The sequence below is a fragment of the Labeo rohita genome, chromosome 1 (assembly GCF_022985175.1).
Source record: "Labeo rohita strain BAU-BD-2019 chromosome 1, IGBB_LRoh.1.0, whole genome shotgun sequence".
In the NCBI taxonomy this organism is placed as follows: Eukaryota; Metazoa; Chordata; class Actinopteri; order Cypriniformes; family Cyprinidae; genus Labeo; species Labeo rohita.
Window position 1 is genome coordinate 16,679,414 of NC_066869.1, and position 144,179 is coordinate 16,823,592.

General features: G+C 34.3%; 6 protein-coding genes across 9 annotated transcripts in view; 2 read left to right on the forward strand and 4 right to left on the reverse strand.

The window, feature by feature from the left end:
• Positions 1-623: 623 nt before the first annotated feature.
• atg4da (autophagy related 4D, cysteine peptidase a) lies at positions 624-10,586 on the reverse strand. The gene is made up of 11 exons (XM_051138414.1): positions 10,284-10,586; positions 6,829-7,065; positions 6,546-6,629; positions 6,227-6,400; positions 4,104-4,461; positions 3,947-4,011; positions 3,672-3,805; positions 2,597-2,675; positions 2,439-2,515; positions 2,144-2,263; positions 624-1,973 (listed from the first exon to the last, which is right to left on the reverse strand). Exons 2-11 carry the CDS (start codon positions 7,022-7,024, stop codon positions 1,794-1,796), a joined length of 1,467 nt encoding a protein of 488 aa, XP_050994371.1. The 5' UTR covers positions 7,025-7,065; positions 10,284-10,586; the 3' UTR covers positions 624-1,793.
• A 2,268-nt stretch (positions 10,587-12,854) lies between these two features.
• Positions 12,855-83,793, reverse strand: mast1a (microtubule associated serine/threonine kinase 1a). 2 transcript variants are annotated; one of them, XM_051137974.1, is made up of 27 exons: positions 83,710-83,793; positions 74,418-74,449; positions 45,342-45,430; positions 45,167-45,242; positions 40,454-40,526; positions 38,497-38,654; positions 38,328-38,403; positions 38,018-38,227; positions 36,819-36,920; positions 36,020-36,152; positions 31,974-32,041; positions 31,570-31,646; positions 31,261-31,469; positions 31,019-31,157; positions 26,571-26,703; positions 26,327-26,492; positions 26,032-26,133; positions 23,507-23,629; positions 23,305-23,414; positions 21,315-21,479; positions 20,951-21,206; positions 20,275-20,523; positions 19,406-19,635; positions 19,174-19,296; positions 18,892-19,025; positions 18,609-18,796; positions 12,855-18,504 (listed from the first exon to the last, which is right to left on the reverse strand). In XM_051137974.1, the coding sequence occupies exons 1-27, from the start codon at positions 83,758-83,760 to the stop codon at positions 16,787-16,789; spliced, it is 5,190 nt and encodes a 1,729-aa protein (XP_050993931.1). In that variant the 5' UTR covers positions 83,761-83,793; the 3' UTR covers positions 12,855-16,786. The 2 variants fall into 2 exon arrangements, with proteins under 2 accessions (XP_050993931.1, XP_050994014.1); XM_051138057.1 differs by lacking the exons at positions 74,418-74,449; positions 83,710-83,793 and adding an exon at positions 66,693-66,955.
• Positions 83,794-94,675: 10,882 nt separating this feature from the next.
• Positions 94,676-118,926, forward strand: kif16ba (kinesin family member 16Ba). The gene is made up of 31 exons (XM_051093320.1): positions 94,676-94,991; positions 98,654-98,723; positions 98,813-98,926; positions 100,044-100,160; positions 100,335-100,432; positions 100,728-100,837; positions 102,082-102,224; positions 102,397-102,565; positions 102,683-102,814; positions 103,152-103,327; positions 104,792-104,857; positions 105,084-105,143; positions 105,228-105,347; positions 105,505-105,556; positions 106,883-107,020; positions 107,153-107,235; positions 107,316-107,404; positions 109,358-109,411; positions 109,803-110,004; positions 110,185-110,268; positions 110,316-110,416; positions 111,711-112,095; positions 113,647-113,907; positions 113,990-114,327; positions 114,435-114,593; positions 114,740-114,845; positions 116,262-116,306; positions 116,394-116,516; positions 116,951-117,040; positions 117,455-117,538; positions 118,509-118,926. The coding sequence occupies exons 1-31, from the start codon at positions 94,945-94,947 to the stop codon at positions 118,668-118,670; spliced, it is 3,978 nt and encodes a 1,325-aa protein (XP_050949277.1). The 5' UTR covers positions 94,676-94,944; the 3' UTR covers positions 118,671-118,926.
• A 1,130-nt stretch (positions 118,927-120,056) lies between these two features.
• ndufaf5 (NADH:ubiquinone oxidoreductase complex assembly factor 5) lies at positions 120,057-124,890 on the reverse strand. 3 transcript variants are annotated; one of them, XM_051139466.1, is made up of 11 exons: positions 124,627-124,890; positions 124,498-124,538; positions 123,970-124,033; positions 123,834-123,881; positions 123,180-123,283; positions 123,056-123,095; positions 122,775-122,972; positions 122,616-122,676; positions 122,446-122,529; positions 120,419-120,501; positions 120,057-120,307 (listed from the first exon to the last, which is right to left on the reverse strand). In XM_051139466.1, exons 1-11 carry the CDS (start codon positions 124,798-124,800, stop codon positions 120,206-120,208), a joined length of 999 nt encoding a protein of 332 aa, XP_050995423.1. In that variant the 5' UTR covers positions 124,801-124,890; the 3' UTR covers positions 120,057-120,205. The 3 variants fall into 3 exon arrangements, with proteins under 3 accessions (XP_050995423.1, XP_050948110.1, XP_050995502.1); XM_051092153.1 differs by lacking the exon at positions 124,498-124,538 and having other exon boundaries at positions 124,603-124,674; XM_051139545.1 differs by lacking the exons at positions 124,498-124,538; positions 124,627-124,890 and adding an exon at positions 124,309-124,484.
• Positions 124,891-126,574: 1,684 nt separating this feature from the next.
• esf1 (ESF1, nucleolar pre-rRNA processing protein, homolog (S. cerevisiae)) lies at positions 126,575-135,279 on the forward strand. Its single transcript, XM_051120866.1, is given in 15 exon segments — positions 126,575-126,684; positions 127,966-128,255; positions 128,257-128,420; positions 128,531-128,793; positions 130,325-130,438; positions 130,542-130,651; positions 131,724-131,876; positions 132,015-132,129; positions 132,216-132,378; positions 132,469-132,627; positions 133,879-134,003; positions 134,090-134,195; positions 134,287-134,375; positions 134,452-134,601; positions 134,736-135,279. Coding segments are annotated over 14 exon segments (2,274 nt in total). The 5' UTR covers positions 126,575-126,684; positions 127,966-128,001; the 3' UTR covers positions 135,045-135,279.
• Positions 135,280-137,371: 2,092 nt separating this feature from the next.
• Positions 137,372-144,179, reverse strand: part of btbd3a (BTB (POZ) domain containing 3a) — a 7,506-nt gene continuing 698 nt past the window's right edge. The window contains exons 2-5 of the mRNA XM_051115658.1: positions 143,968-144,173; positions 143,753-143,843; positions 143,452-143,570; positions 137,372-142,055 (exon numbers count right to left, since the gene is read on the reverse strand). Coding sequence (XP_050971615.1) covers positions 141,023-142,055; positions 143,452-143,570; positions 143,753-143,843; positions 143,968-144,110 — 1,386 coding nt within the window. The 5' untranslated portion in view covers positions 144,111-144,173 and the 3' untranslated portion in view covers positions 137,372-141,022. The remainder of the gene's footprint in view (positions 142,056-143,451; positions 143,571-143,752; positions 143,844-143,967; positions 144,174-144,179) is intronic.

Sequence of the window (144,179 nt, forward strand, 5' to 3'; positions counted from 1 at the left end):
AATAATCCAACCTACACCATTCCAGTCCATCAATTAACATCTTGTAAAGCGAAAAGTTCTATAATGAGGCAACATTTTTACTGAAGAAGGCAAAAAAAAAAAAAAGAAGGTCAGAAGCGTTTGTTAAAATTTAAAACGTCATAATGATGGATTTGTTTCTTAGAAACACTCAGCTTTTGGCTTCACAAAATGTTAATTTATTACCTGAGTCATGTGGATTACTTGTGGATTTCTGTGATGTTTTTATCAGCTGTTTGGACCGCCATTCTGACGGCACCCATTCACTGCAAAGGGTCCATTGGTGAGCAAGTGATGTAATGCCTGAGAGTGAGTGAATTTTCAGCAGATTTTCATTTTTGGGTGAGCTGTTCATTTAAGTGTTGAAAAATTGTGCGATGGAGAACGTTTCTCATCCACTCATGAACAAATGCCACATTTATGGAATCATTTACCAAATAAATGCAGGTGTAACCCCAAAATTATATTATGCATTGAGAAAACTAACCTTATTTGTAGAATTATTTAAAGGAGAAGTCCACTTCCAGAACAAACATTCACAGATAATGTACTCACCCCCTTGCCGTCCAAGATGTTCACGTCTTTCTTTCTTCAGTTGTAAAGAAATTGTTTTTTGAGGAAATTTTCTCCATATAGTAGACTGATATGGTGCCCTGAGTTTGAACTTCCAAAATTAGGAGTAGTTAAAATGTAAATGATCCCAGGAACGAGCCGAGGAAGGGTCTTTTCTAGCGAAACGATCGGTTATTTTCATTAAAATAATACAATTTATATACGTTTTAATGTCAAAAGCTCATCTTGTTTCTTGCCTCTTGCCTGAACTCTGTTTTTGTTCCGGTTCATGACAGTTAGGGTATGTCGAAAAATCCCATCTCCCATCTCATGTTCTCCCTCAACTTCAAAATCGTCCTATATCACTGTTTTACCTTTTTTGTTAAGGGTGTTTGATCTTCTTTGCATGTTCACTTTGCAAAGACTGGGTCGGTCCTTCTGCAGCGATGTAGGATGATTTTGAAATCATTTTTGAAGTTGAGGGAGAAAATACGATCAGAGTTTTTCAACATACCCTAACTGTCTTGAACCAGAATACACAGAGTTGAGGCAGAGAGACAAGACGAGGGTTTGAGATTAAAAAGTATTTAAATTGTATTTTTTTAATGAAAATAACCAATCATTTTGCTAGATAAGACCCTTCTTCCTTGGCTCAATCCTGGGATCATTTACAGCCGCATTTCGGATCGTATGAAGTCGCTTTTGGAAGTTCAAACTCGGGGCACCATTTCAGTCCATTATATGGAGAAAAATATAAAACGTTTTTCTCAAAAAACATAATTCCTTTACGACTGAAGAAAGAAAGACATGAACACCTTGGATGAAAAGGGGGTGAGTACATTATCTGTACATTTTTGTTCTGGAAGTGGAATTCTTTAATTTTCACATTGATAATTAAGCACATTCCCTCTCAAAATTCTCATTAATGTAATGCAAAAACATGTTCAAACTGTAATGTAACAATTTGTTTATTTTTTTTTACATTGCAATATGGAGAACCAGGGTTTTTTGGCATTATGTTAAGAAAACATTTGAGGAAAATGTGCTTAATGCAAAACATAATAGTTTAGTTTTCCACTGGTTTTGGGGTAAAATATAACTTCAACAGGTTTTCTCGACAATCTCAGTGTTATTTTGCAGTGCACAGGTGTGAGGAACAGCAGTTTTATGACGATGAGTGCAGAATCACTGGTGTGGGGCCTGTCTTACATGCGATACGCTCCTCACAGGAGCACAAACTCATCTGTGCTTCCTCTCTTATTGTTCCTGCTCATTCTGTTGCATGAGAAAATGTTTGCAGGACCGTCCATTGACCCTCCGCTCTGCCCCTCCAGTCCATAGTTCTGTCCCCTGCCCTCTACAAATGTGAAGATGGGATACTTCTCTTTAGAGGATGACAAAGCCTAAAAAAGAACAAAACAAATAATATGCATATATTAAAAATATATAATAATATTTATTTCAGCTTTCAGCTTGATATTTATGTATTTTTTTGTGAAATGGCTTTAAAAATAAAAAATATTCTAGCATTATTATTTGAATTTTTATTCCCCAGAAACACATATACACTCACTTCGCTGACCGCTGAGCACAAAGACTCAAAGTCTTTCTTAGTCTGCGCGTAGAACCCGATGGTGCAGCTGGGATCCATACGACTAATGTTCATCTTCCTGGGCGAGTTACAGTGAAAAGACTACAAGAGAAAAGACAGATGCAGCTTCAGTTCCTCATACATGGTCAAAATTTTAAAAATGTAAGCATCTTTGACACTATTTCCCTGTTTAATACAGTAAAGCTGATTTGACACAATCTGCATTGTAGAAAGCAGTTAGTTAGCAGTTAGTTAAGAGGGCTGCTTTCCATCTCACCTCCAGAGAGAAGTTGCCTTGGGTGACGTCCACTACTGGCTGACAGTAGTGTGGGTCTAGATACAATAGCTGCTCGTCTGGAAGAAAGAGAGCAGCCAATCAGAGAGCAGACAGGAACGCAGTAAACAATCAAAATGTAGTTCTTAATAGACACGTACCTTGAAAGCCAATAAAAAACAGGGAATGCTTGGGTTTTCCTCCAATAATTCCTATACAGCACTTTAGCTTGAGAATGTTCTAGGAAAAGAGAGGTACTTTATTAAAGACAAACATCAACATAAAGCCATTTATTTAAGTAATTAAAAAGCATTACACTATTGTAATTACATTTGAAAAAAAAATGTTATTTTATTCTAAAAAAATAATAACATTTTATGTGAATTAGAATTTTGTGATGATTAATTGTCACAAAAATAACACCGATTAATTTTATTCTGTTCTGTTCAAAAGCTTAGTAAATCATTTTTATATATATATATGTTTTGAATATTTTTATATCATCTGAAATAATATAATATAATATAATATAATATAATATAATATAATATAATATAATATAATATAATATAATATAATATAATATAATATAATATAATATAATATAATAAAGCCTTATACATTATTTTATATATTTTACTTGGAATCATATAATAAAATAGGACCATATAATTTACTTTAATGCTGTGAAAATTAATAATTTATATATTAATATAATATAATATTATATTATATTATATAATATGTTTTTTTCATGCCAATTAAAATGTAGGCCTAATACATCATTCTATATATTTTACTTGGAATCATATAATAAAATAGGGCCATATGATTTACTTTAACGCTGTGAAAATTAATCATTTATATATTAATAGTAATATAATATAGTATAATATAATATAATACAATATAAATGTTGTTTTATTTTTACATAAATATATGTGTATACGTGCTGAATGTATAAATTTGTGTATTTGTGTTGAATTATGATAAAACATTTTTTTCACCCACATTTTGACATTTTATGTTTTTGACATAAATGTTATGTATATAAAAATCACATTTGCAAATTTATTTTGATGCAGACACCAAAATGGGTGTCTAATATATAACGATATTATTCTTACAATATTCATAAACAATATAATATCTGTTTTGGCCAGTTTGCAAAGTGATTTATATATTTAAATTCAGATTGTTTTCCCCACACAGGTGTTAGTGTATTTGTATTTGTACCTTAACACACTCAATGTAGGAGGGGTTTAGCGATTCTCCTCCGAGCCGAACTGGCACTAGAATGATGACTGATTTCCAGCCAGTTTCACTGGACTCAGGCAGCTCACACAACCTCATAACATCTCCCTTATACACTGCAGCAAACACAGAAGCAGAAGCATGAGCTAAACATCACTTACAAACATGTACGGTCAACGGTTTCAGTTTCACTAACTGTTTTTTTTTTTAAATTATCGCATGATGCACAACCCACAAGACTGAACATGAAGCCTCACCCGTGCAGTCCTGTGCCACGTACACAGCCAGGTTGTGAAACTCAGCAGTTCTAGCCACTGCTTTTCTAGTAGACATTAAAATCACAAAATGTAGACAGTTCAGTTATCAAAAGAAGCTTTTATGATCTAAATATAATAATATTTGTTCTCCACTAACCTCAGCATGTGTGCCACTACGGACGGGCCGTACCAGTCCCCCGCCCTCTTCCCCGACTCCTTTCCCAGCTCTACCAGCTGGTGGACGCCAAAAGGAGCTGAGGGATGGTCCCCAAACCAAGACACCAACTTTCGGTGCAACGCCTCCACCTGAGGCTCATGGCTGGCTGCAGGACACCGGGCTGGGGTCCGCCTGTGACCCTCACTGCTGCCAGAGCTCGGGTCTCTCTGGGAAATGGGGCTGGTCCAGGAAGAACTGAAAGAGGGAAGGGACATGCCAGCCGGACGGGAGGGCGAGCGAGGCTTCAGCACCTCAAAATCAACGTCTGTCAGCGGATGACAGTCCGCCCACCTCCAGTCTGGGATACAAAGAGCAGACAACATGACTCAATGGAAGTGAATCACACTAACATTTAAATTTGTGGTCAGTAAGATTTTTTTGTAAAATAAATAAATGCTTTCATTCAGCAAGGATACATTAAACTGATCAAGAGTGACAGTAAAGATGTGACATGATCATGTGACACTGAAGACCGGAGTAATTATGCTGAAAATTCAGCTTTGCATCACAGAAATAAATTACATTTTAAAATAGAAAACAGTTAAATAGAAAACATTAAATAGAAAACAGTTTTTTTAAATTGTAATATTATTCCACAATATTACTGTTTTTACCATATTTTTAAACCAATAAATGGAGCCTTGGTACACAATTTTCTTTCAAAACATTTTTGAACAGCACAGATGAAGTACAGGTGAGGTCAAAAGTTTACCTACACCTTGCAGAATCTGCAAAATGTTAATTATTTTACCTAAATAAGAGGGATCGTACAAAATGCATGTTCTTTTTCATGTAGTACTGACCTGAATAAGATATTTCACATAAACTATGTTTACATATAGTCTACAAGAAAAAATAAGAGTTTAATTTATAAAAATGACCCTGTCAAAAGTTTACATACACTTGATTATTAATACTGTATTGTTACCTGAATGATCCACAGCTGTGTTTCTTTGTTTAATGATAGTTGTTCATGAGTCCCTTGTTTGTCCTTAACAGTTGAACTGCCTGCTGTTCTTCAGAAAAATCCTTCAGGTCCCACAAATTCTTTGGTTTTTTAGAATTTTTGTGTATATGAACCCTTTAAAACAATGACTGTATGATTTTGAGATCCATCGTTTCACACCGAGGACAACTGAGGGACTCGTATGCAACTATTACAGAAGGTTCAAACACTCACGGATGCTCCAGAAGGAAAAATGATGCATCAAGGGTAGGGTGAAAACGTTTTGAATGTGAAGATCAGGGTAAATTTAACTTATTTTGTCTTCTGGGAAACATGTAAGTATCTTCTGTAGCTTCTGAAGGGTAGTACTGAATGAAAAAAATATGATATTTAGGCAAAATAAGAAAAATGTACACATCTTCATTCTGATCAAAAGTTTTCACCCCCCGGCTCTTAATGCATTGTTTTTTTTTTTTTTGTGTTTTTTTTTACTTCTGAAGCATCATTGAGCATTTGAACCTTCTGTAATAGTTGCATATGAGTCCCTCAGTTGTCCTCAGTGTCAAAAGATGGATCTCAGAATCATACAGTCATTGTTGGAAAGGGTTCAAATACACAAAAATGCTGAAAAACCAAATAATTTGTTTTTTTGAAGAACAGCAGGTAGTTTAACTGTTCAGGACAAACAAGGGACTCATGAACAACTATCATTAAACAAAGAAACACAGCTGTGGATCATTCAGGTAACAACACAGTATTAAGAATCAAGTGTATGTAAACTTTCGAACAGGGTCATTTTTATAAATTCAACTATTATTTTCTCCTGTGGACTATATGTAAACATATTTTATGTGAAATATCTTATTCAGGTCAGTATTACATTAAAAAAATGCATTTTGTATGATCCCTCTTATTTTGCTAAAATAAATAACATTTTGCAGATTCTGCATGGTATATGTAAACTTTTGACCTCAATTGCATATTACTTAACTACAGTTGTTTATTGCGATTACTTATGGCTTTTTATATTTAAGCAGGTTTTAGGCACATTAACATATTGCTTAATAATCTGCATTGGATTTACATGCAAATAAACAAAGAGGAAAATAGTTCAAACCTGGAGGCATGAGGTGCTGTAGTAAACCCTGTGCCAGCAGCATCTGTCCACTGCGAAGCATGCAGCCCCAGCCACAGTCTGTGGTCAGGCTGGATCCCTCCAACTGAGGAAACTCCCTCCTATAGGTGAGCCACACGCACGACACGAACGCCTGCCGGAAGCGATCCACCTCATCTGGGAATGAGACGTGAAACTAAACAACCTTCAACGCTTTGATACGATTTATACTCTATTTTCAAACACAGAGACTTAAAGTGAGGCATTTTTAGGTTAAGTTGACTCAAACAATGGCGACTCTCAGGCAGATCACATGACTCACCTTCACTATTAAACAGATAGGACTGACCGAGGAGAATCAGAGGGGAGGTTTTGTTGAAGGTAGTTTTAGATTTAACGGTCCAGCCTGGTAAAATGAAGACAGGAACTTGCTAAGATACAGGCAGTGATATTAGCAGTGGTCATTTTTAGCATGTGCTTCTACATCTGACTTCAAAAATAGCATGGGAAAAAAGGAACCAACCATTTGTGTCATTATTTGCTGTCAGTCATAGAAACCAATTCGCAAACTATAACATATCCCAATCATATGCATGAAAACTAACCATATTTGACGTTGTTCCAGGCGGACATGAACTTGGCTTTCAGGCGATCCACTTCATCGGGCTCTCCAGAGCCTTCTCTGATGCCGTCAGGCACTGAACCGTGGCCGTTGTGGCGTCTGGACTGCGCTGAGGGCTTGTCCTCATGAGCGCCGCCGGCCACTATGTACTGAACGGCGCTGGGCGACACCGAGTTCATGGTTTAGGCTGAATACATCAGCATTACAGAAGAACTTCAGCCTGAAACAGAGAGACAGAAAGAGAAGGTTCCTTAATTTTTCTGTACATTTTTGTTATCATGAGCAGTTGGTAGTTCTTTGACCTTCTGAAATAAAACAGCTGTGATTTTCAGAACTCAAAACTTTTCTCAGTCCAAAAAAAGCAAACGAAGCTGCAAAAATGTCTCATTCTGAAAATGAAATCACATTTCTGACATCAGAAGCGTTAACACGTGACACCCATATTTACATAATTAATGATGACTGTTCAGTGTCACAATGAAGTTATATTGAGAAAACAGGTTAGATACCAGAGATGCTTAAAAGACTGCTACCACATTAGTTATTGGAGATTTTTATTAATTTATTGATATCAGTCGACAATGGACATTTAGATGATCATCTAACACTGACTTAACTGAAATATTTAAAACATTAACATTAAAACAACATTAAAATAAATAAAAAAAGTATTTAATAAATATACATTTTATTTATTTGTACATTTTAAATAAGTGAAGCCTAAATTAATTAAGTACTTTAATTTTTTTCTTCTCTTTATGTTATTCTATCATGTTATTCTCCGATGTACACTACCGTTTAAAAGTTTGGGATCAGTAAGAATGTTTTTAAAGAAGACTCATGCTCATAAAGGCTGCATTTATGTGATCAAAAATGCAGAAAAAAAACAGTAATATTGTGCAATATTATTGCAATTTAAAATAATGGTTTTCTATTTTAATATACTTTAAAATTTATTCATGTGATGCAAAGCTAAATTTTTCAGCATCATTATTTCAGTTTGTCACATGATTCTTCAGAAATCATTCTAATATGCTGATTTATTATCAGTGTTGGAAACAGTTGTGATGCTTTTTTTGGAACCTGTGATACTTTTTTAGGATTGTTTGATGAATAAAAAGTTAAAAAGAACAGCATTTATTTCAAATAGAACTCTTTTGTAACAATATACACTTAAAACTTAAATTGATGTTAAATTGATACGAAGTAATAGTAAAAACTTTACAACTGTTAAAAAACGTTTACATTTTGAAAAATATTATGTTCTTTTAACTCTTTATTTATTGAAAAATCATAAAAAAAAAAGTATCACAGGTTGCAAAAATTATCAAGCAGCACAACTGTTTATAACATTGATAATAAATCAGCATATTAGAATGATTTCTGAAGGATCGTTTGACACTGAAGACTGGAGTAATAATACTGAAAACTCTTGCATCATAGAAATAAATTATATTTTAAAGTACATTAAAACAGAAAACCGTTATTTTAAATTGCAATAAAATTTCACAATATTACTGTTTTTTTTTTAATGTATTTTTGATGTCTTGATGAACATAAGTCAAGAGACTTCTTTAAAAATATTAAAAGTCTGACTGATCCCAAACTTTTGAACGATAATGTATAACTGAGCATAATGTACAGGATTCCCACACCTCTTGATCAATGATTTTTCTAGGACTGTCCCAGCAATTTCCAGACATTCAGATTACTGGATAAGGATTTTTATAATCATTTTAGTGATTGACTCACACAAAGCAATTTATAAATTATTTTAGAGCTAATCACAAATAGAAAACATATACAGGCCTAAACTAGTGTTCAAAAGTTTGGAGTGGGTAAGATTTTTTTCTTTTTTTTTTTTTTTTTTAAAAAAGTATTTTTCTACTCACCAAGGCTGCATTTATGTGATCAAAAATACAGTAAAAACAGTAATATTGTGAAATATCATTTCTATTTTCTATTTGAATATTTTTAAAATATCATTTCATTCTGTGTTTATTTCTTATTATTATCATCAAGATTAAAATCAGTTAATATTCTTGTAGAAACAGTGATACATTTTTTTTTCCAGGATTCTTTGATGAATAGAAAGTTTAAAAGAACAGCATCTGTTTGAAATTTAAATCTTTTGTAACATTCTAACTGTCTTTAGTGTCACTTTTGATCAATTTAAGGCGTTCTAGCTGAATAAAATAATTCATTTCCTGAAAAAAAAATTACTACATGATTTTTCAATGCCTGAAAAATTAGTTTCACTGATATTTTAATGCTTTCCGTGACTGTGGAAACTCTGCCCGTAATTACCAAAACTATTATATGTATTAAACTGAATAGCATAATAGAGTTACGGTACTTCTGTAGAAGCATCAAAGAGGCCACGCAACTTTAATTACTCACAATAATGTGACGTCACAATACACACCTCTCAAACCAGAAAACATTCCACCTGTGTGTTATGCAAACAAACAAGCTGTGTCTGAGAAACAAGCCTGTCACATGAGCCCTGACCGAGGACAGGTGTGGCGACTGACGGCCACGAGAGCTCAAGCACACATTATACACATTGGGAATATTTTGACTTCCCATTTCCTTATTCTCTCAAGTAAGTTAGAGCTTACGTTCTAAGGAAAGGAAATGAGACAATGTGACCAATTTAAGATGAGAGACAAAGTCATTTCTCAATAATGCAAAATCTGGAAATTTTCCACTTTATTCTAGTACACTAGATTGCTCAGGGGAAAGTGGATACGTGTGAATTTAAGAACATGTGACCATTGAGTACTCAGCAGAAAAAGTGAACACCCAGGTCATCACAATGGCTTCATTCAGAATAGCATAGTACAGTACTACATTTATACTAGATTAATGGCATTATAACAGTGTGTGAGTTTTCCCACAATGCAGTGTGCTCCTGTCCTGTCCTACTTTAAATAACAACCAATTTTGACCACCAAAATTTAAGACATTTTACACAAAAATTGAGTTTTTTTAAATTATTTACAAAATGATAACTACACTGCATTCGTTCAATTCAATATGCAACTTCTTGAGGTCACGTGACATGCCTCTGTAGCAATAATCAAACAGTACAAGCATATAATGCACATATGCCCATAATGTAGTATGTAGTACACCAGCATTTCATTTCGAACACATCCTAAGAGGAAAATCCAGTTTTCTGTGACTCAATGTTAAATCATGTCATCGGAAATAAGTCATGTTCATTTTTAAAAAAGAGCAATCGCCTACTTTTAGTCACGATATAGCTTCCAATGCCCTAAAATGACCATTTTTATTGTGAATCGTTACAAAGCAGCCTGATTCTGTGGTTTGTGTGAAATATTTTCAAATCAAGTATGAAGCCAGATATCATGTATCCAGACACTGCGACTCTAGTGCACTTCAAAAGTCATTTTAACCAGCTAGAGGCGTTACCTTCACGTTAGACCCGGCATGTTTGATGTTCCGGATATTTTCCTACTGTACTTCTGCTATAAATAGGCAGCGGTGTCCAGTAGCGAGCTGCTCGACCGCTTGTCTGGATGTCTGGCAAGGACGACCGTTGTGTGAGACCGAGCTCAGGCCTCTTCAGGCGCCGTCATCTCGACGAGTAGCGACTAAAGCTGTAGTCATGAGTTTCTCCGTCTTTACAATCTTGCGCGGATCTCCAACTGTCAGCTGAGACGAATAGTGTATAAAACAGCGAGCGATTAAACCAGTACGCAGCCACTTCCTGTTGTCATTGCGGATACACTCCCTCGACCCGCCCACCGAGCGACGTCATTGGTCAGTTTTGACAGTTGCCGTTTGATGATTGGCCGAGCTGCACGTACGAGAAACTGTAGACAATTCTGAATTATTAAATTGGCTTCAGAAAGCCAATTTACTGATCTACTATTTAAGATTATTATTATTCTTCTTCTCAGCCAAATTTCGGTTTCTACCTCCTCCTAGAGCTTAGAGACTGGTCTGACTCGGTGTGCTGTATCTTTTCTAACTGATCCGGCTTACGGTTTTCATAAACCAGACTTTCAAAACCACCAAAAAACCCATAGACTTACATTGACGGAATGTTCAAATGAGCCAACACTCTTCAAACTCCAACTGACAAAATTCAAATCTAAACTCCCAGAATCCTTTGGGACTCAATCAAGCTTCCCTTCTATGTACTATTTCTAATCCATTTAGACTCATTTAAGCTTCCACTCTAATCTTTCTAATATTTCTAATCTATCTAGCTCATCTATCTAAATCATGCTAGCAACATGCTAGTAACATGCTAATCATGCTAACAACATGCTAATTATGTTAGAAACATGCTAACAAAATGCTTGACATGCTAATCATGTTGGAAACATGCTAACAACATGCTAATCAGCTTGCTAGTAGCATGCTAATCATGTTAGCAACATGCTAATCATGATAGAAAAATGCTAACAACATGCTAGTAACATGCTAATCATGCTAGCAACATGCTAATCATGACAGAAAAATGCTAACAACATGCTAATCAGCTTGCTAGTAACATGCTAATCATGCTAGCAACATGCTAGTAACATGCTAATCATGATAGAAAAATGCTAACAACGTGCTAGTAACCTGCTAATCATGTTAGAAACATGCTAACAACATGCTAATCAGCTTGCTATTAACTTGCTAATCATGATAGCAACATGCTAGTTACATGCTAATCATGCTAGCAACATGCTAATCATGATAGAAAAATGTTAACAACGTGCTAGTAACATGCTAATCATGTTAGAAACATGTTAACAACATGCTAATCAGCTTGCTAGTAACTTGCTAATCATGTTAACAACATGCTAGTAACATGCTAATCATGCTAGCAACATGTTAATCATGATAGAAAAATGATAACAACGTGCTAGTAACATGCTAATCGTGTTAGAAACATGCTAACAACATGCTAATCAGCTTGCTAGTAACTTGCTAATCATGTTAGCAACATGCTAGTAACATGCTATTCATGATAGAAAAATGCTACCAACGTGCTAGTAACATGCTAATCATGCTAACAACATGCTAGTAACTTGGTAATCATGCTACCATTGTTCTAGTTACATGCTAATCATACTAGAAACATGCTAACAACATGTTAGTAACTTGCTAGCAACATGCTAGTAACATGCTAATCATGCTAACATCATGCTAATAACTTGCTAATCATGCCAGAAACATGTTAGCAACTTGTTAATCATGACAGAAACATGCTAGCGACATGCTAATCATGCTAGTGACATGTTAGCCATGTTAGAAACATGCTAGTAACATGCTAATCATGTGCGAAACATGCTATCAACATGCTAATCAGGCTAACAACATTCTAGTAACTTGCAAATTATGATAACAACATTGTAATCAGCCTATAAAAATACAAACAATAAGCTAATCATGCTAAAACATGTTAACAACATAAATCATGCTAGCTGCTTTCATACTTTTACAACTGCTACAAACTTTCAGGCTAAAACTTTCAGGCTAAGCTTTCAACTTACAGTTTGTTCTCAAACTTTACTCATCTAGTTTAATTTAATCTATCAAATATGTGCATACAAGATGAATATAAATTAAAATAATAGTCTGGGGTTTCAAAAGGAAAGAAATTATTTTGGTGTTTATTAGGTTAAGTCAGATATTATTAATGAGGAAAATGTCCGTTTGTATAAACAAAGTACATAGAAAACAGTTGTGTCAGGCATTACTTGTATAAATCAGTCAAAAGGTCATAGTGTTATGCTTTGTTTGCAGTTGAGTAAATTCTGCTTGGAGAGCACTAATAGTGTCATTATTGTGATTGTTACAAAAAGGCCAGTTTGTGTACTGTTAACTAATTATCCATAACTGTGATAAGGGAGGTCAAAAGCTCTGACCAAAAGTCTATAACTGTATTGACTTGATCAAGAATTAAGCAATACTTTAGCAAACAGACAAAAAATAAACACTAGCAACTCACTGAACTTCTCCAAAGCAAATAAAAGAAGCATGTGATTTTATACAATATCTCTTTATTAATTGACTACACACACTGCACCTCAGTTAATGGATCGAATGACATTTGCAGTAAGTAAAAGTGATGTACAGAACCAAATAAATAGAATAAATTAACAAATTCATGTCCAAAATGCCACATAACAGGTGATACAAGACTGAGACACTCTTCATTTCTCCTGCGTAGGACATTCACATTGGAACAGAATATCTTTAAGTCTTTATTTACCTCTATGTACAATATTGTACAGAATTTTGGACAACAAAGAACGTATTAAAAAAAAACAACTCATGAAATAAAGTGCATTCTCAAAAGATCACATTTTATAGGAAACTACATAAAAAATGATATTTCTAAAATATGGCCACATGAACACAAACACATGAGAATATATTCTGACACAAATAAGTGGACAACATACTTTTAATATGTGTGGATTCTTGTTTTTCAGTTCACTCTGTGAATCTATTCTGCAGTGTAAATCCATTGATTCAGAAGCGAATAAGACACAGGGGTTTACAGTACAGATTAAGTGAACATTATAAAACATTAGTTAGTTCCTCTCGATCAACTATAACAGTCACATGGTATAAAGTGGAAACATTCAGGCCAGTGATTTGTTAGTCGTCTTTAACCACAACTGAGAATTCATGCAAAGGGCAAAAAAAAAAAAAAAAAAAAAAAAAAAAAAACGTTTTCTGGTGTGTAACATCAGATACATTAACACATTCACCCAAAATCTTTACATTATTTTGTGCATATGTTATCGTCACTTCTCCATTTCACTGATACATCCGAATAACTCTCTGATATACTCTGTGTTGAGTTTCTATATAATACAATAAATAAATGTTTTATAGATATAAAGAAATCTTCACTAACACTGAAACCAGATATGAAACAGCAAAAGATATTTGAGATGACAGAGCTGCTTGAGAGATAAACAGCGTCAGAATACATTTACGGAAGGGTTAATAGATATCTAAATGTCTATCCAAAGGCATCATCATGCTACAGTAAATCAATACCTCTGTACGGTACTATGAAATACAAATGAATAAAGCACTCTTGGTCTCCTCACTGATTGCAACTCCTACTACTATTACCATGTAAATATAAGGTGTAAAATAGTGACAGTGTTCTTGTCAGCCATCAGATGGTAGCATAACTGCATCTATACCTGCCACAAGCTCAAATCGTCATTTCTGTGATATATATATGTATTTTATTTAGCAATATGCTCATATGCATATGCAATATGCTTATACACAGCATTAATAGATAAATGAAGTTATATAATGATTCCAAAATAATGTCCTTAGTCTATATGTTCATGAAATAATTAAGTGTAGAAATCTGATAAATGACTGAAAATGTCTATCCACCTTCGCGGAAGTAACCTTCGTTTTCTGTGAATGAGCGAGGCTTCCGGTTTAGTAGCCGCTGTTGGAAATAACGAGGAGGATATCAAAGTGCAGTAAACGGCAAAACTGTTTGCACTACAAACCAGTGTGTTCATAATTAAGATAATACGTAATATGGTAAGACACCAGTCTGCAATATCAGGCAGCCAAACAAGCGGGTTTGTACAAATACCTGGAAGCGAATTACACCGGAAGCCAGACCCATTACATTTACAAATGGCCGCGTCCGCTCTTACAGGACAAATAAGGTGGGTAAGACGTAGTTTTGTGAGTCTTTTGAAAACACAAAACTTTTCAGTCTGTCTTATGAATTCGTTTACATATTATATACTTCATAATACTGAGACAAATACAGTTTATCCTATTTTGTTTATTACCGTTTCTTTACTGTTTTACTACTAATATCATAGATAAACTATGGTTACTGTAGTAAAACCACTGCTTGTCCTCACAACCGTTTCCCAGTGATGTTTCATTGGAAATGGCTAAACAACAAATGCTACAAAAAACATTAGTGGCATCCCGACAAACATTTGTTTTGCATATGTTTAAGCGAAAACAGTTTTACTTCAGAAACAAATGTTTAGTGGTATTTTCGCTGCATGTTAGTGAACAACATTCAGATCAAACAAAGAAACGCCAACAGACGGCAGGCTACACCGGCTCTAGGTTGCCATGACAACAGTGGCATTTACTGATGCTTGAGTAACTATAGAGTATATTTACCATACAATCCTCCTTCACTCTGCAGATTCCAACTACCATAAATGTACTGATCCAACAATCTATGTAATCAAGATGATAAAGGATATCCTCTAAAATTATGATATGCATTTAGCACTTTATGATCTCATTATTAATAGTCAGTGCTCTAAAAATCAGCCAGTGCCTTGCTTAACTACTTCTCTCATATTACTGATTTACAAAATGCATTAGCATTCATTTCCACACAGCTAATTTTTAATGGCTGTCAATGCTCTTTTTGCAGCCAGATGGTGCAGTTATATTATCTATCAACAGGGGCTAACCGGGGCATGCTAACTAGCCAATCTTTGACCCCTTGCTTTAATCAACTGAAAACCACTATGGCTCAAGTATTTTTATTCAGGTAGTGAAAATGAGACTTGAGTGGTAGAGTCACAGTGAGGTCAACGATCACTCAGAATTCAGTAGCACAGAATAGAATAAAGATGCACCGGTCCATGTCAAGAGCTGTGCATAACACTGAACAACTTGTGAGCGTGAATCAAATCTGCCTGTAAACTGAAATTTACAGAGACACTGTAAGGGTAGAAACATGCAGATAGAGGAGCCTGCTTTCCAATGCATACTAAGAATGGTCTTCTATGGCAAGGGACATCTGTCCTGGAGAGCCGCAGTCCTGCAGAGTTCAGCTCCAACCCTAATAAAAACTCACCTGGCTGTAGCTTCCTAGTAACCCTTCAGAACTTGATGAGCTTGTTTAGGAGTGTTTGATTAGAGTTGAAGCAAAACTCTGCAGGGCTGCAGCTCTCCAGGACCGCCGTTCGCCACCCCTGTTCTATGGCATGCTTAGGCAAGTTTGGTCCTAGAGAGCCGCTGTCCTGCGTTTAGCTCCAACCCTAATCAAACAAACCTGAACAAGCTAATCAATGTCCTTAGAATGTTTTAGTTTTACTTTGAATATTTTAGCCTTTCCCCATTCAGGACTGGCCACCGAATGCACCAGCTTGCCAAAAAGGGCCTTTGTTATTTACCCTAGAAGGCATTGATTAGCAAAATTGACGACAGTTTAACAGTCTTGATTCAGTATGATGAGAGATTTGGTTAAGAAGGAATTTTATAAGTGGAATGAATCTACGGTTTTGCCAGCAACCTTCTCATGGCTAAAGCAGCCACTAATGCAGGGGTGCCTTAACTTGGTATATAAACTCTGCAGGACACTGGCCCTCCAGGACCAAGTTTGGGCACCCCTGCACTAATGGATATGCTAAACCTGTTTATAAACTCCTGAATCACCTAACAAGCCAAAAAATAGCAATGGAAGCAATGTGTCCTTGATTGCGTTCTGCCTATGCCAAGAATTTGATATGCTGTTATCTTGAACAGATTCTTTTCAGTTTTTGTGTTTAAGGATATTATGTGGTTGGTCACCTTAGAAAACGTAGGAACATTGTTTTGGTGTTCACAGTATTCAGCATTGTTTGATCTGTTAAAGCACTTTGCGCTAGTCAATTTTTTTTTACCTTGTTGCACAAGCACCACGAAACATGCACTCATTCACCTCCTCACACACAACACACAATTTAATATAATACATCTATAATCTTTTTCTGACGCAGCTCTGCATGTACACTAAATAACAGCCTTTAAAAGAACCTTGGAGTTGTTGTCTTTGTTCGGCATAATATGGTTTTCGGCCCTTTTTTCACTGGCTGGAATGTCCCTAAATGTCTAAGTGCTCAAAAACATTGAATTCTGCTAAACCCTCAAAAAAGGCATTTATTTTTCCAACTAGGACAAGATCAAGAGCCATTCTTAGGAGTAATGACCTGCGGAGAGGTGCTAGTAGGACTCTGACCAGCTCCTTTGGGGCTTGGTCTACTCCCAGAAGCAGGATCAAGTCTTCCTGGTGCACAAGCCTGGGTGACCTCCAACGATTTGGTGGAATCTTTGGCCTTGGGCCCCTCCTGAGTTCCACCTTTAACAGGCCCTATAGATTTCCCTGTGCTTGTCAACTGTGTAGCCAAACCAGAACTTTCATCGGGAGACTTGGGCAAATCAGGAGGCACTCCAGTTGGAGAAGGAGTGGGAGATGGAGAGTGTTCCTCAACAACTTCCAAGAGACATTTGTCTTCCCAATCTAATGTTCCCCGGTAGCAGCTAACTGGAGCTAAGCCCTTGTCCTGCCTAAGTTTTCCTAAAGCAGAGCACTGCGCTTGGGGTGGGTGGGATGGGACAATCCCTTTGGATGGAGCAGTTCTTGCCCTGACATCTAAAGTTCTGGTATGGGAATCTAAAACACTTTTTTTGAGACTCTCTCCGTCACCTGGTCCCTTACTTGCTTTGGTTACCTCTGTGCTTGTTGTCTTCCCAGGAGCGCTGCATGGCATGCTTGGCTTGACTGAAGTTGTAGTCTTCCCAAATTCTGGTTTTACCTCTTTCTTCTCTTTCTCTAACAAGTCTTTGCTGATAACACCTGATGTACTCGCAGAGCTTGAAGGCTTGGTGGTTCCTAGTGCCTGGCTTTGGGGAACTTTTGTAAGACTTCCTTGGTCATCACTTCCAGTTTCCTTAATGAAACTTGGATCTGTTGTTTTGGCAGACGGGGAAGACGTTGTGGTCAGGGGTGATGGAATGGAGGCAACTACACTAGGCTTGGACTCTGATGCTACCGGAGAAGACTTGGTCAGTGGAGGCTGCCAAGTCTGAGGCTTGGCTAGGCAACTTTCCTGTAGTGTGGAAGGGGGCCGCTGAGATGCTTCAACAGTTGGAGATGTCTTAGTAATGCCACCAGGAGGGAGCGTTGCTTTGACCGCCCCTGGTTTAGGGTCACTGGCTTGACTTGGTTCACCAGTCCTCTCCTTGTCTCGATCCCTTTCTCTCCCGGCAAGCAAGGCATCTCTACTCAAAGGGGACTCCTGCCTTCCCAGCTTCCTGACCGGCTTCAGAACGCCCGTTTCAGGTGGTGACGGGGTTGGTTGGGTGGGTGAAGGAGAAGTTGTTGGAGCAGATGCCAGATTCTCACCCTCAATCTCAACCAAACTCTGAAGGCCAAGCTCACAGTGGAAACTGTCCTTGCGATAATCTGAATGTCCGACTTCCAAACTGTGCTTTCTCATCACCCCGATCCCACCTTTCTTCTCCGATGAAGATGAAAGCGGTGACCCAAGTTTCTCTGCTGACTGCACTCTTTTGAGTAGCGGTGATCTAGGTGGCTCGGCACTCTTGGGTCTAGGCCTTATGATTGGTGGGGACGAGTGTAGTTTGGCAGGAAAGGTTTGGGTGGTGTTGGAGCTTCCGACTGTGTGTCCAGGCAAAGGAGGTGGTGAGGACTGAGTTGGGGATGGTGTATGAGCCAGTGGAGACAAGGGAATGTTACCTGCTGACTTGCAGCGAGCTGAACGGTATTGGCGGTGTAGTTTGGGGGAAAGTCCGTGCAGGGAACTGGGTCTCATATGCTGGGTTGTTGCGGGGGAATTTGGGGTACTAGAGGCAGGAGAACTGCTCTGGGGGGAGGCACCTGGATCAAGAATATCAACAGCAAATTCATATTAATTTGTCCATTAAACTTTTTAGTTGTTGGTTTTACCTTTTATATCACAACATATGCTTTGATCTACTCACCAAGGTGCGACGACTCAGGAGTTGAGCGGTAGCTCTGGGTAGGGGAGTGACCGGACAAGCTGTGTGTCGGAGAGCCAGGAAGACTATCGCTGGACGACAGGGACCGGTTTAGAGATGAGAGACTACGGCTTGTATGCAGCAGGTTGGACTGCTTAGTTATTTTGCGGAACAAAGACCCACGCCTCTTACTGTGAATGATAACGGAAAAAAAAGAGAAACAGGTGGGATAAGAAAAAAGATACTGTTTATAGAGACAATCCTCACAACTGGAGGCACGTTGTACCTCTCCTGTCCCTCTTTGACTGTCCTCTTACTGCGTCTAGCCATCTTGGACTTGTAACTGGACTTGCGTGCTGGTCCCACTTTAATGGACGTGTTCTCAAAAGGCGTTGTGGTCACAGTTACCTTGTTTCCACTCTGAACAAAGAAAAAGAAAAGAAACACATAGGAGTCTTCATCAGTAAATTTTTCTCAGATCATGTTGATTCTTGAGGAGAGGTCTGTTACTACTTCTGCGTGTGGTCTTACTTAAAATTCTTGCTGATGAGAACATCTTATGTCTCACCTTAAGTATAAGCTCTACCACCTCAGTATGGACCAATCCATGCACAGATTCACCATTGACATGAGTGATGAGGTCACCAGCACATAGTCCCGCCTCCTGAGCAGGTCCTCCATCCTCCACATGCTGTGATTGGTTAAGGACATAATTGCAAATTAACCCAACACAGCTTCAACAAACCTACTGCTGCATATCTGTTCCATCAACTTTTTCTCATGCTGTGCTGCTGTCTCACCCAGACTATGTGGTGCACACTGTAGACATCAGTGTCTCCTATGTAGACTCGAATGGCACGGAGTGTGAACCCATACTTTTTGCCAGAGCGGTGGATGGTAATTGGTGAACGAGGCACTGTTACTGTAGGGCAGTAATCACGGCTGGGAGAGGAGTCCCGCGATGAGGGGTCCGACGAGAGAGACCGTGGGGACATTGGACTGGCCAATGGTGAACTACCATGCTGCTCAACTAGATATTAATATGTCAAAAATCAATATATTAGAATTTTCCTCTGCACTTGGCATTTTTTGTATAACAATTAAAGGGATAGTTCACCCAAAAATGAAACTTCTGTCATTAATTACTTACCCTCATGTCATTCCAAACCTGTAAGATCTCCGTTCATCTTCAAAACACAAATTAAGAAATTTTTTGATAAAATCTGAGAGCTTTCTGACCCTGAATAGACAGCAACACAACTACCCCGTTTAAGGCCCAAAAAGGTAGTATGGACATTGTTAAAATTGTCCATATGATATACGTGGTTCAACTGTAATTTTATGAAGCTTCGAGAATGCATCGTGCTACTCTCCTGAACACGTGGCGGAGACTGACACGAAAGAAAAGACATTTTTGAATAAAGTTTTAAGGTTAAGGTTAAGCCACTGATGTTTTACGGACTATTTTAACAATGTCCTTTCTCCCTCTTCGAATTTCATCAAAAAATACCTTAATTTGTATTCCAAAGATGAACAAAGGTCTTTTGGGTTTGGGACGACACAAGTAATTAATGACAGAATTTTTGGGTGAACTATCCCTTGAAGCAAATAAGTAAATGAATGAGTTTTTTTGCATTTCGGTAATGAGAATTGGAGGGCTGAACTGTACCTCCGGGTATGATCACAGACAACGCGGTGGCAGATGCAGATTTGATGACCTTGTTGCTGGGACGTGAGGTGCGTTTCTCCCCATCGCTTGACAGCTGCTGATGACGTGCTTGTCGAAGCACCAGATCCTTGGTCGCTCGCTGTCCGACAGTGTCACTCATGGACACTACGTCCCTACCGACCACTGCTATGGCTCCTGTAGATGGTATGGGCTGTGGTGCTGACGCCTCAACTGGTCTCAATGGCTTGTCTGCCAAATTTACATACACAGAATAATGTATAATTAGAAACTCTACAGTACAGACGTGACCCTGGACCACAAAATAAGGGTCAATTTTTTGAAAGATAGAACTATTTGAAAATCTGAGGGTGCAAAAAAAATTAAAATATTGAGAAAATCACCTTTAAAGTTGTCCAAATTAAGTTGCATATGACTAATCAAAAATTAAGTTTTGATATATTGATGGTAGGAAATTTACTAAATATCTTCATGGAACATGATCTTACTTCATATCCTAATGATTTTTTGATAAAAGAAAAATCTATAATATTGACTATAATTTTGACTACAAATATGCCTGTGCTACTTACGACTGGTTTTGTGGTCCAGGGCCACATATATATATATATATATATATATATATATATATTTTTTTTTTTTTCAACATTCAACATACCTGGACCTTTACTGGCTGGCATCACTTCCTTCCCAGCGATCTTCTGTTCATTAGCACTGGGCGATGGTGGAGCAGTGGCTCCCTCTACTGATGTTCCTGGGGCTTTAGTGGCACTCTGTTTTTCTGAGAGCTCTCCATCACCCTCTTGAGGAGCGGCAAAACGGTGCGTGTCCATTAGGGCTGAAAAACGGCGCCGGGCGCCCATCGGAGGACTACAGTCTCCCTCCATATACAGAGACTCAGAGCATGACAAACGCTTTCCTGTGGAAATAAAAAAAGAAAGTCAAAGGGAATGTTAAAATTTGTAATTTTGATGGAGTATGTCCATATGCAGTGACATATATTCAGTTCAACTCTCTCAAACGTACATTTCAGGCGAGCCTGTCCTCCAGCTCTTGTCTCTCATAGTGAAGCTTCCCAGACTCTCCCTCTTGGCCATCTTGTCATCGCGGCGACCTTTGTGCTCTCGACGGGTGACTACAGGTGTCTTTTGCTCCAGCTGGGACAGGTGCTCCATGCTGCTATACACCTGAAAGACAAAGAACAATGCCAAAGGATGCTTCATTTACACCTTGCATGTGGTGTAGAAGCATAAGTCTCATCACTTCAAACAACAGTCTTCGAAATAAGCCATACAATAGCTGTAAACTGCCCGCTGTTCTTCAGAAAAATCCGTCAGGTCCCACAAATTCTTTGGTTTTTCAGCATTTTTGTGTATTTGAACCCTTTCAAACAATGACTGTATGATTTTGAGATTAATCTTTTCACACTGAGGACAACTGAGGGACTCATATGCAACTATTACAGAAGGTTCAAATGCTCACTGATGCTCTAGAAAGAAACACGATGTGTTAAGAGCCGGGGGTGAAAACTTTTGAACAGAATGAAGATGGGCACATTTTTCTTATTTGTCACTTCTGGCTGAATGATAATATACACTACCGTTCAAAGATTTGGGATAAGTACTTTTTTTGTCTTTAAAGAAATGAATACTTTTATTTAGCAAGGATGCATTAAACTAATCAAAACAATAAAGACATTTTTAATGTTATAAAAGACGTCTATTTTTATACTGTTCTTTCTAACCTTCAAGCATTTTGGTGATTAAAATAGCTGATGTTGTTTATCCTCTAGTCATTTTGCTGTTAAATGTGTTTGTCTTCTTGTTTATATAATCCAAGGTCTTTGTTCAGCAAGTGGTGCTGAAGAGGGTTGCACGTCTTGAGAGGAACCCTCAGCACATTCACACCGAAGAAGATCAGAGAATGTTTATTATGTAAGCGTGCAGTTGTGCGCTTATCTGAAGGCCACTGCTTCACACAAGTGTTTTTTTAATGAATCACCTATGTTCAAAACAAACATATTAAGATTCCTACCATTTCCAGGAAAAGAATGTTTATACAGTGTATATGAACTGGAAGAAGGGATAAGAAAGAAAGAAACAAAAGTGTTTATTTAATGGTACAGTCTTTTCAATGCATATGTGTAGGACAGCCCGGGGCTAGTTGTCACATGACATACACTACCGTTCAAAAGTTTGGGGTCAGTAAGACTTGTAATAGTCTTTAAAGAAGACTCTTATGCTCATCAAGGCTGCATTTATTTGATTAAAAATATAGAAAAAAAACAGAAATATTGCAAAATGTTTTTACAATATAAAATAATGTTTTTTATTTTAACATACTTTAAAATAGAATTTATTCCTGTGATGAAAAGCTGAATTTTTATCAGCTGTTACTCCAGTCTTAAGTGTCACATGATCCTTCAGAAATCATTCTAATATGCGGATTTATTATTAGAATGATCAATGTTGGATAATATCAACAGTTGTGCTGCCAAATATTTTTTGTATTTCTTATATTCAGGATTCTTTCATGAATAACAAGTTTAAAAAGTACAGTGTTTATTCAAAATATAAATATTTTATAACAATGTAAATTATTTATTATTAACTTTTAATAAACTTTTAATTATTAACTTAATACATCCTTGGTGAATAAAAGTATTAATTTCTTTAAAAAAAAAAAAACAACAATAAAAATGTACTGACCCCAAACTTTTGAACGGTAGTGTATATCAGCAACTATAAGCTTTTAACTCAGTTGCATAAATGCATTAATGTTTGTGCCTATACAAAAATATTTTTCAAGAACAAACACAATCACTAAAGTAAAAACTGAAAACTAGGCCTGGTCTCCCTTCAGAGGATGCAATGTGACCTTGATGGAGCATGAAAAATGAAATAAAAGAAAGACAGATATAAAGGATGAGTGTTAATGTGTCTGTTTACACATTTAAGAGTGTTTCTGAGAAAGAAAGCATAAAATATGGATGCAGCCAAGTGTCAGACTGACCTTGCTGAAGCGCGGCGAGCAGGAGGAGAACTGTCTTATCTCTACCGGCTCATCGTCGTTGGTGTCGTCCTCGTCATAGGAGTTGATGTGCCGATAACGCTCGGACCGCGCTGAAACAGAGGGAGTGCGAGATGAGATGATGGTGAGAGATAGAGAGATGGCAATCAAGGGCAGACTCAAAAGCAATAGTGAGTGTCCTCACTGTCGAAATAGCTGGTGTCCTCCTCAGACTCTAGATGAGGGATGAACTCGGCCTTCTGTCGGAGTAAACCATTCCAGTCTAATCCCGAGAAAAACGAGTGCTGCTTCACTTCAAATGCGCCACCTATTTACAAAAGTAAAGAGAAGTACATTTATAGACCAACAGATACGCAATCGTGAACGTACGTCGAAGACTGACACGGAAGAGAAGAAGTTATTTTTGTTTTCTTTGCGCACAAAAGTATTCTTGTAGCTTCACAGTTGAACCACAAAATTACAGTTGAACCACTGATGTCACATGGACTATTTTAACAATCTTGAAAGTGTCAGTTTTGCTGTCTATGCAGGGTCAGAAAGCTTTCGGATTTCATTTCCTTTTATTTTAATGGTATGGAAAACAGAAACTTTTTTTTTTTTTTTTTTTTTTTAAGAAATTACATAAACATACAAGGATACATAGACTAATCAAAGTGACACTAAAAACATTTATAGTATTACAAAAGAATTATATTTAGAATCAGTGTGGTTCTTTTGATCTTTGTATTCATTAAAGTATCATCAAAAAATGTGCCACAGTTTCCACAAAAATATTAAGCAGCTGGCAACTGTTTGCAACATTAGTAATCAAATATGTTTCTTGAACAACAAATCAGCATATTAGAATGATTTCTGAAGGATCATGCGTTACTGAGGACTGGTGTAATGGTGCTGAAAATTCAGCTTTGACATCAGAGAAATAAATTACATTTTAAAACATATTCAAATAGAAAACAGTTATTTGAAATACTAATAATATTTCATAATAATACAGTTTTCATTGTATTTTTGATCAAATAAATGCAGCCTCGACATTAAAACAATCTGACTGAACCAAAACTTGAACAGTAACTCTAAAGACAAGAAAGAAATACATGAAAATCTACAAAAAAAGAAAGAAAGACTGACGGAAAGAAGGAAAGAAAGAAAAAAAATATAGCTGCAAGTAGCTTTTACTGGGGTTCAAGCACTTTAAGGCATTTAAGCCCATATGAAAAAAGACATTATTTAGCAAGCCTGTAACCACCTAAGCATTTTTGGCAAATCTAGATAATTTTTTAATAAAATATTACGTTTTTTAATGTTTACGACTGTTATAGCGGCAGCTGTTGTCCGATCTCCTTAAAACTTTGCATGCTTGTTTAGGATCACCTGTCACATGTGTTCACCAGGTTTCGTGAAGTTCTGAGTTTTCCTTTAGACTTTATAGGATTTTGGGTAAATTTGGACAGGCCCCTTTTCTAAACGACCCCGTTATAGCCTCCCCAAGGGTAAATTTCAAAATTTATAATGACTGACCTATAGAGTCCAGAGAATTGTACTGCAGTGTTTTTTTCCAGACCATAACCATAAAAGTAGTTTTTTTTTTTTTACATCTTCTCAATCATTTAACCAACAATTTGATTGACAGCAGTGGTTCCAGAGGCACAAAGTTGTCCGGAGTGAGGAGTTCTGTCGTATGATATGAATATTGCATGTACGTGCAAAAAACCATGTAATGTATGATTCTTTAAAGGCCTTTAGGGCCATGATTTAAACAGGCCCACCGAGTTTTGTTCCTTCAGCCTTCGTTAAACTTGTCTAATAGGTGCTTAAACTTCATCGGGCCATGCTTTTTTGAGAATTTTTGTGAATGTCCTTATAGACACTTGTGGCACTTTGGACCAAGGCTGTGCACAGTGATTTTCATGTTGATAGGTTGCATAGGTATAGACATTTTTTTGTCTTCCCTCTTATAGCGCCATCAAGTGGCCAAACTCTGTGATTTTCCCCCTGTGACCTCAGATTGAGCTCATACATAAGTGTTCTGAGTTTGGTGAAGATATCTCATTCCGTTCAAGAGTCATAGGCATTTTACTAAAAGCAGCCCTGCCCCTTTCGAATGTTTTGGCATCGCTTCGCGGCGTTGAGTCGAAAGTTAAACTTTTTTTTGATAATTATTGATAGTCATTCTCCTGAGAATCTTTCTGCACTGATTTGGTTCTGACCGGGCGAAAAACCATGGACTAGTTCACAAATGTAGATTTTTCAAAAAATGCGAAATACCAGAAAATTTCGCCATGATGCGTTTTGTCAGACTTGAGCCTAGGATTCCAATGACATAAGACACTTGAGCCTGCGGCAAATGATTTAGGAGTTATGAGCGATTTCGTACTTTTGTTCACGGTAGCACCCTCGTCAGGCCGATTGGGACGGGCTTTGGTCACAGTGTCGGTGGTGTGAGTACTACCATCCCTCCAAGTTTTAAGTCTCTACAACTTACGGTTTGGTCTGCACAAAGTTTTATGTGGAGAATGCTGATCCTTGGCCATTCTAACACTTACAATAGGGCTTCAGTGCTACGCACTTGAACCCCTAAAGAAAGAATATGCACTGATGAATTGTTCACGATAAGACCAAGAATATGTACTAAAGTCAAAACGTCCAATCTGAATTTATGTGGCTTATCGCATAAGTGTGTGAAGGTGTGGTAAACTGGTGGATGTGTACCTGTGCCCAGTCGCACTAGCGGATTGGTTTGCAGCAGGGCGGAAATCAGGCTCTGAGCTTCACTAGGCAGCGCCTCGTCTCCATCAGGCCACTCAATATCATCTACACAAACACACACATAAATATGTTTCATGAGAAAAACAGAGCACTTTGGAAGAGGTTTCTGGAGAAGAATGTGTTTGCTTTTGCACTAATCAACACCGCTGCTGCTAATATTAGCTCAGGTGTTGCTTTGAGGCTCCAACGTGCTGGGACATGAAGTGCGATCAGGATTCACCTTGAGATTCAGACTCACCTGTGATCACCTGACCAAAGAGCTCTTCAGGCGTGTCTCCGAAGAACGGCACGCAGCCCACTAGGAATTCGTAAAGAATGATGCCCATAGCCCACCAGTCCACTGGTTTCCCATAGCCTTGCCTGAGAATGACCTCTGGGGCGATATACTCCGGTGTGCCACACACCTGAGACAGAGAGACAATGCTGCCCTATTTACACCTGCTATGTGAACTGATCACAACACGACAGGCCTGTTTCCTCACCTGTTTGTCCAGGAACTCCCTGGCATCCTTCTCGATGTGTCCCTCATACAGGTTAGTGGTGAGATTCATGAGCCCCATCTTTGACAGGCCGAAATCCGTCAGCTTAATGTGACCCATCGACGTGATCAACAGACTGTGAAAGAAGAACCAAGAGCCGTGAACGTTCGCTTTAAAAATAGATGACAAGATGAGATCTGTTTTACACCTTGTAATAGAGAGCAACGGTTGGTTTCCTGAAGTAAAAACCCCATTATATTCTCCACAGGGAAATAGATTTTTAACAATAACTTACAACCATTAAAGACAGACCTAATGTGAACTATGAGTTAGTTAATAGATGATACAGTATATGCTATGAAGCCATCAGCCTACATTATGCTGACTTATTTTTAAAATAATCAAGATCAACAGCAGAATTCCTGGTGAAAAACTACACTACCCATGATTCTGCAGAGAAATCTCCACCAATTAGAGAATCGCAACAAGCAAATCAAGCCAAAGGAACACTAGCATATAAACTGATAGCTCACCCAGAAATTAAAATTCTGTCATTAATAACTCGCCCTCATGTTGTTCCAAACCCGTAACCCCTGCACTTATTTTCAGAACACAAATCAGGATAATTTTGATGAAATTTGAGAGATTTCTGACCCTGCATAGACAGCAACGCAACTGACACATTCAAGGCCCTGAAAGGTAGTAAGGACATCATTAAAATAATCCATGTGACAACCGTAATTTATGAAGCTACGACAATATTTGTGATCATTGTAAGTAATATCTTCTTTTTCAAATCAAGCCATTCTCACACCACTTCCTGTCGGTGTGACGTCACACCAACAAAGGCTGCTCCCAAGATATTAGATTGACATGACCGTCTTACCTTAGACCCGCCCTGACTGAGCTGTGAACAGTCCAACCGCCATCATTTGTTGTTAAATGTAATAATGTTCATAGCAGTCATCATTTACTCCCAACGGTACTTTTGTTTTAGAAGGAAATGCGCCCGGCAATCTACATAAATGCGTCTATGTTCGCGCAAATCATTTGTGATCCAGCTTCACCTACAGCAGGTGTATAAGGGTTTTTATGCATCTTTTGCAAATCACTTTTCTTAATAATGTGCTAGCTCGTCACTCCACAGAAGAGAGGGGCGGGGTAAGCAGAGCTCATTAGCATTTAAAGGAACATGCAATAGAACGGCTAGCTCTGAACAGGGCTGATTTTGACTTAATAAAAAGGGTTTTTTTACACTACCACTGAGAAATTTTAACCAAAGTATGTTATAGACTACTCATCAAGACCCTAAAGAATCATATCAGCTTGTGAAAAATAAGCATCCGATAACCCCTTTAAGTAAATCCTACAAGTTTTTTTTCAATGTATGCAGGGTCAGAAAGCTCTCGGATTTCATCAAAATATCTTAATTTATGTTCTGAAGATGAACAAAGGTCTTATGTGTTTGGGAAAACATGAGGGTGTGTAATTAATGACAGAAATTTCATTTTTGGGTCACTATCCCTTTAAAAACAGACCTACCATGAGCTACAAGTTGGAGCCAGTATTTCACATTGTTAAAAACAAACTACATTTCCCATGATTCTGCAGAATCTCCACCAATTAAAGGACTGAGACAAGCAAATTGCACCAAAAGAACCATCCAATCCCGTGAAGCCTAAATATATATATATATTAGAGATGCACGATATTGGATTTTTTGCCGATATCCGATATGCCGATATTTTTTCATCTCATTTTGGCCGATACCGATACCGATACCGATATATATCATTTTATTTGGAAAGTTAGTTTTTAACAATAACTTATTCGTTAGGATTAAATAAATAGTAATGAGTGGTTTACATTCAATCCCTTCTTTTTCATCAGTAGACTAGCATTATTTATGATCTGAATTTTGTAAATTAAGTTCACTTTTGCTATGTTATAAGCCGAACTTCGGATGCTTTCACTTTCGAATTCGCAATCTGAATACAACATTTCAAAACGAAAACAGAAAAGTAGAACTAAACTGGGTGACTGTGAGGGTGCTTTGCGGGACATGAACAGGACATAATTCATTGCTACAATTTCTTAATTCGTTCCTATGATTTATTAATTTATTAATTTGTAAAATGAGGGAACGAATTAATATGTAGTATTAATGCATTGTTAATTTATTCCCACGAAATATTTTATTTCCCACCCGCAATTTATCACAGTAAGAGATACGAAAACATGGATTAAAAGTGAATGACAAGAAAATAAACCTAAGAAATTAAAGGGTGAGACGGTGAGGATTTGGGAAAATAAAAATATTAAGTTATGTGGCAATTCGTGACCAACTGGCAAAACAGTACACTTTTTTTGCACAAGAATACCAACATGTTTACCTTCTCTGGTTTAACAAGCGGTCTTTTACCCTACTCGAAAACCAAATCCTCCGTCCGCCATCGTTTCCAGAATAGTCGCGTCCTTTTTGCCGTCACCACCTGGCTCGTGCTGACACTACAAATACAAACCAGGCTCTACACCCGAAGCGCTCACAACGAAAACTACTCTTCGCGTGATCAGTGAAATCCTGAATATGCCACGGCTTTGTAACTCTGTAACCCGCGCTGTATGGAGCAGTGCGACCACGTCAAATTTTAACTTGCACATTTAAAAAAAAAAAAAAAAAAAAGTGACAGTTTTGATCATTCTAGAGCCCTGCAATACAAAGGCATTCAACATGGAAAGAAAGTAATAGAAATGTAGTCACTAAGTCATGTTTAATTATAATTTCTAATTATTTTATACGGTGCACTGCGCTCTGACAGGGCTGCGGGACACGAACATAATTATTTCCTACAACTTGTTAATTCGTTCCTACGTTTTATTAATTTATTAATTTGTAAAATAAGGGAACGAATTAAAAAGTCGTATTAACGAATTCTTAATTTATTGCCACGAAATCTTTTATTTCCCACACGCAGTTTACCCGCATAAATGATCCGACAACATGGATTAAAAGTAAATGACAAGAAAACAAACCTGCGAAATTAAAGGGTGAGACGGTGATGATTTGTGAAAAGAAACTATAAATATTATTAAGTTTGTGGCAATTCGTGACCAACCGGGAAAACAGGACACACAGCCGCTTATGGCTTTAAATGTATTGGCTCGAACTGCATGAATCCAAAAGTATGGTCGCTACTAACATTTGCCTGCTAACCAATTATTTAACTTATAAAGAATGCTTTGTACCTCACTTGTGTCATATTCACGAAAAATGTTTCATATGAGCAACAGTGTGTTTTGCCGTTGCGCCGCCGAAGAAAGAGAATTCACTGACCGCGCGCCGTAATTACTTTTTATTTTAAATGCAGATCATGTCATGTGCAAACACAGCCATTGGGTTTCAAAATACAACAAAGAGCACCATAAAACCATTTAAAATGTGCATTTAGCGATCTAGTGACTGGATATGAAACAGGCAACAGTAAATTATCCCAAATGGAACAACGGCGCGCTTTCTCCTATAGCCGCTGCTGCCACTGCACGTGCTATTGCTATGCATCATTCTGTATGTGTATTCTCAGTTTAAATGCAGCGATACAAAACAGTGAATCTACTCCTCATTCAGTCAAAACTTTGCTTCAAGAATGAGCCACACTGCTGACGTGATCTAATCCCTAGCACACCCTTAGCACATGTGAGTTAACATATTCATCTTATCGGCAAAACATATCGGCATAATTTTTCATATCGGGCCGATGCCGATATTTACATTTGAAGTCATTATCGGCCGATTCCGATATCAGTCCGATAATATCGTGCATCCCTAATATATATATATATGTATATATATGTGTGTGTGTGTGTGTGTGTGTACACACAATACATGTTATTGCAGTGTTATTATGTTATTGCAGTGCTTCATGGGATTGTAGTTCACTTATTAAAGCCATTAATCACACAGTCTTCTTCTTTTGTCTTTTTGTCCAGTTTTCCAATAATTTTTTGGTCTGAAATCAAAATTCACAATGTTGTGAACTTGTGATTCAACTTGTTGCTTGTTGGTTTGGTTTCTGGCTTATAACTCTCAAAGACTTAAAAAAATATCTACAAGAAAAATACTTCAGGAAGTATACTTATAAGTGATACTTCCGGTTCATTAGCTGCTATATGGAAATAACGAGAAGAATAACAACGTGCAGTAAACTGTTTGCATTACAAACCAGTGTGTTCATAATTAAGATAATGCATTTAAATAATACAGTAATATCAAGCAGCAAACCGAGCTGTTTAGTACAGCTAAAAATAGCTGGACGCGGATGAGACAAAACAAAACCCATAAAATGTACAAATGGCCGTGCCCACTCTTACATGAAAAAAAAGTGGATACTGACTCTTTTTTTACTATTCTACTTCACAGATGACCTCCAGTTCAGCAGGGGGTGCTCACTTACTTGTCTGGTTTCAGGTCTCGGTGTACGATGCCATAATTATGAATGTACTCCAGCGCTAAAACTGTTTCGGCAAAGTACATTCGGGCCATTTCCACAGGAAGTGCTCCGATGTTCTTCAGCAGGGTTGCACAGTCGCCACCTTAACAAGAAAAAAAACGCTTATTAATTGGCTGAATAATGACTCAAATTTGGTCTGTTTGTACAAATGAGGATTGAACTGCTGAATGAGCGTAATGTCTTACCCTCCACATACTCCATAACCATACACAGGTGACGGCGTGTCTCAAAAGAGCAGAACATGCTGACCACGAAGGGGTTTTCAGCGAAGGTCAGGATGTCCCGCTCCACGAACGCCTGCTGGATCTGGTTGCGCAGGATCAGGTTTTGTTTGTTGATCTTCTTCATCGCAAAGCGCTGCCGCGTCTCTCTGTGTCTGACTAAATACACAGCTCTGCGATCAAAACGAGAGGGAGGCATCTGTTTTATCTATATTTACACATTGGTTTTGAGTAATTTCAGAGTGATTTGAGAGTAAATAGCGATATTCTCACCCATACGCTCCATTGCTGATGAGTTTGATAGTTTGGAAGTCTGATTCACAGGGCGGTTTGATGGCTTTGAGCTTCCCCTGAGAGAAAGCCAGATGAAAGATTCAGTGCAGGGAAAATAAATCGACTGGCGTATAATTTCACTCCCTATGCCGTTTCATTTCTACCACTTTTATCCTGAATCCCTGCTGCTGCAGTTGGGCTACGAGAGTTTGCTCGGTCCTTCATTAAAAATTGTTTCCATGTTAAAGAGTGAGAAAATTGCAGGCTTATATAACATATCTTTTTCTGTTTTTTTTCCCACCCTCTCTTTTCTCTTAAATAACTAGTAGGAAAAACGTATAATCAGATGCAATCTTTTTGGGCACTGCAAAACAACGTACACATGATTACACAAATACACTTACTTCAGCTGAGTCGTCCGTCTCTGGTGTGTGGGGTCCCTCACTGTCATAACTCTCCAAATTCACCATTTCTGCAAGCGAGGATGATGTTTCGTTAATATCTGTTATTATGCAATAAATATATATTGCCTTTACGGAATAAAATTACATGTATGTGTTGTTTGAGAATTTGACAAGTTTCTAGTCCAATGAATAGCCTAAAGTATCTAGTCAAACAAAACTAAATCAATTAAATTAATATATAATGCATATGTGACCCTGGACCACAAAACCAGTCATAAGGCTCAATTTTTTGAAAATCTGGAATCCGAGGGTGCAAAAAAATCTAAATACTGAGAAAATCGCCTTTATAGTTGTCCAAATGAAGTTCTTAGCAATGCATATTACTAATAAAATATTACGTTTTGACAAATATAATGGTAGAAAAAATTTACAGAATATCTTAACGGAACATGATCTTTACTTAAAATCCTAATGATTTTTGGCATAAAAGAAAAATCTATCATTTTGACCCATACAATGTACTGTTGGCTATTGCTATAAATATAGCCGTGCTACTTATGACTGGTTTTGTGGTCCAGGATCACAAATATTTATTCTTAATAATTCCTTAAATTCTTACTGACCCTAAACATTTGAATGTACACGTACCCAAACAATTTAACAATTTATCACTCTCAACAAATGAAGAGTTATCTAGCATTCATAAATAATTATCCATCTGTCTGTCTATGAGCAATTCAGCAGCATATTGCCTAAACGGGTCTATAAACAACACCTCCAGTCACCACAGCAACCATCTATTCTAGAGAGAAAAATGAAGTTTCGCTGATTTAAATAAAGACTATGATATAAATAAACAACAACACTGAAATAAACGCAAACAAGCAGCAATTAAAACAGCACTTTCTTCGTCAGACTCTAGCTGAGTTCAATTAACCGACATGTGGAAATAACATCTTTAACACATCTGGGATTTTAAACTTCATTTTCTCTGGCATCGTGTGCAGTGAGAAAATTAAGTGAAGTGACTGAAACGAGCCTTCGCAATTTCACACTAGATTTGAGTAACCTGAGGTAAATCTGTATTCCTAGAGATCCAGTTTCACAGTGTTTAACTCAAGCTAGATGAAACAGAGTGGTGCAGGATTTTACTACATCCAGATAAACAATGTGATGGATTCTAAGATGGACCCAAGTTTAAAATTAAAGGAGACATATTATGCCCCTTTTTACAAGATGTAATATAAGTCTCAAGTGCCCCCAGAATGTGTCTGTTAAGTTTCAGCTCAAAATACCCCACAGATCATTTATTATATCATAGAGCAGAACTCCACTTCCAGAACAAATATTTACAGATAATTTACTCACCCCCTTGACCCCATATTTCTCAGCTGGGATCATTTACAACCGCATTTGGGATCGTTTGAAGCCGCATTTAAACTGCATTTTGGAAGTTCAAAATCGGGGCACCAGATCAGTCCATTATATGGAGGAAAATTCTAAAACGTTTTCCTCAAAAAACTATTTCCTTACGACTGAAGACAGAAAGACATGAACATCTTGGATGACAAGGGGGTAAGTACATTATCAGTAAATTTCTGTTCTAGAAGTGGACTGCTCCTTTAAATGCAAATGTGCTGCTTCTCCCCGCCCCCTTTTCCAGAATAGAGCTGCGCCACTACAGCTCGTACCTGCTAAAAACATCTGTTTTGGTTTTGATTATCATGTCTATCATGCTGAAACCATGCATTTTAAACCATATTAGTTTAAATTTCTGATATAGGGTTTTCTGAGCACACACATCTGAAGCACACGCATAGAAAGCGGCTGTCACATGGCATGTGAGTACTAAACTAAGTTCTCTTTACACACAAGTTTACATTAAAAACACACAGGAGTCACAAAAACAGTTATGTCTGTGAAGGTAAACAGTTGGGAATGAAATCATTTTTATATTAGATCTGTGTGGCAGCAGTGTAACATACAGTAAATAAATCAATAAATCCACAGCTCTTGTCTCCTCTAAGTCTGGGACTCTAAATAGTGCTCTGTGCTCATCTGTGCAGCCAACGACAGAACAGTTAGCAAGCTTTGCTTGAACTTTTGCCATGGCGTTAGAACTGGTACAACGTTGTCATTTGCAAAAACAAAATGACAGTGCCGTGGGTGGAAACGTGCCGATTAAGGGGCGGTAATATTATAATGAAATCCCTTTACCCTGTCACCGGGGAAGCGAAATCTGACACACTGGTTTTTTCACAAGCTTGCAGAAAAAGGCTTACCAAAACAAAGTTAGTGGGTTGTCCATTTTCATGTTTTCTGGGTTGGTAGATGCACTAGGGACCCAATTATAGCACTTAAACACGGAAAAAAGCCAGATTTTCATGATATAGCACCTTTAAATTAAAAAATTTAATAAAAAATTAAATAAAATTAAATTGGTGATATTAGCAGCACTAAAATTAATCGCAATACAATAAACATATACTGCAATTGAGGAATAAAATTACATAACTGTGTTATTTGAGAATCAATTGCACCTTTTTAGTTTATTTACAGTTTTTTCAGCATCATTACTTCAGTCTTTAGTGTCACATGAGTCTTCAGAAATCATTCTAATATCCCATTAGCAGCAATACTAAACTAATTGGCAAAAATAATGATCATTTTTCAAATGCTACATCAACCTGCCATTGGTTAGTCAATAGCCTAAACTCAACGCCACTGGTTGAGCCAATGCTACTAATTAGCGCTGATGAGATGCTGAAACAAACAGAGCATTGGGTCACACTGTTTAAAGGGTGAAAATAACCATAAAAACATCTTAGTTCACTATCAGAATAAGAATTTCCTGATAATTTACTCATCCACATGTCATCCAAGATGTTCATGCCTTTCTTTCTTCAGTGGAAAAGAAATTAAGGTTTTTGAGGAAAACATTCCAGGATTTGTCTCTATATAGTGGACTTCAATGGTGATCAATGGGTTGAAGGTCCAACTTGCAGTTTCAATGCAGCTTCAAAGGGCTCTACACAATCCCAGCCATGGAATAAGGGTCTTATCTAGTGAAACGATCATTCATTTTCGTAAAAATAACAACAATTTCTATACTTTTTAACCACAAATGCTCATCTTGCACTAGCTGGACTTCACATCAGGTACTGACCCAGTGTTTACAAAGCGAACATGCAAATAAAGTTAAAACACTGTTTATAAAAAAGGTAAAACAATGATGTTGGACAATTATGAGATGGAGTTTTTCACCCTACCCTTCCTTTTTAAACCGAAGTACACAGATGAAAAACTAATCACATCTGACCTTTCCAGTGTGATTACTTAATGCATGAATCAGAGCTAGTGCAGGATAAGCATTTGTGATTAAAGTATATACATTTTTATTTTTTTTAAGAAAATGATGATTGTTTCACTAGATAAGACCCTTATTCCTTGGCTGGAATCATGTAGAGTCCTATGAAGCTGCACTGAAACTGCAATTTGGGTCTTCAAAATTCATTATATGGAGAAAAATCCTGGAATGTTTTCCTCAAAAAACGTAATTTCTTTTCCACTGCAGACAGAAAGACTGAAAAAGGGAAACCATCAGGATATTTTTATTCTGTAAGTGAACTAATCCTTTAAGCTGGGATAGAAGATAAAATACAATCTCCAGCTTTAACTAAACAAACCGAGCTGCATTCAAAAATATTCAGAGTGCATTTTTTTCCCTGAAAAGAGTTTTGTTGTGTTCAGTTGTGCAGTGAGAGAGAGTAAGTAGATGTATGTTTTTTTCATAAAAAGCCCCATTACTCAGAACCGGCTGCTGTTTGCCAGGTTCACAGCAGTGCTTACACATTTCCCTGCATCCCTGGCAAGAATACAAACTTCCCACCGCCGGTGCGCCACCTTCACCTGTTCCATAATCTCAAAAATGTCTCTCAGCATGACCTACATTTCCCTTCCTCTCTCTGGCTTCCTCTACGCTCTTTGCCTCCAGAGACAAACACGCTCGCTGTGTGAGGATGTTCAGTTGTTTTGGCCTCTCTCACCTTCCAGAGGGTCTCTGGTCAGGCCGAGCTGGCTGATGATATATCGCGGGATGTCTGCTTTCATCAGTTGGCCCTCTTTAGCATGGTCTTCTGCTGCCTCCAGTAGGTGATAGAACTCCTCAGGGTTAAACTCCTGAAGAAAGATGGAAATCAGGCTTTTTTGGCACATTCTGCAGTCACACTTCTGTTCAAATGTTTGGGTTTGTAGATTTTTTTATGTTTTTGAAAGACGTCTCTTATGCTTACCAGGACTGCATTACTTTGCATCAATACAGTAAAAATAGTAATATTGTGAAATATTATTACAATTCAAAATAACTGTTTTCTAATTGAATATATTTTAAAATGTAATTTATTCCTGTGATACAAAGCTGAATTTTCAGCATCATCACACGATCCTTCAGAAATCATTCTAATTTGCTGCTTAAGAAACATGTCTTGTTATTATAACTTACACTAATGGGAACTTATTGTAAAGTGTTACCACAATAACTCAATATTTCATGTCCACATATGTATTTGTCCTGTGATCCATATTATTTATTTATCCACTGATCCATATTTCCAGTGATCGCACTACTGGACACATTTTCAGGGAGCCTTTTGTGTTTGATAATACCAGTCGAGGGTTTTGTTAGACTTGAGCCTTTCAGCACATTGTACTTTCTTCTCCTGACCCTTGGTGACCCCATCAGCCAGTTGCCACGGCAACTGCACAACGTAGGCTGAAGAAGCGACCAAGCCCAGCGACCAGCAGATCAAGTCGTGTGTGTGTGAGTGTGTGTGTGTGGACTCTCACCAGACATTCAAGCAGTCGGGCAGGACGGGAGATGATGATGAAGAGTTTTTTCACCAGCTCTGTGATGAAGGTCAGCTCTGAGCTCTCTGATCGCTCATAGGCCTGACAGATAACAGAAGAGCATTAAATTAATAAAGGATTCATTTGTCAGTGATTCTTCAATTAGAGCCACATTTGACCACTGGAATCGGTGAATAATCTTAATGGGGAAAATTAAAATGGTCAGTGAAGAGTTTGAATTTATATTTCTCAGAATGCTTGAGATTAGTTTTGTACACAAAATATAAATCTGTTTAAAAAAGAAAAGATTTGATCATGGATATAGTATATGAAGGGCCAAATTACTCCAAATAAAAGAATGAAATGAACATTACATGAACAGTAATATTGTCAAATATTATTACAATTTCAATTAAAAAAAAAATTCTAATTTGAAAAATAACTGTTTTCTGATTGAATATATATATTTGATTAAAACTTTAAAAAAGTGCAAAGCATTTTAACTGAAAAATATGCTAACATTTTCTAATATAGAGAAATTTCCAGAATTTCTCTATATTGGTAAATGTTTACTTTTTTTTTTTTTTGAAAAAATACAGTAGAAACTGTAATTTTGTGAAATATTACTACAATTTAAATTTAAAGTTTAAAAATAACTGTTTTCTATTTGAATATATATATACTTAATAATAACTTAAGATCCTTAAAATAATAATTAAATTACTACATAAGTGAATAAATGTCTACTGTATTTCATTTTTAGCATTAATTTGAATTATTTTATCATCACCTTTGGATTGATTTTTCATGTAAACACAATCTTGTGACATTTAATTTTTCATTTTGCATGGTTAAACTTGTCAGCTCATCAACTTTTTTATTTATTTAATTTTTTTTTTTTTTTTTTTTTTAAGTAAGTATTAAAATGTTTATTTAATTTGGCCCTCCATAGTCTTATAATGAGAAATATGTTAACATTTACCAGTAGAAAGAAGTTTTAAAAATTTCTGGCACTTCAACAAAACTTGAAAAAAAAAAAAGGCAATCAGAAAGGCAATAAAAAAATCTATTTCTAAACAAACAAACACTGAGCCAGTGAAATATTATAAAACTAATAGAACAATTTAATAATCCAGACAGAGAAAGTGAGAAATCAATTCAAATAAGATGGAACACACACATATCCAGCCCACACTCACTTCATGCAGTAGCTTCTCCAGGTTTTCCTGCAGCTCGTAGAAGTAGACGGTGGTGATGAGGCCTTCACGAGATTTGGTCAGACAGTTTCGGGACAGCTCCGCGATCTGGTGGTGGATGAAGCTGAGGACCCCGTCGGCCAGCGGCAGCACGTTCTCAGGCGAATACGACTCGATGAACTCAGCCAAGCGCTCCTCCATCTGAGCAGTGGCCTGAGGGTAATGGATAGACAACATTTAAATAACGTCTATAACACTTAAATATAAAGCAATCACAATGATAGTCTGATGAATGTGTTTGTGTTTCGCTAACCTTAGGGAACCGCTCCTTATAAACATGGTTCATCATAACAATCTCATTGTCGTAACAGGAAGGTGATCGCCCTGGACTAAAGAAAAAAACAGAGAGAAGGAAAATAAAAGATGACTAAGTGGCATTTTGCATAAATTGGTTGAAATGTGCTTTATGTGTGATTGTGTACCTAAGACTCCGCGAGCGTGGCCGCACATGCGGTGATCTCCGTCCGTCGTCGTCAGTGATGCTCTCAGTGCTGCCAAAGTGTTTGGACAGGAAGTGCAGCTCGTCCAGTGTGGGCTGGAACGGCAACTGATGCAGCCGCTCCTGAGACGAGCTGGAAGACTGAAGAAACAACACAACTGACTAAGAAAATCACACCATACATCTCAAGGAGACACATTTATATACTCTCACCACATGGGACAAAACAAGTTCACACAGTGTCACCATTCAATATACAACATGCTTGAATATTCAGAGGCAGGTTTCTAATGCATTCATTTGTGTGCGCTCTGCATGTCTTGTGCAGTAAATCCAGGACAGACTTGTAAAATAAGATTACCAACCCAAATGAGTTGAGTGAATTGTCAATGAAACACACAGGCCTGCGGTAATGATTTTCACTCCTACTCGATGCTCCCCCGTGTTAATGAGTGAATGAGTTTGGCTTTAATCTCAAATATATGTCAATGTAGAGTCAATAAAAGGCCAAAAGCAACTTGAGTTTAAGAGGACAAAACAGATAAAGCCAAGAACTCTGACCAAGAGCATGCAGCATGACTTTTCAAAACCATGTAATGGTTTCAACCATTTAATCACTGAAACTGAGCAGCTCAAACAGTCTTCAAACGGCTGAATGAACACAGATTTATTTTCAGCATTGGCATGAATGGAAAAGAACAAGAAATGAAAGATAATAAGTGTAAAGCTACTGCTGCTGTTTGCTGTCTGCTTTCTCTTGGCTTCATTCTATCAAATGTGGCCTGAACCTCCTGTTCAACTTGACATTGTGTTTCTCTGACAGGTGCTGCTACAGTCAATCAGCTGCTTAACTGAGCGTGTGAGATTATAACAAGCACAAAATACATTGTGCTTGCTTACAAATATATATTACATACATAATGCAAAAACACAAGAGTTTTCACCAGTAGCTTCACACTTCTGAGCACACTATATGTGACCGCGGACCACAAAACAAAGTCGCTGGGGTATGTTTGTAGCAATAGCCAAAAATACACTGTATGGGTCAAAATTATTGATTTTTGTTTTATGCCACAAATCATTAGGATATTAAGTAAAGATCATGTTCCATGAAGATATTTTGTAAAATTCCTACTGTAAATATACCAAAACTTGGTAATTTTTGATTAGTAATATGTATTGTTAAGAACTTTATTTGGACAACTTTAAAGGTGATTTTCTCAATATTTTGATGTTTTTGCACCCTCAGATTGCAGATTTTCAAATAGTTGTATCTCAGCCAAATATTGTCCTATCATAGCAAACCTTACATCAATGGAAAGCTTATTTATTCAGCTTTCAGATGGTTAAATCTTTTTCAATTCAGAAAAATTGAACCTTATGACTGGTTTTGTGGTCCAGGCTCACACATGCAGTTGTAACTTCACTCAGATATTGAAATATATGAGTGCAGTGTCCAGATGAGATCATTATTTTCAGGAGTTCAGCAGAACTTATGCAATACACATTTGATTAAAAAAGTCAAGCTGCTTTAATGAAAGCCACATTCCAAATATAATTTTACATTATATAATTAACAGACATTAATTTAAATTTAGAGAACATATGAAAAATGTTACCTTTTTATAAATTATAACAATTCAGAATTCTTGCACTGGATTTAGACAGTGCACTATTATTACTTTTTAAACAATGACAAGTAAAAGGGCAGAATATGATTATTATTATTCCACCCATTATGATTCTCTGTTAATCCATCATTCTCACCCATTTTGACTCATCCCATTTTGCCTTTCTGGTTAATATATTCATGTTTTTAATGGTAGAGGAGTGTATTAATGTCTGCAATAGCTTTGCAAAATGGCTTTCAGCACCTTCAAGTGACTATTTAGTCAAAAATATAAATGCAACAGTACTCTATGGATGAGTTTGTCTTGTACCGTTGAGCTGGGTGTGTTGGTCCCATATCCAGAGGAGGGAAGAGAGGCCAGAGACCAGCGTCTGCCATCGGCCCTACAGAGAGAGAGAGTGAGAGAGAGCTGTTTTGTAATCCATACCAAAATGTACCAGATTTTCTTAATACTGTGTTGTTACCTGAATGATCCACAACTGTGTTTTTTGTTTAGTGATAGTTGTTCATGATTCCCTTGTTTGTCATGATCAGTTAAACTGCCTGCTGTTCTTCAGAAAAACCTTCAGGTCCCACAAATTCTTTGGTTTTTCAGCAATTTTGTGTATTTGAATCCTTTCCAGCAATGACTGTATGATTTTGAGATCCATCTTTTCACACTGAGGACAAATGAGAGACTCATATGCAACTACTACATAAGGTTCAAACGCTCACTGATGCTTCAGAAGGAAAAACCATGTGTTAAGAGCCGGGGGGTGAAAACTTCTGAATTTGAAGATCAGGGTTTAACTTATTTTGTCTTCTGGGAAACATGTAAGTATCTTCTGTAGCTTCTGAAGGACAATACTATAAGAAAAAAAATACAATATTCAGGCAAAATAAGATCTTCATTCTGTTCAAAAGTTTTCACCCTCCAGTTCGCACCAGTGAGTGTTTGAATCTTCTGTAATAGTTGCATACGAGTCCCTCAGTTGTCCTCAGTGTGAAAAGATGGATCTCAAAATCATACAGTCATTGGTGGAAAGGGTTCAAATACACAAAAACGCTGAAAAACCAAAGATTTTGTTGAACATGAAGGATTTTTGTAACAACACAGTATAAAAAATGAAGTGTATGTAAACTTTTGAACAGGGTAATTTTTATAAATTCAACTATTATTTTCTCTTGTGGACTATATGTAAACATCTTTTAAACATCTGAAATATATTATTCAGGTCAGTACTAAAAATGCATTTTCTAAGATCCATCCTATTTTGGTAAAATAATTAACATTTTGCTGATTCTGAAGCATGTATGTAAACTTTTGACCTCAACTGTTATTCTATTATATTTTAAAATAAAAAATGAGTATTAAATAAAAATACAATTATTTTATTTATTTTTATTCATTTTATTTTAATTATTGAAGTGTGACAGTAAAGACATTAATAATAATATGAAAGATTCTATTTTAAATTAAAAAAGTGCTGTGTTTTTTCACAATAGTTGAAGGATCACGTGACATTGAAGACTGGGGTAATGTTGATGAAAATTCAGCTTTGCATCACAGGAATAAATTACATTTCAAAATACATTAAAATAGAAAACAGTTATTTTAAATTGCAATAATATTTCAGAATTTTACAGATTTTACTGCATTTTTAATAAAAAATGCAGCTTTAATAAGCATAACAGACTATAAAACAAAGCTAAAGTGTGTCAGTGCCACTAGCAGCAACAAACAGAAACATCAGCTCAACCAATGGCATATGTTGGGGGCGGAGCTTCCCGTTTGCCTGAACAATGTCAGTGTTTGAAGCTTGTACGTTTGATGTTTCTTGTGTAAAACATTAAATGCGAGCAAGTGCAGTTATCACAGTTCTTTGTGGGCAGAGTTTATAAGTCCGTTTCATGTGGCGGCATTCTTGTGCGGTTGCTAGGCGACCGTCGCATTTGTGCACTATTTAGTGTGTATTTCTGTGCGGGCAACGTTCCCAGTGGGGTCATTAAAAGCACCATCCCACAACATTAGAAGAGAGCACGTTCAAAGGAGAACCAGTGCGCTCAGAACCAACGGTTCCACATAATGAAAAGAACATCTCAGCAGGAACGAAACCCAAACCGCATGGTTCTGCCCGAGAGTTTCAGGACATTTGTTGATGGTGCACATGTACAAACTTTAGTTGTGATGTACTGCTGCACTGGGCTGGATTGTGTCTTCTTTGTCAAGCACTATATTTCATGTTCCTGTGTTTGCTGCAAGCAGCTGCTCTGTGCTTTGGACAGGATTGATGATGCATGCTGTGCAACCATTTCGCTGCACGAGATTTATACTGGCTAAATCCAATATTAGCCCTCGCAGGGCAGGGGCGCGTCAGACAGGAAAGAACGCGCGGATCAATCGTCTGTCTCTCGTCCCTCAATCTCTCCTTCGCACTCGTCTTTCAGACAAACGGCTGTGTGACGGGCTGTCGTTCGCTGGGGAGTGATGATGCTGAGATATGTGTGTGTATGTGTGTGTTAGCCGTCTGGAGAATCTCCTTCCTGCTGCTCACAAACAGTCACATTGAACTTCTTAGAACCTCTGAACCACAGCAAAAGCAGACTTGGTCTGATGACCAGCTTTAAAGGAGAAGTCCACTTCCAGAACCAAAATTTACAGAAAATGTACTCACCCCCTTGGATGTACTCATCCAAGATATTCATGTCTTTCTTCCTTCAGTCGTAAAGGAATTATGTTTTTTGACGAAAACATTTCAGGATTTTTCTCCATATAATGGACTTCTACGGTGCCCCAAGTATGAACTTCCAAAATGCAGTTTTAATGCGGCAAGGGGGTGAGTACATTATATGTAATTTTTTTGTTCTAAGTGGACTTTTAATAAAGAAATCATAATTAGGGGTGTCATAATTGGCACGTTAATACTTAAAAATATTTAATGCAGGGGCAGGGCTAGGGTTGGCCTCCCCACTCACAACTTCTGCTCTGTCTCTTTTTTCTTCACAAGAAGTGTGTTTATTTAGTCGCAGAACGTCTTTACGACCACATTAAGCGGGAGACTTTTCAGACACACACTCTAACTTCACTTCAGCGCCAGGCGCTAGTCAAACGAGCATGGGAAACATACAGGTGATGAGGAGCTTCAGTAGAACCTGTCCCGTCAGCTATTATACTGTGCTTGTTAGCATGCACGCTTCAATTGCACGCACAAATGTGGTGGCGCTGTGCTGTAGCCTGTATCATTTCATATTAAAGAGAGAATGAAACTACGAGCATGTGTTTCAGATCTGCGTCACAATCAGAAGTGGTAGCTCTTAGAGTAATAGCAGCCAAATAAGCTATTAACGCAGCTGCTGTGATGTCTGCTAATCAAAGAACAAAACAAAAAAGAGGAAATCAATAACTTTTGTAGCTTTAAGGATTTGTCTATATTTAATTTAATATTTAGTGTTTATGTGATATTTAGTGTTTACGTGGAGATTGTTTTAAGTTCACTTAAATTAGAAGTTATTTTTTAAAGTCTAATAAATGTTATAATTGATAGCTCTCAATTATACCGCTATGTTGAATAGCTATTGTCAATGGTTGAATATTAGGGAAAAAATAATTTCCTAGAGACATCAGTAATATTGGTATCAGTGATAATTATCTTCAGTAATAAAAAAAAAAACAAATATTAAAAATATACTGTCTTTGTGTTCTTTGTACATTAACTTGAAGATTGAATGTGAAATTACTGCAATATAAAAGTATATTGAAAAACTTTAATATTAAGTGAATTAATATTAAGAAGAAAAAAATGTGCGATTAATTAATAAATTTTTTAATTGATTGATAGCACTAGCTGTAATAAAATGTTACATATATCCAAAACAAATATGATTTCCCTACAACTGGTCTTTGTAAATGCATTTTTAATAAAAACACACACAAAAAGCATCAATAATTTAAGCTTGACCTTAATGTTTCAATGGAAATCATTTAAAATATATTTAACATAAAATACATTTAATTTAATTTTTAATGTACACTACTACTCAATTATTATGGGTCAGTAGGATTCCTTTTTTTTTCTTTAAAGAAATTAATATTTTTATTCTAAAAAAGAACACTCAAATATATAAAACGTGACAGTAAGGACTTGCAAATTTTACAAAAGATTTATATATTTCAAATAAATGCTATTATTTAGAACTTTCTGTTTATCAAAGAATCCAGACAATAAAAAAAAAAGATTACGGTTTTTACAAAAATATGAAACACATATTTAGCACAACTTTTTTTCAACACTGATAATGATACGAAATGTTTCTTGAACAGCAAATCAGCATATTAGGGTGATTTCTGAAAGACCATGTGACACTCAAGACTGGAGTAATGATGCTGAAAATTTAGCTTTGCATCACAAAAATAAATTACATTTTAAAATACATTCAAATAAAAAACAGTTATTTTAAATTGCAATATTTTGTAAAAATTAGCGTTTTACTGTATTTTTGATCAACTAAATGCAGCTTTGGTAAGAAGAAAAAACAAGAGCAAAGAAAAAAATGTTATAGCTAAAAGCACTTGCGAGGAAAAAAATCTGCATTGATTTTTAGCTTTGCTCTGGATGTTAAACATGTTTGAGTCCTGAGACTATTTTGTTGTTGAGCAGTTAAACCAAGATTGACTAGGGAAAATGTGCAGTTTCAGTCAGGCTTTGCTCACAAAAACTCAATTTGTTCTTCAGATCTGATCTTTAGGACCGACTGTCCGCGGGTGATGAAATCTGATCCTTTGTTAAGTCAGTGTTGTTAGTGTTGCTGGCAAAAGTATGTCAGCATGACACAGTGGCAGCCAGTGTGGAAAAAGACGATGGTAAACTATCCATCATGACATTTCACTGTGGTACTCAACTTATGAAGCCTCACAAAATACAGAGACATTACTGTACTACTGTATTACCAAAATGATGAGAGACAGACACATGCCAAAAACCACAGATTATTGAACAAGGCCTAATAGAACAAATGGAGAACAGCTTGTTGGTTGTTTATTTACCTTCTGGATGATGCAAAAGAAAAATGGGCCGGTGCGCTGGGGGAGAACGTCCTAGGACTGTCCAGCGGACTGCTTCCTGTAAGACAGACAGAGAGAATTACACATGTAGACAGACTGAACGTTTCTGTATCTCAGAGGTGCAGATCATGTGATCAGTGATGAGTGCTGTGCTCACCGATGTGTCCCGGCAGAGGAGAGTGAGGCCGGGGAAGAGTGGGAGATGTACTGGTCAAGATCAGACTCTTGCGGTTACTGGTGCGACAACTGAAAAACAAACAATCACACACATTCAGGATGAGATGGTTAAGAAAACGGCTTACGATTTCCTTGTAATCTAGACTGGAACTACTGGGTTACATAATGTAATTAAAGCTGCAAGCAGTGTTGAAAGGGCCCTCGTACCCAGGCTCACCGCCATCCGGAGGCTTTAGGAAAACATCAAACGGTAAGCAATATGCATTTAAAGTGGTAAATATAGGAGGAATATGTCAAAGTCATTTATATGTGCCAAACTTCCTGCTGCCAGCTGGTGGCGCTATGACTATAACTGGATATTGGCATGTAGATGTCTTCAAGCCAGGACTTTTATCAAGCATATGAAGTTTGGTGCAGATTAAAAATGGTATGTTTGAGTTAGTGTAAAACATGACATATCCTGTTGCCAGCAGGTGGCGTTATGATTATAACTAATTATTGGCCTTTAGATGTCTTCAGGCCAGGACTCTTACTAAACGTGTTGGTGCAGATTAGACACTGCATGACTAAGTCAGTGTAAAACAAGTCATTTCCTGTTGCCAGGTGGTGCTATGATTGTAACAGAATATTGGCCTTCAGATGAGTTCAGGCCAGGACTCATATCGAACAGGTGAAGCTTGGGACAGATCAGTCACTGTATGGCTGAGTTTCAATAACTTTCTCTTACATGGCGAAACATCAAACTTTGTCAGGCCGCCACGGGCACGCACTTCAACGAAAACTCAAGATCTTCACAATTTAACATCGCAAAGACCTTTAGATTACACTGACCAAATATAATGTTGATGTCATGAAATCTCAACGAGGAGTTGGTTAGAGAGTAAAACATGCCACTTTCTGTTGCCAGCAGGTGGCGCTATGACTATAACTGAATATGGGCATGGTCATGTGTTCAGGACAGGACTCTTATCAAACATGTGAATTTTGGTGCATACAGACATTTTATGTCTGAATTATAACAACTTCCTGTTTCATGGCGAAACATCAAAATTTGTCAGGCCGCCAGGGACACGCCCTGCGGCGAAAACTCAAGATCTTCAGAATTTAATGTCACAAAGGGCTTTAGATTACACTGACCAAATTTGGTGTTGATCTGTGTAAATCTCTAAGAGTTGGTGTAAATACAGCGCCTGTAAATGGCAAAAACGGTACAAAACTTGCAGAGAAAATTCAGAATAACAGACTTCCCGTTGGGTTTTAGACTTACTGGGTGACTTTTTTGTAGGTATTGGTGCATTACATATGTCTACCGAATTTCATACAAGTACATGAAATGTAGCTCAAGGGGCACTTAGTTGAAATTTTACAGGGGGCGCTATTGAGCCATTCTGACACCCACTTCTGAAACCCATATCAGATATAAATTTTCACCACTTTTGGCGTGTGTGCAAAGTTTCATGAGTTTTCAAGCATGTTTAGTCTCTCAAACATGTAATTCATTTTGAAGAAGAAGAAGAAACTGAGCAATTCCAATAGGGTCCTTGAGCCCTAATGATGGAAATAAGCTTAAATCATATTAATTATACAGTACATTACTTTTGTAAAAAAAAAAATTAGCACAAGTTTCTCTTGCTTTCTCTCTCTGTATACATAAAACTCAACACAGACTCTAACCTTAGAAAACTGCTGAGACTGAGGAATAAGTTATACAGTGATTGAATACAGAGAGAGAAGCCGGACACAAGGGATGAAGAAGAAAGTGAAATGGCATGCTGCCACGGCAACAATGCCAGCAGCCTCCGCAGGACAAATCAGCATAGGGATTGGCTGGTGGAGACTTCATCACGTCCAATAAAACTCCCTGAGATACAGCTGTGGATGACAGCCTCGCTTAATGACATGATGCAATAATCGGAAAGTTTATTTGCATGGAGTGAACAACTTACTCATCACACCTGATCTATACATGTAGATGTGTGTGTGTTCATACTAATTAAAATCTCGAGTGACCCTCCCCTTTTTTCCCCACTGCTCTCCTCCCTTCTGATCATCTTTTCTGTTTCTTGTTCTCTTGCTTCGCTTTCATCTGTTTCTTGTAGTTCCTTAGGCTGCATGTTGCCCTATAGATTCCCATCTACAAGGTCTTTGTGTGTGCCAGAAAAAAAACAAAAACAAAAACATGCTTGGTGAATTTCACAAAACCGGTCAAGAACTTATCCAGGTCACTTTTAACCCCCAGAATCAAAAGAAATAAATAATGTTTTTCTTAAAAAAGAAAATGCTTTTTTTTTCAGTTTGAGTGTTTTTTCCCCTCATTCTGACAGTATTTTTCATTACAAACATGCACATATTCTAGGGCCCTATGATTTCCATGTTGTGGAAAATGTGGGCGGAATTGCGGAATCCAGTCATAAAAATGGAATTTACTGTATAATGCGGAATGTCACGGAAGTTTCAAAATTTTGGAAGAATAAATCAAAAGTAGGTCAGTACACTTTAATCAAAACGCGATGTGGACTAGTATCTGGGAATATTAAGCTGCAAAAAGACAAAATGAATCCTGCAAGTTCTGAGTGTCTCTGTGTGAATGAATGTCACAGATGCACTGTTCTGTTTACTACACACAAACTGTCGCAGGGTTTTCAGCCTCTACTGCCTCAATATAGGAGCACATGAACACATGAACATAATCAGAACTGCTCAGAGTCACTTCCTAAGCATTTTACCATTTCTTTTGAGAAAATCTACCGTCATATCATATAGAAACAGAAACTTAAAGGTCTTCACAGCAACCCGTCAAAATAAACATTCGGTTTAATTTTTAGGGCCTTAAAAATGTCATTTTTGATAACCTTTAATAAATTACTACTAAATTGAGTATGTTTCATGATTTCAATTAACTATACATGCTTTTTGTTAAATATTTTTTAATTTAACAATGCAGAAAAGTTAAAATGGAAAAAATGGAATCCAGTAAAATGAAAATGAAAAAAAAAAAATGTGGAAAAAAAAATGAAACGTAATTTGGGAAAAAAATAAAACCCTACCCATACTCTCAATCTCAAAATCACAAATTGTAGTCCAAAACGTGAAGTGTATTAAAATCAAGTGTATAAAGTGAAGTGTACTAAACATTACATTACTCCAGGGTTTCCCAAACTGGGGTTAATAAATGAACTGCAGGGGATATGTGAGTTGATGAAATCATAAAAAAGTCAAATTAAACTATTATTAACCATTTTGAAAAATAAACAATCAAAATAAAGACACACTTTAAAAAAACCGGTTAAATACAACCCAGCACTGGGTGAGATATGGACATATGGTTGTTTTGACCAAGCGGTTGGGTTAAACGTTTAACCCAACCTTCTGGGTAGTTTTATAAACTCAACTATAAGAATGACTATATGGCTGGGTTAACATAAAAATTAGACTCATAATTACTAGATGCATCAGCAATAATCAAAAGGTGAACTTTTACACTGCCCTCCAAAAATTTGGAAACGCCCTAGAAAATTGGGGTTTTGGACAGTGTTGGCATGAATAATTTTTAATTTGTGATAATTTTGCACTGATAAGGGACAACACAAACTACGAAAACATATTTTATTACATAAAGTGTTTATACATAGAAAAAATGTAAATTTTCGTTTCATCAAAATATCCACCATTAGCAGCTAATACAGCTCTGCATAATCTGGGCCTAAATCCACTGTATTCTAAACTTAATTGGCAATAAGTTGTTGAAGGTATTAAGATGTGCTGACCCAAAAATCTTTTAAAAACCTGGGCCAAGTTTAAACCAGTAACCAGGCTCCACAGCTGGCAAAGGGGCATGTCTGACTTTGACATGTATATATTGCCATTATTATGTAATCAAAATGAAAATTATTATTGCTGGTCTTCAATGATAATGTCAAGTTACTTTAATGTGTTCGCACCAAAAAATGATAAGGATTTATGCTGATATTGTCCAAAACCACACTTCGCCAGGGGTGTTTCCAAACTTTTGGAGGGCAGTATATATATATATATATATATATATACACACTTTTTCTAATTAATGAAATTATATAAATAGACATAAATTCAATGACATATAAATACTTCATAATGCATGTTAAATGTTAACATATAATTAAAATACGAAATTTTCTGTTATGCCTTTAATAACTATTTCAGAAATTAATTATATAAAAATGTTCTCATCTCAAAATAAATAAATAAAATAAAAAATCCTAAAATTGGCAGGGAAACTAATTAGATCCAGACATTCAGAAAAATAAGTAACTGAGTAAACTGACTAAAACATGCAGAAGCATTAAAGTAATTTTAATATCTTTTTAATTAAAAATAATATTTCTTCCCTGAGATGGTGAAATATGACCAGGACATGTTGTTGACAGGTTCAGTGAGATTCTCCCACGCATGTGTCTTGGTCTGATCAGTATTCATGAGCTCTGCTTTCTGCTCCATATAACTTTGCTACTTGCTACTATGCTTTAAACTCTGAAACACACATACACACACACACACACACAGTGTTTGATGCTTACATAACATCTTATTTACATTTCTCTCAGTAATGAAGTCTGTGTAATACTGTGGCTACTTGTACTTCTGCAACATTAAAACTATGCACAGCTTCAGCATTCAAACTGATGTTTTTGAGTCTAATTCTCAAAAATCCCACAATTCAGTATCCACTTCAAAAGGAAAAAAATCTCAAGAAAATAGGACAAAACATGAGGGAAAGAGGCAGAGGACAAGGCATAGCTGTGGAACTAAAAATATACACTCAGAAACGGCAGCAGTTGTCAGACCGAACGCGATTCTCTCCACGGCTTCTCTCTTATCATGAAGAGACGAACACTCAGTGACAAGAAACCACATTGTAACAGGACAGATAGAGCGTGTGCATTGTGAAATATTTAACAGACGTGCATTAGCATCAGACGGCAGGAAGCAGTAAGTAATGTTCTTCCCTCAAACCCCCTGCGTGTGTGAGAGACAGGAGCCCAGCGGAGATAAAAACGGCTAATTGTCCTCCACCTTCCTTGTTGTCGTCTCTCTGTGTCTCGGTTTGACTTCACTAACACTATCACAGATCACAAAAACACGACAGTGTGTGAAGATTCATAAAAATCTTTTTATGATCTTCTGCCTGCGGCCACAAGCTTTATTTATAAACCTCTCACCTCTCTCTGCCTGTCATTCCGCTCTTCCACTCTTCTTTGATTTCTTAAATTGAATTAAATATAAGGTTCTTTAATGAATAGTTACATGATGCAATTGCTTTGATAGTCTTATTAGCTCTTTCTTTTCCTAAAGTGAATTTGAATTATTTGATGTTACAAGGTGTTTTTTCCAAATTGTCTTTTTTTCTCTTTTTCTTTGTGTCTTTCACAGTTTTTGTCTATATCTATATATTGCTTGTCTCTCTCTTTCGGTGATTCTTGATGAGTTTGTTAATTATGTCTGCTTGAGAAATGGCTTTTCTAATCACTTGAGCTCTTTACAAGAGAAATGAACCTCCAGGACCATTCGGTTCAATGTCTTTTGTCAAATACTGTGTCATGCACCGTGAATATCACTTCATATCATTTACTGAAATAAGAGACAGGCCTTCCTGCTGTTCTCTGCACATTAAGGCCAATGAAAACAGTCAGGAAATGTCTGTTTATACACTGAACAGCAGGAGTGAGATCATTCAGAAAATTCATTAACAATTTTAATGATTATATTTTAATGATTTTTTTTTTGTTTTTGTTTTAATTTATTATTGATTTTGCAACTTTGTTATTATGCTTTTTTATATTTCAGTTTAGCTTTGATTCATTTTTATTTTAGTTTAGTAAATTTAGTACTTCAAGAAACGTCTGTTTAAGCTCACCAGTAAGATCATCTAGAAAATTCAAAAAGCAAATGAGTAATTTTTTAATTAATATTTCAGTCATTTTTGTTTTAATTTTAGTTGACTTTTTTGGTATTAGTGTTCTTGTTGTTTTTTATATTTCTGTTTGGCTTTATTTTTTTATTTTTTTTCTCAGTTTGTGCAATTTTAGTACTTCAGGAAACATTTGAGTGAGATCATCTACAAAATTCAACAAGCAAATTAGTTATATCCTTATTAATATTTTGATGATTTTTATGCTTTTGTTTTAATTTGTTTACATTTTTGTAATTTTGTTATCTACTTATGTAATTTATTTTGTTTGTTTTTAATATTTCCATTTGGCTTTAATCTATTTTTTATTCAGTTTTTTTTTTTTGTAATTTAGTTATGTGCTTATGTAATTAGTTTTTTTATATTTCTGCTTTAATTTTTTAGAAATTTGAGTAATTTCTTAAGAAATATTTGAGTGAGATCACCTAGAAAATTTCACCATGCAAATTAGTAGTATTTATTATAATTATTATTATTTTAAATAATTGTAAAGTTTTCATTGAAATTTGTTTAATTTCTTGGTTTTGTGCTTTTATCATTTTTATTTTTCCATTTAGCTTTCTATTTTTTCATTTTAGCACTTACATGTTAACTTGCTTGCCTTTTAAAAATTTTCATTTATAATTTATATTATTTATTTAAATTGATATCAGTTTTATTACAATTACTATTGCAGTTTTTAATAGTCTTAGTATTTGAGGTAATAATAACAGCACTGATCTGAACTCAGAAAAACAATCACTGGCAGATAAATAAAGTAAACATTTGACTGTGAAGAAGAGAAAGCTGGACGTCTGGATTTATATGGTGTGGTATCTCTTTCATATAGCTGGAGACAGGAAGTGTCTTATAGACAGGATGCGTTCATATCTCTGAAACGCCAAGCATGACTGACAGGCGGATCTTATATCCCCAGTTTCATAGCTTTTCTGTGTGTAACAGAATAGTCAGGAGAGAAAACGTGTGTGTCTGTGTGCATATGCTTGATCTGTGCTGGATCTTAGTTCCAGCCGAAGAGGGCAATAAATCAAAAACACCTCTGACAGCAGGCAGCACACACAAGCGCGGCCACCCGTGGAGAAAACACCGGCGCCTGATGCTCTACTGATGCTGCCAATCACGAGCGCATTATACAGCGCCAAAAATAAAACACACACAGACACATACAACCGCCACAATAACACTGACATTCAACAGCACTGACCCATTTAGCAAACTCTCTTTCATCAACTCCCCTCAATGTTTCTCTGTAAACAAACAGCTTTTTCAGTTTTTGCGAGCACTTCAATAGCACAGAAACGTCTGATTTATCCTTTACAGCCTCTGCCAGACCATTAGGAGTCATTGTTGGTTTTTAATGTTCAGCTCATCAGGAAAAATTTAAAAACACTCCATTTCAGTTCTTCGAAGTGAAAACAAAAGAAAATACATTTGCATGCTATGGATGGATGAAAGCACACAGTTTTATGGTTTCAAGGGGAACAACAGGCGTGTAAAGCTGCATATCAAAGAATATGACTACAGTACGCTAAGAACATGAAAAATTAATAAAGCTGGAAATGTAAGTCGGCAATTGCATTCAGTTTGAAATACAAGCTGCAAATGTATAAACAACCACAGTAGCATTAAAAGTAGGACTGTCATTAACAATTCGTTTGGTAATCAAGTAATCAGTCGATTATTCTGATGATTAATCAAGTAATCGGATAATTAGAATTATTTTTTGTAGTAATAAAAATAGACCAAAGTGAACAATAGTCTTTAAAATGATTTAAAATACATATATAATATCAATGAGGCAATAACGATTAGTTCAAAAGCAAGTGATCATGTGGTTTTATTGAACAAAACTGTTAAAACACATAATGTATTATAAACAATAGAGCTAAAATACATTCCGCATTATAACATGATTGCAGAGGGTGCCAAAGGCCTAACGATTGTTTTTACACTACTGCGCGATTTAATCCTTGTTTATTACTGACTAAACAACTTTTTTTCCGGGATTTTTTTTTAATCGAATACTGGAATTGAACTGAGGAATAATGACAACCCAAGTGTACAAATATCACTTTTTGAAACACAATCGTCATAATATTCATATTACCTACACAATTCCATGGCTGACTATTTTAGATATAGGATTTTTGTTAAAATAAACTAACTTAAAAAACTTATTTCAGCTTTCCAAGGCAACATTTCTCATTTTCAGTTAGTTCAACTTAATGTCCTAAAATAACTTAAACTAAAATACTGTTTTTTTTTAAATAATTAATAAAAACTACACAGTAATTAAAAACAAAAACATACAACGAAAGTACAAAAACGTTAGAAATTAAATGAAAATAAAATATAAAAATAAAATCTGATTCAAAATATCAATAACAACTATAATAATATAACACTGATTTTAACACTGGTCAGGAGCTGATTTGATTTGTTGCTCCAAAACATTGCCTACATTCTAATTAATATTCATGAGATCACTGTTCCGCATTCCATGTGTCACAAATTACATATTCATTACACAAAACCTGCAACAACTGAGAAGCTATTTTTGCACTTCTGAAAGATGCAATCCTCCAAAGACTATGCTAGCTAGCACATTTTGGGGATGCTAGGAAATTTGCATGTGTTTTTATACACACAGAACCCTAAAAAACCATATCAAGTTCCAGATATAATGTCAAAATCTAAGGTTTATTGTATAGTTGAATGAATTTAGATGACTAATCAAAACTGGAGGCTGTCCATTAAGAGGAAAACATGCTTAAGTCGTTTTGCCTAGATATCAGGAGACAGACGCGTGGCTCGTGATAAAGGTCTTTAGTCTGTAATGGACTAGCAAATACAGACTCAAGCATCTGTTTATACACACCACTAATCCTTAAAGCTGTAAAATCCCACCGATTTCTCATGCTTCACCCACATAATATCACACTTTGCATAAGAGACTGTATATTCAATAGCTTTAACACTTCATGGGAAGACAAGACTTGAGAATCCACATTCACAAGCGCTCATGTGCGCTAAGCTAATGTCACCTGTTACCATGGTAACCGCTGGAGTGGAAATGTAAAGCGACTGTTTGTGTGCAAAATGTGTGCATGACTTACAGCACATGACCTGTGAACAGCAAAGTCAATCTCACCACACCTGCCAATATGTCCAAAAATGTATAAATAAATAAAAAAGAACGAAAGCAAATGATAATTTTTCTTAAATGTATATTTTTTTGCATTGTCAATGTAATTAACATGCAAAAAACACTACAAATGGTAACATCTGAATAGTGTATATATATTTATTTGTTTATTTATTTATATTTAATGAATAAAAAGTTCAAATTTAACACATCCTTGCCTAATAAAAGCAATAATTTCTTTCAAATAAATAAATAAATAAATAAATAAAAAATGTACTACCCCCCAAAAAATGTAAAAAAAAAAAAAAAAAAAAATAAAATAAAATATGGCCTGGTTTCAGCTGTTAGACTCGCCAACTTTAATTTAAATATCCCTAAAAATAAAATAAAATAAGGCCTGGTTTCAGCTGTCAGACTCACTAACTTTAAATTAAATATCCCTAAAAAAAAAAAAAAAAAAAAATAAAATAAAATAAAATAAAATAAAATAAAATAAGGCCTGGTTTCAGCTGTCAGACTCACTAACTTTAAATTAAATATCCCTAAAAATAAAAAAAATAAAATAAAATAAAATAAAATAAAATAAAATAAAATAAAATAAGGCCTGGTTTCAGCTGTCAGACTCACTAACTTTAAATTAAATATCCCTAAAAATAAAAATAAAAAAATAAAATAAAATAAAATAAAATAAGGCCTGGTTTCAGCTGTCAGACTCACTACCTTTAAATGAAATATCCCTACAAATAAAAAAAAAAAAATAAAATAAAATAAAATAAATAAAATAAAATAAAATAAAAAAATAAAATAAAATAAGGCCTGGTTTCAGCTGTCAGACTCACTAACTTTAAATTAAATATCCCTAAAAATAAAAAAAAAAATAAAATAAAATAAAATAAAATAAAATAAAATAAAATAAAATAAAATAAGGCCTGGTTTCAGCTGTCAGACTCACTAACTTTAAATTAAATATCCCTAAAAATAAAAATAAAAAAATAAAATAAAATAAAATAAAATAAGGCCTGGTTTCAGCTGTCAGACTCACTACCTTTAAATGAAATATCCCTACAAATAAAAATAAAAAAATAAAATAAAATAAAATAAAATAAAATAAGGCCTGGTTTCAGCTGTCAGACTCACTAACTTTAAATTAAATATCCCTAAAAAAAAATAAAAAAAAAAATAAAATAAAATAAAATAAAATAAGGCCTGGTTTCAGCTGTCAGACTCACTAACTTTAAATTAAATATCCCTAAAAAAAATTAAAATAAAATAAAATAAAATAAAATAAAATAAGGCCTGGTTTCAGCTGTCAGACTCACTACCTTTAAATTAAATATCCCTAAAAATAAATAAAATAAAATAAAATAAAAATAAATAAGGCCTGGTTTCAGCTGTCAGACTCACTACCTTTAAATTAAATATCCCTAAAAATAAATAAAATAAAAATAAAAATAAAAATAAATAAGGCCTGGTTTCAGCTGTCAGACTCAATAACTTTAAAATAAATATCCCTAAAAATAAAAAAATAAAATAAAATAAAATAAAATAAGGCCTGGTTTCAGCTGTCAGACTCACCAACTTTAAATTAAATATCTCCAATGAATTTAAAATAAAATGAAAATAAAAAAAAATCTAAAAATATAAATGTAAATTGTTATTTTTTATAAATCTGAATATGTCAATGAAAATATAAATATTTATATATAACAATATTACTGTTTTTTTTCTGTAATCAAATAAACGCAGCCTTGATGTGCAGAAAAAAACATCTTTAAAACATTAAAAATCTTACTGATCCCAAACCTTTGCATGGCAGTGTGTGAATTTATTTTGATTTTGATGTAAATGTAAATGCTGGTGATTCTTTTATGTCGGATTTAAAGGATTTTGAGTGCAGTGAAGCAGAGATCTGACCAAGACACGGTGACAATCTGTTCCTCAATTTATATATTCAGGGATTATCAGAGAAAGACATCACCCAAAACCTTTTCATCTTTTAAAAAAAAAGAATGGAGGATGGAAGAATGAAACACAAAAATACATGTGATGTGAACAAGCAACATCTTTAAAAGCCGCAAAAAAAAAAAAAGGCTAATTTTCCAGGCGGATCTGTCATCACAAGGTTAGAGGTTAAATCAATGGTTGGCATGGAGATTGACCCAGACACCTCCTCAATTAACACCTGCTCAGACTCTCACATAATGACTAATAATCTATCCCAAGACTACAACACAACAACTAATACACTAAACCTGTTTAACGACACACAGCAGGGAGATCGACTTTATTAAATGCAGCACACACGACGCTCGCTTGCTCTACAGAAGAGCAGTCAATTTACTAATGCTACGAGAGCTGCTCCGCGGCGGGACGCTTCATCATCTTTACTGCACACCTGTTACATTTCTCATCTTCGTATGTCTCCAGAGCTCCGTCTCAGATGCTTCATCTGTTGCTCCTGCTGTAGAGAGCAACACGACTGGTCACCGGCATATGTTGTGTTTAGTTACAGATGTGCGGAGTCCCAATGCGCACCGGGTGTCACCAAACACAACCGTGGACTTTCAAACAGGTGTCTAAGTTAATAAAATAGGATCTATCCTTCAAATAACCCTGTAGGGGAAGGTATGTAATGATCTTCATAAGACAAGTAGTCATTAATAAAATAAAATGATAACAATTAAAATGTAAAATAAGATTTTATTGTGGCCTAATGGCCTGATTTCAGCTGTCAGACTCACCAACTTTACATAAAATAAAATAAAATAAAACAATAAAAGAAAAGAAAAGAAAAAAGAAAAGAAAAAAGAAAAGAAATGGCCTGATTTCAGCTGTCAGACTCACCAACTTTAAATAAAATAAAATGAAATAAAACAATAAAAGAAAAGAAAAGAAAAAAGAAAAGAAAAAAGAAAAGAAATGGCCTGATTTCAGCTGTCAGACTCACCAACTTTAATATCCCAAACTAAATAAAATAATAAAATGAAATATAGTTAAATAAAATAAAACAAAATAAAATAAAATAAAAAATAAAATACAATAAATGGCCTGATTTCAGCCTTCAGACTCTCCAACTTTAAATTAAATATCCCCAATAAAATAAAATAAAATAAAATAAAGCAAAACAAAATAAAACTATGGCCTGATTTCAGCTGTCAGATTTAACAACTTTAAATTAAATATTCCCAATAAAATAAAATAAAATATATGGCCTGATTTCAGCTGTCAGACTTACCAAATTTAAAAGAAATTTCCCCCCAAAAAAATAAAATAAAAAAAAGGAAAGGAAAACAAGGAAAAAAGGAAAACAAAACAAAACAAAAATTCAACAACTTTAAATTAAATTTCCCCAATGAAATAAAATAAAATAAAATAAAACAAAATGTCTGATTTTAGCCTTCAGACGCTCCAATTTTAAATTAAATATCCCCAATAAACTAAAAAAACAAAAAATAAAATATGTGGCCTGATTTCAGCTGTCAGATTCAAATATAAATGAAATATTCCCTACAACATAATAAAATAAAATAAAATAAAATAAAATATAATATACGGCCTGATTTCAGCTGTCAGACTCACCAAATGTAAATGAAATATCCCCTACAAAATAAAATAAAATAAAATAAAAAACAACAAAATAAAATATAATATACGGACTAATTTCAGCTGCCAGACTCACCACATTTAAATGAAATATTCCCTACAAAATAAAATAATAAAATAAAATAAAATAAAATATAATATATGGCCTGATTTCAGCTGTCAGACTCACCAAATTTAAATGAAATATCCCTAAAAATAAAGTAATATATATATATGTGTGTATATATAAGTGTCCCAACATTTAATACATATGGAGTGAAATTCAACTCCTAATGCAAAGGGTGTGGTGATGAGGTGTGGTGATGTAAGGTCACATGACTTCTGGTTGCTAGGCAATAGGATGAGGGTATTCCAGCAGATACTGGTTTGCACAGTTTCAAGAAAGAGAAGAAAAGGCAGAAAGGAAAGAGAATAGATGAGTGTGCAGATGAATGGGGCAAGGAGAGGCTCGCAGGAGGTGAATGGGATAAATATAGACTCTGGAGCCCGTGTTAGAGAGCAAAGCTCACAGAGGACCTTCATTCCTGTCTCTGCTCATGATAGGTGGAGGGAAAGAAGGACAAAAAGGACTGATAAACAGGTGACCGGATGTCCTGCTTTCACAAGGTTTGTGTCTCAGTGTCCCGACACATTCCACCGGCCCAGTTTCAGCTGTGAGACACGCTGATTTAAATAAAATATTCACAATGTCCTCCAGCCACAATGTCTTTGGTGGATGACATTGCAGAAAAGAAACCGTGTCCCTGCATTCACATTACAGATGTGCATTTTTTTTAAAAAAGACCTGTAAAATTAACCGTAAAAAAAAAGAAAGAAAATGCACTAAAAGACAATACAATATATTAACAATTTATAATAGAATAAAATATTTTTTTAAAAAATGTAAATAAAATAAAATAAATATTTTTAATAATATTAAATAAATAAACTAAATAAATATATAAAATAGAATATAAATATAAGAGAAAATTAAAAAAAAAATTAATTAAAAATAATCTGCTACCCACTGGTTTTAAAGATCAGCAGAAGAGAGTTAAATGTTTTGAAGATCTGTCTGTAATGTGCAAGTGAACCCTAAATCTTTGATTAGCCGGTCAAGTGTGTTTGATCCGTGATGTAAATTTCAGACTTTGCTTTAATATAAAATGCTGTGATCTTCTAAAGGCTAAAGCAGGCAATCTTTAAACCTCAGCCAACTTCGCAGTAACACCGGCTTCACATCAAACTTTAATTCGAAAACAGCATTGGCATATTGAGCGGCACTGAAGTCTGTTTCACTGGGATTCAGGTGATATATATATATGCATGACTAATTTAATTCAGTATGTGAGCTGCATTTATTACATAACATCTATCGGCTACATTACATTTATGGACAGAATTTAAAAGTCATCTCAATTCCAGATAATTCTCTGTACAGATTGAACTGAAAAATATAGTCACTCCTAATGCTGTAAGACCACAAAAACACTAACAAACCACAGCAGAGCTGATGATCTGAAATCATCTGAAATTAAAACTAATCCTGATAAATTCTTGTTTTCGATAATTTGATTGCATACATCTTTATAACAGCATTTTCAACTCTTGAAAAATAAAATAAAATAAATTAAAATAAAAAAATTGCATGATTTCAGCCGTTAGACTCTCTAAGTTTAAAATAAAATAAAATAATAAAATAATAAAATTAAATAAAAAAAATGGCCTGATTTCAGCTGTTAGACTCTCTAAGTTTAAAATAAAATAAAATAAAATAAAATTACCAATTTTCAGCTGTTAGACTCACTAAGAATAAAATAAATAAAATAAAATAAAATAAAATAAAATAAAAAATGGCCTGATTTCAGCTGTTAGACTCTCTAAGAATAAAATAAATAAAATAAAATAAAATAAAATAAAATAGAAAATAAAATAAAAATGAAAATAAAATAAAATAAAATAAAACAAAACAAAAAAAAAAAACAAAACAAAACAAAACAAAACAAAACAAAACAAAACATTAAGGAAATAAAACATTAAGAAAATAAAATATTAAAAACAAAATCAAATACATTAAAAATAAAATCAAACAATTGATATAAATAAAATAAAACAATTATTGTTAGTGAACAGTGATGATACTGTTCCATCTTTATCTCAGCCTAAATGTAAAATAATGTTTTTTTTTAAACAGTTTTTTTTTTCTAAATACTTTACGAAAATAGGCATTGCCACAAATACAAACCATTATGTCATCAAATTTCCTGCAGTAAAAAAAAACTATATATTGAAACATATTATAAAGAAACATATTAAAATGACTACACCAAAATAAGATTTTAGTCATTCTGCTCACTGCAGGTCTAGGATCTATTTTTGTGTTTTATATTAGTGTGGACGGGACAAACCAGATGAGCCGCCGTCATGCTGGGAAATTCTTTATGAATGAATGCTGTGGTTATGAATGAACGTCGTCTCAGTGATTCCTGAACTCTCCTGCTCTCAGCATCACACCATCACCATCCACTTTGTCTATAATCTACTATAAGTCACAGACAAACAAGATTACGCCGCAAGTATTCCTCCGTTCATCCGCTCGTACGTCATCCTTTCATTTTTCCTGCTGTGCTTTCATTTCCTGAGCTCTGATTGCTACATGAGGCAGTGGAGTCAGGGAGGTTTGTCATTTCAGGCGTGAAGAATCATGTACAGAATCATATATATAATGTTATATGATCTCAAGAGAACTCTGAATCATCTCAGACACTGCTTTTGGCATCATTTTCATGTTTACCACAGAGCTTTAATATTTTTATAGTCCTAATTAGAGCAAAACCTAGAGGAGTTACAAATATAAAATAATAATAAATATAAAATACTATTAAATAAACTAACAAATAAATAAATCCAGAATATTTTAATCATTTTTATTCATGTTTTAGCTATTTTATTTTATTTCTGTTTTATTTTATTTGTTTTTTTGTTTTAGAGGTATTTAGTTTATATAGGTATGTAAATCCAAAATAATTTATTATATTTTAGATGTGCATATTTTATTTTATTTTATTTTATTTATAGAGGTACATAAAGCCCAAATATTTCGTCATATTTTAGTAGATGTTTTGGCTATTTTATTTATTTTTATTTTATTTTGTTTTATTTTATGTTTTTTTTTTTATTTCTGTATTATATTATATTATATTATATTATATTATATTATATTATATTATATTATATTATATTATATTTATAGAGGTATATTAAGCCCAAATATTTCATCATATTTTAGTAGATGTTTTAGCTATTTTATTTATTATTATTTTTGTTTTATTTCATTTGTTTTTTATGTTTTTATTTCTACTTTATTTTATTTTATTTGTAGAGGCATTTAATCCAAAATAATTTATCATATTTTAGATGTGTATATTATATTATTTATTATTATTTTTGTTTTATTGAATTAGTTTTCATGTTTTTTTATTTCTATTTTATTTTATTTTATTTTATGTTTACTTTAGTTTAATTTTTATATACATTTCAAGCTCTGTGACAGTAAATTATTTGTAAACTAAATGAAAATTCATTTATTCATTAAATAAAAAGTCAAAATGGTAATAAATAAAATATTTTGTGTTCATAATTATTCAATAAAATGTCACATTACTGCCACGTATTTTAAATGACATAATAATATACATAAAACACTATTAAACAAACAAATAAATTATTAAAAATATCATTACTCTCACATGGCAATAAAGAAACTGAAATATGTAAAATATTATCTAAATAAAAAAATATTATATAAAAATTAGACTATATATATAAATTCATAAAAAAACAAGACCACTGGAAAAAAAAAAAAAAAAAAAAAAAAAAAAAAAAAAAAAAAATCACAGCTGTGGTTTCCATAATAATAAATATGGCAGCAACATTTTAGGTTTTACAGATTATATGTAATATAAAACCCCAATGAACATATGTGATAAGAAAAAAAATGAAGAAGAAACATTTATTTTTGTTTAAAAAAAACATCAAATATGAGTTGTCATATTTTCTTTTACTATAAAATATAAGATGATCTTGTTCTTTTTCATTTCCAAAAACTGTACATTTAACAGTATTTTACGGTTCAGATATATTAACTATAAGGTTAGATCTTGTTGTTTTTTACCCAATATATTAAGGAAAAATACAGTTAACCAATTAACAGGTTTGTATCGTAGCATTTTTAATCTTTTACCGTTTTTTAAAATCATTTTTTACATAATGTTTAACATTAATAATTAAAATGTCATGCGGCTGCCAAGTAACATCAAAAAGCATAAACAACTTTCGGTTTCCGACGTCGTCACACACACACACTTTGAAAACAAAGTTATCATGAGGACGCGTTTCACACCAGAACATTTTCAGTCCTCGAAAGGCCCGCCGCTCCAAACCCTTTCTCTTTCTTCTTCTGCCTTTGATATGTGTCAGCTGAGATTTGATGATCAGTAATGAGTGAGTTGTAAAGTGAAGTGCAGGATGAAGAAAGAAAAAAGGCAAGAGCAGGTCTTTTAGAGAGAGGAACTCAGTTAACCCACTCCACTGTTCTCAAATATAGGCCAAGACATCTCCTCAGGCTCATGCTTTCTGTTCTCTGCCTCTCATTCATATTCCCACGCCGTCTGTTTTCTTCCATAAAAGCATTGGAGGCTCAGAGCAGCCCATCCCAAATGACAGATGAACAGAAAGCAATAAACGCACAGAGACGACAACAAAATATCAAAACACGCTCTCCCGAAACATAATTTAAGCACAAATATGTGAGCACAAATGCTTCTAGCTATACAAATTTAATTCTGTGCACAATCCCAAGGCCTTTGCTAGCGACTATTCAGAGCTGTGATGTCAAACGCAGCAAACAGGGAAAAACAGTCAATTTTATGGTTTAAAAAATGAGAAACTAAAAAAAATTAATTTAAAAAAAACTACTAAAACATTTACTTGGGATCCATATACCTCTAAAAACTGAACAAAATAAAACAAAAAACTGCTGAAACATCTACTAAAATATGATTAAATATTTGGGATCCATATACATCAATATAAAAAAAAAAAAAAAAAAAAAAATAAAAAATAAAATAATATAATATTTACTAAAATATGATTAAATATTTGGAATTTATATACCTTTATCAAAAAAATAAAAAAATAAATAAAATAATGCTAAAACATTTACTAAAATATTATTAAATGTTTGGAATTTATATGCTTCTCTAAATAAAATAAAATAAATTAATAAAATAAAATATAATATTTCAGATTTATATACCTCTATAAATATCTCTAAAACTAAAAATGAAATAGAGATAAAAATAAAACAAAATAAAAAAAATACAATGAAATAAAACAGCTAAAACATCTTCTAAAATATGATTAGATATTTAGAATTTATATACATCTATAAACTAAATACCTGTAAAACTAAAACTAAAAATAAATAAATAAATAAATTAAAAAAAAAAAAAAAAAAAAATGAAATGAAATAAACCATCTGCTAAAAGAAGATTAAAAATTCAGGATTTATATACCTCTATAAATAAACATACCTCTATAAATTAAAATAAAGTAGAAATGAAAAGAAAAGAAAAAGCTAAAAGGTCTACTAAAATATGATGAAATATTTGGGATTTATATACCTCTAAAACTAAATTAAAATAGAAATTAAAAAGAAACAAGCAAATCAAATAAAACAAAATAACATTAAATGAAATAAAATACCTAAATTGTCTACTAAAATCTGATTAAATATTTGGGATTTATATACCTATATTAATAAAATAAAATAAAATAAAATAAAAAATTAGGAATTTATATACATATATAAACCTACCTCTGACTTTAAGTAAAAAAAAAAAATTAACAAATACAATATTTATATATATACAAGTATTTGGAATTTATATAAAAAAAAAAAAAGTGTATATGCTATGAACTTATTTCATCTGAACACACAGTGACATTTGAACAGCCATTAATGAAGAAAGATGCTTTTTGCGACAGAATAATCCAGTTAGACAGCACAGTTAACCAGCTAAACCTTGAACCCCTTGATCAGGTCAGCGTTTGTCATAGTGGAGCAATGGCTAAAAAGAAAACCTCGCTGAGCAAATCTTAAAAAAACACGAATAATAAATAATACATCAATTCAGTGGGTTCATCAGGTGCAACCAGACTCCAGTCACAAGACAGCATCATAAAAAAAAATAAATCTTCATTTTAGCATGAACTACTCCTTTAATAAAAAGTAAATTCATCTTTTTACAGTGCTGAACAAAATAATTGAACTTTAACTATTCATAAGCCCTGATACACACACACACACAGCCGAATATGACTAATGTGAGCTCAACAGCGTCAGTGCAGACAGAATGGAGCACCATGGGGGACAGACAGAGATGAAGAGAGAGCGAGAGTGAACACACACGCACACGCACACACACACACACGTGTTCAAAGCCACTTTAATCTCTTCAGTCACACATATAAACACACAAACAGAAGCACACGCAGCATATGCAAAAAACATAAACACATGTAGTCGCTGCTTCCCTGTTATCTGCTCATGCAAAGCCAAAAAAAGTGTGTGTATGTGCATATGCACACGAGTTTAGCTACATACATTTAATTAATACATGTTTACACAAATGGTCAACAGATATGAGTTTTCTAATACCAAAAATGCATTATCTAGAGATTAAAGCAGATACAATTCATGTCAGGCTGATAATATGTTGATAATGCATAATTTTTGAGATTATCAGCTCTTTTATCTTTTTTTCTCTCAAAGCTATTTGATCAAACAGCAAAATTGTGAAATATTATTGCCATTTAAAATAAGTGTTTTCTATCCGAATATATTTAAAAATATAATTTCTGATGCAAAGCTAAATTTTCAGCATCATTACTCCAGTCTTCAGTGTACCATGATCCTTCAGAAATCATTCAAATATGCTGATTTGCACCTCAATTATTGTTTAATTCTTATTAATGGATCTTATTATTATCATCAATGCTTTGTGGCTTAATATTGTTACAGAAACTACTTTTTTTCAGGATTCTTTTATGAATTCTTTTAAAAAGAACAGCATTCAGTCTTCATAAATGTCTTTACTGTCACTTTTGATTAATGTAATGCATCTTTGCTGAATAAAATTATTTATTTGAAAAAAAAAAATCACTAAAATATACTGTAGATAGAACAATATTTTCAATTTGTCATTTTTGTGACAAATGTTTGTCAATGTGACAAACATGGCAAACAGTCTGTTTTTTTTTTTGCTGTTCAATTATTGTTAAATTATTAATAAAGGTGGTTCTTCTTCTTATTATTATTATCCATGTTATGTTGCTTCATTTTTTCATGGAAACTACGTTTTTTTCAGGATTCTTTTATAAATATAAATTTTAAAAGAACAGCATTCATAAATGTCTTTACTGTCACTTTTAATCAGTTTATTATTTTTATACAAAATCACTATGCACAGCAGATTAAAGACAATATTTTCAATTTGTCATTTTTGCATTGCTCATATTCAATTAAAAAGACAAGTTAATAATAAACATTCTATTATGTGGCAGAAAATATTTATAATATAATAAAATAATATTTGTAGATATTTGATTTAATTTGAAATATATTTTGAAGTATTATTTTTAAGTAAATAGTGCAAAAAGTCAATTTTTTGCTGTTCAATTATTGTTAAATTATTAATAACAGTTCTTATTATTATCCATGTTTTGTTGCTTACTATTTTTATGGAAACTACATTTTATTCAGGATTCTTTTATGAATATAAATATCATAAGAACAGCATTCATAAATGTCTTTACAGTCACTTTTGATCAATTTAACGCATATTTGCTGAATTAAATTATTATTATTATTTTTTTAATCACTAAAATTTACCGTAGATTCAAGACAATATTTTATATTTTCAATCTGCCATTTTTGCGTTGCTCATATTCAATTAAAAACAACAAGTTAATAAATAAATTCTATTATGTGACAAAATATATATTTGTGTCTATAATATAATCTTTATTTATGTTTATTTAAAAAAAAAAAACAATTTAATAAAAATATTTGATGTATTTATTTTTTATAATAAATAATTATGTTTATTTAAATTTGAAAAATATTTGAAGTATTATTTTTAAATAAATAATGCAAAAAAATGCATGTGACGTAAATGTTTATCCATCAATGGCAGGTGTGGCAAAGTGTCAGTTTTGGACCTGGTTATTAGCCAACACCGATAATCTCAAAATGACCATAAAACGAACGACCAGATAATCACCCCGACCGATATATCGGTCTATCACTACTTCAACAGAAAGACGAGACCTCATGAGTTCACACATGCAAACACACTTGCAAAACACAAGCTGTCACCCCTCCATGAAACAGCCGAGAGACGATGACATCAGTGTAAACAATCACAGCGCATCATCATCATCATCATCATCACCACCACCATCATCATCATCATCAAAAAATAACAAAATCCCCATCACCAATTTATCTGAAAAATCAAACCCCGAGCTGCACATTCTGATGAGTCATAATTGCAAGCTCCAGCCAAATAATTCTCTCTCTCTCTCTCGTTTACCTTTTGGTTCGGCGGAACATGTTGCTAGCCAGGACGGCCGGTTGGCAGGCGCACACACGGCGATGAGAGTGACAGCGGCAGCCGAGTGTGTCAACACACACTTAAACAACATTCACAGAAAGCAGCCGACTACGCCATGACACATCACGTCCTCCCTCACACATGCTCCGGGTTCGTCTGAGTGTGTGTGGCTGACTGATGGAGATACACAGACAGAGAGAGAGACAGAGGGAGAGAGAGAGAGAGAGAGAGAGGGAAGGTGGCTCTCAAGGGTAATGTGCCAAGCCAGGAAGTAAAGACAGCGAGAGAGCGAGCGAGAGAGAGAGAGAGAGAGGGGAGGGAGGACTGTCAGCATGTGTGTGTGGCCATTAAAAGCCTATCAGAGCTCAGAGCTCAGGACTGCGCCGCTGGTAATGGAAATCTGAATGGCACATGGGAGGGATAAAAAGAAACAGAGGAAAGGATTATGTTGATCTTGTTCATAAAATATACCACAGGTTATCTGGACCCTTAAACATGGATGTTCAAATCGGATTGAAACAGCATTTCATTATTTTTAGCTTTTTAATGATATAAATATATTTTCAGATTTATGTACCTGCACTGAAATGTCTTCATATTTTATATATATATATATATATATATATATATGATATTATTACAATTTAAAATAAGTGTTTTCTGTTTGTAAATAGTAATTTATTCCTGTGATGTAAAGCTACATTTTCAGCATTATTACTCCAGTATTCAGTGTCACATGATCCTTCAGAAATTATTGTAATAATATCCTAATATTTATGTATCGGCACTGAAAGGTCCTACAACACTTTCGTGTACAAAACCATTTTTTGAACAAATATACAGTAAAAGCAAGTGTATAGTGAACACAGGAATAATCCAATTACATGTAAGGATATATTTTGCACACCACTTTGAACAGAGAAAAATATATGTTTAAAAAAAAATAATTTAATTATAATATTTAATTTAAAAAATAAAAATATATTTAAAATACTACTTTTTGTAAAAAAAAAAAAAAAAAATCTGTATAATAATAATGCATAATGCAAATCTTTATTTAGATTTTTCTTTAATCATTTTTAAATTCTTTTCAAATTTCTTTTTCATTTTTTCCAAAAATTCCACAAAAAAAAAAAAATTAAATAGTGCACAATTAATCACTGAATAGGAGTTTTGATTAAATTTACCGAGACAGTCTAAATTGTCTTAATAGTAATAAAAAAAAATAACAATGATGATGACAATGAAGATCTTTTTTTTTTCAGATAAAGCACTGAAACACTGAAATGTCTCCAATAATTTTGACTAAATATAGTTAGTACAGTAAAATATAGTACATAGTGAATATAGTGAAAATCCAATTAAACATAAGGTTATGTTTTGCACATTGTTTTGAACAGAGAAAAATATATATATTTAAAAAATATTAATACATCATTTTTAAATTTAAAATTCTTTTCAAATTTCTTTAATCATTTTTCAAAAATTCCACAAAGAGATAAAGAATTGTGACAAATGTACAAAATAATGCACAATTATTCACTGAATATGAGACAGTCTAAACTGTCTTAATAATAATAATAAAAAAAAAATAATGGTGATCATGACGATATTTTTTTTTTCAGATAAAGCATTTTTTGAATACATTTTGAATAAATGTGAATATATATATATTTTGAAAAACATTAATAAATATATATTTCAAATGCTATTTATTATTTATTTAAAAATCTGTATAATAATAAATAATAATGTATAATGCAAATTTTTATTTAGATTTTTCTTTAATCGTTTTTAAATTCTTTTAAAATTTCTTTAATCATTTTTCCAAAAATTCCACAAAAAAGATAAAGATTTGTAAAAAAACATTTATAGATAATCAAGGCATCATCTGCACAATTTTGAACACAAAGAAAAAATATTTTAGCGAATATTGCAAAAATCCAATATCTATTTATTCAATAATATATTTAAAATACTATTTAAAAAAAAATCAGTTTAATAATAAATATTAATGTATGACTGAAGCCTTTATTTAGACTTTGCTTTAATCATTTTTCAATTCTTTTCAAATTTCTTTAATCATTTTTCAAAAAAATTCCACAAAAAGATTGTTGAAAAAATAATGCACAATTAATCACTCAATAAGAGTTTTGATTAACTCACAGGGACAGTCTAAATCGTCTTAATAATACTAACAATAATAATAATGATGACGATGATTTTTTTCAGATAAAGCACAATTTTGAACAAATAAAAATATTTTTAAAACATAAAAAAAGTATTTATTATAATAAATATATAAAGTCCTGTGCCGATTTACATAGTAAACAGTAAGGTGCGTTGATTCAGTTTATGTGATCAAAATACAATAAACAATCTACATAATGGTGTGCATTATGGAGTCCTTATTTTATTTTAATAATAAAAATGTGAATATATTTAACATATTAATTTCAAAATATATTAAGACATTATTAAATAATTAGTGTAACTAATAATTCATGGGAATCTGTATTTAGGTTTTTAATTAAACATTTCAATATAAGATAAAAAATCAGACATATGGGAAGGGTCAAAAGAAGAGAGGAGCACCTTATATTAATGGCTTTTTTTGCAGAGATCACACCACAGGGTTTTGGGCCGCTTCTATTTGGATGCTTGCATCCGATTGGTCGATTTCATTGTGATGTGGCTACAGAGCCCTGCCCATCTTTCTGTGTATGCCAGGCTATATAAGAACTGACATCATCTCTGTGCCCTAGATAGCTCACCACAATAAACCTTGTCTGAACCTTCGGATCGCGTCACGTCACAGTCGGGAGGGTCTGTTGGGACTGGGAGGGCCGCCGTCTCCCAAAGCACACACGCTCAGCTGCACACCGGCCCAGACACACATTAAAAGCTGCTCATTTCAATAATAAATGATCTGGATGGTGGAAAGAGAGATGAAATATAGATGAGAGAGAGAGATGCAGATGAGCTTTTAGGAGTTACCGGGTCAAATTCATAGAAGGGAAAATATGACCTGGAATAATGGATGGACCCGTCCAGTCGCACAATGGAAATGTCACACTAAAGTTTCAAGTTAAATGCTTAAAAGTTAGTGCATTCTCAAAAATAATTGACAATTTCCATTAAAAACATCAAGAAAACAAAGACATCTACAGCTTTCTAGAGTGGCTGTTCTGAAAGTCATGGCGGTCCAGACAGCGGTGAGACCGTACCCTGATTATAGCTGGCGCGGTTCAGCAGTCCTGGAAATGTCATATTGATCGTCTGCTGATTAATCTACTGTATCAGCCCAATTAAACAGCGTGACCCGTACTGAGCACAAAAGACCTATCCGTTATTAGCTGCCATAAGCTGCCTACAAAAAACCCTTCCACATTTCCTTGACTCTTCACAAACCTCCCAGGAGAGCTCTATTCATACACACATGCATTTAAGCACCTGTATTGTGTGTGTGAGTCTTTGGAGAGGCTCTTTATTGCAGGTACGTGAATGCTAATGGTTAGGGGCACTGTCCACAATAGAGACCATTACAAACAACAGCCATTCGGATGTGATCAGCATACAAAAAGCCAAAACTCTCACAGGAGCTAACGAAGCCCACACACTCTCTGACACTAAACGTGTCAAAAAGGAGGTGTTGTGGTGCTATATATAGGCAATAAACAGAAGCAGAGGATCACACACACAAGTGTTCAGTATAGACAGGCATAGAGACGCAGAGGAAACACATCCAGGGAGTTTCTCACGCCTGAGAAGGGTTCAGCACCAAGGCCAGCGCTTCATTCATTATCTGTACAGCTCAGACTCTACAGTACTGGCTCTCAGCTGATTTTGGATTTCACACCAGACAGCAACACTGTGCTAAAATTACACATTGTTCAAAAGTTAACAAAAACGTCCTTCAGATAAACTCAAGTGACGTTCTTTGAAGCCATTAATTCGCTGCACCGAGCACACTGTGGTTGCCAAAAATCATGTACAAGTATCTAATTTAGTCTGTGTTGCATTTTCTTGCAGTTTATGGCTTTTGCTGATGTTGGCATCTTTGATATTATGCTAAAATACCATACGTTGACTGAATGTACAGCCTTTGAAGTCAACATTAAAAGATATGGGAAGTGTTTTCTCCTCTCTTTCAAAAGTTGATAAGACCTTTAATGTTGCTACCCTAATTTTGCACATTTGTATGGATGGTTGCATTTTATTATTTGCATGTAGCATTTCACCCCTGCAGTCGGTGAAACTATCAGAACAGATTCATTTTGAGCTCATGACCACTAGTTAAGAACCATTGCTCTCCAGAACTCCTGCATTACTGCACTGCCACAAAAACTTCATTTTTTGCAATAATGTATTACTGTAGTACTGCATTAGTGTATCACTGCGTCCCTACATTCTGCACTAGTGTATCACTGTATCTCTGTATCACTGCATACCTGCACTAGCGTATCACTGTATCGCTGCACTAGTGTATCACTGTATCGCTGCACTAGTGTATCACTGTATCGCTGCACTAGTGTATCACTGTATCGCTGCACTAGTGTATTACCTGCATCGCTGCACTAGTGTATCACTGTATCACTGTATCGCTGCACTAGTGTATCACTGCACTAGCGCACTGCACTGCACTAGTGTATCACTGTATCGCTGCACTAGTGTATTACTGTATCTCTGTATCACTGCATACCTGCACTAGCTGCACTAGTGTATCACTGTATCGCTGCACTGTAGCTGCACTAGTGTATCACTGCATACCTGCACTAGTGTATCACTGTATCGCTGCACTGTGTGTCCCTGCATCGCTGCACTAGTGTATCACTGTATCCTGCACTAGCACTCACTGTATCGCTGCACTAGTGTATCACTGTATCGCTGCACTAGTGTATCACTGCATCTAGTGTATCACTGTATCGCTGCACTAGTGTATTACTGTGTCCCTGCATCGCTGCACTAGTGTATCACTGCATACCTGCACTAGCATATCGCTGTATCGCTGCACTAGTATATCACTGCATCACTGCATCACTGCGTATTATCGCTGCACTAGTGTATCACTGTATACTGCACTAGTGTATCACTGTATCACTAGTGTATCACTGTATCGCTGCACTAGTGCATACCTATCACTGTATCGCTGCACTAGTGTATCACTTGCATACCTGCACTAGCGTATCACTAGCACTGTGTATCATCGCTGTGTTTCACTGCTAGCGTATCACTGTATCGCTGCACTAGTGTATCACTGTGTCCCTGCACTAGTGTATCACTGCACTAGTGTATTACTGTGTCCCTGCATCGCTGCACTAGTGTATCACTGCATACCTGCACTAGCATATCACTGTATCGCTGCACTAGTGTTTCATTGCATACCTGCACTAGCGTATCACTGTATCGCTGCACTAGTGTATCACTGTATCGCTGCACTAGTGTATCATTGCATACCTGCACTAGCGTATCACTGTATCGCTGCACTAGTGTATCACTGCATACCTGCACTAGTGTATCACTGTATCGCTGCACTAGTGTATTACTATGTCCCTGCATCGCTGCACTAGTGTATCACTGTATCGCTGCACTGTGTATCACTGCTGCACTAGTGTATCATTGCATACCTGCACTAGCGTATCACTGTATCGCTGCACTAGTGTATCACTGTATCGCTGCACTAGTGTATCACTGTATCGCTGCACTAGTGTATCACTGTATCGCTGCACTAGTGTATCACTGCATACCTGCACTAGCGTATCACTGTATCGCTGCACTAGTGTATCACTGCATACCTGCACTAGCATATCACTGTATCGCTGCACTAGTGTTTCATTGCATACCTGCACTAGCGTATCACTGTATCGCTGCACTAGTGTATCACTGTATCGCTGCACTAGTGCATTACTGTATCACTGCATACCTGCACTAGTGTATCACTGTATCGCTGCACTGTGTATCACTGCACTAGTGTATTACTGCCCTGCACTAGTGTATCACTGCATACCTGCACTAGCATATGGCTGTATTGCTGCACTAGTATATCACTGTATTGCTGCACTAGTGCATTACTGTATCACTGCATACCTGCACTAGTATATGACCGTATTGCTGCACTAGTGCATTACTGTATTGCTGCATTAGTGCATAACTGCATCACTGCCTCACTGCACTAGTGCATCACTGCATCACTGTATCAATGCATCTCTGCTGTAGTGCATCACTGTGTCCCTGCATGCACTAGTGTAGCCTTGCATTCCTGCATCACTGCACTAGTGTATCACTGCGTCCCTACATTGCTGCACTAGTGTATCTCTGCATCACTGTATCCATGCATCTCTGCCATAGTGCATCACTTTATCCCTGCACTATTGCATCACTGCATCATTGCACTAGTACTAGTACTAGTGTATCACTACATACCTGCATTAAGCATATCACTGTATCACTGCATCTCTGTATCACTGCACTAGTGCGTCACTATATCACTGTATGACAGCACTAGTGAATCACTGCATCCCTGAAGTGCTGCACTAGTGTATCACTGTGTCCGTGCATCACTGCGATAGTGTATCACTGCATCCCTGCATTGCTGCACTAGTGCATCACTGTATCCATGCATCTCTGCCGTAGTCTATCACTGTGTCCCTGTATCACTGCACTAGAGTAGCCTTGCATTCCTGCCTCACTGCACTAGTCGCCTTGCATCCCTGCACAAGTGTATCACTGTGTACCTGCATCGCTGCACTAGTGTATCACTGCATCACTGTATACATGCATCTCTGCCATAGAGCATCACTAGTGTAGCACTGCATTCCTGCACTACTGCACTAGTATAGCGCTGCATCACTGCATCCCTGCAATAGTGTAGCACTGCATCCCTGCATCACTCCACTAGAGAATTTCTGTGTACCTGCACCACTGCATTAGTGTATGGGTGTGTCCCTGCATCCCTACACTAGTGTATAATTGCACTAGTGCATCACTGTATCCCTGCATCACTCCAATAGTGCATCACTGTATCCCTTCATTCCTGCAATAGTGTAGTGCTGCATCCATGCATCACTGTGTTAGTATATCACTGTATCCCTGCATCACCGCACTAAAGAATCACTGTCTCTCCATCACTGCATTAGTGTATGGGTGTGTGCATTACTGCACTAGTGTATTGATACATTTTTGCACTGTTGCACCATCTGATGTATCAATGTGTTCCTGCATTGCTGCACCAAAATATTCCTGCATTACTGCACCCCATATTGTTGCACTCTAGCATTACAGTATAACTTCCTGCACTCTTGAACTACTGCATTAAGTTACTAAACTCCTACATTATTTTCTTCCTTGACCACGGCAGCATAGTATTACTGTGACCCTGCATGTGTTGTGATGCCACAGACAAAAAAAAAATCAAATTTTTCCTCCGTGTACACAATATCGCCTTCAGTGATGCAAGACTAGTCTTAAGATTTCCGACTGTCTGTCACTTTCATTCAGCACATCAAGTAATTTCAGTGTTGACAAGTGTAGTGACAAATGGACACAAGTCCAGGGTGGCTTGTTTAAGATTGGGTTTGGGAAAAGTGCTTTTACTGAGTACAACATTACGCTAGGTCCCAGCAAAAAAAAAAAACAGTCCACAGACAACATTCGAACAAACAAACGCAAAAATGAAATCAAGTAAAGTGGATTTGCTATACTCACCCACTGCTCTTCCTGGGCAAGGGAAGATCCTTCTAGAAAAGAGAGAGAGAAAGAAATGATAGACTGAGTGATTATATTACCCAGTGTAAAATGATAACATCAATAACTGCTCAATACCAGTTTGCTTCAGGACATAAATATCTTGATGAAACCAAACTGGAATAATCTTATGCCAGCTGACATTCATTATGACCCATAATGCTGTTCAGATCTCTGAGAGGGAGGACAGCACTTAGGGGAGAACAATCCCCAAAACATTAAACTGGCCAATTATACAAACAAGGTCACTGGAGAGAGCGAGAGAGAGTGTGCACGTTAGATAGAGGGAAAGAGGCCATGCTGGTGCATGTGATGGTACACTAAGGGTTTCAGTTGGGGGGAAATGACTTCACCCACTGTGACTCACTTTGATGACATCGTGTGTGACAAGGACTTCCCTGCCAGCATGACTGGCGCCACTGAGCAACTAATGGAGGATTAAGTGGACAAATAGTCTGTGGCCGCTGTGTGCGCCTGTGCTGAATTCTACATGTTTATAGAGACTTTAAATTTTAGAATTTATTATCATAATGGTAAAAAAGACCAGTAAGATATTAGCCTTTGAGTCTTATGAGGACTCTTATAATATTTTTACTGTAAGTATTATAGTTAGTTGTGAAAGTAAACATATGTTTAAACATATGTAAATCATTAACAAACAAACATGATATCCCTATTGAAAAATAATTGTATGTAAAATACATTTATTTCATGCTAAGTATACTACAAATGCATTTACATATTATGTACTTAATAAAATTGTACATTTAATATACTAAACTGGTATATTTAAAGTCTGCCAAATTGGAACAACTAATTTTATACTTAATACACTTTAATTGTGTGGAAGTAGTGTTGAAATCCAACTAAAGATATACTCAGGTATATGTGATTGTGCTAAAGAGGAAGTATTGCAAGTATACTTTAGGCACACTTTAAATAATACTGGCCTTTACATCCAAAATATGTAAAAATCACACAATACTCATCAATAATGACATTAAAACATATTTTAGGCTTTATATTAAGAAATGTGCATTTTTGCACATTGTAGGTGCAAGTAGTACTCCAAATAAAGCTTAATTACAACATTTTAAATAATTTTTATATCAGTAGGTCTCAAGCGATGTGTCAGTAAATATGTTAATAGACTTGAACTATACTTAGTATAAAATAAATGCATTTTAAATCTATTACTTTTTTACTAGGGATGAAAAACAATAGCTGACAGAATGTGTTAAGTATAGATTTACACCAGTGTTGTTATTGCTAACTAAAACAAAACTATTAAATTTTTTTTATTAATAGAAATAAGGCTGAAATATAATTAAAATACAAATATTAGATGATAGATTAGACAGATAGATAGATAGATAGATAGATAGAGTGAAGACGCAGAGAAAAACAAAGATGAATAGAAGGATGCAGCAGCTGACAAATGAGGCCTATGAGACAATGAGGGGAAAGCAAAGGCATTAAAGAGCAGGTCAATTCATTACATAAGAAAAAAAGACTGAACCCTTCAAAGGCCTCTGTGGATGGATATCTCACTTATTTAAAACTGCCTCTATTTTCATTTTAACTAGATTTGACATTGAAGGAAACGTGAGAGATGGCTGTGCAAAACTCACTAGGGAGTTGAAGGTGGTTGCCACGGCATTGTTCTCTATTATAATTGGTCAGATCACCTGTCAGTCACACTCCTGGCGAAGGGTGAATTGTAATCCCATGATGGTCTTCAGGTCATTTTAGGCTAAAACATGACAAGAATGCTACAAATATGTGATCCTGGCCTACAAAACCAGTCATAAGGGTCCTTTTTTTTTTTAAATCAATCTGAAAGCTGAATATAATTAACTTTCCACTGATGTATGGTTTGTTAGGATAGGACAATATTTGGCCGAGATATAACTATTTAAAAAATCTGGAATCTGAGGGTGCAAAAAGAAAAAGAAAAAAAAGAAATTCAAAATACTAAGAAAATTGCTTTTAAAATTGTCCAAATAAAGTTCTTAACAATGCATTTAACTAGTCAAAAATTAAGTTTTGATATATTTATGGTAGGAAATTTACAAAATATCTTCATGGAACATGATCTTTGCTTAATATCCTAATGATTTTTGGCATATATATATATATATTTGCAGCTGTTTCTAATATTGTATACAGGAAAAAAGTGGATAATTTAGAGGTTATTAAAAAAAAAAACCGTTGAGGATCACAAGTGATGAACAGCAGATGGCTAATAATCAGGGTTAGAGATTCGTTGAAACCCCTGACCAAATATAATGAAGACCACCCCAAACTGGGCTCTGATTTTCATTTCAAGACTTTGTGTGGCTTTATCTCCCAGACAAAATCTTAAACTTGTGCCTTTCTCCTCGCATGTTTCTGCTCCTCTCTGCGGGGAGTGAGAGAACAGAAAAAAGAAGCTGTTATTTTCTCTGCAGCCGCACTTCATTTACATTTTCATGTAGTTCCGTTCTCCTCTTTGAACTCTATTCTAGGAACTGTGAAAAAAGCGAAGAGATTCTCTGCTCTGCTGATCCTATTATATTTTAATTATTTTTTCATTAGAACACTGTTTTCTGCACCTTGTTTGGATGTTTAGGTCAAAGGTCAGGGTTAAAAAGGGATCTTTGCTAAGGGTCTTCTCCTACTCTAAGTGTCTTTAGCAAAGGCTAAAGGGGCATTTGATATTTACTACCTGCATTTAAACTACACCAATCCCTAGTGGCTTTAAACCAGTAATCTTCCAGTTATCCGCTGCAGTACAGAACAGCTATTGATCCGTGATTTGAAATGACCTGGAATGGCACTGCAATAGATAGAGTAGACTAATGCAAAGTCTGTGATATCAATAACCAGACAATTTTATGATGTGATAACATCCCTATACTTCTGTACGTACATACTTGAGCCAAATAAGTATGCAAACTGGGATGCAACTACCTTCCCAAGGCTGTCTTTCTCTCATGCCCAATGGAGTGGCTACAAACTAAATCAATAGAAGACGCAGAAAGTAACATATCCTTTGCATGCACTTGACATAATGGTAAAAGACGATATTGACAAACACCAGGCTCATTAAGTCTGTGAACTTCCAGACCGGTGATGAATAACATCCAGCCTACAGCTGAGACTAATGAAACAGACTGGGCTCCACGCCCAGAAATAAGAAAGCCCCATCCTTCCAGCTCAAGATAAAATGAGGGACAGAAAAGAGGAATGAGGGTAATAACAGAGTCACCACACTGCCAGACTAGGCTGTCAATCAAAGAGCAACTAGAAAGATTCAACTTAAATTACTCCAGAAATTTACACCAGCGACTATTTACTAAATCACTTAGTTTTTCAAACTTTTAGCAGCCAGGATATAATACAAAAACGTACATATCACATACCTATATAATAAAATTCTATATGAATATTGTATTTCTGCCACAATACCATGGTGCAGTTAGTGTTACTACAGTAAATCCATGGTAAATGATGGCGATGTGTAGATTAAAAAGCCTTCTGACTGGATTGTTGCGCAAAGTGTTTCTCCTGTTTGTCAGTTTTGTTTCATCTGGCTTTAAACTAGTTTAAATCACAGAGTCATTTGTGTTCTTCGTTCAGTTCAGATGCTTCACACTGGATCTCACAGTGCGTTTGAGTGGTTGCATGATTACGAAAGCCCGTTTATGCCACTGAATATAAAATATAAATATATAAAAAGTTATAGCGACTTTTTAACTCCCAATTCTGACTTTTTTCTTAGAATTGTGGGATGTAAACTCACAATTGAGAGTTTTTGAGAGAGAAACTTGCAATTCTGATTTTAGAAAATTGCAAATTTGAGCTTATATCTGGCAATTCTCATTTTATTTCTCAGGATTGTGAGTTTACAACTCACAATTCTGAGGGAAAAAAAATCTGAATTGTGAGATGCAAGTTTGCAATTGCTAGAAAAAAGTCAGAATTGTGAGATAAGAAGTTTTTTCTTTTAATTCAGTGGCAGAAACGAGCTTCCAAACAAGACCTTTATGTCAGCTTAATGCTGTTTTTTAGTAATGGAAGCATATAAACAACAATGCACAACTATGCTTAAGCCCACTTACCGGTATGATTCATTTGAGTGAATCAGTTTACATTGATTCAAAAATCTAGAGCCATATGATTCATGAGTCATGATTCAATTCAGATTTTTGTGTTTTAGTAAAATACACTACCAGTCAAAATCTACCGTTTATCAATCATTGTTTCAACAAAAATATTAAGCAGCACAACTATTCGACGTTGATAATAACAATAAATGTTTCTTGAGCAGCAAATCAGCATATTAGAATGATTTCTGAAGGATCATGTGACACTGAAGGCTAGAGTAATGGCTGCTAAAAATCTTAAAATTAATTAAAATAGAAAACTGTCATTTTAAATTGTAATAATATTTGACAATATTACTATTTGTATTATATTTATGATCAAATAAACGCCTTGAAGAGTAGTGTAAATATATGTATTGTTATATTAGTCCTTAGTAAAGAAATGAATACAATAAAAATATTAAATTATACTTTTCATTTAGTGACAAAACGATTTATTTGCATTTATTTTTTTAACTTGATTTTTTTTTTTACTTGATACTAGATTTCCTTTATTCGCCTTACATTAAGAAATATATTGAAAATCATCAAAAGGCTGAAAATGATTATGTTAACTTTTTTATTGCCCAGCCCTACTTCATATATACATACATATGCTCTATGATATTGATTCCCCAAAGCCGTAAGCTGTTAAACTGCCATTAACTTCCTAATGGGGCTTGAAGAGCAAACTATGTTTGTCCTAGGAAAATCAGACCCTCCCTACAGTCCATCTCAATATCCAGTGCAGGGGTCTCTGATAGCTTGAATGTGTGTTGAGCAGGCGTGTGTATCTGTATCTGTAAGCACTTCCTGTAAGTCTATGCCTCAGTAAGCATTTACAAGATTCAAAGTGGTTGCTAGTGAAATCCATGCATCCTGTATGTACACACACACACTCACACAGATCTGAGTATTTACTACCTAACTATGTAGCTTTGATGCACCTTTACACAATAAAGCTGCATCCAATCGTTACTCTGCCTTCCCAGAATTCCCGAGGAGTCAATTCTCAAGTGGACAGGTTTCTCAGAAGTGCTCCCTAAAACAAAGCCTTAAGTTGCTCAAAACTCCCTGGCATCCCTATAAGCAACCACTAATTTGTGGTCTACATTTAATCTGCAATAATGCTTCGCAGGCTGAAAGCCATTGCAACTTCGCATCTCATAGATCCAGATGGCTTTTTGGCAGAAAGCAGAGCTGAAAACCTGGATAAGTGTCTCGTTGGGTATAGATCCTGAATATGAGAGTGAAATTATGTTAATGTTCTCATTAGGCCTAAAAATGATTTTTTTAATTGTTCAGATTTTTTATCATGTAACATTTTCCCCTGAGGTCCAATTATAATTTTAGTATTCTATTCGATGAAAAACAGTTGCTAAAGAGTAACTTCGTATTTTTATAACCAATTTCCATTCCATTGCCATCCCAATTTTAGAATTAAACGCTGATGTGCACAAATTAAACAGGCTCGTCACTCTACAGAGAGTGGAGAGAGGTGGGGCGAGCAGAGCACATTAACATTTAAAGGAACAATCCCTCAGAATGGGATGATTTTTGCAGAACTCATTTTGTCAAAGTAAAAAAGGTGTTGTTTTACACTATATTATAGACTTTTCATTAAGACCATAAAGAACCCCTTTAAATTTTGTGCACGCTTGTTTACGATCACCTGTCGCATGTGCTCACCAGGTTTCGTGACGTTTTGAGTTTTCCTTTAGGCTTCATAGGATTTTGGGTAAATTTGGACAGGCCCCTATTTCTAAATGACCCCATTATAGCCTCCCAAAGGGTAAATTTCAAGCTTTTTTGGTAATTATTGACCTAGAGAGCCTACAGAATAGTTTGCAAAACTAGTCTGCAAAAGTAGGTTTTTGACATCATCTCAATCATTTAACAAACGATTTGACTGACAGCAGTGGTTCAAGAGGCAAAGTTGTCCAGAATAAGGAGCTTTATTGTTATATGAATATTGCGTGATGTACAATCATTTACGCCCTTGAATAATGCGATATCACCCAGTGGCCGATTTCTTTCAAATTTCTCTCAGACTTTTGTGGCCACGAGTCGAACAGGCCCAACGAGTTTTGTTTCGATCAACCTCCGTTAACCCTGTCTAACAAGCGCTCAAACTTCGTCGGCCAATGACGGCCATGTGTTTTCAGATACGCAAATATCGCTTATAGACACTTATGGCAGACCAGGCATGCACAATGACTGAAAGGACAAATGGTTGCGCATTTATAGCCATTTTCATGTTTTTCCCCTCTAATAGCACCACCAAGTGGTCAGGCTCTGTGGTTTATAAGTGTTGTGAGTTTGGCGAAGATATCTCATTCCGTTCAGGAATTATAGGCATTTTATAAAAGTGACCCCACCCCTCTCAAACGTTTTGGCGTCCCTTTGCGACGATGAGTCAAAAGTTCAACTTTCTGCAGTGTCAGGTACTACACACATAGCACCTGGAAATAACACTGACTGAATGGGCCAATGTACTACCAATGTACAAATAGGTGTTCATTGCGTTAGAATGCCAAAAGTTGCAGGAGAATATAATGAAACAAGCCATTTTACAGCTTAGTGTTAATAAATCCTCTTTTTCTTAGAGGAGGAAGCTTTGAGTTTTGAAATGGACTGTATGTTTTCATAATACAAAGAACTCTTTTATCACAAAAGGGATCAGGGAATGCTTTATTCCTCATTAAAATGACTCATTTCATTTTACCAGTAATAACAACACAGACATTTTCACTGTAATGCTTGCGTATAATAAAATGCATAATATTACACTCTGAAGTTTAGTTACAGATTGTAAAAAGTTACTCTCAATATGAGCAGCGAAAACTGATGACCAGCACTTTAGGCTGAAGTATAAACACTGATTCTCTTATTTTCCAGTAAAGGAGCTGAAAGGTGCTGACCTTTTTGGAAAATGTCTAGCAGTCTGGGGTGGAGTGCAGCGGCGCTCTGAAACCCAGATCAGCTGGAGCTTAAAAACAGCTTGTTTATTTTTGCCAATGAAAGAGGGGAAGTGAAAGTAATACGCACACATTTTGTTTTGACTTCATATAACAGCAGATGGTTTCCGCACTGTACCAACAATAATACGACAACTCAAAACCTCTTTTATGTTTTTCTTCTTTCTGTTTATGTTGCTCTGGGCAAGAACCGGAGAGATTAAAACAATAACTCCCAAACCACAAAGCAAATATGAACTCCTGTGTGTATGTTGGAACCTAGTGAGTGACTGACAATGAAAACAAATCTAATCTAACTATTATGGTTTAGATAACACTTCACATTTACATTCTGTTGGGTGTTATTTAAGTGTTAATAGATTGTGCAAACTAGATTAATAAAAAGGCCACATTAAATTAACACCAGCCAGTTTATTTATTTATTCATTTTTCAGACTTTAAGTGCACTAAAAGTGAACTTAAGTGAAAAAAAAAAAACCTAGTTCAGTTTGCATTCACACCGTACCTAGAATTAATTCAGGTCTTTTTATGCACTTTACATTCACACTGCCATTTCACTCCTTAAAATATAGGAATAACCCATATGGACCAAATATATAATACTTTTTTTGCTATTTTTTAAGATTAAAAAGCTCCAGTCCAAAAAAGAATGTAACTGTTTTGCTAACTTCTGCCATTTTTAACTTAAATGACACGCCTTCTTGAAAACCCCGTCCACCTTTGCCATGCCAGCCAATCCGATGTCAGCAAACCTGGCTGTGCCAAATGATTGACAGATGGACGTTTCTGATTGGTTCCTCGACTAGAAAGCATTAATTTTTTAAGTGCACTAAAAAGTGAACCAAGTACAAAAACGAACCTAGTTCAGTTTGCATTCACACTGTGCCTAGTCTTTTAAGCAGATTCAGATCTTTTTGATGCAAGTTACATTCACACTGCAATTTTACTCAAGTCCAATAAATAAAATGTAATCGTTTTGCTAACTTAAATGACACGCCTTCTCCCGAACCCCGCCCACCTTTGACATGCCAGCCAATCCGATGTCAGCAAATCTAGCCGTGCCAAATGATTGACGGATGGATGTTTGTGATTGGTTCCTCGACTAGAAAGCATTCATTTTTTAAACTTTAAGTGCACTAAGTACAAAACCGAACCTAGTTCAGTTTGCATTCACACTGTGCCTAGTCTTTTAAGTAGATTCAGATCTTTTTGATGCAACTTACATTCACACTGCAATTTTACTCAAGTCCAATAAAAAAAAAATGCAATCGTTTTGCTAACTTCTGCCATTTTTAACTTAAATGACACGCCTTCTTGAAAACCCCACCCACCTTTGACATGCCAGCCAATCCGATGTCAGCAAACCTGGCTGTGCCAAATGATTGACAGATGGACGTTTCTGATTGGTTCCTCGACTAGAAAGCATTAATTTTTTAAGTGCACTAAAAAGTGAACCAAGTACAAAAACGAACCTAGTTCAGTTTGCATTCACACTGTGCCTAGTCTTTTAAGTAGATTCAGATCTTTTTGATGCAAGTTACATTCACATTGCAATTTTACTCAAGTCCAATAAAAAAAATGTAATCGTTTTGCTAACTTAAATGACACGCCTTCTCCCGAACCCCGCCCACCTTTGACATGCCAGCCAATCCGATGTCAGCAAATCTAGCCGTGCCAAATGATTGACAGATGGATGTTTGTGATTGGTTCCTCGACTAGAAAGCATTCATTTTTTAAACTTTAAGTGCACTAAGTACAAAACCGAACCTAATTCAGTTTGCATTCACACTGTGCCTAGTCTTTTAAGTAGATTCAGATCTTTTTGATGCAAGTTACATTCACACTGCAATTTTACTCAAGTCCAATAAAAAAAAAATGCAATCGTTTTGCTAACTTCTGCCATTTTTAACTTAAATGACACGCCTTCTTGAAAACCCCGCCCACCTTTGACATGCCAGCCAATCCGATGACAGCGCCAAATGATTGACAGATGGAGGGCGTTTCCGATTGGTTCCTCTACTACACCTGTGATTTCTGAGGATATCGACTTAAGTCATACCAGGTATGAGGAGAGAGATTTTATGTAGACATTAAAAGCTTTATTTTGATCGAGTTTGTAAACTAAAATGATATAAAACGTCATCTCACCTGCATCCTCCGCCGGCGGATAATACCGGAGTCATCCATGGCATCGCTCATCTTGTCTCGTCTGTCTAAAAAAGCCTTCACCGATCACATCTAAGTCCACGTGGTGACAGACGCCTACAGCTGACGTTCAGAAGTTTCTCCCCGTTTGCATTTCCCTCCTCAGGTAACGTTAAAGAAGATCATGGGCGTTGCAAAAACAAACACCCGGCTGATGTGTACACCAGATAACTGTTAGAAATAAACCGGAATATCGTTTAATAATGATTCAAACGCTCCGATTTCAGCGTCCAGGGTCAAAGTGCCTTGTTTTTACGGTCAGAAACGAGTAAAAGAGTCATCTTGAGTGATCTTGATCCTCACTTTCTCAGCCCGCGGGGGCGCGACCGAGGCGCGTGCTTTCGGAGAGAGGTCCTTTTGGACATCTGGAGCACTAACGAGATATCCAGCCGCACTAATGGACCACAGTCTGTCCCCCAGAGGACATCGCCATCATATCATATTCCCTGGCAGCTGGAGCAGTAATGGCATCATTTATGTGAAATGCATCCTGCTCTGATTGGCGCCGTGAGCTTCTTTCTGAATGAAGTACAGTAATCATTCCTTCCTGTGCTGTACTGATGTGTGCGCGCGAAATCTGCACTAGCTACTACCGCCTCTGCCGAGGGATGCACATGCACACCGTGTACTAGCCTGGTGAATACATACGCGTGTGTAATATATCTTCTCACTCTGAGGGAGAAGCACGTTAACCCTTTGCGCTCTAAACTGGAGTAAACCTATATGCTGTAGGTGGCGCCCAGCACGAAGAGCCAGAGCTGGGAATTTTTGGGGATTTTGTGACGTTTTTTTTTTTTTTTTTTTTAATTAAACGATCTAAAAACACGGGTCACCTTTAAAAATGAAATCTATTTTATTATACTTAATATATGTTTAATATGTAAGTATACATTTTTATTATTTATAATAATTATTTATAAACAATGTATTTTTTTAATTTTATTATATTGATTTTTGTGTAATGTATTAAAATACCGCCATATGTTGTGTCTAGGTCAGATTTAATACATATATTTTTAATAACAGAAAATTATATTAATAATAATGATATTTGTTATGTTGTAATGTATTAGAAAAAATGTAAAATGTTTTAGAAAAAAATGTTCAAATAATCTAAAATAATATTTATAGTAATTTTATTTGTTGTATATTGTTAGAAATGTTTTCTTTTTATTGTAATGCTTTTTGTGTAAAGCATTTAAAATATCTTCATATTGTCAAATTTAATAAAATATTTTAAAATATTTTTCCTATTATAATACTCTTTGTGCAATCCATTTATTTAAAATATCTATAATTAATTATAATTATATTATTAGTTATTATAATATTATTAATAATTATAATTAGATTTGCATATATGTAATAATAATATAAATGTTAAGTATGTAATTTAGTAAATGTATATTATTTTATTATAATTATTTATATATTTATAATTATTATTGTAATTTATATATTTATATATTTATATATATATATATATATATATATATATATATATAAAATTAGATTTGCATACAAGTAATAATAATATAAATGTTAAGTATATAATCTAGTAAATGTATATTAACTTATTATAATTATCTATATATTTATAATTATATTATTGTAATGTGTGTGTGTGTGTATATATATATATATATATATATATAATTAGATTTGCATATAAGTAATAATAATATAAATGTTAAGTATATAATTTAGTAAATGTATATTATCTTATTATAATTATTTATATATTTATAATTATATTATTGTAATTTTATATATATTAGATTTATATATATGTAATAATATAAATGTTATTAAATATATATATATATATATAAAAAAATTATGTTTATATTGTTGTATATATTCACACATCTTCATATATGTGTAATTCAATAAATAAATATTTAACTATAATTATTTATATATTTATAATTATTTATTATAATTATATTGTTGTAATTTAATATATATATAGATAGATAGATATAGATAGATAGATGGATAGATATCATTAGATTTACATATTTAACAATAGTTATTATAATAGTAAAAGTTATTAAATATCTAATTTAGTAAATATATAAAAATATAAAATAATTTTATTATGTTTATATTATTGTACACACACACACACACACACACACACACATTTTTTCTCTTATTATAAAGCTTTTTGTGTAATGCATTTCTTTAAAATATTAGCATATATAGTGTCTAGGTCATATTTAACAAATAAAATAAAATACATTTTTCATTTTAATTTAGTTTATGTGCTGCAATAACTAAAACTAATAATGAAATAATTAATAAAATAGTATAGAAAAACTACAGAACAATGCAAACTTGAAAAACAAGTGATAGATACGTTATTATTGTGTTAGACAGTTACTGTGTGTGTGTGTGTCTCCATGTGGGTGTGTGTGAGTGGAAATATTAGACTTCCCTCAAGGCGTGGGTTCCTTGTTTAGTTTAGATGAAATCTGTTACCTCTTTCACAGAGAGACAATATGTTCTTTGAGCGGTGTTGAAGGGGGATTGTCCACCTGACAGTGACAACAGTGTCAAACTAAACGACAGAACGTGCCGTATCCTAGAAACATCTCAGACGCAGAAATGAGCAAAAACAGATGCTATTCTCTCTGAGCAAAGTCCAATATGACATCATAGTGCAACATCTGAACAACCACACTGATGTTTTCTATATTATACTTAAAGAAAACAATGCTTGTTTTAAAAATAAACAGAGCACACACAGACACACACAAACACAATCATTCGAGCTCACGCTATGTCAGTTCTTATTTGAAAAGATGACATGTCAATCCATTGTGTGAATTCGCTAGTGCTTCTGTTAACATTAAATGGCACACTGGCTCGCTCACACATATTCTCTCACTTTCGCACACACGCACGCTAAAAAGCTGTAGGCAAGCAGAATGCAATCAGCCATAGAAGAAAAGATGCACCCACAAGGAATCTCTAATCAAAAGCTTTGCTGCCGTAGAAACCATTACATGAGAGAAAGACAAACACCACAGGAAACTACATCAAATCATCCACATATACTGAGAACAACACCACTAATCAGTTTATAATGCTTTCTACCAGATTTTATATCAGCAACACTGCTTTATATATAAAATAAGCTGGAAAGTGAAGTATGAAATGGGTAAAGACTGAACTGGTTTTCAACTGGTGGGTTGCAACCGCAAAATGTGCTGCAGATCTGTTCTGATAGCATCAAGAACAGTGGAGGAAAATGAAGATATATTCAGATAATAAAATGCATACTGTCATGCATAGGAAAGACAACAATTTTTCAAACAGAGGAGAAAACACAACACTATTTTAGTGCAAATTCATCTGTCAAATTAGACATACCATGGATAAGCTGTGTAATTAAGGTCCCTGAGACAAACACACCACTTATAGGAGGAAGAACGTGCTGCAAAAGACAAAGCTAGTGTTAACATGTTATTGTGTGTGTGTGTGTGTGTGGTGTGTGCAGTTAAAGCTAAATTATTAGTAATGAAGTTAAGTTCGATAACATCTGGCAGGAAAAAACTGGAGGCTATGCTGTACACAAACACACACACAAAACTTAACAAGGATGCAAATCTGGCTTACTATCAAGTGAAAGAATTAGCAGTGACATCTATTGGTAGACAGTACAAATGACACGTCTTAGAAAATATCCAGGGTGTTTTCACATTTAAGCTTCAACAAAACTAATCAAAACCCTACAAAACAGCAAGCAAAAAAGCAATTAAAAATGAAACAACAAATCCCAATGGCAAATTTAAAAAAGACTAAACTGCAGGAAAAAAGACAAAACCAAACAGCAAATTAAAAGACAAAAAGCAAAAAAATAAAATAACAATAAAGCTCTCAAAAATGAAACAAAAGAGCAAATAAAAGACAAGCAAAAAAGCAATGAGGATGAAAATAAACAGCAATAAACTAAAAACTAGACTGAACACAACCAAACCGAAAACACAAAATAACACTAAATGACACTAAACAACAAGTAAAAAAAAAAACAAACTAGAAAAAACTAGACAAGACCAAACAAAGCTGAAAGAAACTAAATAACTTTTAGATGACGAGTACAAAACTAGGTGAAACTAAACAAGAACAAATGAAGCTGAACAAAGCAAACAAAACAAAGCTGAACAAAAACAAACTAAACTAAATGAAACCAGAAGCAACTAAATGAATCTAAACAAAACTAGACAAAATTAAACAAAAGCAAACAAAACTGAACAAAAGGCAAACAAAACTAGACAAACCTAAAGAAAACTAGAAAAGAGCAAACAAAGCTGAACAAAACTAACTCTAAATGACGATTAAAAACTAGGCTAAACTAAACGAAAGCAAATGAAGCTGAACAAAAGCAAACAAAATTAAATGAAACTAGACCGAACAAAACAAAACTAGACAAAACTAAATAAAAGCAAACAAACTTGAACAAAAGGCAAACACAACTAGATAAACCTAAACAAAACTAGATGGAAGCAAACAAAGCTGAACAAAACTAAATGATGATTGACGACAACTAAAAAACTGGACAAACCTAAATGAAAGCAAATGAAGCTGAACAAAAGCAAACAAAACTAAACAAAGCAAAGAAAGTCAAACTAAGCTAAATAAAACTAGACAAGAGCAAACAAAGCTGAACGAAACTAAACAAAACTAGGTGAAACTAAGCGAAAGCAAACAAAGCTGAACAAAAGCAAACAAAACTAAATGAAACTAGAAGGAACTAAACAAAACAAAAGCAAACAAAACTTGAACAAAAGGCAAACAAAACTGGACAAACCTCAACAGAACTAGAAAGTTGATGAAAGCAAACAAAGCTCAACAAAACTACATGACACTTGATTACAACTAGAAAACTAGACAAAACTAAACGAAAGCAAATGAAGCTTAACAAAACAAAGCAAACCTAGACAAGAGCAAACAAACCTGAATAAAACAAAACCACTCTAAATGACGAGTAAAAACTAGGTGAAACTAGCAAACAAAGTTGAACAAAATGAAATGACACGATGACAACTAAAAACTAGACAAAAATAAATGAAAGCAAATGTAGCTGAACAAATAAAACTAAATTAAACTAAACAAAACTAAACAGAATTAAACAAAAGCAAACAAAACTGAACAAAAGGCAAACAAAACTAGACAAACCTTAACAAAACTATAAAGTTTATGAAAGTAAACAAAGCTGAACAAACTTAAATGACACTTGATGACAACTAAAAACTAGACAAAACTAAATGAAAGCAAATGTAGCCGAACAAATACAATTAAATGAAACTAAACAAAACTAGACAAAACTAAAAGCAAACAAAATTAGACAGAGCTAAACAAAACAATGCAAAAAACTAAGCCGAACAAAAAAGCAAATGGAACGAGACAAAACTAAACAAATCTAACCACAAAACTAGACAAAACTTGCCAAAGCTAAACAAGAGCAAAGCTGAGAAAGGAAAGCAAGACTACATTAAATGACAAGTAAAAAAAACAGACTAAGCTAAACAAAAGCAAACAAAACTGAATGAAACAAAACAAAACTTAATGAAACTAAACAAAACTTGACACAGCCAAATGAATTTACGTGGTGAGCGACCTCCCTGATTAGACTGGTAATCAGGTGACTGTGATCGTTGACTGACTGCGGAGCTTGGTAAGCCTGTGACAAAAGCAAAGTAACAAAACAAAACGAACTGACAATTAAATCAAATAATGAGTACTATATACAATATTCAAAACAAAGCCACATGCACTTTGAGAGTCATTTACTGAAGAAAAAAAAAGTATATTTGTTTGTGAACAAGCCATAAATTACTGATTATCAAATTGGAAAGTCATCCTAACAGCCGCAAGAAGTCTCTTTCCGACACTAATTGTTGTCACACAGTTAATTGGTCTTGAATTGAGCTGGCGGTGCAGTAATGCCTAAACCCGACAGTGCCAAGGACAGAACACGCTCATCAGCCTTGGCTGGCGTAATTTACTGAGACAGTTCATTAGATTTGTCACTGGTAAATTCTAGCCTAATCAAAACATTTACCTTTTTGCTTCATTAAGTCTTTGTAAAGAATAAATGTATCTAATAAAAGAAAAATGACTTTTTTTTTTGATGAATATGAATTTTGTGCTGATGTTCTATTCATCAGCATTCCTATTTCAGTTTACTGAAATAAATCTAATTTTGTTATAATGCACAGCTAAGAGTGCTAGAAAAAAATGGTTACCCACTGAGCACTACACTGACTGTGAGAAGTGGGTCTCATTGAATCACATACAAGTACACACCAAACAGGATTAAGGGTTTAATGGTGACTCCAGTGTTTCCTGGGTCACCTGATTATTTACAGCAGTACGGCCTCAACTGACATCACCTGTTACTGTCCTCAATCAGACATTACGAGTTTAAAGAATCTACAGATGAGTCACATTCTTTATATACATCTGACATTCTCAATCCCACAAGTCAGAAGTTTCTACACGCATACATTCAAGTAGTTTTGTATAAATAAATATTTTTTGTATAAACGTTTAAATGTATTAAAGATTGCATTTATTTGTTTGTTTGTTTTTATTTATTTAGTAGAAAATATATAGACTATGTTTTGTTTATTTATTTCACTTAAATTATTTGTTTTAAGTATTTATTAATTTTACAGATTTTTCTTACTTAAATATAATTGTAATTTGTACAAAGCATCACAGGATGAAGTTCACTAAGCTGTTTAGTAGAAAAGTATAATTTATATTATATATATATATATATTTTTTTTTTTTGGTTGGTTTGATTATTTGATGATCATAAAGAATATAGAAACTACAAATATAGAAAAAATGAATTGTGCCTATTAATTTATATATTTATTATTTATTTATTTTTGAAAGTTTTTAACTTGAATTTCTTATATGGACAGTAAATTTATGTATGGACAGTAAAATATTTGTTGTATTTATTTATTTTTATTTATTTTTTTAAAGATTGCATTTATTTATTTAGTTTGTTTTTGTTTTTTATTTTTATTTAATTAATAGAAAAACATATAGCCTATATTTTATGTTTATTAATTTTACTTTACTAAACCTAATTGAATTAATTCAAATAGTTTTGTAAAAATAAATAAAACTTCCTATGTATACATATGTTTTTGTATTAATTTGTATTAATTTTTGAAGATTGCATTTAATAATTTATTTGTGTATTTATTTATTTACTTACTTATTTAGTAGAAAAAATATATAGCCTATATTTTAAGTTTATTTATTTTACTTTTTCAATATTTATGTTTTAAGCATTTATTAATTTTTCTCATTTTTCTTACTTAAATATAATTGTACTTTTTGGTATCAGTTCTGTTTAAAGAGCATCCCAGGATGAAGTTCACTAAGGTGTTTAGTAGAGTAATATAATTTTTATAGAAAATATTTTTATAAAAAGTACATATGTGAACAACTTCAAATTTGTGCCTTTTTATTTATTTGTTTTACTTTGTTTGTTTTTTTGTTTGTTTTTTCATTTAAATTAATTTTTTAATGGATCAGATAGTGAAAGAAAGCATACATGCAAACTTCTTCAATAAGAAGTTCAATGAGATTCTTTGAAGTACACCTTATAAATTGTCCAGAGTTATGATCTTGACAATAGTGTTACTGAAGAAAATACAATATAGTTTTGATTTTGGTGAGTGGTTCCTGTAACGTTCTTTTTAGACTAATAGTGTTAGTGTGAGACTTCCCGTCGCTCAAATCCCTTCTCTGCATTACAGAGCCTCTGTTGGACTCCTCTAATGAATTAAACCCAGACGTGTCTGACTGCGCGATCCCGGTTTAGCTGACCTCTGTTGTGCTATCTGTGCCACATCCCATTGACGCACAGACGCTGGGCTAATTTAGGGATTTGATGCGTGTTGTGAGGGCGGGAGGGGGCGAGGATTATAAAGGAAGGAATGGACAGAAGGGACACAATGTTCATGAATGGACAGAGCCTGAAGCCTCTTCATCTTCATCTCACGCCGCTTCAACTTCTGTACCTTCAACTCTCCCGAAGAAGATCCGGATCTTCTCCAGACGGGAATCATGGAGTCCGTGTCTCACGCGTTACCTCGCCCAGAAGGATCCATACCACGGAGAGCCTTGAAGGTCCCGGCTCGTGGGGCCTCCTCACATTTTGTGGGATCCACCATCGTCATCCTCTCCTCTTACGCTGTAGCGACTCTGGCTATGAACTGTGGGAAAAAAATCCAGGATCAACGAATGGGCAATTTAAAAAACTGAAACAAGAGCACTTCAGCTCTAATGGCTCATAATGGAATTGCCTTAACGCTGTAAACTCAGTTTATGCGTATGAGCTGATGTTAACAGCGTCTGCTGGCTCTGTCAGTGCTGCTGAAGAAAAAATGACAACTAATAGAGCTGATATCATTGTGATCTGTACAGTAATGTTGTAGGTTAAAGCCACAGGACAGCATGAATGGATTCAGATTCACATCCGAGGACCATCGTTCCCGTGGACGGTCAGCGGGAGCAGCAACAACATGATTGTGTTACTAATTAATGTCAGAGTTTATTTATTTATTTATTTTTGTTCTGGATGTAACATCTAGAGAGATCCATTACCAAGTAATTGATTTATAAAGTTATTTAGATGTCTCATTTGTAAGTTAGATAATAAAAGCATTTAATTATATAATTGTTTTTGTCTGTCCTTATTGATACATCTTACAGATTATATTTAGCAGTGTTTTTAATATTATTTATACTATAATATCTATTGATTTTTTTGAATTGTAATATTCAGTTTTCATTTTAATATTAGTTTAAGGTTTCTTTTTGGCTTTATTTATTTATTTATTTATTTATTTTAGTGTTTAATGTCACAATTAATCACATCCAAAATAAGTTTTTGGTTACATAATATGCGTGTATATACTGTGTACACATACAGTTTATATTTTAAAAATATTTACATGTTTTTACTTATAATTAATATATGAATTATATATAAATATTTTTTAATATATAAACATAACATATTTTTTCTTGAATATAAACATGCATGTGTGTAATTATGGATACATAATAAATATACACAGTACACACAAATATATTTTGTAAACAAAAACTTTTTGCGGGGATGCGATTATTCATGATTAATCGTTTGACAGCACTAATTTATTTATTTATTTTCGGTTTTCATTTTAATTTTAGTTTAAGGTTTTTTTATATTAATTTATTTTTAGCTTTATTTATTTATTTATTTCCATTTTCATTTTTATTTTAGTTTAAGTGTGATTAATCGTTTGACAGCACTTATTTATTTATTTATTTCCCAGTTTATATTTTAATTTTAGTTTAAGGGTTATTCTTTTTAGATTTATTTATTTATTTATTTTTAGTTTAAGGTTTTTTTTTTATTTCTTTTTAGCTTTATTATTATTATTATGTTTAGTAATTTTAGTACTTAAACCTATTTAATTTCAGTTTTCTTTCCATTTTTCATTCCAATATTGATATTTTATTCTTTTTTAATTCAATTTGTCTTAATAAAGAAGTTTTAGTTTAAATTCTTTATTGATTGTGTATTCAGCATGTGCAAAATATCTTATTTATCATGTCTCAGATAATGTCAGATAAAGCAAACAAACTGTTTTATAAGACCTACCTGTTTTATATTATTTAACAAAGGTTTAGAATGAAAAAGTAATAAATAAAATATAAAATAAACTAGTAAATTAGCCGGCGTCAGCGAAGGCATAAAGGTATGTAATAATTTAAACATTAACTAGATGTTAGCCATCTAATGTAAGATCCTTGTGTTACCTGACCTAACGAAGATAACATGCTGTTATTATTGGATTAAATGCAAACCTGTAAGGACTAAAGTACACCTAATTAGAATAGGTTAGAACAGAGAAGATTAAAAAAGCCTATTCAGTTCATTTATCAATGTAGAGAATTAAGAGAAATATCCAAAAACGTTTACATGTAGCAAAACAGAAAGTAAATTAAAAATAAATAGCCTGCCCAGTGCTGTTTTTCACCATTTAGAATCAAAAATGTAATTACTATATATTTATTGTATTCTATATATTCTGTAATAATATGTGCTATTCTGCCAATAAAACAAAACAAAAAAGCCATCTTTTATATTTAATTTAATTTAATTTAATTTAGTAACGTAATGCGCTGTTACCTCATATTTGTATTATTATCCACCTTATTCCTCAATGCAGAAGTAAGCCTACTGGCGAGCCTTCCTGTTCATTAGCCGCTCTCTGGAAAAAATGAGAAGAATAACAATGTGTAAATGGTAAAAACTGTTACAATAAACAGTACAAACCACTGTGTTCATAATTAAGATAACACATTAAAATAATATGCTAATATGCAATATCAACCAGCAAAACAAGCTGTTTTGTACAGCTAAAAATAGCTGGATGCAGATGAGACCGGAAGCCACACCCATAAAATGTACAAATGGCCACGCCCACTCTCACACGAAAAATACGGTGGATACCAGGGGCTAGTTGCATAAACTTAGCCTCTGTGTTCAAAACAGTGTCTTAAGAGCTAGTCTGACCAGCTAGCAGTTAGCTAAGCATTAATCAGTCTTGTTTTTTGGCTTCAATGTAGATTAATCTACGTTTTCACGTAACAGAATTACATATGACCAGTCTTAAAGAAAAAAAAATAGACGACTAACTTTTAAGACTAATCTAAACCTTTTACGCAACCGCTCCCAGTTATTTTTATCCTAATAGACATTAATTGATTTACATTGATATCATCATCATACCATGTGATGTTGTTCCCGGCATTATCCATGATAATTCCAGACCGGAAGGTGGCAGTGTCGCGTCTGCGATGTGTTCCGTATACCGCCCTACCGCCAGCAAAGAGCAGGGCGCTGTGAATCACTCCGGGAAAATAATACCAACAGAACAGCAGCGTCCCGGACAAATTCATCTTCTTACATGATGACTGTTGAGTGAACAGTAGACGAGCGTCATCAGCTCCTTTCACGGATACAGTTGTGTTGTTTTCCGCGGATACGGTCACATCATCCGGAGCCGGTCAGAGTTGTGTCAGTCATCCATGAGAACTGACTGAAGTGATTGTGAGTGTGTGAGCGGTTCTGGTCCTCAGGGATGTGTTATGGCATCGGTTCGGGTGGCAGTGCGGGTCCGGCCCATGAACAGACGGTGAGTTGGTCTTAAACACAAATAAACGAATAAACAAACACGTAAACATGTCCGCGTGAATAATGTCGCAACAGCTGCAGAGTGAAACGCATGACAGCAGTGCAACACAAACATGAAATACACGTAAAAGCTAGTGAGCGTGTATTAGTATTCTGTTTATTATTATTTAAGTTTTTTCTTTGGAAAGTTGACATGACGCAGGTCAGATACGAACCTTAAGCGGACAGTTACTCACTGCGCCACGGCCCTGACCGCATCTTTGGGCGTCACAGGCACCTTTCTCTGTTGGTTTATGCTGGTCATGTTGCAGGGACCAGCTTAAACCAGAATCAAAACCTACCTAACCAGCTGTTTTTTTTCAACAGGGTTAGAGTCCATAATGTCCATAATGCTGTCTAATTAGACAGCTACGTGTGATGTGACACTGGAGAACCAAACAGATCAAAAGTGAAACGAATGAAAAATGCCCCAGTTCTTTTTGTTTTTATACCGTCCCTGGCCTTAAAAAGTGGACTCCGATCTCTCTCTTTTTTTTTGTCCATTTTAAATGTAATAGGATCTCAGTTCACTTTGCCGTGAGACTAATGTAAAATATCTCACTTTATTTACATAATGTAAATAAAATAATGGTACTATTTAAATGGTAAAGTATTTATAAATATGGGTTGTTTAGGTTTTTACGTTAATTAGTTGTGATTTCACGTGTCAGTTCACTTTTCCTTGAGACTCTTGTGAGATATCTAATTTTCTTTACATAATGTGAATAAAATAATGATAAATGATTTTTAAATGGTATTTATAAATATGGGTTGTTTAGGTGTTATTTAGGTTAATTAGTGGTGATTTCACTGGAGTCAGTTTAAAAGAATCAAATGAGTCCGATCAAACGTGAATCAGATGAAAAATGCCCCAGTTCTTTTTGTTTTTATACCGTCCCTGGCCTTAAAAAGTGGACTCAAGTCTCTTTTTTTTTTTTTTTGTCCATTTTAGATGTGATAGGTTCTCAGTTCACTTTGCCTTGAGGTTAATGTAAAATATCTAATTTTCTTTACATAATGTAAATAAAATGATGGTACTATTTAAATGGTAAAGTATTTATAAATATGGGTTGTTTAGGTGTTTACGTTAATTAGTTGTGATTTCACGTGTCAGTTCACTTTTCCTTGAGACTCTTGTGAGATATCTCATTTTCTTTACATAATGTGAATAAAATAATGATATATGATTTTTAAATGGTATTTATAAATATGGGCTGTTCAGGTGTTATTTAGGTTAATTATTGGTGATTTCACTGGAGTCAGTTTAAAAGAATCAAATGAATCAGATGAAAAATGTCCCAGTTTTAACACTGGAGTTAGTTTAAAAGAATCAAATGAATCCGATCAAACGTGAATCAGATGAAAAATGCCCCAGTTCTTTTTGTTTTTATACCGTCCCTGGCCTTAAAAAGTGGACTCCAGTCTCTTTTTTTTGTCCATTTTATATGTAATAGGTTCTCAGTTCACTTTGCCGTGAGACTAATGTAAAATATCTCACTTTATTTACATAATGTAAATAAAATAATGGTACTATTTAAATGGTAAAGTATTTATAAATATGGGTTGTTTAGGTGTTTACGTTAATTAGTTGTGATTTCACGTGTCAGTTCACTTTTCCTTGAGACTCTTGTGAGATATCTAATTTTCTTTACATAATGTGAATAAAATAATGATATATTTTATTAATGAATAATGAATAAAATATCTCATTTTCTTTACATAATGTGAATAAAATAATGATAAATGATTTTTAAATGGTATTTATAAATATGGGTTGTTTAGGTGTTATTTAGGTTAATTAGTGGTGATTTCACTGGAGTCAGTTTAAAAGAATCAAATGAATCAGATGAAAAATGTCCCAGTTTTAACAGTGGAGTCAGTTTAAAAGAATCAAATGAATCAGATCAAAAGTGAATCAGATAAAAAATGCCCCAGTTCTCTTTGATTTCATACTGTCCCCGGCCTTGAAAGTGGACTCAGATCTCTTTATTGTCCATTTTAGTTGTAGTAGGTTCTCAGTTCACTTTGCCTTGAGACTAATGTGAAATATCTAATTTTCTTTATGGAATATGAATAAAATAATGATACTTTTAAAATGGTAAACTTTATAAATATGGGTTGTTCAGGTGTTATTTAGGTTAATTAGTTGTGATTTCACACTGGAGTCAGTTTAACAGAATCAAATGAATCAGATCAAAAGTGAATCAAATAATTAAAAAAAAACCCAGTTCTCTTTTGTTTTCATACTGTCCCTTGCCTTGAAAGTGGACTCAGATCTCTTTTTTTTTGTCCATTTTTGTTGTAATAGTGTCTCAGTTCACTTTGCCTTGAGACTATTGTGAAATTAATTTTCTTTACATAATGTGAGTAAAATAATAATACAATTTAAATTGTAAAGTATTTATAAATATGAGTTATGTTATTTTATTTATATGTGTGTGAACTATAATTTTATTTATTTAATTATTTTTTATTTTATTTTACTTTTATTTTAATTAATATATATTTTTAATTGTGTATATATATATATATATATATATATATATATATATATATATATATATATATTATTATTATTATTATTATTATTATTTATTTTATTGATTTATTTATTTTTTGTTATGTTTATATATTAAAAATAGTTCTATATAATATCAATTATAGGAATATAAATGCAATGGAAATATTTTCAAAATATATACTGTATGTGTGTATTTATATATACATAAGTATACACAGTATGCGCACATATTATGTAAACAAACTTTTATTTTGGATGTGATTAATCGCAATTAATTGTTTGACAGCACTAGTCATTGTAATGATTATTATATTAATATAAATAGTAATAATAATAATAATATCTATAATTAAAATTACAGTAATGTGAATAAAATAATTCTATTTGTATAAATATTGTTATTTTTTGTCTTTAATTTACAGCATATAATGATTTTAATGAATGTTTTTCAGTAATGTTATCATGAAATCATCAGTAAGTGTAATAAGAATTATAAACATGCTTTAAAGGACTATATGCACACAAACCTGTGTTTATTTAGCACATAGCATGTAGTTATCAGCTCTATATGACTGTCAAAACGTGATCCATACTGTACGTCTCTAGGGATATATACAGCTCATTCTTTCCGAAACACCTCCTGATCCCAGAGGATCTGTGTGTGGATTTTCACAGGAGTGGCTACCTGTATGGCGCTGCTAATATATAGCTATTATTATTACACAATTTCAGTATTCCAGTGTCTGATTCAGATTTTATATGGTAACCCTCAATAAAATTGACCAAAAAGTATTAATACTGAGATCCAAACTTATTTTTTAATTTCAGATGTTTTTATTGTTTCCTTAAAGTGTTGTGCTGATAATGTAATTTGTAATGGGGAAAAAAACTAATTAGTAAAACAAAATGGTAATTCTGCTTTAAACAGCTCATAAAAGCATCAGGTCGAAAATAGACGTCTAGTTTGATCTGTTGATTGGTCTAAATTAAATCGTCTCCCTCGAGAGTAAATGCTTATGGTCTATGGATTTACAGTGTGTGTGAATAATTAATGAAGTGCATAAATGTATATTTTATTCATGTATTATTGATTTTTGTCACAGGGAGAAAGACCTGTCTGCCAAATGCATCATCGAAATGGAAGGGAACAAAACCACCATCACCAACTTAAAAGTATGTGGCATTCAGCGTCTCTAAATGATAGCGTTCCACAGATGAAAACGATCATTATTGGTCAAATTCTTGTGCTATTTTTATATCAGATACCAGATGGAGTGACTGGAGACTCTGTACGAGAGCGAACAAAGACTTTCACATATGATTTCTCTTATGACTCTTCGGATTGTAAAAACGCCAGCTTTGTCTCACAGGAGAAGGTCAGTGAAAATGTGAACAGCACATACTGTCTATTGAGGATTGTAGAACTTTTGTCATTTGCAGGCATTCAATTGTTAGTTAGCTGTAAGCAATGTATTTTCTCTTAAATTGCTCAATTAAAAAAAAAAATAATTGAACATATGTTCAACCAGCTCCAACACCATTTGTGTATAATAAAGTAATCAGATCTCATTAGGAGCTAATCCTCTTAGCGTTTGTGTTCAGAAGGTTTGTTACTCGATACTGAGACTTACAGTTAACGTCAAAAGTTTACATACACCTTGCAGAATCTGCTAAATGTTAATTTTTAACCAAAATAAGAGGGATCATACAAAATGCATGTTACTTTTTATTTAGCATTGACCTGAATAAGATATTTCACAAATGTTTACATATAGTCCACAAGAGAAAATAATAGTTGAATTTTTAAAAATGACCCAGTTTAAAATTTTTCCTAATACTGTGTTGTTACCTGAATGATCCACAGCTGTGTTTTTGTTTAGTGATAGTTGCTCATTAGTCCCTTGTTTGTCCTGAACAGTTAAACTGCCTGCTGTTCTTCAGAAAAATCCTTCAGGTCCCACAAATTCTTTGTTTTTTCAGCATTTCTGTGTATTTGAACCCTTTCCAACAATGACTGTATGATTTTGAGATCCATCTTTTCACACTGAGGACAGCTGAGAGACTCATATGCAGTAATTACAGAAGGTTCAAACGTTCATTATTGCTTCAGATAGAAAAACGATGCATTAAGAGCCAAGGGGTGAAAACTTTTGAACAGAATGAAAATGATTTTTGTATGATCCCTCTTATTTTGGTAAAATATTAACCCTTTGCAGATTCTACAAGGTGTATGTGAACTTTTGACCTCAACTGTAATAAGTCTTGGGTGTTGTGTTGTAAAGTAAAAGTGTAAATATTTGTATTCAGGGCTGGTTTCCCATAGACAGATCAAACAAAATCCTGATCTTAAAGATAATGTAACGTCTAGCCATTATTAACAGTGTAGCTCATATCTTGATTTCATGATTAACTTTTAGCTTTTTCAGTTTAGCTTTGCACTGGTGCATGTATAAATACTCTAATGTCACAAGCATGATGTGTGTGTGATTTCAGGTATTTAAGGATTTGGGCACTGATGTGTTAAAGGCAGCGTTTGAAGGATATAATGCCTGCATCTTTGCTTACGGCCAGACTGGATCAGGGAAGTCACACACCATGATGGGCATCCCTGTAAGCCTTTTTATTAATACAAGTGTTTTCTTCTGCCAAAAACACGGTTGAGGCTTGTACTGTGATTTCAAACATACTTTAGTAAATCTCTGAGGCAGTTGATTTATATTCTTGACTGCTTGTAGAGTTATTGAGCTTAATATTGGCTCTAAATGATGACTTGCTGTGCCGTAGGGTGACGTCGGGCTGATACCACGGATCTGTGAAGGATTATTCAGCAGAATTTCAGGAATGACTCGGAGAGATGAAGCCTCTTTTCGTACAGAGGTCAGGTGAGTTGAGTTCAGAAATTTTGCTGAAATCTTGCACTGTTCGTTGATGGTCAAATGGTGAAGTGCATCATTTTTCTGCTATATTAGGGGTAGCAAACAGAATTGCATAAATGTTTTCAATCGTTCCTTGTAACAGACTCGCACATTTATTGTTTGAGCTAGATTCCAGTTCCATTTGCTGCTGCTGGTAGCACAAAAATAATTTTTCTTCACATGTACATCTTCAAAATAAAGGTCTGTTGCAGTATGCATACATAGAACGCCTAAAACTGTCATGTTTCGGTTATGCTGGCAGCTACTTGGAGATTTACAACGAACGGGTGCGGGACTTGTTAAGGAGAAAGATGGCGAAGACATATAACCTCAGAGTCAGAGAGCATCCTAAAGAAGGACCCTATGTAGAAGGTAAGAGCATGACTTCAAACATTAACCAAATCTCTGCAAATCAATACATAAGAGAAGCTTTGTTACAATAGTGAAATTTCAGTAGTTGATACCAATACTAGTGAAATTGTATGATTCTCATACGAATTTCAGTGTCACAGCAAAACAAAGATGTTATGAGTAACACTCCTCTAATTTAAAAAATAAAAATAAACCAACATTAATATAATTATTAATAAATTACTCAGCTTTCTGATATTGTTTAATTAAGTACGTTACTTGAATTTTTAAAGTAAATGTTTGAACATTAAGTGCCAGTAAATATTGCAATTCTATATAAATATTAAGTAAATAATGAGTAAATATTTACCTAAAATCGCAATATTTACTTATTATTTACTTGATAATACTGCAATATTATGTGGACTTTATGTAAATATTGAGTAAATTTTGTAATATTAAGTAAATATTGCAATATTATTTACATATTGGGTGAACATAGTAATATTAACTTAAATATTAGGTAAATATTACAGTACTGAGTAAATAATGAGTAAATATTACAATATTATGTAAATATTGAGGAAATTAGTAAGTATTGCAATATGTAAATATTGAGGAAATATTACAATACTAAGTAAATAACTTATTTACGTAATGCTGCAATATTTACTCATTCGGTAGATGCTGCAATATTATATAAACTATGTATATATTAAGTAAATATTGTAATATTAAGTAAATATTGCAATATTGTTTACATATTGACTAAATATAGTAATATTAGGTAAATATTGAGTAAATATTGTAATATTAAGTACCAGTAAATATTACAATATTATGTCAACATTAAATAAATATTGAGTAAATATTACAACATTGAATAGATATGTAGTAAATATTGCAATATTAATTATTTACTTTATTGCAGTAATTACTTATTTAATCTTGCTTAAAATTGTAAATCTTAATATTTACTCTTTATGTAAGTGTTTAGTTAATATTGCTGTATTGAGAAAATACCATAACATTATGTAAACAATGCTTAAATATTGTAATATTAAGTAAACATTACATATATATTGAGTAAACATTATGTATATATTGACTGAATATTATAATGTTATGCAAACATTGTGTTAATATTGAATAAATATTCATAACATTATATAAATATTGCAAGTTGTTATAAAACACTTTAATGTTGCATTTAAAGGTGTCTGCATTTGTTGTTGTTCTGTTAAATGCTTCCTTGTTGATTTCAGACCTGTCGAAGCACCTTGTGCAGAACTTTAGTGATGTGGAGGAGCTGATGGAGGCGGGAAACATCAACCGCACAACTGCCAGTACCGGCATGAATGATGCTAGTAGTCGCTCACATGCAATCTTCACCATCAACTTCACACAGGTGAATAAAATCCATTACTGATGTAACTATACTTGTGTTATAGCATAGAATGTGTATGTGCATGAGCTAAAACAGCTAAAAAAATCCGTAATATCAGTAAAAGATGCAAAATAATTTTACTAGTAAATAACGTTTTTATTAAAGATTAATGTCTTCATTCTCATGCTCTCAGGCTAAGTTTGACGCTGAGATGCCGAGTGAGACGGTTAGTAAGATTCACCTGGTTGACCTGGCAGGAAGCGAGAGGGCCGACGCCACAGGGGCCACTGGCGTCCGGCTCAAAGAAGGCGGCAATATCAACAAATCACTAGTCACCCTGGGAAATGTCATCTCAGCCTTAGGTGCTCTGTCACATTTCTTGTTGTCCTTTCCTTAAATTCTTAAGAATTTTTGTGTACAGATAGGTAAAATTAAGTCTCTTTTAGTCAGTATTCTGATTGCTCCCTCTGTCTTTGTAGCTGATCTGTCACAGGAAGGAGGGAACAGTCATTTGAAGAAGAAGCAGGTGTTTGTTCCTTACAGAGACTCAGTGCTCACGTGGCTGCTGAAGGACAGTCTGGGAGGGAACTCAAAGACCATCATGATCGCTAGTGAGTGAGGAATCACGTGACACTCATTGTTTTGGCTGGATCTATTAAGTTGTTACATAAAGCTTATGTAACTCGTACAGACAATGGCTTGGAGGAAGGAAAATATTTTATTAATTTTTACTTGGTGTTAGACCACTTTTTTATTCATTGAATCAGTCAGTAAATCAGTTTTTGTTGAAAATGGCATGAAATATATATATTTTTTAAATGAATACAAATGCATTGAATACAAATATAATATTTTAGAAATGAAGTTTTGCTGTATGATTTTGGTTTAAAAAGGTTTTGTGCATCGTGTATTTTGCAAGAATGTCAGAGCTCTAATCTTTTTGTCCAGCTGTATCGCCTGCAGACGTCAACTACGGCGAGACGCTGAGCACACTGCGCTATGCTAACCGTGCCAAAAACATCATCAACAAACCCACGATTAATGAGGATTCCAATGTTAGACTTATACGAGAACTTCGAGCAGAGATTGCTCGACTGAAAGCGCTGCTTGCACAGGGAAATCAGGTCTGAATGTTAATTTGACAATAATTTACCTTAAAAGATTAGAAAACTTTTAAGCATTTATATTGTAATTATCTAATAATCATATTTTCTTATCTAAGTATGAGTTTTAAAAAATCTTTTCACTTGCTATTAGAGCTGTGGTGTGGAAGCCCGTTTCCGCCACTGAATAAAAAAAAAAAAAAGGTAATTGCGACTTTTTATCTCACAATTCTGACTTTTTTCCTCCGAATTTCTCAGAATTGCAAGTTCAGAGATTCTGACTTTATAACACACAATTGCAAGTTATTAAGTCAGAATTGTGAGATGTAAACTTGCAGTTCTGAGAACATATCAGTCTTTTTTGCCATCAAAAAATTTAAACTTTTAGAACTTTTAGAGCGAGTTTATATCTCACAATTTTGTGGAAAAAAAAAAGTCAGAAATGCGAGATATAAACTCTAAATTGTGAGAAAAGGTCAGAATTGTGAGACACAAACTCGCATTTGTGAAAAAATCATGTAGTTCTGACTTTATAACTTGCAATTGCAAGTTTATATCTAACAATTCTGAAAAAAAACGTCAGAATTCCGAATTTTATATCCTGCAATTCTGACTTCATTTCTCAAATTGCAAGTTTGTCTCTCACAATTTAAAAATCTCACAATTTTGACTTTATAACAGATGCGAGTTCATACCTCACAATTCTGAAAAAAAAAAAAGTCAGAATTGCGTGAAAAAAGTCAGAATTGTGAGATACAAACTTTAGAACTTGCAATTGGAAGTTTATATCTCACAGTTTTGGAAAAATTGCAAGTTTGTGTCATGCAATTCTGGAAAAAAGTCAGAATTCCGAGTTTGTATCACGCAATTCAGGGGAAAAAAAGTCAGAATTCCATGTTTGTATCTTGCAATTCTGACTTTATAACAGATGCGATTTCATACCTCACAATTCTGAAAAAAAAAAAAAGTCAGAATTGTGAGATACAAACTTTAGAACTTGCAATTGAAAGTTTATATCTCACAGTTTTGAAAAAAGTCCGAATTTTAAGTTTGTATCACGCAATTCTGGGGGAAAAAAGTCAGAATCACGAATTTGCATCATGCAATTCTGAGGGAAAAAGTTACAATAACCTTTTATTTATTTATTTATTTATTTAGTGGTGAAAATGGACTTTCATACAGTGGAGCTGCTTTATAGCTGAATCAAATTTTGCAACATTGACATTGTTGTTGAACTGAATTAAATCAATATTGAACTGACTTAAGCTGAACAAGAACACTGTTGTCTTCTATCAGACTGTTTCTTGCTATATTTTTTTAGAGCTGCTTTACAGCAGAATTTGAATTAGTCTCAAATTTGAAGCAATTATTCTGTTCTTTTCCTGTTTATTACTGTGAAGCTGCTTTAAAGCAGTCTATATTGTATAATGTGCTACGTCAATAAAGGTGACTTGACTTGGCTGTTATATTTTGTGTCATTTTCAGATAGCGCTGCTTGATTCCCCCACAGCGTTAAGTATGGAGGAGGAACTGCACCATAATGAAGCCAGGGTAACATGCACCCTTTCATAATCACATAACAACAGCTCTTCTCAGCTAATGCAGTCGCACTGAATAAGTAGTTTCTGGAGCTACTCATTTTCATACACTGATGTCCACAATGTCCTAAACAGCGAGATTTGTTGCGCTAATAAATGTTCTGTGAAATTTCAGTAATGAATTCAAATGTTGGTTATGGGAGGATATGAAATGTCATGTGCATGTTTTTCTGTCGCAGGTGTTGGAGCTGACCAAGGAATGGACGAACAAATGGAATGAAACGCAGAACATCCTGAAGGTTTGTCACCATCTGTCAGAATAGCGTCTTATTTTTATCACCTCATTCACTGAGCCAGTGTGTTTTGGCGTGTGTGTTGAACAGGAAGAAACTCTGGCTCTGAGGAAGGAGGGAATCGGAGTGATTCTGGACTCAGAGCTGCCTCATCTCATCGGGATTGATGATGATCTCCTCAGCACCGGCATCATTCTCTATCATTTAAAGGTAATGAACATCCACCAGTGTTCATCACAGTTAATGGAGGTGGTGAAGATGAAGATGCCGCTACAGCTAAATGAATTTGTTTTGTCTACGTTATGCTGTTGATTTTATGTGTTTCAAGTGTGTTATATAAGTTGACAGGGTTTGTGTGTGCTTGCAGGAGGGAAGGACATACGTTGGCCGTGATGATGCCACAAATGAACAGGACATCAGTGAGTTTATTGACAGAACTCTCTCATTATATGTTTAATTATTGTTCGATTCAGTCACAATAATATTAATAGGAATTTAAAATGCTATCATGGAAATTTGTCCTAAAGCGACAGTTCACCCAAAAATTAAAAAAAAAAACCCTGTAAAACCTGTAAGACCTTCGGTTATCTTCAGAACGCAAATTAGGATATTTTTTTTAACCTGAGAGCTTTCTGCTCCTGCATAGACAGCAACGCAACTGACACATTCAAGGCTGAGAAAGGTAATAAAGACATTGTTAAAATAGTCCATCTGACATCAGTGGTTCAACCGTAATGTTATGAAGCTATGAGAATACTTGTTTTTTTTTTTTTAACTATGTCCTTACTACCTTTCTGGGCCTTGAACATGGTTGCATTGCTGTCTATGCAGAGTCAGAAAGCTCTCGTATTTCATCAAAAATATCTTAATTTATGTTCCGAAGATGAACAAAGGCCTTATGGGTTTGGAAAGACATGAGGCTGAGTAATTAATGACAGAATTTTCATTTTTGGGTGAACTATCCCTTTAAATCATGCACTGTATATTTTCTAGTATCATCTTATTCATTCAATCTGAATAATGTGATATGATTTTTGTAGGTATTTGAAAATTTGGACATCTATTTGTGCTGTTTGACAAAATGATTTTAATGTTTGTGATAATTATTTTTATAATATTGTGCTTTAGGTAAACATGTCAGATCAGATAAGGGAAGTAAAGGTTTATATAATAATAAATAATCATGTAAATGTGTTTTGTCACAAAATGCGTGTCTCTTGTAATTGTAATTTTAAGGTAAATTCCTCTTCCTGTCATTGCAATTCAAATTCCTATGCAAAATCATGTGTATGATGATGCATTTATGGGTAATTCATATTGAAAATGATATAAAAAACGGTGCTTTAATTATATGCCCTTATTTGAATTTATTTTAAATTTTATCCTTAAAGGGATAGTTCACCATAAAAATGACAATCATTTACTCACCCTCATTACCTTAATTTCCCAAAATTCTTCTTTCATCTTTTTGTAGAAAAAAGTCAGGAGTAAATGATGACAGAATTTTCATTTTTGAAATTGTTTGAAAATTTAAGTTACAATGTTCCATCCTGTTTGTTCCTCATTTCAAATTTAGGAATTCAAATGAATTTGAAATGTCATTTTCAGTTCAGTTTCAACTTAGATTTCCAAATCACAACCCTCAGTTCAAGAGATGAGTTTAAATTCAGATCTTTGCCTAACCCCAAGGCAGATTTTGCTAGTACTGCCAGTCTTAAATATATTTTCCCTCTTTATTTTTGCAGTTCTTCATGGTTTGGGTCTGGAGAGTGAGCACTGTCTGATAGAGAACCAGAATGGGATGGTCACTCTCATTCCTCTGAATGATGCTCAGTGCTCAGTTAATGGAGTTCAGGTCATTGAGCCCTGCCAGCTCAACCAAGGTCACATATGTACCCCTTTTTACAAAAAAAAAAAAAAAAAAAAAAAAAAAACAATATGAATGAAGTTTTATGCAAAGCTTATGTTTTCCCTTTATTAAACAGTAGAATTATTTGTGCATTTGTGTTTCTCAGGTGCTGTCATTCTCCTCGGCAGAACCAATATGTTCAGATTCAACCATCCTAAAGAAGCGGCTAAACTTCGAGAAAAAAGAAAGGTGGGAGGAATTCACGCATAACACGTAAGCATCAGACACATGACATGTTTATTAATATATCTGCTCTTCTTGTTCTCCAGAGCGGCCTCCTGACCAGTCTGAGCTTATCCATGTCTGATCTGTCCAAATCCTGTGAAAACCTCTCTACAGTCATGCTGTATAACCCTGGGTAAGCCTCTGCCTGTGTGTGCATATACGTGTGCAACAGAGCGAGTGGTTTCTTCCCCTCCATGCCGCCTCTTCTTCCTCAGCCCTCCTCCCTCTTTTCCTTCCCAGGAGCCTCCTCTTTCCTCCTCTCTCCATTCTCCTCTCTCTTCATGCCCTGCGGCGCCATTGCTGGTACTGCTGATGCCCAGTGCATTAAAACAGCTGATAGAAAAGTCTAATTCAAGCCCTGCTTGCCAGATCACCAGTGATCTTTTCCCAAAAACAGCCAGTAGGGATGCACGATATGTCAGTGACCCATTGGTATCGACCAATCAAGGATTAATGGCAGATCATAATTAAATTTGGCATATACGCTACCGGTAAAAGTTTGAGGTCAGTTAAAGAGATACAGCAAGGATGCATTAAAAACATTTATAATGTTACAAAAGATTTCTATTTCAAATAAATGCTGTTCTTTTAAATTGTCTGTTCTTTAAAGAATCTTGAAAAAATGTACTTTCAAGATTAAGAATATTAAATATTTCTGGGCCAGCAAATCAGCATATTATAATGATTTTTCAATGTTTATGTGGCACTGAATACTGGAGTAATGATGCTGAAAACTCAGCTTTGCATCACAGGAATAAATTACATTTTAAAATATATTAACATAGAAAACAGCTATTTTAAATTGTAATATTATTTCACAATATTTCTGTTTTTACTGTATTTTTTGTTCAAATAAAAGCAACCTTGATGAGCCTGAGAGACTTCTTTCAAAACATTTTTTTTTTTTTTTACTGGACCCAAACTTTTAAATATTAGTATACTTAAAGGTTTTTTTTTATTCTAATTTTTTTATTCTTTTTATTCTAAAAATATGGCCAGTAGCATATTATATTATATTATATTATATTATATTATATTATATGATATTATTTATTTAATATTAATGTATTATTTTTATATATATTTATTTTTATATATATATATATATATATATATAATTATTTTATTTTTTTTTAACAGTTTAAACAGTGTTTTTTTTTTTCTGTGACAGTTCACAAAAGTACTGACCAGATTTTCATTTTCCTTGCTGTATATTATATCTTAATGCCTAAATTTGTATATTTTTAGGTTAGACTAGGTTGCTATAGTGAAAACAACAGGCTGAACCAAATAGATTTATAATACTGGCTATAATTTTTTTTAATATCGATGCATCCCTAATAAACAAAATGCATGTTGGCTTTTTGCATTGTCACATCAATAGAAGAATGCACAGTCAAAATGAGGTAAAACATTGTTTTGTTGGTGAGGTTCGGATCTGTGATCACGCATGTGGAAACTCCCTGACTGGCCTGTAAAACCCTTTACAGTTGTGTTGTCATGACTGATCATGATCCTGGGCAATGACCTACTACACCAACTACATGTCATGAATAAACACCAAACACTCAACTCAGTCTATTTCATTTTATTTTATTTAATTTTATTTTATTTTAGGAGTTGCTCACATGAAAATTCTGCCATTATAGCCTGGATTTGTACAGCAGTATTTGGTAACATTTCTTTTTTCTGAACTTCTTCATGGCAGTCTCTTCACTGAAAAGGGTCCCATCTTTCTCAGGTAGAACCAAAGCACCACTAGTGTTCTCATGTTAACTGCTGTGTTTTTATATACATAGTTATGTCAGTCTTTGTGGGTTCAGTTTGTCCACTTCTCATTCATCATGGCTTGTGAAAGCACTTCCTCATCATCATAACACTTTAGTTGAACGTGTGTCTCCATCTCTTTTTTTTTTTTTTGGTGTTGTGTATTCTGCAGCACGTGCTTATAGTTGCAGCGCATGCAATGTGACGGCTCAATGCTCATAATAATGCAGACCCTCATCCCATGCGCTGGTGTGAGTTTGCTGTGGTTTGCTTGTGTGTGTGTTTTAAGGGTGGAAACTAATTGTGTTATATCTTTCAGACTGGAGTTTGAAAGGCAGCAAAGGGAAGAACTGGAAAAACTGGAAAATAAAAGGTGTGTCATGTAACTTATTAAACAATAAATACAAAATACTTAAGTGATAAAGCAGTGTTGCCTACTAATTTACATGCCATTTAGGATTTTATCCAAGTCAGCTAATGCAAATAACACAAAATTATCCAAAGTTGCATAATTTTAATTTTTAGTATTTTTTTTCCTATTTTTTTGTAAGTTAAGTACAATCACAAATCTATCAATAATTGTACAATAATATAAAAATAATTAATTAATGACTTAATAATAATAATAATAATAGTTATTTGTTAAATAATTTTATTTTTAATCACTATTAAGTAATATGTAATAATTATCTAATAACATATATTCAGTTAAATAAATCAGTTGATTTTGGGCCTAATCACTATCTGTTTTCTTGCTGGTCCAGGCGGCTGATAAAGGAGATGGAGGAGAAGCAGAAGTGTGAGAAGGCGGAGCTTGAGCGCATGCAGCAGGAGGTGGAGTCTCAGAGGAAGGAGTCTGAGCAGGTGCAGCTGCGCATCCGCAGACAGGAGGAGAGCCTGCGCAGACGCAGTCAGGACATCGAAAGCCGCCTCCGAGACTTGATTGCTGAGAAAGAGAAATTTCAGGTTAGACTGATGATCAGGAAGTAGTTGGTTTTATGGTTGTTTATTTTTGGAATTGTTGTTTTTTTCTGCTGATAAAATCATGACATTTTTTTTCTCCACATGGCTGCACAAATTTTTGTCTCCAGCCGAGAGCCAGAATTTGAAATAGAAATTTGAAATGCTAATGTCTGTTGTGTTCAGGAGGAGAGACACAGAGAGCAGAAGGAACAGGAACAGGAGAAACAGAGGAGACTGCAACCAAAGCAGAAGCTGGAGGAGGAAGAGGTGCAGGAGGAGGAACTGGAGGAGGAACTGGAGGAGGATGATCTCAGGCCCAGCGAGAGCGAGCAGAACAAACCGAGCTCTTTCGTGAGCTGGAGCGACTCAAACGAGAACGAGAGGAGCAGGCCGTCAAACTTCAGCTGGAACGCAGGTGAAAAAGTCAAGGTCATTTATATGTTGAGTAATATGTGTTGGTGTAAAAGCAATCCAGACTAACTTTAAATAAATATTTATTTTTTAAACTTGAATACAATATTAAAACCAAAAATAATATTATTAGTGTTATTTATTATTTAATATTTCATTTTTATATAAATTATTATTTAACTATTATATTTTTATAATTATTAATAAATATAGTATTTATTTTTCAATTATTAATTATTATTATTATTCTAAATGTTTGTCATAATACTTACGTATATATAATTTATTTATTTTATTACAAACACATGTACATATATGCGTGTTTATATGTACATTAATTGAATATGAAAATAATATAATAAAACTATAGTTTTCATTAGTTAATAAAGTTATAATTATACAATAAAGTTATATTGTAATTAAATATTATGAGATTATACAATATATTATGTATTATGTATTGTATAAAACAGTATTGTAACAGTTTTGTTCAATAAAACCATATGATTTCTGATACCTTGATACCTTATTTGGCCAAATTATTATTTTATTATTTAAAATTATTAATAATGTATTAAATTAATTAATTATTAATTTATTATTTTAAAGGCTGTTGTTCACTTACATCTATTTTTATTACCACAAAATATTATAATAATAGGGCCCTATGAAATCCGTTTTATTTCCAAATTATTTTTTCCCATTTTAACTTTGCCATAAAAATTTTTATTTTCAAAGACTGTCATACAGGTTAAGAAAACAGTTACATTTGTCACTGTAACTAAATACGAATACAGAGTAAAATAGCCTCATAAATAGTAATAAATATTAATTAAACATAAATGACCTCAACATTAACTCACTACCGTTTAAAAAATAAACAATAATAATAATAATAAAATAAAGTCAAATAAATGTAAAAATACAGCAATAACAAACTTATAACTCTATATACTTTCACTGTCCATCAATTCCACAAAAGAGTCACCATCTAGACTCTACAGAAAGTGGTTACATTAAATTTTATTAATCAAAAGGCCTGTCTAATTAATCAAGTTTTACAGTTTTATTTTTATCAAATTCCGTGTTTTTCATTACTTTTATGGATTTTTTTTGTGGGGAATTAATAGTTTCAATTAATCAATGAATTAGTCAATAGATTAAGCGATATAAAAATAGTCGTTAGTGGCAGCCCTAATTATATATGTATATAATATACATTAATATCTGCATAGAGATATAGCTGTATCGTACAGTACTTTTGAAACCATGTCAAAATGAATGTCTTGAACATCCAGGCGTCTGGAGGAGCGTGAGAAGGAGCAGCTGAGTCTGGTTGGGCGCCTGGAGGAGCAGTTGAGGGAGCGCAGCGAGGAGGCGGCCGCCCTGCTTACGCCGGATGAAGCTCGCCGTCTGGAGGAGGAGCGACGGACACTCACTGAGCTCAGGGAGGAGCTGCTCAGAGCAAAGGAGGCACGGATCGATGGAGAGGAGGAGGGCGGGGAGGAGGCCCGGAGGAGCGCGCAGGCACGGTATGAACATTTCAAGCAGATGCAGGTGGAGGAGCTGAGTTTGCTGGAAGAGTCACTGATCCAGCAGAAGGACCGGCTGGAACGGGAGGTGGCCAATGAACGCACGTCACTCGGTCTCCTGCTGCACACGCACAAGGACAAACAGAGACAGGTACAGGAGTCATTGTTTTAAAAGCACACTTAAACCAGAGGAAAACTGTGGGGAGGGTTTTCATTGTTTTATTTTTAATGGTTGTGATAAGAGTGTGGCACATTCACCACATTTAAATACCACTGTATTGTTCATTTTTAAATTAATATTTAAATTTAAGATGCTGTAAGTGAGAAGAAACAATCTTTTGAGATTCTAATTCACTGAAAAGAATCATCTCAAAAGAATCATTTGTTCATGAGCTGGCCTACACAGGTTGCACTGCATTGTGGTTTGATTCACTAAAAAGAATCATGATGCAGTGCAACCTGTGTAGGTCAATTCATGAACAATTGATTCTGTTGACTTGGATCTTTTTAGTCAGTTTGTAACAAAACAGGACCAGTAGTCTGATTCATAAGTAAGTGACTCATTTGAGATGATTCTTTTTAGTGAATCTGTAACATACAGCATATTCTGATTCACAAACAAATGACTCTTCTAAAAAAAAATTCTTTATAGTGGATCAAAAACATATAAGTCTAATTCACAAACACATGATTCTTTCGATATGATTCTTTTTAGTGAATCAAAACATGACGCAGTGCCATTTCTTTAGGCCAGTTCATATAACTCTTTTAACCTGGTTCTTTTAAGTGAATCTGTAACATACAACAGGATCAGTGTAATCTAATTCACAAACAAATGAGTCTTTTGATATGATTCTTTTTAGTAATTGAAACATAATGCAATGCGACCTTTGTAGGCCAGTTCACGAGCAAAAGACTCTTTTAACTGGTTATTTTTAGTGAATATATAAGAAGAGCAATGTTATCTGATTCACAAATGACTCTTTTGAGATGATTCTTTTTAGTGAATCTTCAACATACAACATATTCTAATTCACAAACAAATGACTCTTCTAAGAAAATTCTTTATAGTGAATCAAAAACATATAGAAGGACCTGTGAAGTCTGATTCACAAACACGTGATTCTTTGTATATGATTCTTTTTAGTGAATCAAAACATGATTTAGTGTGACATGTTTAGGCCATTTAATGAACAAATTACTTTCTTAAACTGATTCTTTTTAGTGAATCTGTAACATACAACAGGACCAGTGTACTCTGATTCACAAACAAATGACTCTTTTGAGCTGATTCTTTTTATTTAATCAAATTCTGCAGCACAATCTGTGTAGTCCAATTAATGAAAAAATGACTCTTTTGATACTGTTCTTTTTAGTTAAACCAATCATAATGCATTAAGATCTGTGTAGGCTAATTCACAAGCAAATAATTTTTTTAAATAGTTGTTTTTAGTGAACCTGTAACATCCATCAGGACCAATACAGTGTGATTGACTCTTAGGAATCAGTTCTTTTAATGAATAAGTCAAAAGAACAATTTGAATTAGTGAATTAGAAAAATTCAAATGTGAGAAAAATGGACATTATAACTGAAAAGTAACTAAAATAATTGAAATGGAATCAACATGATAATGGAAATGAAATCGAACTGAATCAAGACACTGGTGGTTCACTGTATCTCGTCTTGTTCTTCTCCTTTCAGGTTCGTGATGTGATGGAGCGTGGCATTCAGGACGTGTCCTCTCTGGGTCAAGAGGAGGTTCTGATCCAGCAGGCCGAACACAGGCTGCAGTTCAAAGAGAGACAGCTTCAATCGCTTAGTGAGAAACATCTCCCTGCTGTCTCAGAGGAGCGACAAAGAGCCATCGAGCTCCTGGACAGAGTTAGAGGAGGAACAGGGTCTCCTGGTTTGGACGGAAGTCCAGAAGATATGGACAAAGAGCTGGATGAGACACTATATCAGGTAAAATTCTGCTCAGTCAGATGGCCTCTTCTGTGTAAGTGGACAGAAGTAGTAGCATCTGTCTTTCTGTTTTTCTCCATAGGTAGAGAAGGAGCTGGAGGAGAAGGAGGAGCGTTTGTCTCAGTACAGCGCAAGCGCCGAGCAGCTGCAGCAGCTCCAGCAGTCCTACGAGTTCACGGCAAACGTGGCCCGTCAGGAGGAGAAGGTTCGCAGGAAGGAGAAGGAGATCCTGGAGTGGAAGGAGAAACAGCAGAGGGAGGCTCTGGAGCAGGCCGTCGCACGCTTGGAGAGGAAACACTCCGCCTACCGCAGGAGCCTCAGTCAGGAGCCGGATGCCGAAGGGCCCCGAAAGAGGTCACAGTCCGCTCTAGGACAAAGCACTTTCAGGTTTACAGGAACACAAGACCTGGACCAGGACAGGTGTGCTAGCTTTTAATAAATATAAAGGCCCCTGAGGGGTTCTAGAATTGAATGTGATAAATCTAGAGCTGCTCTGTTGTCTTTATTTATGACTTTGTTTTTCTCAGGATGGAGCGAGAGATCGCACAGTTGAAGCAGAGGATCAGCGAGAGCGAAGGAAGTGTGCGGAGTCTCAGTGTGAGCGGGGAAGAAAAAAACAATGTGAACCAGTCACCTGTCAGCCCCATACAGACGCTCCCGACTGTCCTGTCCATAGGAGATGAAAGGTACACACACCACAGCTGCTTTTATTGCTGCTTAATGGTCTGAGACAAGCAGCATGAAATAAAGATTTCCTGCTGGTTGTGATTTTTGTCAGTAGGCAGTTTAATTTTCATCTGACCGGTCCTTTATTTGCTCATTTTCTCCTCAGAATTAACATGTATATTGAAGAAGAGGTGCAGCGGAGGCTGCAAAAACTGAACCTGCTGAACAGAGAGAATAACAACACACTCTCACTGTCTTCAGACTCACTGCAGGTATAAAATTACAGCTAATACACTCACTTCAAACTGCAAGACACTTTAAAGACAACATGAAATCAAACCCCTGTTTAAATGTATCCAGAACAATTATTTTCCTCTTTTGCATTTTAAAACTTTGGTGCATATCAGTGTTATTACTGTTAATTAAAACAAATAAGTGTCATATTCGTTAACTGAAAAAAAGCTGAAATCAAATAAATGTAAATATTAGAGCAAAAAAAAAAAAATAAAATGTAAATAAAAATTAGAAAAGTTTTCTATAGATCTAATTGAAAAATGTAAAATGGCAAACTAAAACTGAAATAGAAAAAAATCCAAATAGAAAAATAAAAAACTCAATAAAAAATTACAAAAGCACATAACAAAATGACTAAAACTTAAACTAAAAATATTTTTTACTGTTTTTTTTTTTTTAAATAGTCATTTCTGCCAGTGTAACTTGGTAACACTTTACAATGAGTTTCTTTAGTTAACATTAGTTAACTACTTTAGTTTACATGAACTGAGAATGAACAAAATAAATTCATCATTTATTAATGAATTATTAAAATCAGAAGTTCTGTTTGTTAATATTAGTTAATGCACTGTGAATTAACATGAACAAACAATGAGCAACTGTATTTGTATTAACAAATATTAATAAATACTGTAATGAATGTATTGTTTATTGTTTGTTCATGTTAGTTAATACAATAACTGTTAACAAATGACGCCTTATTGTAAAGTGTTACTAAAATATCTTTTCTCTTTTGTTTGGATGCTAACTATCGGTAAGATTTGTGAAACTTAAAAAGCAAGCCCAAACAGAATCTACTTTTTTTGCATTTCTGTGCATATTTTAGTTGAAAGCATAATCAAATTAGCCAAACTGTTTTCTTAAAGACTTCTGTGCAAGCACAGATTCGGTGTGGGCTTGCTTATGAGGGGAAAATGGTTTAGTGTTACCCTAGTTGTCCACAAGAGACACGTTAAACCCCACAGAATTGTTTGTGGCATCACCAAAGTTGTTTAACTCTGCAGGAGGAGGAGCAGGATAGTGAGGGTAGCTCTGTTAGATTGACGGATGAGGTAAGCACGGGCCTCAGCCAATCAGCACCAGCTGAGCGCACTGTGATTTGCATGATCCAGCCTTAATTTGCATACCACTCACAATCTCTGTTATCAGTAGATTGGGTTTTTCCTCTGCAGTTTTTCTACTTTGGGAGCATGCAGCCTACCCACCAATGCCTTGTGTAAATGCATTGCACTTGTTCCTGCAATTAAAGGTTTTTTTTTTTTTGCTACCTCACTGTTGGGAAATAACTGAATAGTGCTTGCTGGACCCCTGAAATCAGCTGCTAGTTATTAAGACTGTTAAAGTTCTGTGTTAATTATGATGTGGCACTAATGAAATGTGTTTTACTCTTTCAGGACAACGATAAAAAACGCATCGATCAGCGCAAACTGAAATATGAGGTGCTGTCTTGTATGTTTCGAGAATGTTGTTTCATTTGCACTTCAATGGAGGATGTTTTCTGACTGTTTGTGTTTGTCTTTCCACAGCGGCTAGTGTCGATTCCTCTGGATCCGAGTCCAGAGAGTTTTAAAGATCCGGTAAAGATCAGTATTCCTCGTTACGTCCTGTGCGGTCAGGGAAAGGATGAACACTTTGAGTTCGAAGTCAAGGTTTGTCTGCATTTTATGCAGTCACAGTCCAGTCACTGCATTAACTGTGAGAATTATTAATTATTTAAAGGATTAGTTCACTCCTGAATAAAAATTTCATGATAATTTACTCACCCCATGTCATCCAATATGTATATATCCAATAAACTGCAATTTGAACCTTCAACCTGTTGATCCCCATTGAATTCCACTGTATGGAGAAAAATCCTGAAATGTTTTCCTCAAAAAGCTTAATTTCTTTTCGACTGAAGAAAGAAAGACATGAACATCTCAGATGACATGGGAGTGAGTAAATTATGAGGAAATTCTAATTCTGGAGTGAACTAATCCTTTTATTGACTGTGTGGCGACTTCCCGTGAAAAGAAAGAAAAAGAAGTATACGTGAATAGACATCTCTGATGTTTTAGGTTTGTGGTTTTGTGTCTGTGTTCAGATCACTGTTTTGGATGAAACGTGGACAGTGTTTAGAAGATACAGTCGTTTTCGGGAGATGCACAAATCTCTGAAGCTGAAATATCCAGAGGTATGACCCACATGTATACAAAAGTGACACAACTGGTAGAGCATGTCACTAGTAACACAAATGTTATGGGTTTCGATTCTAATGAAATGTATCAGATTGCATTGTAAGTCACGTTGTATTTTACCCCAAAATATAATTTAGGACCCATTAAATTATTTTTTTGCATTATTTACCTGCAATTAAAAATCATGCATGCATAAGTTGCTCATGCATAAATGTAAAAGATGAAATTAATTTCAGATCAAATTCATGCATGTAACCCTCTCCCAAGTATTTTTTAATATCCTTTTTTTTTTTTTTTTTTTTTCCCACAAAAAAAATAATGATATTTTAACACCATCAAATAAGTTCTTTCATCATTTTCATGCAAAGTTTCATGATTTTTTAAAATCTTTTTTTTGAATCTTGTTTTAGCTTGCAGCTTTGGACTTCCCTCCCAAAAAGATTTTTGGAAACCGAGATGAGAGAATGGTTGCGGAACGTCGGAATCAGTTGGAGGTAATTAGAAGTGTTTACCATCAATCACTTTTGAATGAGAAACTTATTAAAGAGCAGGTCATATGGTATTTTAAAGTGTCCTAATATTGTGTTGGAGTTCCCTACAGGTTTAAATGCATCTAAGGTAAGAACACATTGTAATTTTCACAGAATATACATTTAATATTAGAATTATTTTGCAGTGATTTCAAAACGATTCATTTGAAGCAGATCTGAGCTTAAAGGAGAAGTCCACTTCCAGAACAAAAATTTACAGATAGTGTACTCACCCCCTTGTCATCCAAGATGTTTATGTCTTTCTTTCTTCAGTCGTAAAGAAATTATGTTTTTTTTTTTGAGGAAAACATTTCAGGATTTCTCTCCATGTACTTCTGTGGTGCCCCCAAATTTATACTTCCAAAATGCAGTTTAAATGCAGCTTCAGGCAGCTCTAAATGATCCCAGCCAAGGAAAAAGGGTCTTATCTAGCAAAAAGATTGGATATTTTCTTAAAAAAAAAAAAAAAAAAAAAAAAAAAATGCAGTTTATATACTTTTTAACCTCAAACACTCATCTTGTAAACTCATCTAGCTTTGTGTGAACTGTTTTTCTCTGGTCATGAAAGTTAGAGTACGCCTAAAAACTTCCATCTCCTGCCAACTTCAAAACTGTTCTACATCGCTATTTTTTTTGTAAAGCATGTTTGATCTTCTTCTGTGTTTGATCTTCTTTGCATGTTCACTGTGTAAACTCTGAGTTGGTACTTCTGCAGCGATGTAGGATGATTCTGAAGTTGGAGGAGAAAATGAGATGGGAGTTTTTAGACATACCCTAACTGTACCTTTTGATTAACAACTTTGCAGACTGTTTACATAGAAGGATAGCCACGTTACAAATTGCAAAAGAGATATATACCCATATGACCTGCTTTTTAAAACTACTGGAGTTTTTACTAATCTAAGATGTTGATGATGTCATTGCGTTTTCTCAGCAATACCTGCGGAACTTCTTCCGTGTGATGATGTCACCGTCCTCCTCTTCTCCTCTGAGAACAGACGAGTTTGGCCTACACCTCTCCAAACACGCCGTGTGCAACATCTCTCCTTTCTTCAAGAAGGGAGTGTTTGACTACAGCAGTCACGGGACAGGCTGACACACACACACACACACACTCCCATAAATAACACTCATTTACATAAATACAAACTGATTCGCTCACAATTGGAGAAATTTCACCTCAAAATCAAAAGAAAAAATAAGAAATTATATTCTGCATCAAGAAAATCAAGCTAGATTTTGAAACCATAAACATTTTTGCCTTGTGATATTATTTTCATAACAATTAAGCACGTTTTTCTAAATCAAATTCTCATTATACTATAGCTTTTAAGTTGTGGTACTTATAGTAATACGGAATAAAAAAAAAAAATCTGTATTAATATTATTTTTTTTTTTTTTTTAATCATAACAAGAAGCTGCCATGATGTATAAATACTTTACAATTTAAATAAAATATTATTATTGCCATGAAAATAATACCATAATGGAAAAAATACTATGTATACAAAAATAGGCTTTATTGTCTACATATTTTGAGGTGAAATGTGAGCTGGATTCATTCAGACATTCATGAACTCGCTCAGGAAAGTTGTTAATCAAGAGCAGGAAAGGCAGAGTGACTCGAAATAGAGAAAGAATGGGAAAAAAAGATCCAAAGTAGATGTAAATAGTTTTGTTTGTGCCTTGCTGGCATTAATTGAGCTTTAAACGCTTTGAAGAATAAGAAGTATGAAGTTAATCTGACAACAGACGGTCGTCATAATCTGCTCTAAACGTGTTTACATCAAGGACCATGAAGCCTGTTTCTGTGGACGGACAGGACGTCCTGTAGCTGCTACTTGGGTTTGTGATTCACTTTAATTCATTTTCATGTTTAAGTTGCTGCATATTATGAATGTCCACTACTTTAGACTGATTTCAGCCTGTTATTGGCTCCAATCCATACGTACTCCAGATTAAAGACCAAATCTGTACTAATATCCATGATACTCAGGCTAATATTGAGCAGATTTGTTTTTTACAAACACTAAGAGGTCAAAGCTCACAAAATAGCACATGTGAGCTAATGTCTTCCAGAAAACAACTAGTGCTTTTGATTCAAAATGACTGTTGTACGCCCTGGATGGAGTTTAAGTAGAATATTCTGTAATAGCGTCCAATGTCCACTGACAACTATTGAACTCTAAAGATTCATCTTGAACACTATGAAGCCATATGTATATGCAGAATGTATATGTAAATGTATTGTACACTTGATCTGTACAGAGGAGTTTGTTCTCATGATGTTTGAAGGAAAGGGATTTACTGCTATATTAGCTGTTGAACACTAAAATGCTTGTTTTCTCTAAAAGAGTACTGAAAGTAAGATGTCTACATTTTTAAAACTATTTTCATTTGCTTTTTTATTTCTGGTACTGAATGTAATCTTTTGATTTGGTAACTCAGTTTTAGAGAGTAACATGAACTGTTTGGCACCATATTAAATTCATTGTTTATTTATGTTGGAGTACATTTGTCAAAGAAGCTTTTGCAAAAATACAGTTTGTTGATGCAACATTTCTGTGTAATCATCTTCATGTGAGTAAAACAGATCCGGAGTTGACTGGACGGATAAAACCTCTTCATCTCCTAGGATTTGTCGTTGGTTTTCTGGTGGTCGGTCTGAAGTTTGTTTATTTTTGACAGATCGGCAAACGAGACATTCGCCGACCCTCTTTTCGCTGGTTTCGCCTGTAAATTCATCACAAGATGGCGAAGTTAGAATCTCACTATAGTTCCACTTTTGGAGGAATGTGATTGGCTGTGGTTTGTTTTATGCTGACCAATGAAAATGCAACAGACCTGAGACTCGTGAGGCTTCCAGCCAATCATGTAGAGGATCTGAAATGTGGCTGGAACTGAACCGTCTTCATTGCCATACATCTCTATAAGAAATCAAAACACATTTTAGTGTTTCTATATCAGTCGTTCTCAACCTTTTTAACCCAAGGCATTGTCAAAGACAATACTTGAAGGCCCTTAATGAGATTTCTCATACTTTTGCTATAATGACAAAAGCTGCTCATTATCAAAATTTCATTTACTGAAACAAGGAGTGGCAATATAATAAACTCAATAATTCCACTGAATGAATATTCTTCATGGTTTGTATTACTAATGAATTTAAAATAATTTTAGTTTGTATAGTTTTAGTTTGATTTTTTTCTTTTTAGTCAAAGACATTTCCATGCAATAAAATATTTTAGAGATTAACAAAATATATAAATATACTTACATAAATTATATTCATTATAAAAAAAAAAATGTAAGTGGCTTAATGTTTTAATTTCTACAACTTTTCCAGGTCTAGAAATCACAGAAATTTTCCTCATACAGTATATGGAGGTTGTCCAAGATCATGAAAACCCTGATTCTTATATTAAAAGGCTAGTTTTTAAAGGAACAAATTATAAAATATGATTTTATCTTAGATTTTTAAATGTTTTAGATGATATCTGTCTAAATCATTTTAAGCCTCTCTTAGAAGTGTGCTGAGGCCCACTGGTTGAGAGTTACTGTTCTACCTAAAATTATTATTGTAGAAATAATAAATATATAATAAAATAAACACTATTAACACTTTGAACACTCATGAAAATGTTATTTTTAAATAAATAGTATTTAAATCAAATTTGTTACATTTAAATGTAACTACTGTTCTATTATAAAATTACTATAGAAATAATAAATATACAATAAAATTCTTAGGGAAATCTAAATTTTCATTACAATGCTATTAAATAAATAATATTTAAATAAAATCTAATATCATCAGGCTAACTGGGACTTGTCATAGCACTTACAGTTGAGGTCAAAAGTTTACATACACCTTGCAGAATCTGCAAAATGTTAATTATTTTACCAAAATAAGAGGGATCATACAAAATGCATGTTATTTATTTAGATATTTAAATGAGTAAGATATTTCACATAAAAGACGTTTACATATAGTCCATATTTTTATAAAAATGACCCCATTAAAAAGTTTACATACACTTGATTCTTAATACTGTGTTGTTACCTGAATGATCCACAGCTGTGTTTTTTTGTTTAGTGATAGTTGTTCATGAGTCCCTTGTTTGTCCTGAACAGTTAAACTGTCTGCTGTTCTTCAGAAAAATCCTTCAGGTCCCACAAGTTCTTTGGTTTTTCAACATTTTTGTGTATTTAAACTCTTTCCAACAATGACTGTATGATTATAAGATCTATCTTTTCACACTGAGGACAGCTGAGAGACTCATATGCAACTGTTACAGAAGGTTCAAATGCTCACGGATGGTCCAGAAGGAAACAAATGCATTAAGAGCCGGGGGGTTAAAACTTTTTGAATTTGTAGATCAGGTAAATTTAGCTCATTTTGTCTTCTGGGAAACATGTAAGTATCTTCTGTAGCTTCTGAAGGGCAGGACTAAATAAATATAATATGATATTTAGGCAAAATAAGAAAAATGTACACATCTTCAATCTGTTCAAAAGTTTTCACCCCCCCAGCTCTCAATGCATTGTGTTTCCTTCTGGAGCATCATTGAGTGTTTGAACCTTGAAATATCTTATTCAGGTCAGTACTAAAAAAAAATTTTGTATGATCCCTCTTATTTTGGTAAAATAGTTAACATTTTGCAGATTCTGCAAGGTGTATGTAAACTTTTGACCCCACTGTTTACCTCAACTTCTACTGTCCTCATTTGTAAGTCGCTTTGGATAAAAGCGTCTACTAAGTGTAAATGTAACATTAAATTTTATGGAAATTTAAATTGTCAAACTGATTTCATTTAAATTAACAGTAATTCCTCCAATCGTTTGCTGCAGTTCCCAGTTTGCAATCTCACCTTTATAAATGGCAGCTGCCGCCAGTATAGTGTCTCTGTGTAAGAGTGACTTCCTGTTCCATGCACAGTTGCTTTCACCCATACCTGGAGTACATGAATAAACTGTAAATACATTCTCCCTCCATTTCATAACATAACAAGACACCAAATCTAAAAGACGCAGAGTTTACCTTGTAAATCACTCATGACCTCCAGCATACCAGGATAATTAACTTGAACTTCATCAATGTCCTGAATTATGCAATAACATGTCTCAGTGTAATCACACATAATTCAAATCAAACGAAAGTGCAGATTATGTAATTTAATATATATTAATATATTTATACCACAGTGAGCATGTTGAAGCCAGCCTGTCCCAGCAGGTTGCCCAGATCAGTGACGGCTGTGTAGGGTGAGATATGAGGCGCAAAGCCGCCCTCTCTTTCCAGCTCGGCTAACTGCAGAGAACATCGCAGCTCGTAGAGCGTATCGCCGCCGACCACTGCTCCAATGAACACGCCATCTGGCTTCAACACCTGGTGAATCTAAACAACAAAAATTGCCTGTTTTGGATATATATTTGTTAATAATGTACGACAACACTGCATGCTTTGTTAGATCCTCATACCTGTCTCAAAGCTCCAGGAAGGTCATTGATCCAGTGCAGACTAAGGAGACAAATACAGCTTTATAAATGTCAGTTCTTTAAATCTTTAAATTCCCCATCATGCCCTGCTGGAGCGGTTAGGTACCTCAAGCTGCTGAGCGCTAGGTCAAACGTGTTTTCTTTAAACGGCAGGAACTCCTCATCTGCCAAAACGCACTGAGTAGGCATCTCACATTTCTTCCTATTCCTCTAAAGAACAAAGAAGAGAAAGAAGTTGAAAATGAGTTGATATTCTGAATTGTAATGCTTTTGAAGTCTCTTAAGCTCATTAAGGCTGCATTTGTTTACTGTGAAACTAGGAAATAGTATTACAATTTAAAATAACTCTTTTCTATTTGAATATATCTTAAAATGTAATTTATTCCTGCGATGCAAAGCTGAATTTTCAGCATCATTACTCAAGTACTTATGTCACATGATCCTTCAGAAATCAGTCTAATATTCTGATTTGCTGCTTAAGAAACATTTATTATTATTAATGTTAAAAACAGTTGTGCAGCTGATTTTTTTTTTGTGAAATCTGTATTGTAAGTTCAAAAGAACAGCGTTTATTTGAAATAAAAATATTTTGTAACATTATAAATGTCTTTACTGTCACTTTTGATCAATTTAACGCATCCTTGCTCAATAAAGGTATTAATTTCTTTTTTTAAAAAAGTCTTACTGACTCCAAAAATTGGCATAACTAAAGCCATGTATTATTTATTTTAACATGTTTTTAACATGTTAAGTCTCTTACCAGGGAAGAGTCTGAAATGTCCGTTAGAAACAGACGTTCAACAACGTCCTGAGAATAGAAAGAATCAATGTCATACAATGAAAGTACAAGCTTCTTGTGTTTGACTATGAAATATATATATATAAAACGGTTTTACCTTACTCAAATGCTCTGCGATGTGACTCTTCCCGCATCCTACATCCAGAGCCAGTGGGAAAGTCCTGCAATGACATTCAGGGGATCAAAAATGACAATTTTGTTATTATTTACTCACCCAAATGTTATTAAAAACCTACATGATTGTGTTTATTCTTATAAAAAACAAATGCAAGATATTATTCAGGATGCCAAAGTTGCTGTTACAGTGAAAGTGGATGGGGACTGGAGTTGTCGAGCTTTCAAAAAGCCAAAAAATGACTTAAATTTGTCAGTTCATGACACAAAACTATCAAATTACTTCAGAGGACTTTAAATATACCACACAGTTAGTACGTACAACTTCATGATGCTTTTTCTTGGAGCTCAACATCAGCAGATTGGACATTCTGCTTAGTATCTACTTTTCTATCCCACAAAACAAACAAGTCATACATGGTTGAAACGGCAAGACAGTAAGTAAAATCATATTTTTGGCTTAACTATTTCTATAAAAACCAATGACATGATGTTTAAAAAACATTGTGACCTTGAGACATCATAAACTCTGTCTGCCACTCTGCTCCCCACCTGCAAACACAACCAAAGCATAAGTTCATGAACACAACTACAGTTCTCCGAAAGACAAACGCACCCTTTATACAGTAAACCATCTCACCTCGTCTCGGAGGTAATTATATTTGTCGCTGTCCAGTAAAGATGAAGCCCATTCCTTCTGCTTGCGCTTCATGCTCCTGTCAAACACGTTCATAGCGCCTCCCTGCCTGGAGGAGAGACACCTCCATCCTCTGGACAGACATAGAGACCGGAGGCTTTTCACAGTGATATTCATGCTTCCTTATTGATTCTCATTTTAACATATCATTTCTACCGCACATTTTATCTGTGCGCGTCTAAACACAGCTCGGCTCTGCGTCATACAACTGAGACATCTGAGGTAAAACGTGGACTGGATCATACCCGGACACTGGAACATGGACTGGAGTCTGTTAAAGGTTGGCTAAAAATAACAATTTTTCTATTCTATTCTATTTTATTCTATTCTATTATTCTTTCTATTGTATACTGTTCTATTCTATTCCATTCTTTTCTAATTTCCTATTGTTCTATTCTATTCTATTTTTTATTCTATGCTATTTTACTACTCTGTGCTATTCTTTTTATTATATTATTGTGTTCTGTTCTTTCTATGCTATTATTCTATTCTATTCTATTCTGTTTTATTCAGCAAATAACATTCATTCAGTAGGAAAGTCTAGATAAATACAGAAAAATTGTCTAACATTAAAAATGTGTTACTTTAGTTCAAATTTAATTTTTCAACTATAATAGTGAAAATAGTAACTGAAATGACATTTAATAAATAATAAACTATAAACAATAAAATTGCTAGTGTGTTACCATAACAGGCGTGGGGGTCACGTTTTCTGATTTAAAACTGATGATGAATAATGGAAGTGATTGAAGTGTTTATTTGTAAGTTTATTTATATTTATTGTTTATTATATTATTTTTATTTGTATTATTTAATACGTTTATTTATGTTTTTATATTTTTATTTTAGTTTTAGTTTCAGTTATAGTAAGTGTACATCAATTTAAATCTAATGAAAATGAGAAATTTTGCTCTGGCAACTGATATAACATAAAAAAATATTTATATTTATGATATATCAGCTATTGTTTATTTTATTTAAAATAACATTTATTTATTTAAATAGTCAGTTTATTTATATTTCCAGCTACAATTTCACAAATTAAACAAAACAACCTCAGTTCAGTGTTTGGTGTATTTATATATTTATTCATATTTTTAATTAATTTATATATAATATAATATAATATAATATAATATAATATAATATAATATAATATAATATAATATAATATTTTTATATTTCCATTTTCATTTGACTTGTGTTTTGTCATTATTATTATTAATGTTTATTATTATTTAATACATTTATTTATTTTTCTACATTTTTATTTTGGTTTTAGTTTTAATTATAGTAAGCCTACATTAGTTTAAATCTAATGAAAATGAGAAATTTTGCTCTGGCAACTGATATAAAAAAAAATATATATATATTTATGATATATCAGCTATTGTTTATTTTATTTTAAATAAAATTTATTTAAATAGTCAGTTTATACTTCCAGCTACAATCTCACAAATTAAACAAAACAACCTCAGTTCAGTGTTTGGTGTATTTATATATTTATTTGTATTTTGAATTTATTTATATAGTATATAATATATATAATGTATAAATGTATACAATATTTTTATATTTCCATTTTCATTTGACTTGTGTTTTGTCATCATTATTATTATTATTTTACACATTTATTTACTTTTCTACATTTTTATTTTGGTTTTAGTTTTAATTATAGTAAGCCTACATCAGTTTAAACTTAATGAAAATCAGAAGTTTTGCACTGGCAACTGATATAAAATAAAAAAAATATTGTTTTTTTTTTATTTCAGCTATTGAACATTTTATTTCAAGTAATTGTTTATTTATTCTTAGTTTAAGTTAGCTAATCTATACAGGATGTCAAAAGTGAAATCACAGACACGCGTCTGATGTGTTTTGAGCTCTTCGTCTCGCCGTATTCAAAAGAGGGCGTGGTTTCCGAGTACTAACGGAAGTAGAGAAGCATCACGGGAAAACACGTGTGGAGCTGTGTTGTAAGATCGCAGGAAAAGCCATCAGGTCAGTATTGGCCTTTATACAAGTGTTTTTATTCACTGCGCAGTCAGTTTTGTACTGAATTCTTGGGATTTTCATCCCAAATTGCGATATTATTTTGTAAATGAACGACATACGCAGTGTTTTGGTTATTTGTCATTACATTCCGTGCAGTGCTGCGTGAATTAAAGACAGAAGCTGTAAACAAATAATTACACAATCACACAAAAGAACGTGCATATGCTCAAATGATAAGTATACGTTTTATAAACTATAATTTGACAATATGTCCAGTTAGTAAATGAACTTAACCCTTTAACTGTCACCCCCCATTTTTTTTAAACAGGCATGAAAGTGCACTGTCCCAACTTAAATTGTTGTAATTCCTGAACACTTTGGAATACAGATCTAAGGTTGGTCTCTTTTCAAAGAAGACAGTCAGCAGATTATGCCAGAAGTGTTTTTTTTTTTTCAAAAAAAATAAAATATTAATAAGTTATAGAAGTTTAAATTTACTAAAAAGAAAATGCGTTGTACCATTTTTATTGTATTTTATTTAAAATACATATTTTACATAACAGGTTTTACCCTAAATTTGGTATCAAATTGAAGCCTTATGTCTAAATAAGTTATGTTCCAAATTTGAAGTTGATATGAAAAAAATTGAGGTTCCTGTTAAGTTTGTTTGGGGCGTTATACCACAAACAGCCACCGGGTGCCATACAAACTCTATAGAATTTAAATCTCAATTTTACTTCTATCACAGAATAACCACCAAATATGAAATCCTGAGACTCAGACCTTTCCAATGACATGTTTTTTGTCAAGATTATAAAAAGTTTGGATTCTAAAAGACCATAATGCATTTTGTAATATGACACTTGACACCGCCGCTAAGGGGGACGAGACCGCCAAAAGATTTTACAGTGCCGTTTCCATGGTAACGCAATGTCCGATTTCAAAATGGCTTTTGTAGGATGATTCTTGGGCTTCTAAGCTTTCAAATGATATATAATTTACGGTGACAGTTAAAGGGTTAAATCTCCAATGTGTAATACTGCTGTATAAAGTGTGACAATATTCCTCACAGTAACACATTTTTTTGTTTTTTGTTTCGGTTTAAGATCACTTGCTGAAATCAGTAGTTGATTTAGTTTTTTTGTTGTTGTTTAGCTTGGACATGAGCCACATTGTTTTGTGTCATGTCATTTCTTTGAATGAATATACACTAACAAGCATTTGATGTAATTCCACACAGTTGGTTTCACGTGTACTTGAAATGAACCTCTTTTGTGTTTTTCACAGGTGGATGCTTTCATCAGGCTCTTCCAAATAATCACCATGACATCCAAAGACAGCGGCGATGACCGCTTCTCAAAGGTCCGGAAGGACCCTCGCTTCTGGGAGATGCCCAGCAAAGAGCACAAAGTCAAAATCGACAGCCGCTTCAAGTCCATGTTCCATGACAAACGCTTTAAAGTGAAGTACACAGTCGATAAACGTGGCCGACCCGTCAACCAAACGTCCACCGAGGACCTCAAGCGCTTTTACAACCTCTCTGACTCCGAACTGTCGGACGAAGAAGAGGAAAACGAAGCCGGAAAAGCCCAAGAAGGAAAAGAAAGTGAAAAAGGCTCAAGTTGAGGATGAAGATGAGAGCGATGAATCCGAAGAGGAAGATGATGCAGAGAAGATCCCGAAGCCAAAAGCTAAGAAAACTAAAGAGCCGCTAGTAAAGGGAGTGAGAGTGTATGAAGAAGGTACTGTATTATTTTTTATATTGTTTTTATTATTCATTATTGATCTTCTGGAGACTATACAAGTGGTGTCCGTTTATGTTATTTATCGTTGATACTGTTGGTTTTAACAGATGAGGATGAGGAATCTGGTGTTGAAGAGGATGAAGAAGATGAAGGTGAGGAGGAGGAGGAGGCTGATGAAGATGACGAGAGTGAGTCAGAAGACAGCGAAAGTGGACCCGATCTGGCCCGAGGGAAGGGTAACATTGAGACCAGCTCTGATGAAGATGATGATGATGATGATGATGAGTTGGAGGACTTTCTCCGTCGTGAGGAAGAGGAGATTGAGCATGACTGGGGAGAGATGTGGAAAGATGCTCCACGCAGTGACAACGTAAGATTCATCCGAAAGATTTATTTATCGTAAACTGCCGCTCAAACGTTTGGGGTCAGTAAGATTTTTTTTCTTTTTATGTTTTCTGAGAGGTCTTTTGTGCTCATCAAGGCTGCATTTATTTGATTAGAAATTCAATATATACAGTAATATTGTGATACGTTACAAAAAAATAAAATAACTATTTACTATTTTAATAAATTACCAGTCAAAAGTTTTTGAACAGTAAGATTTTTAATGTTTTTAAAGAAGTCTATTCTGCTCACCAAGCTTGCATTTATTTGACCAAAACTACACCAAAAACAGTAAAATTGTGAAATATTTTTACTATTTAAAATAACCATTTTCTATTTGAGTATATTTTAAAATGTAATTTAATTCCTGTGATCAAAGCTGAATTTTCAGCATCATTGCTCCAGTCTTTAGTGTCACATGATCCTTCAGAAATCATTCTAATATGCTGATTTGCTGTTTAAGAAACATTTTTTTATTATTAGCGATATTTAAAACAGTTGAGACCATTTTTTCAGTATTTTTTGATGAATAGAAAGATTAAAAGATCAGTATTTATCTGAAATAAAAAGCTTTTGTAACATTAGACACCATTTAACAATGGTAGAAATGATAGAAATTAATACTTTTATTTAGCAAGGATGATTTAAATTGATCAAAAGTGATATAAAGACATTTGTAATGTTACAAAAGATTTCTATTTCAGATAAATGCTGTTCTTCTGAACTTTCTATTCATCAAAGAAACCTGAAAAAAATATACTCAGGTGTTTTTAACAAAAGAAGAAGAAGAAGAAATAATGTTTTTTAGCAACAATTCATCAAATTCAGCTTTAAAATCACAGGAATAAATTACATTTTAAAATATATTCAAATAGAAAGCTGTTGTTTTAAATAGTAAAAATATTTCAAAATGTTTTTGTTGTACTTGTTTTGTTGTACAGGTTTGGTGAGCAGAAGAGACTTCTTTAAAAACATTAAAAATCTGACTGTTCAGAAACTTTTGACTGGAAGTGTATATTTTAAAATGTAATTGACTCCTGTGAAGCAAAGCTGAATTTTCATCATCATTACTCTAAAACATTTTTTATAATTATCAGTGTTGAAAACATTTTTTTTTCTGTTTATTTATTTATTATATTTGTTGGGAAACAGTGATACTTAAAAGGTTCTTTGATTTAATATAAATTATTTGAAATATAAATCAAGCCTTTGTAACATTGCAAATTTCTTTACTCTCACTTTTGATCAGTTTAATGCATCCTTGCTGAATGTATTAATTTCTAAGAAGAATCTTTTACTGACCCCAAACCTTTGATCAGTAGTGCATTTATCAAATCAAAATAATATTTTATAGTATTTGTGTTACGTAAAATATATTTAATGTAGTAATTTCTATAATATTTAAAAATTGTATCAAGCAAAGTGTGCAAAAATGTATTTAAAAAGTATTTTTACATCATACGGGTGTTTGTTGCTGGTGTGTTTCAATATGTTATTTCCTGTGTTTGTGTGTTTAGGCGTCCCGGCGGTTGGCGGTGTGTAACATGAACTGGGACAGACTGAAAGCTAAAGATCTTCTGGCTCTCTTCAGTTCGTTTAAGCCCAAAGGAGGTGTAGTGCTATCTGTGACGGTAACTATCCTATCACTTTTCTCCACAATCTCATAATCAGTTGTGTTCTGTAAGATGTCAGTCCTGCAGATATGAATCTGAATTGTTGGCATGCATTTGTCAGATCTATCCGTCTGAATTCGGAAAGGAGCGAATGAGTGCAGAACAGACTCAGGGTCCGCTGGAGCTCACCAGCCTCCCGGAAGACCCTGATGCCGACACAGAAGAGCAAAGGTACAGGCCACAGTCATCATCTGGAGTTTTTCCGATTTTTAATGGGGAATGCATTGCAAACGAACTTAGTGAAGAAAATGCATTTTAAATGACCAACATTTATTTAAAATATACTAATTATTCATTCAGTGCAAAAAAAAAATCTATTAAAATAATTCAGTCTAAATAAAATTTGACTTTATTTTGTGTCATGTTTATATTTGAAACTGTTTATGTTATTTTACACTGTTTTATGCATGTTTTATTTTATACTGTTTATATTATATCATTAATAATATGATAAGCTGTTTATTCAGTAAATATAGTATACAAATATATAATATAAAATTAATTAAAATATATATACATATCAAAAATGTTTTCGACCAACATTTTTGATATATGATATATGACCAACATTCGTTTAAAATATACTAATGATTCATTCAATGCTAAAAAAAATCAATTAAAATAATTCAGTCTAAATAAAATTTAACTGTTCTACCCAATGTTTTGTGTTTTTTTTAGAAAGAAAGAAAGAAAGAATATTTTTTTTTATTCAGCAAGGGATGTTGTAAAAGATTTCTGTTTTAAAAAAAATGTTTTTATGAACTTTCTATTCATCAAAAGTCCTAAAAAATGTGTCATGATATTCCCTACAATATTAAGCAGCACAGCTGTTTTCAACATTCATAATAATAAGAAATGTTGAGCATCAAATCAGCATATTAGAATGATTTCTGAAGGATCATGTGACACTGAAGACTGGAGTAATGATGCAGAAAATTGAACTTTGATCACAGGAATAAATTACATTTTAACATGTATTCATACAAAAAACAGTTATTTTAAATTGTAATAATATTTCACAATTTTACGGTTTTTACTGTATTTTTGATCAAATAAATGAAGCCTTGGTGAGCAGAAGAGACGTCTTTCAAAAACATTTAAAAAATCTTACAACCTCCAATTTTTTTTTATCACTATATCTCAATATTTTTCAGTCTTTGGACTGTATTTGATGTCTTCTGTTTTTATATTCACTCTGAATGGTTTTCAAAGATGATTTTATTTTCATTACTTGTGTTTTTAGGATCTACAGAGAGAAAGTGCGAGACTATCAGTTCAAGCGTCTGAGGTATTACTACGCCGTGGTGGAGTGTGACTCCGTTGAAACGGCAGCAAAGATTTACGAGGAGTGTGACGGCTATGAGTACGAGAGCAGCTGCTCGATGATCGACCTGCGGTGAGTACCTCACATTTACAGAAACATTCCCTCAAAACTTGGGTTAAAACGGAATAAATGTTTTAACTGAAAGCACTGCGTATTATTAAAAGCTGTGTCATTTGTCTTTGGCTCATGTTTGTGGCTGTGGTTTTGCAGATTCATCCCTGATGATGTGACGTTTGACGACGAGCCGAAAGACAGAGCCACGGATGTGGATTACAGTTCCTACAAACCCAAACTTTTCACATCGACAGCCACCACCACAGCCAAGGTCTGTGACGCTGAATCCTACATCAGATCTGAGCTGTTGTACTCGACGTAAAATGACACGTCTGTGTATCTGCTGCTTGTCAACAGGTCGAGCTGACGTGGGATGAAACGGATCACGACCGGGTCACAGCTCTCTGCAGGAAGTTTAATAAGGACGACCTGTTGGACATGGACTTCAAGGCTTACCTGGCCTCCTCCAGTGAAGAAGAAGAGGATGAGGAAGAGGCAGAGGCAGAGCAACAGATTGAAGGTTAGTGATGATTCATCTATTAACATTACTGTTACTGGTACTTTTTCATCAATCAGAAATGTTGTTGTGTTGACTTAAATGTTCTCTTAGATGAGAAGCCCGTTGAGCCTCTCCCTGAGGAGAAAAAGAGCAGTAAAGGGAAGAAAAGCTCAGAGCAGATCGCTAAATACAGAGAACTATTGAAGAGCATTCAGGACAAAGACAAGGAGAAGGATGAGGGCATGGACATGGAAGTCACATGGGTACCAGGTATCAGAGTTTTACATTTATTTATATTTAATAAATTATTTATTCTAAACATGAATATATAAATATATATTATATATATAAATATATATATATATATATATATATAATATATATATATATATATATATATATATGTGTGTGTGTGTGTGTGTGTGTGTGTGTGTGTGTGTATATATATATTTTATTTTTTATTTTATATCTAAAAATAATAATATAAAAATAATATTACTTAATAAATAGTAAAGAATATAATATGCAGTTTTATAGTTCATGTAAATATATTAATAAAATAAATACAAATAATATATTAAAAATATATACAAATATATATATATATATATATAATTTTTAAGTTTTATATGTAATATTACTATATTATATTATTAATAATATAATAAGCAGTTTATTCAGTAAATTTAATACAAAAATATATAATATAAAATTTATGAAATTATTTTATATATATATGTGTGTGTGTGTGTGCAAATGTTTTATATATATATATATATATATATATATATATATATATATATATATATATATATATAATAAAAATAAACAAACAAAAAAAATATTAAGTATATATGCAAATATTACATTATATATATATATATATATATATATATCCATTTCTCATTTTTAATTTTTTTGTATATAATAAAAATAAAATATAAAAATAATAACATTAAATATATACAAAATGTTTTATGACTGCAAATAAAATTGCGTTTTTATTTATGCTTTTGTATATCAACAGTATTTACAAATATATATTTTAATTGTATTTAATTTAATATAATTTATTACAATTAATTGAATTTTTTTTATTCAATATAAATATATTATATATTTGTAATACATATTGTATTAATTATTAATAATAGAAGGTGTTTATTCAGTAAATATAATATGAAAGTATATAATATAAAATTAATAAAATAATATACATATAAAATGTTTTAAGACAGCAAACATGGTTATGTAACGTGTTTTGTATATAAACAGTATCTATATAAATATATATATTTTTAAATAATTTTATTTACTAATACATATTGAATATGTATTAAATTTGTATATATTTAATAAAATATATATATTTTTTATTTATTAGGACTATATAATGTATTAATAATGTAATAATAGATATTTTATAATAAATATAAACTAAGTGTAGATACATGTACTGTAATATTAACATATGTTTATATGCATGTTGTATCAATTTATATTAATTTCATTGCTTTTTAGGACTGAAGGAAACAACTGAGAAGCTTGTTAAGAAGAAAATGGAGGGCAAAGATCAGCTGACTCCATGGGAGCAGTACCTGCAGAAGAAAAAGGAGAAAAAGAAAGAGAAAAGGAAAGGAAAGAAGGTAAATGTGTCGCTGAGGAAACAATCACATGGTTTGTCCTTTATTTCTGTCCTTCTGACTCACGTATGCTCTTTTGTCTTGTGCAGGAAGCAGTGGATGCAGAGGATGCAGAGCCTGCGATCAGTGATGATGAACTTCCTGATGATGTTGACCTCGACGACCCCTTCTTCAAAGAGGAACTCGGCTCGACAAGTCAGTGATGAGTCCACACTTTTATTTCCCCTCATGCTGTATGAAGCCAATTAATGCTCTAATCTATATCCTCTCTGTATTATCCCTGTAGCATCCCTAAAAAACAAAAAGAACAAAAAGAACAAGAAAAAGGATGATGAGAAGACACCAGAAGAACGGGAAGAGCTGGAACGACAGAGGGTATGTTTCTCTCATGTTCATGAATGTGTGTTTGTGGGTGACGTATCATGGCTAACGGCGGTGTCGTGTCGTCTAGGCTGAGATGGAGCTGCTGATGGACGACGACGAAGAGGACAAGCACAAACATTTCAACTACGACAAGATCGTAGAGCAGCAGAACCTGAGCAAGAAGAAAAGAAAGAAACTCCTGAAGAGCAACACACCACTGGTGGAGGACAACTTCCAGGTCAGGGTCTCAAAACATTACCGTCATGATTTTTAGATAAGCGTTTTTTGTGCAGTTCATTGAAGCAGAGTTTGAATCAATTCTCTGAAAAACTTAATCAAACTTATTGACTCCCATTTCTGCTGGTTCTCCAGGTGGACGTTCACGACCCGCGCTTCCAAGCTATGTTCACGTCACATCTTTACAACTTGGACCCGTCCGACCCAGCCTACAAGAAAACCAAAGCAACACAGAGCATCTTAGAGGAGAAACACAAACGCAGAGAGGAGCAGCAGCTCAGCCAGGAGGAAGCGGTGAAGAGCAAAGCCACACAGATGAAGGACAAAGAAGAGACTCCGTCATCCTCCACTAAAGTCATGGACCCGAGTTTATCACTGCTCATCAAATCCATCAAAAACAAAACTGAACAGTTTCAAGCACGCAAGAAACAAAAGACAAAATGACTCTAATGAGAGACTCAAGCCTGAAGTGGATTCATTACTGTTTTATTTAACAGAGTTGGTTTTCTGGAGTCTTTGCATGTCACTTTAGTGACTATTTTGTTCTTGGAGACTAAATGAGTAGTTTTTGATAATAAATATCATACTTTCTACTAGTTTGAAATTGTTAAAACATGTTTGCTTCAGATTTTTGTATTTGACCTGACATTTTTGGATAAAAACATCAATGGTTTGTTTACATTGTATGCAAAATTTGATTACACTCATTTTGCTTGATGAAATCTATTGCTTCAGACAGGAATATCTAGATCATTGCTTCCCCCACGCTGCACATTTTGTATGTCTCCCTCATCTAACACCTGATTCAACTCATCAGCTCATTAGTAGAGACTGCAAAATCTGAATTTGACTTGCTGTAATTTGAGGCTAAGTGTATCCCAGGCACAGTTCAACTAAAAATAAAAATGCAGCACTAAATGTAAACAGTGCCACTGAACTGAACGAAACTTACTGCTGATTTTTGCTGCTGGAAACGGTCGATTAGTGTAATGTTTCGGGCTGTACTAATCGGTCATACCGGGAAAAACATTTGGGAGTACTATAGACCGCCGAAAGTTATAACAAATCAAGAAGAGTGCAAAAAACTGTCAGAGGAACAAAAGGCATTTGTGGTTGGTCAAACTGAACCAGGATTTTCAGGGCAAGAATCTTGATAACATTCATGTTTGTTCTTATAATTTCCGGTCAGATAAGTTAAATATTAGGCTAACATCTTAATTAATACTGCTTGTATGTATTTTTACCACCTATTAACTTTAGTTTGTCAAAATATTGTGCCATTTCCTGCATACTAAGTCCTTCTCTATATGATTTAGCAGCTTCCACATGTTTTTTCTGTGGTTTAGACAGCATAATTTAGCAGAACAACATACTCAGTAGTACATTAACCGTGCAATCAATGCTGTTGTTTACTTCCGAGCATCGCCAATATGGCCGCGCATCCGGGTAACTGAACAAACAGTAAGGTGAGTGCAAAGCCTCATGTCGTTCCAAACCTATATGACTTCTTTCTTCCATAGAATATAAATATGTTTTTCCTCAAAACAATGTATATCATTCTTCAGAGTATCTTCTGTGTTCCAAAAGATGTCAATTGTCAATTTTATGTACATTGGGGTGTCGCGATTTACTCCCTGGTGAAAAAACAGCATATGCTGGTAGGTATGTTTTGATGCTGGTTTAAGCTGGTCCTTAGCTGGTTTATGCTGGTCATGTTGCTGGTCAAGGACCAGCATAAACGAATAGCATGCAGTAAACGGTAAAACTGTTTGCACTACAAACCAGTGTGCTCATAATTAATATAATACATTAAAGTAATATGGTAAGACACACCAATTTGTAATATCAAGCAGCAAAACCATCTGTTTTGTACAGCTAAAAATAGCTGGATGCAATGAGACCAGTAGCCAGACCCATAAAATTTACAAATGGCCATACCCACTCTTATGGAAAAAATAAGGTGGGTAAAATAAGAATCAGTTCATAGAAGGCAGTTGTTTTAAACAATCGACACTATAAGGCAAGTTTGAAATAATAATATGCACCTGTTCTCATAAATTGTCTTACTTTGACACTGTGCTAAACTAAAAATGGTTAACATTTTAGTCTCTTTTGTTTAGTGTAATTGTTCCTTTTGTATGCAATGGTGTGATTCATTGGTCAAAAATGTTATTTTAAGTTTTCAAGCTTTTTATAGATCGTGAACTTTTTGAATCTTGTAGTGAAAAACCTGATATCGTGACAGCCCTAATGTGAATGTAAGTCAAATAAATGCCTCAAGAAAGAGATTTCTACATACTGTTTGAACAAAGCCAAAGAGATATGTGACCGTGGACCACAAAACCAGTCACAAGTAGCACGGGTATATTTGTAGCAATCGCCAACAATACATTGTATGGATCAAAATTACTTATTTTTCTTTTATGCAAAAAATCATCAGTTGTTCCATGAAGATATTTTGTAAATTTTCATACCGTAAATATATCAAAACATGATTTTTGATTAGTAATATGCATCGCTAAGAAATTCATTTAGACAACTTTTAAGGTGATTTTCTCATTATTTTATTTATTTATGTTTTTGGTGCACCCTCAGATTCCAGATTTTCAAATAGTTGTATCTCAGTCAAATGTTGTCCTATCCTAACAAACCATACATCAATGGAAAGCTTATTTATTCAGCTTATTTAAACCCTTACGACTGGTTTTGTGGTCCAGGGTCATGTTTACTTTCAGAGTGACACTTTTAATGAAAAACACACACGTATGAGCTGGAGTTAAAGTTAGCTTTATTCATGTTGACACAAACGCCGCTCACACATTCAAAAAAGTCTGTTGGCACTTTCACGGGCACCTCATTTTCTACATAACAGAAGAAACAGGCTTCCTCACCTGTGCCATATATCAAAATACAGCTATGAATGAATGAATGAATAAATGAGTTAAAACCTCTTACACTTACGATTCCAGTGAATACGACCAGTGTTCAGAGCATGTAAAAACATCTCAACTCATGGTCCAGGAATATAGTGTTTATGCAAGAATCGCTTGGGTAGTTCACACCATTAAACCCAATTCAGAAAAGGCACAAATTACAGATTTCAACAGAATAATGTCAATAACACAGGGTTTGATTTGACCAAATAAGCGGGACCCCAGTCCAGATCACAATGGAGCATTTCAGAAGTAAAATCAACGGAATGAAATGTCTCTAGTGCCACAGTGTTACAAAAAAACAGCTACTTTATGAGAAATAGTGCAATTAAGGTTTGACGTCGACATACACATGTACACCATCTGAAAGAGTTGGAGTGTTAAGTAGTGTTTCAGGCTGTTTACCACATATTTTATCACCACAGTATCATTTGTATGGTTTCTCAAGCAAATGGAAATGGTGCCTGGCCTCGCCATCATGCTGCTAGGCTGTTATGGATGATTGACAGGGCGTCGCTATGTGGTTGCTAAGGTGTTCAAGGTGATTTCTTACTGGCCTTAGTAAACAATCCCACTGATAATATGGTCTTTATATGGCTCAGGTCAATCCTTCAGTATCTATGGGATTTTTTCCCCCATTTTATCCACATCTGATTGTTGTAAAAGCAAAAGAATACCTTAAGTTGTGCACAAAAGTTTAAAACTTTAAAGGAATAGTTCTCCTTAAATGACAATTTGCTGAAAATGGACCCACAGGACATCCAAGATGTATAAGAGTTTGTTTCTTCACTCAGACAGATTGAGAAATGTAGCCTTACATCATTTGCTCACCAATGGAAGTGAATGGGTGCCGTCAGAATGAGAGTCCAAACAGCTGATAAAAAACTTTACAATAATCCACACCACTCCAATGCATCAATTAACATCTTGTGAAGTGAAAAGTTGCATATTAGTAAGAAACAAACCCATCATTAAGATGTTTTGAACTTCAAACCATTGCTTTTATCAAAGTCTCTATCCATAATATTGCTTTCTCCAGTGAAAGTCTTCTAATCTGAATCAGGAGAGAAATATGCACAGATCAAGCACAGTTTACAAGTGAAAATAGTTCACAGCAGTTTTAAACAAATATGTTGGTGGATTTTGAATCCACTGGAGGAAGCGTTATTATAGATTATGGATGATTTAAAGTTAAAATGTCGTAATGATGACCTTATTTGTTAAAAAAACATGCAGCTTTTTGCTTTAAAAGATGTTAATTGATGTGGAGTTGTGTGGATTACTTGTGGATTATTTTGATGTTTTTATGAGCTGTTTGGACTCTCATTTTGACGGCACCCATTCACTGCAGAGGATTCATTGGCGAGCAAGTGATGCTACATTTTTCCAAATGTTCTGATGAACAAACAAACTCATCTACAATCCATTTTGCAGTTTGAGTAATAATAGTATTAGTGATTTTCATCTTAACCAGCACCACTAGTTATCCCTCTCCTCATCTTTTCTCTCAAATTTTTTGTAAAACCCTCTTCATGCCGCTTACATACAATGTTGTGTTGCACCAAAATGTATAAAATATAGGATTACATGAATATTAGTAGAGAAAATAAGTTTTTAGCGAAACGCCTCAGGACAAATTGTGCTTCACGTGTTGCTTAAAAAAATTATACAAATATTTTAGAGTTCAGTAAAATACAGTTTCATTATGGTACGACACACAAGGCGATACAAATATGATTCTGTAGAATAAATCAAGTGTGTGACTTCACAAATTAGATAATAAATCATCTTTCTCACAAGAAACATATAATGTCTGCTGTTAGTCCGAGCAGGCGGAAACATCACGGAACAATTATTTAGCGTAAACTTTGTCAGTCACGAGAAAACGTGAACCGCGCATGACCTTGTGTTGAGAGGCCTTTAGTATTTTACCAACGCTTAAAAAACTTTATTAGGATTTTTTTTAGGATTTATGTGATGCAGATGTTATCTGTTTTAAAACTTTTAAGATCTACATTTATTTATAGCAGACATTAGTGTCATTTTCAAGAATGCTTTGAGAGAAAGATTTATCCAGCTATATAATAAGTGGATCATCATCTCTGCTCTGAACGAAACACATGACACAAAAACGAAAATTAGGTCATTTACTCAACCTCATGTCATCTAATTCACCCATGCACCACTTTCCAAGGCATCTGAAGTCACTTGACAGCTTTATGAGAGGAAATTCAAGACATTATTCATTTTAAATCTTTCACTGCTAGCTTGGCGTCACATTCAGATGCAATAACCAATTTGCAGTGCAGCTGAAAACAACTTAAACATCCATTTAAGCTGGGGTCAGTAAGTCTCTTCTGCTCACCAAGGCTACATTTATTTGCTCAAAAACTACAGTAAAAACAGTAAAATTGTGAGATGTTATTAAGATTTAAAAGAGCTGCTTTCTATTTAAATATATTTATTTGAAATATAAATATTTTGTAACATTATAAATGCCTTTACTGTCACTTTTGACCAGTTAAGTGCATCCTTGCTGGCCCGAATGTTTGACGGTGTTTTAGTGGCACGTAAAAAAGTGTAAAAATCTAAAATGACGAGACTAAAGTCATAATCTTTTGAGAATCAAAAAGAAAAATAAGGTCGAAATATTACGAGAATAAAGTCAAAATTATGAGAATAAAATAAAGTAGAAATATATAAAAGATTTCAACTTTCAACTTCAATTCTCTGAATTTCAACTTCACTCTCAAAACATTTTAACTTTATTCTCATAATTTTGACTTTATTCTTGAAATATTTTGACTTTATTCTAGTAATTTCGATTTTCGACAAAATATTTAAACTTTATCTTGTTATTTCGACTTCGTTGTCTAAATGTTTCGACTTTATTCTCATAATTTTGACTATTCTTGAAATATTTCGACTTGATCTTATTTCGACTTTATTCTCATAATGTTTCGACTTTATTCTCATAATTTTGACTATTCTCAAAATATTTCAACTTTATCTTATTTTGACTTTATTCTCGTAATTTTGACTATTCTTGAAATATTCGACTTTACCTCATTATTTCGACTTTATTCTCGTAATGTTTCGACTTTATTCTCATAATTTTGACTATTCTCAAACTATTTCAACTTTATCTTGTTATTTCGACTTTATAGTAGCAATGTTTCGGCTTTTATTCTCGTAAACAGATTTTTTTTTTAAACGTGGCTCTGAAACGCCATCGTGCGAATAACCTGGATAAAAAAGAGCAGACTAAATTTTATGTTTTACAAAAAAAAAAAAAGTTGTATAGGTTTGGAAGATAATGAGGATGAGTAAAAGATGACCAATTTTAATTTTCAGGTGCACTTCTAATATAATCTATCTGGATTGTCAGTAATCTCTAATAATCTTTTTGCAGCCTTTGTGCAAATTCTGAGCAGCACTTCATGAAGAAAAAAAACAACGTTGGGTTCTGATTAATCACAGGACGCTCTCTCAAGCATAAAATATGAGTTCGGGGATCTGCCCCCCCTGCACACCCGTCCCGTTGGTGCTGTCCGACGAGCACTGGAACTGGAAGGTCACCTTCCCGCACTGGACCTCCGTCATGCCCTCCTGGCCAAAATAACTCAACTCGTTCCCATCCAGAACCACGCTGGCTGTATAGAACGTGTCGGGTTCGATCTGCACTGGGTACTCGAAGAACACGGGGAAGGTGTTGCTGGAGCCGTCAGAGAAGTATTTGATGATGGCGAGGCCGAGAGTCACGCCTTGGCGCTTAAGCTCGATCTTGGCCTGGTACTCCGCCGAGCCGCAGCTGGAGCCGTACAACCCGAACCCGGCGATGAAGACGCGCTTGTCCACGGCGAACTGGATGCTGTCGCAGCGGCCGCGGTACCGCCACTGATTGCTGCGGTACGCGCACGACTGAAAGCGGTGGCACCTCTGCGGCGTTAAACCTTTTCGTGGTTTGCAGACAAACTTCAGCTCGGGTTTCTTGGCTGCTGTGTACCACAGGAAAATATCGTTGGTTTCGTTGAGCGTCAACACGCCGGACTGCGCGACGCCGTTGGCGAAGTCGTCAAGCGCCATCGCCGGGATCCGTATCAGGTAGATGTTCTTTCCTAAAACAAGCCGTTTGTTTTCGATAGTGGGCTGGAGTTCCTGTCGGTGACACTCGGCCTCTGCCCAGCTCAATGCCGCCTCAAACACCACCATCTCTTTGGCGTTGAGCGTCTCACGTCGCAGGATGCTTTCCAGAGTCTGAGCGTCGATGTCGCAGAATCCCTCGGAGCGGAGCGCGAGCTCGGCCTGTGCGTCGATCACCTCCCAGCAGCGCTGCGTGAGGTCGGGCTCCTCGAACAGGCAGCTCTGAGAGAGCAGGACGCAGGCGTTTCGCGCGCTCAGGCTGGTCTCCAGGAAGTTGACGCAGGCGCGGGCCAAGTGGGGAACAATGTATTTTTTGGCGGCGTACAGCGTGGCGAGGACAGTGTCGGCACACAGGTCGATCTCATCACAGTAGATATACCTGAAAACAGAGTGCAAAAAAATTACTTAAAATTCGTCCCGAGTACACTTGCGGACCTTTCCCGATCCCACCTCCCCCTCTCTCCCACTTCTCTTCCTGTCTAAACTACTGACCTATCCTAATAAAGGAGAAAAAAATCCAAAAAAGAAACCAAAAATCCAAAAACAAACTTTAAAGAAAATAAATGTTAAATTCTATAAATCTATAAGAATCTATAAATTCGCATAATATTAATATTTGAACTTTTGCAGTGCAATAAAGTTGATTTTAAATGTGTTTAATTAAAATAATAATAAAAATGTTCCAAAAAAAAAAAAAGAAACGTTGGGACTATCTTCAAATGCATCATGACATCAAAACTGTTATTTTAGTAATGGAAAAATATTAGAACTATAAATTTATTAGGAAAAGCTAGTGTTTTGGATCCCACTTTTTATCTTCATGACCCCATAAAAATATGCAAAAGTTTTGTCTTATAATTCATTAATATCTTTTTGTCTATAAATAAATGTTCCTTCATTGAAGCAAATGAGAGAGAAACTAAACTGTAAACATTCTGAAATTCATGTTAATTCACTCAAAATGCTAATCAGCTTGTCATTTGTAATGGAAAAAGGTATTACTTCTATATATTTGTAAATAAATAAATGTAAATTAAGCTCTGCAAGTTATTAAATGTAAAAGTAAATGTAAGGTACTTTTTGTATTTTATTAGAAAATTAAATATAATTTTAATAAATGTTCTCAATTTTTCTAAATGTTTTATAAGTGTTTTGGACTAATATATATATATATATATATATATATATATATAAAAATGTAAATTAAGTTAGGCAAGTAAAACAAGTAATTAATTGTTTTTTATTATATTAGATAAAAAATAATAAATGTTCTCAAACTTTTTACAAATGCTCTGTAAATGTTCTAAACATATATATATATATATATATATATAAAAACACACACACACACACACACGTGAAATTACATTATGCAAGTTACTAAATGTAAAAGTAAATGCAAGTTCTTTTTATTTTATTTGAAAACTAAATATATATATATATATATATATATATATATATATATATATATTTGTAAATAAATAAATGTAAATCAAGTTATACAAGTTCTTTTTATTTTATTAGAAAATAAAAAAAAAATGAAATGTTCTCAGACACACACACATACATATACATATACACATATATATATATATATATATAAAACATAAATATTATACATTTATATTTAACGTTTGAGAAAATTGTATTTTTTTATTTGGAAATTCAGCAGTGTTCTCAGATTTTGGACCCCACTACATTAAATATTTTTGTGTCTTTTAATTCATGTTTACCAGCTTTGTGTCTGTCTATACACTAGAATCTGAAAAACGTACTTCAGCATGGCTAGGAATGATGCTGGCTCCACATCAGGGATCCGGATCTCATCCTTATCTTCAGCCAGTTCTCCGTAGAACATAGCGTGAAATACAGAACTACCCACAGCCAGGACGTACTGAAAGAGAGAACGAAAATGGATTCAAAAAGAGATTATAAACATCACTCAAGAACATGTCCCAGTCATAATTTACCCAAAATTTAATTGCTTAATTTCTTTGATTTCCAATTTATCATATTTACTGGAGCGATTCAGTGGCAGTATTTTTGTAACACGGCCTAACCGTGGTAATTCTGTACCTTGTGTCCTGGCACTCTCTGGGTTCCTCCAGGAGGTCCCACCACAAAATGAATATCGGCCATCAGCTCATTGTTAAACATGACTGCGTTTCTGCAGAGGACAAATGAATGAGACCCTTTCCATACAGTGCCATCAATGCAACCTCACGTGCTGTCTAGGTAGGCAGCATAACAGAGCAACGTGGGATGAATGCACAAGAGAACGAGTGACTCACCTCTCTCTGATCGTGGGGTACAAGCCTTGCCAGTTACATCCCTGAATGGTGTTGTTGTTGCTAACGTTCTGCTGCTGGTACTGTTGGACAGCGGTGGGCGTGACAGTGGGCAGTTTTTTGGCAGGAAACAGCTCAGCAGCCATTTTACCAAAACATGTCAATTAATCAGGAGGATTTCATGGTAGAGGATCTGGCAACCAGTGAAACTGGAA

Excerpts from the sequence above, each read along its gene's own strand:
- atg4da (XM_051138414.1), bottom strand. The coding sequence starts at position 7,024 with ATGAACTCGGTGTCGCCCAGCGCCGTTCAGTACATAGTGGCCGGCGGC. Across the intron at positions 6,630-6,828 it reads CTGGAACAACGTCAAATATG|GCTGGACCGTTAAATCTAAA; the intron begins GTTAGTTTTCAT and ends TCATTTTACCAG. Across the intron at positions 2,264-2,438 it reads AAGGCAACTTCTCTCTGGAG|TCTTTTCACTGTAACTCGCC; the intron begins GTGAGATGGAAA and ends TTTCTCTTGTAG.
- mast1a (XM_051137974.1), bottom strand. The coding sequence starts at position 83,760 with ATGAGCGATGCCATGGATGACTCCGGTATTATCCGCCGGCGGAGGATG. Across the intron at positions 21,207-21,314 it reads CAGGCTCGCCTGAAATGTAC|CGTTTGTCATGCTCTGAGTC; the intron begins GTTTGAGAGAGT and ends TCCACAGGAAAG. Across the intron at positions 19,026-19,173 it reads TGGTAGAGCTTATACTTAAG|AGTGGAAACAAGGTAACTGT; the intron begins GTGAGACATAAG and ends TTCTTTGTTCAG.
- kif16ba (XM_051093320.1), top strand. The coding sequence starts at position 94,945 with ATGGCATCGGTTCGGGTGGCAGTGCGGGTCCGGCCCATGAACAGACG. Across the intron at positions 102,815-103,151 it reads AAAGACCATCATGATCGCTA|CTGTATCGCCTGCAGACGTC; the intron begins GTGAGTGAGGAA and ends CTTTTTGTCCAG. Across the intron at positions 105,348-105,504 it reads TCATTCTCTATCATTTAAAG|GAGGGAAGGACATACGTTGG; the intron begins GTAATGAACATC and ends GTGTGCTTGCAG.
- ndufaf5 (XM_051139466.1), bottom strand. The coding sequence starts at position 124,800 with ATGAATATCACTGTGAAAAGCCTCCGGTCTCTATGTCTGTCCAGAGGA. Across the intron at positions 122,530-122,615 it reads GGTCATGAGTGATTTACAAG|GTATGGGTGAAAGCAACTGT; the intron begins GTAAACTCTGCG and ends CATGTACTCCAG. Across the intron at positions 120,502-122,445 it reads GGCAGCTGCCATTTATAAAG|AGATGTATGGCAATGAAGAC; the intron begins GTGAGATTGCAA and ends GATTTCTTATAG.